The following is a 144,179-nucleotide window of genomic DNA, read 5'->3' as shown; positions in this document are numbered from 1 at the left end:
GCAACTTAAAACTGTTTCAAGGTCTAATATTCTCATAGACTTTCCCAAACTGATGTCTCCACCAGCCGTCGGCACAACACTATTGTCATCGCGTATAATGCTTGTCCGGTCACCGGACATTGCAGTCGCAGTAAGTGCGCTACACATACAACGTCCCGTCACCGTGAAGGCAACGTAAAGAAATGAAATGTCAAATATTCTCCCATGGAAATCATATGACAGCATTCACATACACAATCACCGGTTACTTTGACGTCGGCAAAATCAGTTCTAGAGAAAAGTTGACGGGACGGTGACGCTGTATGTGGAGCGCACTGTTGACGGCTGCATCACGGCGCCGTAAAGAAGTTGGTACGTTCGAAATTTGCCATTTGGGTTTCAAACCGGTCCGGCAGAAACCGAATAATGTGCGATTCACATAGAACGTTACGGAAAAGAACGTCCACGTTCCGTCAACGTCTTCACCAATTCACACATGCAGTCAATGCTCACACCAGAACCGTCACGTCAAATGTCAAATGAATGATTTATTAAATGTTATTCATGGTGTCGCCACCTACAACAGTTTTAACTTGCAATGACCTCTTTCGAATCAGCATACCTAGAATCAGTTCTAAATATGGAGAAAATCAATGAAAACCATTGAATTATGCTATTTGAATGCTTAAAGCCCGTAGTCCCGACCCTTATTCAACAATAATAATATAATATATAGACTATTTTTCTCGGCTAGTCGCGAATGATTTTGACTCCGAAGTTTGGAATCAAGAGATATGTTGGCATAAAAAACACAACCGAAATCAAAACAAAAGCCGAGACACAAAGCCCAGACAAAAACCAAACGAGCCGTCCGTCTCCGTCAATTATTCTTTTCTACAAATCCTGCCGGTCGTTTTCGTTGAACGTATGCTGACGGGTCGTTACGTTGCCGGTGTATGTGAATGTTTCCATAAGAAATACATGGTAGAATAACTAACGTAACGTGACGTGACGGAACGTGGACGTGACGTGGATGTTGTATGTGAATCGCACTTAATGTGTAATCGGCCGAATACATTCAAGGCGTGTTATTTGGCTTAAGAAACCTCAACTAAGTATTTATAAATGACGTTAATGCATACGTTGAGACGGCAAAAGTTCCACAGGGAACGTTAACGCCATTCAAGAAGATATAATCGAATTATATACAGATTCCGACCTGTAGACTGTGCGTTTTACTCTAATTTACGATAGTTATTCAACTAAAAAGTTCGAAAACTACCTTATTTGACCCATTCTCACTCCCATCGACGGTACCGTACTTTCATACGGGATCCAGCTTAATTTCTACTCTTGAGTACAGAATTTTTGTTCATATACAGTTATATGATCCTTAATCGATACGGGCTGTTTTCATTAAACTTTTTTCACTAAAAATAAAATCAATAATTAAACTCAAATGCTCGAAAGTTAAATAAACTACAGTGTAACGCAACTTTATTGAGATACCAATTAAATCAATTGAAACAAGTCCTACGTCGATACTTTAGATAAAATTGTGATCCTGACACTAAAGAAATCAAAAAAGGTTTGGCATTCAAAATATAGGGTAGTAAAATGAAAAAAAAAAAAAATGAGTGGGTTATATCTATGATATAGCCGCAAGGTTGACGTGGGACTACCTTAGCTTAGCAATCATTTGTTTGTATTGATTAAATTTTTAATTGAATGAAACAATTTCCGAATTCAATTGAATTCAATATAGTAGTAAAAAGATATAATGCCATGTAAGGTCGATTCATGCATTGTGATACACGCATACCAGGAACAATATTATTATAGAACTTAGATGAACTTCAATTCTGCCTTCGCAGGGTTTTAGATCAAGGTCTACCCTGTCAGAAAAACATCGGTTCAAAATCTTCTATCGGTAAAAATTAAAATAAATTACGATTTAAGATTTTTACCTTTTTCAGTAAAAAATGTTTATTTCTCAGGCGATCAAACATCGTTAAATTAACTCTAGTGACTCTCAACTTCAAAATTCATAAAAACTTTATAAGTAGGACTTGTAGAGGATGAGATTTCCTAGAAGTCCTTCGAATACACCATTGTCCTATCTTAAACCGTATGCGGCGCTAGGGTGAAGAAAAGTTTCTATTGACGAATTTTTGGATAAATTTGGCTTTGAGAAATCATATAATGCAATATACATATAATAGAAAGTATAGTAACAACTTCAACTTTTATTTTGAAAGAATATAACAGAATAGAAAATATGTAAACATGGGTTCATTAACAAAAAAACTGCCTAAATATGGCTACTGTTATATGCCACCACAGCGCTTAGAAGTCTCTGCGAATATTTCGCGTGCATTTCTGGTACTTTATAATTCTCCCAGGTTGCAGCAAAATCACTGTGCATGGCCTCTATATACCTTCTTCATACTTAAGTTCAAATCTGACTTCCAGGCCAGAACTTCCTCATGTGTAATTGGTTTTGGATTCTCGTTTTGCTCAGATGCACTAACAATTTTTACTCGAGTTGGTTTACCGTATTGGTTAGACAGAGATACATGATCTGCCTCTGCAGATGATTTTTCCCGAATGACTTTAGCAGCAATCTGATCTTTGCAGTCTCCAGCTATGCTCTCAATATTTTGTAGCTTTGTTCTCTTTGTGCATGTATGGCGCTTTCCACGGGAAATAGCTGTAAGACAAATGGTACAAACCTTCGGAGGAATCTTTAACTTTGTACCTTGCTTTGGGCGTTTAGGGAAAATGGTCTGTCGTGCGACTTTACAAAGATTGCAATTGCCATGGTCAGATGAACTTCTGGTTTCAATTAATTGATCTTCGGAGTAATCGTGTACTGAAAAACCCACTGGAGTTTTGCTTTTCGAGCACCTATACACCATGGCATAACAGCTTGAGCAGAGCACTTTGGGGAACATCGAGACTTTATCGCAATAGGAGAAGATGAAATTTTGAATAATTATAGATTTAATCATTTTGGAAATAGGTTTCGCGGTAGCGGCCTTCTTGAAGCACAAAAGGCAAACTTGGTAAGCGCGGAGTCAAATTTTATGTTCCACATTTTTCTGTTTTTCTATAATTTGAAACTCCTAATATGCACCTAGAAGACCCAACTTAAAGCAGTGCTGCCATCGGGAACCATCCCATTATCCTACTTGAAACGGGTAATAATACTACCATTAGCGGGATAATAACTCAGCGGAGTTGGAGGTGCCACATTAAGCTTTTCATCCCCTATTCTATCGCTGCTTCCTCTCCGCCACCACCAACCCATCGGGAACCGAGCTACACGAAGTTTATTAGTCAAGCACATAATTTAAGGGGTGTTTTTGCATCAACCGCCGTACTCTTCGTCGTCGTCGTCGTTATCCTCGTCGCAACGCTCAAAGCGAAAGCGAGTGAATGATCTCGACACACAAGAACAATGAGGAACTCCCGCTGCTGCTTCTATTGCTACTGTATCATCCGAGAGGACGAACGAGTGAGAAAGCTATGAAATAATGTTAGAATAATAGCATTATCCAACTCCCGCCACACACACACACACACACACACACATACACGCACGCAGCATCCACGAATGCGACTCGCAGACTCGCATTTTCTCGTCCTTTTGCTGAGGGTGATGGAAATTAAATGAGATTGTTATTGTTATTTATTAGCACTTAATAGAGGACGTATTAGATAGATTATCTGCGTGATATTTTCCTCAATTGTCGACGGTTTTCTCGGGTACGGGGTTTTGGGTGTGGGGGTCGGCTGCTCGGAGCAATGGAAGGACAACATAATGGATTTGTCAGTTTTACGGATGTGCTTCAATTTGGCTTTCCTGATTGATTGAGCTGCTGTTGAGGTCTGGCCAGTGAAAGGGGGTGGAAGCGAAAGCGGGGGAGGTGGTAGTCTATTGTTGTCGAATCTCGGAGGACGACCTGGATTTACCCGGAGGCGGAAGTATTACACCGCACTTGTACACACATACAAAGGCATACAGAGGGAGGAATGTGCTGCCGAGTTTCGAGTCCTCAACAACAAGCGGGAAACATATGGCTGGAAAGAGGGTGGACTTTTCTACTTGTAAAGTGTTTCTCGATTATGTGTGTGCGCATGGGGAGATAATTCACTTATCTGGCGAACAACATCAAAAGGAAGTTTAAAGTGATTTGTCCTTATGTTACGATGATCAAATGGTGCTGATTAGCTTGTGAGGAGGGATTTTGGCCTGGCAGCTGATGTTGAGATTTATTCACCACCGGGTAGAGGGGTAGAAGGTAATTTGAGAGCGCCACTTGGTAGGGTTACAATAACAAGTAACAAGTTGACATGGATGCGTGGTACGTGCAGTTATGATCCGTTTTTTTTCGGGCGAAGAAGAAACAAACGCTGCCAAAATCGTTTCTGGGACTGAGAGTTCAAATAACTTATGAGTGGTTATTTTTTTATCTATGAGTAGGCTGACCAAATAGTCCAGGAACAAAAACGGGACACGTGAGCCAAAAAAAAAAATCATTTTAATGAAGAATTTTATGAATGAGTGAATAAAACCGAGAATGAAGCCTAACAATTAAACCTTCTTAGATTTACCTGCTTTGTTCTCTACAACAAATTTTATTTGTTCACTAGATAACCCGGCAAACTTCGTCCCGCCCATTTACTTGATTAATTCTCGAGTAATGCAAAAATTTGTGTTTTATTTGTATGGCAGCCACCCCTAAGAGAGGGGGGAGGGGTATCTAACCACCATAGAAACATTCATTGCACCCTAAAGTTTCCATATGCCTAATTTGGTTTAATTTGCTTGATTAATTCTCGGGAAATGCAAAATTTTTTTTTTTTTTTATTTATTTTATTTCATCTGACTATATATTGTCATATTGAAAAATTGGCGGGGAAAAGCCAAAATGGCGTAAAAACCCCACATCTTTACATCATACATTGAAAGGAGCACATAAAAACATATCATGGTCAAAATATAAACATAATCAATTAGCAATCATCGTTGGAAGCGTCTTCGTCCAGTATTCATTATTGATTCAGTGGTCCATGTTGAATCCGGCAACGGAAAGCTTCGGCAGATTGGTTGAAGTCGAAGAATTCATAAAATACATTGAATCGTGCTGACATAAAGCGAATAGGGTCGTGTAAGCTGTAGTTCGCCAAACGTGGTCCAAGATGAAGGAAGCTTCTTGTGCGAAGGGCTCTCTCAGGTGCATAGATGTTTATCTCCGCAAGAATACCAGGACTATCAATTTCTCCCAAAAGCACTTTGGCTGCAAACAATGCCTGGCTTACCTTCCTTCTATTCTGGAGTGTATCGAGTCCCAGTAATTGGCAGCGAGCCTCGTAGGGTGGGAGATTAATTTTGATCATTCCATGGAAGAGTACGTAAAGCATAACGGACGAATTTTCTTTGAATTGATTCGATTCTTTCCACCCACAATGTTTGATAGGGGCACCAAACCACCACGCCGAATTCCAGAACCGATCGAACAAGCGTACAGAATAATGCTTTCAGGCAAGTGGGATCGCGAAATTGATCCGAAATTTTAAAGATGAATCCGAGAAGCTTATTGGCCTTGGATATTATGTCCGAGTAGTGCGGCTTGAAGTTTAAAGCTGAGTCAAGCGTAATTCCGAGATCACGTATTTTTTCTACACGTAGCAAAGGATGATGATCGTTCATGTATGTAAACGTTACTGGCTTGAGTTTTCGATGAAATGTAATGACGTTGCATTTTTGAACATTTAGTGAAAGGAAGTTTCTTAAGCACCACTCATCGAAAGTGTTTAGCAGGTGCTGCAGTCGCAAGCAGTCAGCCGTTTCCCGAACTGTTATAAAAATTTTGACGTCATCCGCATAGAACAATCGACTAACTATTGGGAGGATCAACCCAATCTCGTTCAAAAATATAGAAAACAGCATCGGTCCGAGGTTGCTGCCTTGAGGTACTCCTGAGCTATTGGTGAACTTTTCCGAGAGATCCGTACCAATTTTCACACACAGTTTTCGGTTCGTAAGATATGACCTGAACCAACGAGTGAGCCTTGGAGATACTCCAAGCTTCTCAAGTTTGGCAAGCAGCATGTTATGATCAACCCTATCAAAAGCAGCCTTGAGGTCGGTGTACACAACATCCACCTGCGCTCCAACTTCCATATTCCTGAGGCAAAGCGAAACGAAAGGAACAAGATTCGTTGAAACGGACCTCTTAGGGTAGAAACCGTGTTGATCAGCAGTAATATAATTTTTACAGCAAGAAAATAATGCGTCGTTGATTATGATTTCGAATATCTTAGAACAGGCGTTAAGCGATGTGATTCCTCGATTCCTCGATCCAACGTGTTGGAAACACACCCTGCTGTATCGAGATATTGAACAGTTTCGACAGCGGTATTATAAATTCAGAAGAGCAATTCTTCAGTACGCAGGAAGGAATTCCGTCGGGACCAGCAGTGTTGGAGAATTTCAGTTTTTTTTATAGCAGATTCAACACAGGCTGATGAAATCGTAGCGATATCAAAATCAAAAATGTCTCTGGGAGTATCTCTTATCGCATCTCCAATCTGGATCGATGAAGCGAAGCGATCGTAAAAACACTTCTGAAGTGCTCAGCCAGGAGCTTGCATTTTTCAAATGAGCTGCAGGCAATTTTGTTGCCCAGGTGAATTTCCAATGGTAGCCCATCCTCCTTCCGTTTTGTTTTCACAAACGACCAGAACTGTCTTGGATTACGCCGTAGATTGTCCTGAATGCGCCGTGTATACCTTTTGTAAAGGAAACGATTGTACGTTCGGTATTCCTTGCTGGCTACTGACAGCAAATATTTGGCAATAGAATTACGGGTGTTACAATACTTGCGAAGCTTGTATTGTAACACCCGTAATTACTTGCCGTACTTGTGTTTCATTTGTACGGCAGCCCCCTCTAAGAGAGGGGGAAGGAGTATCTTAACACCATAGAAACATTTATTGCATCCTAAAACCTCCACATGCCAAATTTGGTTTCATTTGCTTGATTAATTCTCGAGTAATGCAGAAATTTGTGTTTCATTTGTATGGCAGCTCCCCCTTTGAGTGGGGGAAGGACTGTCTAACCATCATAGAAACATTTATTGCACCCTAAAACTTTCACATGCCAACTTTGGTTTCGTTTGCTTGGTTAATTTCCGAGTAATGCAGAAATTTGTGTTTCATTTGTATGGCAGCCCCCCCTTAGAGAGGGGGGAGGGGTCTCAAAATATCACGAAAACCTTCCCCGGCCCCAAAAACCCCTACATACCAATTTTCATGTCGATCGGTTCAGTAGTTTCCGAGTCTATAAGAATCAGACAGACATCACTCCATTTTTATATATATATAGATAGATAGATAGATAGATATCCAGATGATGGGGAGACTTTGCAAAGCAGATTTGAATTTTTGGAAATTTATCATAAAAATTGTCACATCTTAGATCGATATTTTCCACAATTGTCGTAGCTATCAGGGATCAAATAAATGTTTGACATGCCATCAACTGATCTCTGGTTAAAAAGCAACCATGGCTTGAGGCATATGGTTTCAAATTAATCGGTTAATTGAACAAAACCTTTCTCTCGTGAAAGCAAATAGGATCGCAATCCGTCAAAAAGATCAAAATAGAAGAAAATCATGTGTTACCATGCTCAACCAATTTAGTATACTGTTCACCGACGAAATAAAACAAAAATTCTTCAATTTTTCTATACCAGGGGCTCTCAAACTATTTTGGGAAATAGACCTCTTTTCCAGAACTAAGCGACACCTCAGACCCCTATAACCAATTTTTTTAAACAAAAACCTATTTCTAGTTTTTGTCTTATTCATATAAAATTCTTACTAATTTAAAGACATTGCGGTTGGTCTACCCTGTAACAACTATATTGAGACTCACAGAATTTTTGTTTGCCGCACTTGGGATATTAGTTCAATATCAGCAATTCCAAATGAAATCGACAAATGACAAAACATGAGTATTTTTGATTCGAATGAAGGTGTGTATTCCGTTTGGGTTAGAGGAAATATGTGTTTTCCACAGCAATTGGGAATTTTTTGACTCAAGCGTAACTTTTGAAAAGGGCGTATCGTTTTGAGTAAGAGAAATCTTTGATAATTTATATCTCAAAAACTATGAGTCGTACCGAAATAGTGTCTTAGAAAAAGTTTTAGAGTATTGATGGTTGAATATGAAAAAAATGTACACTGAGAAAAAAAATAGTACTCTTTTTTTTATTTTCAAAATAAACATTCAATTTGCAATATCCAAGAATACATATTTTTAAATTTTTTTTCAATTTTTTCATACAAAATAGAAGTCATGTAGAAAATTTAAAAAATGAGCCCAAGATGGTAAAACTATTTTTGACGAAATTTGTGGAACATCGAATTTTTGGGAATTTTCGAAACTTCGAATTTGTGTATGTTAGCAATCATTCTTAGCCACAAATTATGAATTCTGATGTGATTCAAAACAAAAAAGGTTAATGTCAATCTCCTTCTAAATGCAACCATTCTCGAGATATTTAAAAAAATATTTCTTAATTTATAATCTTTTTTATAGTAAATAAAACTGAATTTCGCCGAGAAATTCCAATTCTGGGTTGAAGAGTGGTCTAGAGTGGTTTTCAGCGATGAGAAAAAGTTCTATTTGGACGGTCCTGACGATTCTGCTGACTGTTGGCAAGATAAACGGAAGAAAAAACCAACAAGAGAATCTCGCAACTTCAGAGGAGGAACCGTAATGGTTTGGGCAGGCATCAGTGACGTTGGGAAAACTCCAATCTGCTTAATATAAACAAGAATGAATTCCGAGAAGTACTGCGAACTGCTGGAGGAGGTTTTGATTCCTTTTATGGAAGACGTTATGGACGAAAATGGTATTTTTCGGCAAGATAACGCTTCATGTCATGCAGCAAGTAAAACCCAAAACCTTTTTAACGGCCCATAACATTCCTGTTCTTGATTGGCCACCGTGTAGTCCGGACTAAAATATTATTGAGAATGCTTGGGGCATTTTGTCAGCAAATGTATTTGCACAGGGCAAGAAATTTGAAACTGCTGGACAGCTGAAAAAAAAACTATCATCAACGAGTGGGCTAAAATTACTCCGAACACGGTAAAATCCCTCATTCAGTCTATGCCAAGGAGGCTGCAAGAGGTTATTGTGTAGAAAGGCGAAGCAACACACTACTAATTACATTTGTTTCGATTTTAGACTGGAAATAAAGTGAATAAATACTTATTTTCAAAGTGGTGTTATATTTATTTCCACCTCAAAATAACGAAATAAACCAACACTTTATGCCCTTTGATTCAATTGCTCAACCGGAACCAAATGATAGGTAATCGTTCCAAGACTCTGAAAATAAAATAACAAAATATCTTTGATCGAGAACTTTGCAAAAAAGCACTATTACAGGGATGGCGTTATATACAGGGTGGGCCATTTAAAGTGGAAGGATTTGTTTTTGCAATAGCAAAGTAAAGAAGTGGAATTTTAATTTTTTTTTTGAAATTCATTTATTTTGGTCAAAGGAGATTTGTTCTAACTACTTTTTGATTATGATATCTCGTAAATGACCGCCTCTGGCCTTGACCGCAAAATGTGCCCTTTTTTCGGCATTTTCCATCACTTTGCCCAATGTTTCGGCCGATATGGCAGCAATTTCTTGTCGGATATTGTCTTTCAGCGCAGCCAGGGTCCTTGGTTTACCAGTGTATACCTTGAATTTTAAATATCCCCATAAAAAAAAGTCAGGAGGCGTCAAATCAGGTGATCTCGGTGGTCAGTCATAATCGCCGTTTTTCGATATTAATCTTCCGGGGAACATTTCGCGCAATAATTTGGTCGTGGCAGCCGCTGTATGGCATGTAGCGCCGTCCTGTTGGAACCAGTAATTGTCCAATTCATTTTCACGAACAAATGTCAATAAAAAGATGCCTAACTCTTGCGAACGATGGCGACCTGATGTCGATGGAGTCTCTGCAACACTGGCTCGAACGGCATCAATATTCTCGTCGAAACGTCTTGGTCGTTGTCCGGACAGATGACTGGCATTACCAACACCCAGACGATATAAATTTGGCATGTAATCGACGTATAGTGTTGTCTCCAGGCGATGTTTTAACTTTATTTTGACGTAGGACTACGTCTAACCGGAAGATATAGGGGGTGAAATGAAAATCTAGGCACTGAACAAGTAGGAAAAAATGCAAGATTTGGAACGCTTATAACTCGAGCATTTCTCAATAGATCGCAAAGGTTTTTGCATCAATTTTTTTTTTTTATCCAAAATATATATTTTTATTAAGGCTCATATGGCGTCAGCCTAACGGGACCGGGAGTTCAATTTTTCTACAATGTTTGCTTACAACTATGTTAGTAATATGTAACCGATTACTCGCGGTTGGCTCGAGGTTAGTATTACAAGTGTTCTCATAATTGGTATGTTGCAGTCTTCGATGCTCTGTACGTGTGCCCGACACGGGATACCTGCTATTGGGATGCAGCTGACCATTAATCAGCAACGCCCCCCTAGTCTGTACCCCATATCTAGCGTGGTGCGTCTTTCTCGACTCGAGGAATCCAGGATAGAATGGTCACTAGCCGGCGCAATCATCAGCTCGTGTAGAGTTGTCATAAGCGGTACAACCTTTGGCTCTTGTTGAATGATCAGTGGACTGCACAACCTTTGGCCCGTGTATCTGTAAAGAGTGTGTGTATGTATTGCCGCGACTAAGTAAAAGTTTATCGTTTGGATAGGAGGGATATGAAACGGGGACACAACGAAGGAAACATCATTAAACGTTGACATCGGCGTTTCTGAGGAACAGGTATAGATGAAGCAGAAGATCAGGATCACGGCTACCTAAGATATCCCGGACGGGGATATCCGATTGTCTGCCTTGTGCTCTCAGTACTTTAGAGAGCTGAGAGCGAGCAGCATGGAACCGGATACACGACCAGACAACATGCTCGATGTCGTGGTAGCCATCGCCACAATCACAAAGATTGTTTGCTGCGAGCCCAATGCGATAGAGATGCGCGTTTAGGTTGTAGTGATTGGACATAAGCCGAGATATCACGCGAATGAAATCACGACCTACATTCAATCCCTTGAACCATGCACTCGTCGAGACCTTAGGGATAATCGTGTGTAACCAACGACCGAACTCATCTTCACTCCACATGCGCTGCCAACTTACGAGCGTATTCTGACGAGGAATGTGAAAAAATTCATTATAAGCAATTTGCCTTTCAAAAAGTGTGCCTTCTGAAGCGCCCACCTTAGCTAGCGAGTCCGCTTTCTCATTCCCCGGTATCGAGCAATGAGAGGGAACCCATGCTAAGGTAATCTTGAATAATTTTTCGACCAAAACACTCAATAGTTGTCTTATTCTTGTTAGGAAATAAGATGAGCGTTTATCAACCTTCATTGAGCGGTTTGCCTCTAATGAGCTGAGACTGTCTGAAAAAATAAAATAGTGGTCGATGGGCAATGTTTCAATGATCCCTAATGCGTAATATATCGCACCCAGTTCAGCGACATACACGGAACAAGGATCTTTGAGTTTGAAAGAGGCACTGGAATTTTCATTGAAGATGCCGAAGCCAGTGGACCCGTTTATGAATGAACCGTCAGTAAAGAACATTTTATCAGATCCAACTTTCCCATATTCTGCCGAAAATATCGGCGGAATAGAATCGGAGCGTAGGTGATCTGGTATTCCATGGATTTTTTGTCGCATGGACAGATCAAAAATGGCGGAGGAATTGCAAAAGTATGGGAAGCAAACTTGGTTGGAGATGCCTGGTGAAGGGTGCACGTCGTGGGTAAGGTACTCATGGTATAAAGACATAAAACTTGACTGAGGAGTCAGCTGGAGTAGATTTTCGAAGTTATCAATCACCAATGGATTCATGATCTTGCAACGGATGAGAAATCTGTAGGATAATTCTGTGAACCGAAGAGTAAGCGGGGGTACTCCTGCCAAAACTTCGAGACTCATCGTATGTGTCGAATGCAAACACCCCATTGCTATACGCAAGCAACGATATTGTATTCTCTCCAGCTTGAGAATATGAATCCTGGCAGCTGATCGGAAGCAAAAACTGCCATATTCTAACACTGATAATATCGTTGTTTTGTACAACTGAATGAGGTCTCCTGGATGGGCACCCCACCATGTTCCGGTAATTGTTTGGAGAAAATTGATTCTTTGCTGGCATTTCTGTTTCAAATACGCAATGTGTCTCCCCCAGGTACATTTAGAATCAAAATATACACCCAGGTATTTGAAAAACATAGAGTGTTGGATCGTTTTGCCGGATAGGTGAAGCTGGAATTGGGCGGGTTCGTGCTTCCTAGAAAAAACGACCATTTCAGTTTTCTCCGTAGAGAATTCGATACCCAGCTTGAGGGCCCACGTGAACAGATTGTTCAGGGTATCTTGCAACGACATTTGCAGAACGACGGGATTAGTACCCGTGATGGAAATAACTCCATCGTCTGCAAGTTGTCTCAGCGTGCAGTCTCTAGTTAGACAATCATCTATATCATTGACGTAAAAACTGTACAAGAGGGGGCTTAGGCAGGAGCCTTGCGGTAGGCCCATAAAACTGTAACGAGAAGATTTCGAGCTGCCATGAGAGAAAATCATGTGCTTTTCTGACAGTAAATTGTACAGGAAATTATTGAGAATTGGTGAAAGTCCACGATTATGAAGCTTCTCTGAGAGAATTTCCATGGAAACTGAATCAAATGCCCCTTTGATATCGAGAAAAACGGAAGCCATTTGTTCTTTGCGAGCAAATGCGATTTGGATTTCAGAAGATAGCAGCGCGAGACAATCATTTGTCCCTCTACCTCGGCGGAAGCCAAACTGCGTATTTGACAGCAAATTGTTCGCTTCAACCCACTTGTCTAAACGAAGTAGAATCATTTTCTCTAACAATTTACAAATACAGGATAACATTGCAATCGGCCTATACGAGTTATGATCGCAAGCCGGCTTGTTGGGTTTTCGTATGGCTATCACTCTCACTTGCCTCCAGTCATGTGGGACAATATTCAGTTCCAGAAACTTGTTGAACAAGTTCAGCAAACGCTGTTTCGCCAAGTCGGGAAGATTCTTTAACAAGTTGAATTGAATCTTGTCCGACCCAGGAGCTGAATTGTTACATGAGAGAAGGGCAATTGAGAATTCCACCATCGAAAAATTCTCATAATCGCTTTGAAGTGGAATGTCGCGTACGACGTTTTGTGCAGGAACGGTGTCGGGGCAAACCTTCCTTGCAAAGTTAAAAATCCAACGGTCAGAGTATTCCTCACTTTCGTTTGTATGGTTCCAGCCACGCATTTTCCTAGCCGTATTCCAAAGAGTGCTCATAGCGGTCTCCCTTGACAAACCATTGACGAACTTCCGCCAATATCCACGCTTTTTTGCTTTAATCAAACCTTTTAGTTTGGCTTCTAGAGCTTGGTACTTTAGAAACCATTCCACTAATCCAGTTTTCCTGAATTTTTTGAAAGCGGATGATTTTTCAAGGTAGACCTTTGAACACTCCCTGTCCCACCAAAGTGATGGAGGACGACGTCGGAAAGTGGTAGCCGGTACACGTTTCTTTTGATCTTGAAGTGCGCTTTCGTAAATCAAACTCGATATAAAGTTATACTCTTCGAGTGGAGGAAGTTCATGCATTGAAACAATTGCTTCAGATATTATTTCCGCAAATGTTCTCCAGTCAATATTCTTCGTGAGGTCATACGAAATATTGACTGACTCACGAAAGCTTGATTCATTAGCGATCGATAAAATTATTGGTAGGTGATCACTACCGTGGGGATCTTGGATTACCTTCCACATGCAATCCAGGGATAACGAAGAAGAGCATAGAGATATGTCTAGCATGCTTGCCCGTGCAGGAGGGTTGGCTATTCTGGTTGCTTCCCCAGTATTCAAAACTGTCAATTTGAAGTTGTCGCACAGATCATAAATCAAAGTGGCACGGTTGTCATCGTAGAGTGATCCCCATGCTGTTCCATGGGAGTTGAAATCACCTAAGATTAACCGCGGCTCCGGCATTGCCTCGATAGTATCAAAGAACTGATGGCGACCTACCGTAGTTCTGGGAGGGATATATATCGAAGCAATGCAGAGGTCTTTGCCATTGATTTGTGTCTGGCAAGCAACAACTTCAATGCCTGTCATCGATGGGAGAGTGACTCTATAGAAGGAGTGACATTTTTTAATCCCCAATAGTACGCCACCAAACGAGTCATTTCGATCGAGGCGAATAATGTTGAAATCGTGGAAATTCAGCTCATCGGCTGAAGAATCAATCAATTGATAGGAAATATATCTACGCATCTATCATAACGAATAACATTTCATTTTTCTTGAGATAAATAATTGAATAATTGTGAAATATCAAGCATTGTCCAAATGCACTATGTGCCCATTTTTGATTGGTCCATTTTGTGCTCCTCAAATCGTACCGACCAAAACGGGCAACCAGAGCAGCAGCGAAATACAATGAAGCACGATTGGAAAGGAAAAAGAAAAAATATGAACGAAACATTGGTCGCAGTCTCACACATGCGTAATTCTCGAGCCAGCTAGTCAGCTTAAAAATCCCAGCTCCGCTGCCGTAACGATCATCCTCTCCAATGCTCCAGTTTATCTGGTAAAAACAATCCGCAGTTACCTCCGAAATCGAACATTCAGAGTTTCTCTGGGCAGTGTTGAGTCAGAAAACTGTCTCATTAATGCAGGTGTTCCCGATTTTATTTAACATTTTTACGTCAGACTTTCCGAACCTTCCTGCTGGATGCAATTATTTCTTCTTTGCGGATGATACTGCAATTTCAGTAAAAGGAAGAACCCCACGGGAGCTGACGAACAAACTTCAGAATTGCCTTGATATCTTTGTTTCCTACGCTAAGTCGTGGAAAATAAAAATCAATGCTTCAAAAACAGACACTATCATCTTCCATCACAGGTTATCTCCCAAGCTTATACCAGCGCCTAACTGCAAAGTAGTAGTCAATGGTGAGCCAATTGAGTGGTCCTCACAGATTACTTATCTTGGTGTAACCATTGATTCCAAACTACTCTTCAGCCAGAATGTGGATAAAGTTTTGTTCAAAAGCACAATTTTGATCAAAGCTTTATACCCGCTAATTTGTCGCAAATCCAGGCTCTCCAGGCCTAACAAACTTGCTGTCTATAAGCAGATTGTAGCGCCCGCAATCTTCTATGGTTCGCCAGTGTGGGACTCTTGTGCGGCAACGCATCGCAATAAAATTCAGAGAACTCAGAACAGGTTTCTCCGGATGATCCTAAATGTACCGTTTGGGACCAGAACAGTCGATCTACACGATGAAGCAGCCATACTCCTAGTGGAAGAGAAACTCGCTGAAACAAGAAGAAAATTAATGGAAAAAGCGAATAGTTCAGAATTTCAATTTATCAGATCCCTTGTTTAAATTTCGATTTCTTCTTTTTTTTTGTGTACATGTTAGTATTAAGTGTAAATAGTAGTTATAAGTAGTTTTAATTTCAATTTAAATTTCAAGTGCCAAAGCACAAATAGCATACAAACTTTGCTGTAAAAACAGTATATCAAATTTAGTAGAAATCTAATCTAACAAAGCTGAAAAGCCACTAGAGCTGTGTCACTTAAAAAATTGAAACTCTGTACATGCACAAACCGAACAATAAAAATGCAATTTTAAGTAAGTAAGTAAGCCGTAACGATCATTCTCATCGAAACCGTACACCACATCGTTTCGCATCACATCAGATCAACAAACCAACACAAGCAGCCATGGTTGGACATGGCAAAGGAGGAAAAGTGAAAGGAAAGGCAAAATCCCGCTCGAACCGTGTTGGTCTCCAGTTCCCCGTATGTGTATCCGCCAATTGCTCCGCAAGGGTAGCTAGGCCAAGCGCGTTAGTACCTGTGCGCCAGTCCACCTAGCCGGCGTTATATAGTTTCGGCCGCCGAAGTGATCGAGTTAGCTGGCAAAGCTGCTCGCGACGATAAGAAAACTCGCATTCGGAACAGAACACATTCGGTTCGGTGGACATCAGGACAACAGGCAGTTGCAGCGAGTGGCAAACGCAATCGCAAAACGGCAGCAGGTAGCAAAAGAAAAAAGTTTGTTCTTTATACAAACTGCTTTGGTGGAAAATCCAGAACAAGGCGGCATCGAGGGCGTTCGAAATGGTTTTTTTCAAAACCACGAGTACTAAGTTTTCTAAATTGGAACCATTCCATAAAACACGGCGCTTATCAGGGCCATTAAACCTTTCAAAAAAGAGTTTACGAAATACAGTTCAATGCTTTCTAAAACAATATCCAAAATAATAATAAAACACAACACATTGATTTTTAATAATATAATTTGTTTGCCAGGATATGATGAGTATGAGAATTTGGCAGTTGTGCTGAGCTTATTGATGGTTGGGGACTTTCCTGATTATTCAATTTTCACCAATTCTTAAATTGTTTCTAGATTGAAAGTACAGTAATTTACATTTAGCTCGACATTTTGCTAATTTGACGGACCTGTAATGCGACATATTTAGTTGAACATTTTTGTAAACATAGAGTTCGGAGTCCAAATTATGACCCCACATTGAAAGTCGACACTGTACCACTGTCATCGCAAATGTTCAATTACAGGTTAAAATCGCCTCCAATGTGACACTGAGTGGTGCTTCGGCACGTCGCGTTAAATGTAATTTACTGTACAACATGTCACAAGCAGGATGGGAAGAAATTTTCCAACTGTGAAAGCTGTGGCGAGTGGCAAACGCAATCGCTAAACAGAAAGGTTTAGCTGAACAAGATGGGGATTTCGAGAGATAACAAAACAATAAACTCTTTAGATTAAAGATAATTTTGTGATTCTGAAAAGGACCCTTTTTAGCCTGCATGTGAATCCAACGAACGAACAAATCGTAATGAATGTATTTTTTGCCATCGCTGCCTTTTAACGCTCATTCGTTCGTCTCGTTGGACTCGCCCCTTTGGCTGAGTCTTGCGGGTTGTCTCTATCCTGTGAGCGTGTACCGCTAAAGTACAAAACGCGCGGATTCGCTGAAAAATATATCATTCTCTTTCAAACCGTAAATCAGTGTGGTTGTATGGCATCGTTTCACATCACATCGCATCAACGGATTGGTGCCGGAGCACCAGTATACCTAATAGCGGTTATAGAATTTCGGCCGGCGGAGGGCTCGAGTTGGCTTGCAATGCTGCTCACGACAATAAGAAAACCCGCCTACAGAAAAGAGCATATTTGGTTCGGTGGCAACAACTAGTTTCAGCGAGTGGCAAACGCAATCGCAAAACGGCAGCAGGTAGAAAAAGGAAAAAGTTTGTTTATACAGACTGCTTTGGTGGCAAAACCAGCCAACGTAAAACACGGCGCTTTTCAGAGCCATTAAACCTTTTAAAGAAGAGTTATTAAAAGTTATTCACAATACCAATGCATTCTAAAGTGACATAATATGATATATAATAATATGAACTGATTTATTTTGTTTATGCTTGTTTTTGAACTTATTGGTGGTTGGGGTCTTTTAAGTTGATCATTCAGTTTTCACAAACCCATACATGGTTCCCGAATTGAAAGTGAATTACAACACATTGTATGCAGGATGGCATTCACGATTTTCTCGGTAGCAAGAACTGCTTTCTTTTGTTTATAACTGATGTTGAAAATTGACTGAGGTTACATCTGCATTGTATAGAAACATAACTAAGGAGCAACATGATGAGTGATGTATTTCCTGCTGCTCTGTTCTTATTTTAAAGGACTTTAATCCGACGGTCATCCGTCCCTGTATTCACTGTTGGTTTTTCAGAACGCTTATAGCTCATCTATTTCTCGACAGATCGTAAAGTTCGTCTCCATTTCATTTTTATTTACATTGTTTGCGGAGACTACAAATCTTACAATTCATTCGTTTCCGAAACCGCAGTTTAAGGTACGGTAATGTGCTCAATAGTGAAATATATGGTAGTGAATGAGCTGAGGACCACTATGCATTCCCTATCATAGCCATCATTTTGATTGTACGATATGTGCATACACCAAAAGATGCCCGGCGTTGAACATTGAATAAGTACAACGACTTCAGAAAAATATCAAGAAGCAACTATAAGATAGTGAGAAAAAATTGAGAATGTTTGTAAAAAACGCAAAAACACAACATCAAAGGTTCTTTTCAGAACCTTCAACATGTTCATAAAGAGTAAACAGTAAACTAATCCATTTTTCAGTTAGATAGGTAGGTATTCACGTAGGAGAAGAAAATAAAACAATATATTTAAAATATATATTTAGCAAAAGCTGTCCCCTTTGTATAGTCCTACATCACTCCGGTTATGTCCCCGACATTACCCGCTCGTCTTTTTTTTTATTTTTCCACGCACGTTTAGTTAACACAATTGAGAAGTTATTTTGAGTGTACAGCTGAACAATTTCAGCGCGTTGTTTAGATGTGTATTGTTCCATGGTTAAAATTGTACTGAAATGACGCTTCCAACGCGGTATGACATTTGTTAATCTGACATCTCTGTCAAAAGTTATGGGGTTGCCAGATGCTTCCACTTAAAATGGCCCACCCTGTATATTTACACCAGTGTATATCGGTTTGGCATGGAATGGCTGCTTTTATATAATTTTTGGGCATTCAATGTTATGATGGAAATCACGTACCAATATGCAAGGAAGGGTTAAGGTGGATGTACACTGTCTGTCCGGAGGTAAAATATCTGATACTTTTTGACAGGTAAAGTTTGGTTTGAATTTGGAACAAACATGGTTTCGTTTGTGCCTCTTCAATTACAAACAGTGACAAACAATGTCAAACATCGAACACGGAAAAATTCGGATGAAATATTTAACGTGACGTGATCATATACTGACAGGGTTAACGAACAGATCGAACCAAAAAATTAGACATCCAATAACGGAATATTTGCTTGTCGCGTTTGTGTCCAAACGTTGATCAAATTTTATCTGTCAAAAGTGTAAATATTTGGCTTCGGTTAAACGGTGTATGAGCACCTTTAGATTTTCGGGATCACGTTCCTGCTTGTCAATGGTGCAGTTTCCGGTAAATGTGGACTAATTTTCAAATTTCAACTATCAACGAGAACGAAGAGCCGCGATTCGAGGTAAAGGGTGTGTCACATCAAATTGCATCACGGAAAAAAACGCTGTAGTAATTCGCCCAGTAGACCGATCCTTTTGAAAATTTTAGACAGTAAAATAAAAACTATTAAACAACTTTTGGCATTTTCTTTTTATTCATACTTCGAGCCCAAGCCCGTATGCTCGCACCTTCCTCTTTACCGCGTCCATAAGGTTCTGTACAACGTCAGGTAGTATTTTTTTCACAGAAATCCATTTTCTCTTGAAGTCCGCCTCCGATTTGACAACTTTTGGGTTCTTCCGGAGGGCCTGCTTCATAATCGCCCAATATTTCTCTATTGGGCGAAGCTCCGGCGCGTTGGGCGGGTTCATTTCCTTTGGCACGAAGGTGACCCCGTTGGCTTCGTACCACTCCAACACGTCCTTTGAATAGAGGCACGAAGCGAGATCCGGCCAGAAGATGGTCGGGCCCTCGTGATGCTTCAATAGTGGTAGTAAGCGCTTCTGTAGGCACTCCTTAAGGTAAACCTGTCCGTTTACCGTACCGGTAATCACGAAGGGGGCGCTCCGCTTTCCGCAAGAACAGATCGCTTGCCACACCATGTACTTTTTGGCAAACTTGGATAGTTTCTGCTTGCGAATCTCCTCCGGAACGCTGAATTTGTCCTCTGCGGAAAAGAACAACAGGCCCGGCAGCTGACGAAAGTCCGCTTTGACGTAGGTTTCGTCGTCCATTATCAGGGAATGCGGCTTCGTCAGCATTTCGGTGTACAGCTTCCGGGCTCGCGTCTTCCCCACTATGTTTTGCCTTTCGTCGCGGTTAGGAGTCTTCTGAACCTTGTATGTACGCAGGCCCTCCCGCTGCTTGGTCCGCTGGACGAATAAACTTGACAAATTCAGCTTATTGGCGACATCCCGGACCGAACTTCTCGGATCACGTCTAAACTGCTTAACTACGCGCTTGTGATCTTTTCCACTGACGGAGCATCCATTTTTGCCGTTCTTCACCTTCCGGTCGATGGTTAGGTTCTCGAAGTATCGTTTTAGTACTCTGCTGACCGTGGATTGGACGATTCCCAGCATCTTACCGATGTCCCGATGTGACAACTCCGGATTCTCGAAATGAGTGCACAGGATTAATTCATGACGCTCTTTTTCGTTCGACGACATTTTTACAAATTTACGAAAAATTGACAGTGAAGCAAGGCCAACGTGATCTATACACTCTTATCTGATTATAAGCGAAAGCTGAAGATATAATTACTAAAAATTAAATTTCTACAGCGTTTTTTCCGTGATGCAATTTGATGTGACACACCCTTTATATTACTGAACGGCAGGCTTCATCGAGCCCAATGCGGCTCAACCCAATACGTCCAATTGAGAACCCGCTCCAGTCAATCGGGAGCCAATGCTCCCGCCACCGCTAACTAAAATGACTGGAAAAGCGGATCAGTCCCCTCCCCCACCACAGGTGTCAGCCAAAATCCTCGCGAAACACAATCCGTCTGTCGGCCATCAGCCGATGGCCGATAATCCGCTAAAGTCCCGCTCATGGTCCGTTTGCTGTCACCAAAAACAAAACAAACCTGTCGCCAAACTGTCGCCAACCAAAACAAACAAAGGAAATAACCAAAATCGGGAAGCCCTAGAACTGAGCTTTCCCGCACCAAACGTCCAATTTATTACGTAAATGTCACATTTAGACGCGCACCTTGTAAAACTCCACAAAGCGCCGGGGTGGTGATGGGTGTGTGTGCGTGCCGAATTGATCTTCGGCGAAAAGTGGAGCGCCATTTCCAAGCGATGTCAAACGAGGGTGGCGTCGATTTGTATCAGGGGGGGAAACGGGTGGAAATCGCGTGCCATTGGGACGGGTTGCAAAAATCAATTACCGATCGTTAGGCCCCATAACGCATATTTTCGCTACATGGCTGCTGCTGTTGCTGCTGCAGGAACTGGAACATGTTGTAAAATGCCGAAAAATTAATGAGCCGCCTCGAGGAGCTCAGACAAAAAAAAAAGAAATTATGATATGCAGACGGGAAGTTAGTGAAGGAACATTTTTCGTTCCCTCGATAGAGACTAGGAAGCGATTTTTTTTTATTAATACCAATTTTGTTTCGCTATTTCGCTTGCCTTCGTGTGGCAATTTACTACGCAGGCCGAAAGGTGTTCAAGCGTGAAGTGTTAACATTGGTGTTATATCAATATATAATGTGATGTGGAACTATATAATCATGTACAAATAGATTTGTCCGTTGGGAAAGTGTACTGGGGGAGCACTGGAGGGGTTGGGGGATTCAGAAGCAGCCCTGATGAATATCATTATAGGAAGTAGAGCCGTGTCGATGGATGGCGTTCCCTGAGTGGTGATCGTTCATCAATCGAACGGAAAACGATAAACAAATGACGCGTGTTCGAACACAAATTGGTGTATCGATATACGCGAAGCACGTGTTTGTGATCAGCGCATCAGGCGATGAAAACATACATCTAATTTGGCGTGACAGCGCGACCGTCAAAATGAAAGTCGATCAACTATCAGTTTGGAAAGGATAGTCTATCATCAAGAAGGAACACTCCTAAGGCATTGTTCCAGCGAAAGCAGCCAGAGACTATTGTGACGTAATTATCACCCCCTCTCGTCCTGGCCCCCGCTCTGTGGAGTACTCCATTACAAGTGAAAGCATTTGTGTTCCTTTATCCAATTTGTATGGTAATCATTTCGCATTAATGCTTTTATTTTCCCCCTCGCCCCTAGCTAATCTACGCTGTGAGCAGGACGAGCGTAGGAATATTGTGTTCACAAGGATATACATACTCTCTCTTGTATCTCACTCGTTCTCGCCCTTGTTGAATGGTGCCGATGTGGATCCTAGATTCTGTGTTTTCCACATTGAATGATACGCTTCCGCGCATATCATTGGAGCGTTTTTATGAGCTAACGAGAGAAGATGAAGTGGAATTATGTGGTAGAATATTAAGGAGGGAAATTCGGAGCTGGTGAGGAAACCGGAGGCCGCAAGAGATGGCGATGTTTGTTACTGAAAGTTGCTAAAGGAAGAATTCGCTAAGACCAACGTGATTTGACATTTACTACAGGTAAGCTATATTGTTTGTATCGTTCACGAAAATTACTCACACATATAAAATAGCGTACAGAATCACGGCATTATGTTCATAAAATCTAACGGGCCTGGCCGGGTAAGGGAGTAAAAAGTGCCCCCAAACCAAATCACCAGCTGTATGACAAATATTGTATAGGATATTAAATAAGAAATTTTGGGGGTTTATTTGAACCCCTATGTGGTTTGACGTAGGATCTATAGTGAAAAACGTACTTTTTTTTGACGTGGGACTACGTCTAACCGGAATATATGGAGGGTAAAATGAAAACCTAAACACAGAACATGCAGGAAAAAATGAAAGATTTCGAATGCTTATAGCTCGAACATTTCGTACTGGATAGGAGAGATGTTTGCATCACTTGATAGGGAATATTCCTACGCATCTATCGCAACTAACAAAATGTTGTTTTTCATTAGATAAACAATTGAATAACTGTAAAATATTAGGCGTTATCTAAACGCCCTAACTGCATCGTTTTGATTGGCCCGATTTACGGTTTCCCTAACACAGCCATCAAAACCAAGCAGCCTTGGGGAAATCGGCATTGCAAATACATGAAAGTAGGGGGACTTTTGTTCTCATAGAAAAATGTTCCCTAACACAGACTTTAAAACCAAGCAGCGAAATCGGCATTGCAAACACACGAAAGAGCCTAGAGGCGAGTGAACTGAAAAGTTTAAACCCTCTTAAAGCCAAAAAGAAGAAGAAGAACACACGGAAGTAGGGGGAGCTTTTGTTCCCACCGAAATGTGTTCCCTAATAGAGATTTCTAAACCAAGGTGCCAGGAGAAATCGGTATTTCAAATTCATGCAAGTCGGGGGTATTTTTGTTCCGACTGGAATGTGTTTCCCTAACACAGACTTCAAATCCATGAAGCGTGGGGAAATCGGCATTGCGAATTCATACAAATCGGGGGTATTTTTGTTCCGATTGAAATGTGTTTCCCTAACACAGACTTCAAACCCGAGGTTTCTGGGGAAATCGGCTCTGCAAATAAATGCAAACTGCGAGTACTTTTGTCCTCACTTGCCTTTGTGCAGAGTGGAATATGTCTGTCCTAACATGATCTTCTAAACTTAGGAACCTGGGAAAATCGTGCAGCCACTAGAAGCGAATGAACTTCCCAGTTTCAAGCAAATTCGAGAATCGAGAAGTATGTACACTTTTGGGATGTAAACTTCAGAGGGAAATGTAAAATAAAATAATCGTTTGATAATTTTTTTTTGTCTTTATTGGAAAGATTTTCAGCCTTAGGCTGGTTCATCAAACGTTTGATAATTCTTCCGTACATATATTTTGTTCTAGTCATCATACCAAACGTAAAAGGTCCGTCATTAAATTTACTTGTAACGAAGAACAATCAATCACAATAAATGAATTGACTTTACACGACATTTGTTCATTTTTTTCACTCACAGAGCAAATATATTGAACTCAATTGAATTTGGAAACTGTTTCATTCAATCAAGAATTTAATCAATACAAATAATCAATGATTGCTAAGCTAAGGTAATTCCACGTCAATCTTGCGGTTATATCATAGATATAACCCACTAATTTTTTTATTTCACGCCATCCTCAAAAGATTCGAGATAAAAATTTGAAAAATATACTAAATGTGCATCTTACTACGGTGTATCAAGAAAAAATATAAAAAAAAAAATTCATCAAAAATTTTAGTACTAAAAAAAATATTGAAGTTTTGAAAAAAAATTTTTGGGGTTTAGAGATTCAGTACTACTCTAATACATATTTAAATGTGTTTCAACGGCTTTTCTACATGTGTGTGAATTTTTTCAGATTTTTTTCAGTGTTGCGCGGTACCAAAAAACATTTTTTTTTATATATTTCCAAATAATCTGGCTACGTTATGGAGTAAAAAGTCCCCCAAACCAAATCACCAGCTGTATGGAAAATATTGTATAGGGTACTAAATAAAACATTTTGGCAATAGTACCATATATTTGAGTCCTTATATGGTACACCATATGATCTATGGTGAAAAAGGCACCTTTTGGTTTTTTTCACGTCAATCTCAATAGCTTTGAGACAACAATATGAAAAAAAACTGAAAGTACATCTTACTTAGGTGTATCGATCAATATTTTCAAACAATTTTTTCATCAGAAAATCTAACACTAAAAAATTTTTTAAATTAATTTTTATCTTTATTTTAAATTAAATTTGAATTTTTTTTAAATTTTGACATTCAGTATTACTCTAGTTTGTATTCAAATTTCTTCCTACGTCTATTTTAGGTATATGTGATTTTTTTCCGAATGTTTAGAGTGTTTTTGCGGTACAAAAAAAGTATATATATTTTCGAAATTTTGAAAAAAATATTATCTGAGGCCCAATTTTACTCTAATTTTTATTTCAATGCGTTCGTATGTGTTGTTTTTTTCCACATGTAGCGTAATTTTTTCTTGAATTTAAAGAGGGTTGCGCTAAAAAAAATGTTTTTTTTTGCATTTTTTATTTGTTTTGAATTTAGAGACCCATTAATGCAATAATATTTTTTAAATTTTGTTTTTCATATGTCTATATTTTGTCGGTATATTTAGAGCATTGCGATGTACAACTTTTTTTCTCGTATCTTAAAATATATGAGATTATCTTCACATTGGATTTAGAAGGTTTACCAAATTCATCAGTATGATGGAGCTCTGTGAGAAAAAAATAAAGTCCTTGTGGAAAGATCATTCGGATTAATGAGAAGAACACCTCAAAAAATCCGATTTGCTTTTTGACGTAGGGCTACGTCTTTCATTTCTATACCGGGGTGTAAAATCAAAGTTTCGAAAACGAAAGCGTTACGCCGGAGACCGAGATTTTGAGCGTTAATAGCTCCTAAACAACTGAACGAAATGGTATGATAAACACTTCATTCGAAAGACAAAATGTCTACGCGTTATATACTTGTTAATTTTTCATCCAAAAACTTGTTTCAATAGTCTTAAAATTGCTTTCAAAACAGGCTATTGAAATCACCAATCGGAATATAAGCGAGCGCCGCTCGTAAACCCACTCAGTTATGATTGAACAGCGATTGGAGCATGTTGTCGCTGTTGTTGTGAAGCTAATTTCGTTTATCATGAAAGCGCTGATGAACGGTGTCACCAAGACCCTGTTTGTGCACCTAAGGCCAGAAGGACGTAGTTCTAGTAGTACGTAGTAGTACGTAGTTCTCTTCATGGAATCTTGTTTATGTATGCTGACGACATCGTGCTAATTTACACCGGAGCAAACTGTAATGAACTCCAGCAGCTGATTAACCAGGACCAGATAGCGCTTCATAGGTGGATGAACCAGCATAAACTTACAGTAAATATTTCGAAAACGAAATACATGTTGTTCAACGTTCCTGAAACAAACAACATCGAGATTCGCTACGGAGGTAACATCATCGAAAGGGTTAATGCATTCAAATATCTAGGTGTATTACTTGATGAAAAAATCAAATGGAATGAACACATTAGTAAGCTGAGCTCTAAACTTGCTCAAATTGCTGGTATCTTCAGGAGAATTGCGGATCTCGTACCTCTAGAAACGAAACGGTACCTGTACTTCACTTTATTCCATTGCCACCTCACGTACGGCATACTAGTATGGGGAACTGCCAGTATTACAGCACTGAAATCCTTGCAAACGATTCAGAATAAGGCGATCAAGAATTTGTTTGGTTATCATCGAAGGACTTCAACTGCGTTCATCCACTCGAAACATGATATACTGACCGTTAAAAATGTGTATATTCATGCAGCTTGTATGCATATCCATCGTATCCTACATGGCACTGTTCATACAAATATAACTCTCAGTCGGCTATCCGAACAACATCAATATAACACCAGAGGAAGAGATCGTTTGCTATCCCTCAGACGATATACGACGACATTTGGACAGAACTCTGCGGTCAATAGGGCAACTGCTCTGTACAACAATCTCCAGCAAGAACTAAAAGTGCTTCAAGAAAATAATTTCAAATCCAAATTGAAAGCTTTGTTTCTTATTGAACAGTCCTCTGTATAAGTTTGTAAGTTTGAAATGTCTTTTAATTTTTGTTATTAGTTTGTCAATCAAATTCAAATAGTAAGATACTTGTACTCCTGTAATAATACGCCTACATGTTGGCATATATATATATATTCAGACAGTCTCTAAGAGCCATGCGCTCAAAGACAAACAAGGTGATTTAAATAAATAAAATAAATAAATAAATAAATAAATAACATCAACTTCCAACATATCAGAAATCCCGTTGAAAGTATGCCTCGACACTTGCAGTCCGTAATTGAAGGTAAAGGCAGCCAAACTAAGTACTAATTTAAAGAAGAATCAGTTTGGGTGGTGAATTAATGTAGTGCGTACTTTATATTGTCCACCAGAAAAATAACAATTTCCCAATAAATACTCTTTTGAACTTTTTCCGGGGCACGGAATCCTCTTCGACAAGCTCGCAAGCCTCAACAGAAGGAGCTGACTGATAGGACTGTAGGTCATTGGTACGGTGATGAGAAAACTCGTGAACTTTTTTAAGTCTTAAAAAAGACTGTTGGCTTGATCGGATGGAAAACACTTGCTGATCTTCGTAGATCGTTTCTTGGTCTACTCAGAGCTGCGATTTGTCGTGAGAATCAAGTGATGGTACTCACACAAAGATAATCAACAATTTTTGTACTACGATTATCTTTGGTGACCATCCCAAAGTCAGTCCAATAGTTTGAGAAGAGTATTATCACAACACTAACGCATGGTGAACTTCTACTTGTCAGTAGAAATCCGAGCCCCTTTGGGCAGTGTCCTGTCGCTGAAATGTCAGAATAGAGCGACACTCAAAAGTCTAGCTGATGGTTTGGTGTTTGGCGATATTCACAACATTAGCCTCTTTGTGTTCGTTCTTCGTGACCAGGGATGCCAGATGTGAATATACAGTTTCATTTTAAATACAATTTGAAGAATATTGTGTTTTCAGGCATGTATTTTCTTTTCAACTTTTCAGACGGCCTTAACGTTTTTAGCGGCACTTCGCCGACTCTACGTAGTAATACACGTGTCATTTGTATTAGTACTTAGTTTGTGGAATAACACGCCTTGCGTATCCCCTCTATTCCGGCTCCCGATCGGGTTTGTAATTAGCAAAATGATGCAATCGAAGTCGAACGGGTTACAACGTTACGACTTCGACTTCGATTTTTTTTACCAAATTTGTTTCTCATCATTGCAAGGATACTAGATCTGCAGACATGTTCGCAATTTTACTGATATTTAATGTCCTGTCTATCCTGTTGCAAACTTATATTTTCAGTTGCAGACTGTAGGGATATGGTATTTCTTCTCTTTATGACTTGATTCCCTGCGCTTAAAACCCATTTTTTCAAACATTACTTTGCTATTCTCGCGGTTACAAAAGTATCTGGTGCTAGAGGAAGGCAGCCCTTATACCCTCCATTTCTTCCTTTGTGAGTAATTGGTCTGCTTGCTATAAACAGAAGAATGAAATGTAAATTCACAACTGATGTACGAATAGATTTAAGAATTGAGTGTGTGTGATTATCAACATTGTAATAATTTCCTTATACCCCATCCTTTTCCTGAGAAAATGTCACCCTTTTAATCTCGAGTCCACCACGAGTAATCGGTTTCCCACATTGCTAACCATAGATTTAAGAAAATTGTTCATATATATAGTTTTAAAAATATATTTAAGATTTCGGCTCCTTTAAACTTATGTAACTGAGCCTGTAAAAATAAACGAATTTATAAAAAAAAAAAAAAAGTATCTGCATCTCAGATTTCATTAACATTTCAGATTTTTGTCGAAGATTACTGATAGTTTCTTGATAGTTACTAATCAATCGCATTAATTCAACATGCAGAAAATGCTGTGGCTGCGGTATGGTATTAAATGTAACGCAAAGTGTCCGGATTCAAATACATTACTGTATACTTACTTCGATGTTATTCGTTTCTCTCTCAGGGTAAGCAACGAAGGGTGGGGTTTAGATTCTATACTTTTATGGTTTATAAAATGACGCTTCCTTTGCTTTCGTTCATTTCTTACTCTACTCTCGCACCGTGAGGACTCGAGCTCGTTAGTCTTTCGCAGACAGCTCGTTAGTCATTCGGTGGTAAGGCACACGAAGTCAGCTCGGATAAGCGCACCAGTAGCAGGATAGGTGGAGAAGCCACATCGCTATCGACCGGGAACTTTGCGTGAAATTCATCGCTATCGGAAGTCGACCGAATTGCTGATCCGCAAGCTACCTTTGCAGCATTTGGTTCGTGGAATTGCTCAGGACTTCAAAACCGACCTGCGCTTCCAAAGTTCCGCGGCTATGACGCTGCAGGAGGCTTATTCGAAGATACCAATTTGTGTGCTATCCATGCAAAATGCGTCATATCATGCCCAAGGACATCTAGCTGGCCTATCGTATCCGAGGAGAGCTTGCTATATTAGCTTAGCATATAATCAACGGCCCTTTTTAGGGCTCCAAATTTGATGGATTAGAGTTTAGAAAAGTTTTTTACAGGCCGAACTGAAAGGAGCATTTAGCGAAAATCGTGGTTTCGATAATAATTCGTTACCGATAGGTGCCATGGATATGGATTTCTTAATGAAGAATATGAAATACATGACATGATGTAGTGAATATATCCGAAGAAATCACTTTGGTGAAACTGCATTATAAAATTATTTGTGTACGAATGCCGCAATCGATAGTCGACTCTAGTTTGCGCTGGGTAATTTCCTCGGAGGACTCGATTCCTCCTTTGAACATTAATAATCTCTTTCTGGCAAAACGATGTGGTATGAATAACATTATTTGAATGATATAATGAAGAAGTTTTCTGCCAATTTCCTTCAACCTCCAAACGTATCTTTCTCCCGTTTGTCGTTTTCGCGTTCGCTAATCCTTTCTCACAACACCCATTTCTAGTTTGAGAAATTGTGGAGTAAACATTGTTTGCCAGTGCGCGTAGAGCGGGAATTCCTAAATATTCATTGCACCTCTAATAAATTGCCGAAAGACGTGGTCTTACGTTGATCGCACTTGATTGAAAAAATCCAAAACGAAATGTATTTGGTCGCAGCATTATATGAGTAGAAAGCAAATAATCGCTCGAAAATGACTTGATTTTCGCGACGTAAAACATTTTCCGTTTGTCATGTTATGCATCCAACATTGGATACGAAAATTTCCACTGATGGGGAAAAAAATATTCAGAAGCTTTCCTGTTAATTGCGATTGATTGAAAAATAACAAAACCAAATGTAACATTAAAATAAACTATTTCGCATGAATGTATTTTTCAATTCCCAGGGGAACTGGCAGATTATTTTTCAGCAACGATGATAGCAACGAGAATTCCGCGTTTGTATGTGTGTGTGTGTGAGGCGGCTGCTCCGATGTTTCAAGCGGAACCGTGGCATCACTCTCCTCCTGATGGATTCCCTTTTGGCCTTAGGTGCACAAACAGGCTCTTGGTGACACCGTTCATCAGCGCTTTCATGATAAACGAAATTAGCTTCACAACAACAGCGACAACATGCTCCAATCGCTGTTCAATCATAACTGAGTGGGTTTACGAGCGGCGCTCGCTTAAATACCGATTGGTTATTTCAATAGCCTGTTTTGAAAGCAATTTTAAGACTATTGAAACAAGTTTTTGGATGAAAAAGTAACAAGTATATGACGCGTAGACATTTTATCTTTCAAATGAAGTGTTTATCATACCATTTCGTTCAGTTGTTTAAGAGCTATTAACGCTCAAAATCTCGGTCTCCGGCGTAACGCTTTCGTTCTCGAAACTTTGGTTTTACACCCTGGTATAGAAATGAAAGACGTAGTCCTACGTCAAAAAACCAAACACTGATGTTTAGAAGCGACCTAAAATTATTTGTACTCTTCTCTTTTTTCGCCTGCTTTGCCATGCTTCGGATGGTTGTGTTAATTGCAATGCCAGATGCACTTCAAGTGAAATATTCACTAGCGTTCACAGCTCGAAGGGATACATTTAACACAAAACGAGCAGAATAAGCGACCTTTGTTGTTTCGGGCACAGACATATTCTGAGAATTTTCCTCAGAGGCGATACAATACTTATACGCTAGCGACAGCTTACATACTATGCAAGGGTGGAGTTTACTTCGCATTTTTTTCTTTTCGCTATCCCCCTTCGTTGTTTCTGTTCTAGCGGCTGCATAAGCTACCCGTTATTGACAGCTCTGTTCAGGAAAGCACAAAAATGGACAGAACAAATGTATGGAAATTGAGAATTCTTCCATTTTTCATCAATTTAAACTATTACAGACTATGGGATTGTAATGTATAGCATATCAAACAAAAAAATCTTAGAAAAATTTCCAATCGAATACAAAACGTTCGTAGCAAGAAAAGTAGTTATTAACGTTAACTTTATTTCATAAAAAGTGACCTGTTTTCAAATTTGGCACCCTTAATGTAAGACGTAGTCCTACGTCAAAAATCTAAAATTGGAGGCGATATACATACATCCAAGGCGCGTAGAAGTATATCTTAAGGTGGGCCAACTTGCTAAAACCACTCTTCAGCCATCTTGGAAGTCTACTGTGTTTTGTTTGTAAACAAAACACAATAAGCTTGTGCCCAAGCTCGCTCGTGATCAGTCTGTCTCTTTCACGCTTCAAGGAAAAAAATCCCCTTCTGCTTTCTTCCGTACTTTTTTATATACCGCTCCCCTAACCAACTTAGTGACGAAACGGCCTCACCTACCCGTCTTGCATACATCTAAAACACATTACTTGTATGATGTGTATAACTGACATATGCATATGAAATTGGAGGCCATATACATGTATATGGGGTATATCATGTAATATAAACGATAATTATACGATTTATTATTTTCTAGGATGTATGTATATCGCCTCCACGTTTGCATGTATGGGCTGGCTAGGCGCATCATATACATGCAATTCATATTAATCATACTTGTATGTTTGTGATTATAATCCTCAAAATAAAATAATTACACTAAACCTTCATTTCAAACAACTTATGCAGTTACCAAATCACGCAATAAACATCAAGAATTGCTGGGAACCTCTTATCAATATTTGTTCAAATTTAAAAATGTGCTTAACTCCAGTTTTGTTGACAACTTTTATGCATTCAATTAAATCGTATGATAAATCATATATAAACATAAACATTCCCACCTTTCATCCTTCATTAAACACCTCGTAGTAGAAATCTGTCAGTATACATACACTCTCCTACGAAACATAGTGGAAAAAAAATATATTCGTCGATGTAAACAAGCAGTGAAAAAGGAGACACTTTTCGACGAGTGATTTGTATGAAGTTCCATTGCCGTGTCTGCATGATGGTTTACAAAAAAGGGAGATGAGATGTTGTGTCGGTGATCGGTATTTATACTGCTAGTGAAATGTTTTGTGTGTGATATCTATTGAGAACAATCTTTCCTTGTGTCGTCTCGTCTGTTGAGTGCTATCGCGGGTATCCAACACATTCCGAAAGTACACCTCCAGTACTGTCTTTCGTTAGAAAACTTTGAATATGCATCTGCCTTAGATTCTACCAAAATTAGGAAAGGATGGAGATATCAGAGGTGCACACTTTATTTTGTCCAGTACTGTATATAAGCGAACAATACTGAACTAGTCATTTCTATCAATTTTCTGGTTGATAACACATTACACAGAACATTTTTCATAACGAATTGATTCTAAAATTCAGTAACCTTTTTCGAGAATTTATCAACACATGCGAAGACAAATTAAACAACAAAAAAATACACAAAAGAAACAACCCGCCTCATTGCAAATTGTTAGTTAATTAACCGTTTCATTAACGGACAAGCCGAATTGCGAGGCGGGATAACACACTGGTTTCCTTTTTTTTTTGTGTGTCTTGTTTCGCTTTGATGTTCTGTTTTCTCTGACCATTGTCCATTTATTGACTCGCGGTCGGGCCCTCTCGACGAAGAACTTTTTGCCGAAATCTGTCGAAGGCTGGATAGCAACGGCGGAGGCCAAGGGAGAGACGGACATAATTGCGCTTCTGTCGCGCCCAGCAGTGGGTAACACTGGTTTCCAAAAGCTTCCATCATCGAACAATTATTGCCGCGGTCCCGTTCGCGGGCCGATGGCCGGGGAGTTAACCGCAGATATCGTTATTAATGGATGGCTGTTACCACGAAGCCGATGTTTAGCATTTAACGGATAGTTTTGATATAAATCACTCATTCGTTGATGAATTATTCTAAGACACATATCGCTTTTTTATCTCTCTTTTGAGGTCGAACAGGTGAACAGGCTTCGCTTGTGAACTAGTATTTGGGCGCGCATCTGACCGTAACTTGAGCATCACTTCGGGAGACCAGGTATCCCTCTGTGCAGAAACACCGGCCAGCAGCAGCAAACTTTTTAACCTCAAAACAAAAAAGGCAACAACTGAACAAAAGAAAACACAAGACGCTCGATAAATGCGCCGTATTGTGTTGAGCTGGAAAAATGTACATAAATTACATCGCCGAAAAAGTTGACGTGTTCGTACGCGCGGTGAGACCTGAGAAATGAATCTCCTTGCAGTTACCCGGTAGGTACCCCGCTGCGGCCGTTCGGAAGCATCCACGGCCTTCCACAGTGGCTGCCGCGGCATCACTCAAATTGACGATAAGTTCACAACAATAAACACTGATGTGTGAAGGCGATGGCGGCGGGTGTGTAAGGGCGCGCGAGCACAGGGAATTCTTGCCACTTCGATCGAAGAGCGCGAAGATCATTAACACCGCAGGGGGAACCTATAGAAACCCGGAAAAAACGGACTGAGCATCGGACTCTATTGTGCTGATCTGCACCAGAAGCGCGCGAAGTCCCGATGGGTCGCGCCGCGATGATGGACTTTCGGTTAAATCATGAAAAGGCGAGAAACATTTATAATGTCCGCAGTGTGCGCAGTTTTTGAAGAGAAGCGTTTACCCATGCGATGATTGGAAATAATCGCTGATTGATCGTCAATCGCGGGCAGAACATGGCAGGGTTTGGACCCCCGAAGGGAGGGGAAATGGGAAGCGGTTCGCAGTTGAGCTCGAGTGATCGCACCGACGAGTTTTCGAAGCATGCCTATTTAGATTTATAACAATTAAGGAACTTATTTCAGGTTATGAACACATCATTTTGTTTCACCTTTCCTCACCTGTATTGTAACCACTACTTGAAAAATAGATACGCGAAAAACCACTGGACGCAACAATTGAAGAACAGTACAGAAGTGTAAAGAAAACAAGACGAACAAAAACGAATATTTTGCCAAATTCATCTCACCTTTCAGATTGTAAATTGTTGATATTTTTCGCGACTGTCGAACTGCCATCCCTTATTCTGCACGGCGAATCACGTGTGTTGCTCCACTTTAGAAGCCGAATGTGTCAAATGACTCTCGATGAACCCTCACGCTTTTCCCGAAGGCGAATGATGGTATTATAGTTGTAATAATGTTGTAGATTTGGAGGGACGAATGACCTTCGGGTTAAAGTCCCCTAGAAATAAGAACAGAATAGAACAGTTGTTGATCATCTCTTCTGTTAATGAATCCGGAACTTCATGTATTTGCAATGCTAACTTACCCAGGCACATTGGTTTGGAAGTCTGTGTTGGGGAAACCGTAAATCGGGCCAATCAAAACGTGGCAGTTAGGGCGTTTAGACGTTTTACAGTTATCCAATAACTTATCTCAGAAAAAAATAAAAAAATTTTGATTGTGATATCAATCGATGCAAACATCTTTCCGATCTATTTATTAATAAATGTTCGAGTTATAAGCATTCGAAATCTTTCATTTTTTCCTGCATGTTTTGTGTTCAGGTTTCCATTTCACTACCCCCTCCCCTCTCCCAAGTTTCCGGTGAGACTTAGTCCCACGTCAAAACAATATTTTTAACATTGTTACAGAGGGTTTTGTAATATTGGCCCATCTTGTAGTCTCATAATGTGTGTTAGTATATGGGCGCCTTAAGTGTGGGAATAACGCATCAAAATTTTGCTCGAGGGCTCTTAACTTACCCAATATCCAAGTAGTTTTTCAGTAACTCTTAAATACATTTCCAACGCTCCAAATAATAACGAGAACGACAATAGAAAATGCGAACTGATTCAGGTGTGCGGGTGGGGTGGTGTCGTCGACAGAAAGCGCTGCGGAACAAATTTTCACCTTTGGTCTTACACCGAAAACTCTCCGCTCTCAACGCAGAAAAATACCTTCTCCACAAAGGGCTAGAAATGCATTGCGCTTTGACGCCACCTTTAAGTCGAAAACGATGCTCGAATCCACGAAAACTAATGAATCGATCGGAAGAAGTCACCAATAAGTTATTCACGATTTATCAGTCATCCCGCGGTCGTTAACTAGATGGCAGCGGCAGCGAGTCTTTCTCAAGGCGGTGTGTTTATATTAGTTTTTCAAATTGGCAATATTTAAAGCTTTAAGGCAAATAAACAGAGAAAGTCTGAGAGTCTGAGAAAGCCTCTGTGATTCAAAACATCGACAAAATCATTGTCAATAGACTTTTGCTAAGACACTTCCCTGCGGCACCCCGAGTGAGTTGCCGATGGAATCGGAAAAAGAATCATTAACACTTTGACGTCCGCACGTTTCGTAAGAAAATATTCCCTTGGCGCCGGCAGCGTTAATTCGGGTTACTTGACTTGTCGCCGTCCGTTCTTCACATCATCGGGAAATTATAAGTTAAATTAATAATTAATAAATTTAAAACATTGAAAAATATTCGGCCGATGGCTTTTTTTCTCTATTATAGTGACTTTCAAACACATTGCGGCTAGTTCGTCACTTTTACTTCCATTTTTGGAAGAATGTCGGGAGTGAGAATTGAACTCGTGATCTCTGCGTGAGAGGTACGGATGTTACCACTGCGCCAGATCGCCTCCACATTCATGAAACTTAACGAAGGCCTTCCTACATAACAAATAAGACTTCAGCCAGCGAAGAATCCATCTAGGTAGACCAAGACTGCTGCGAATAACCGTGCTGGTGAAAGTCATCAAATTAGAGTTCGGCGAGCGCTTTTTCATGAATCCATGTTGAGAATCCGAAATTATTGGTTGAACAGCTGAATACATCTTGTCATGCAAAAGTCGCGCTAGCACCTTTGCCAAACAACTCAGGATCGAAATGGGCCGATAATTTTCCACATTATGCATATTACCAGCCTTGAAGATCGGTGTGATTGATGCGCATTTCCAAACATCCGGGAAAATGCCATCTATAACGGAGTGGTTAAAAATTAGCACTACGGGAGTGGCTAACGATGCTGCACAGTTCTTGACGAAGAATGGTGGAATATAGTCCGGACCTGGACCATTCGATGCATCAACCGAACGAAGAACTCCAAAAATATCGGCGCGACTGAAGTGAGGCTGCTGCATGCGAATATTATAGCTTGGTAATTCACCTACATACAGCTGCGACGGAGGAATCCAAAGGCGCGTCCACATTATGCCGAATGATGCATATTCGATTCATTATGTAATGTGGACGCTCCATCGGGTGCACGAAGCCGAAGTCCCATCGGATGCACGAAGCCGTCACGAACACAGGAAGCACTATGTCGTCAACGCTAATTTACTTTGTTTTGTTTTGGTTCGACTTTCTCGAACCGGACCCACTTGTTTCGGGTTGGGTTCGGTTTGATTCGAGTCGGTTTTCGGCACGTCGGCAAGCCCGGTACGGTACGTATTCTTTCGCAGCGTTTTCGAGCATTCTTAAGACGGGTCCACATTACGCCAATCGGCCTTGGCCGCACGGTAAAGCCGGCTAAATGTGGACACGTCTTAAGAATGCTCGAAAACGCTGCGGAAGAATTCAGCAAAAAAATTCGCAGAATTGACACTGGTGATGGAGTTTTGGCTGCCATATGTTACGTCGAGCGCGATGATTTTTTTGCGCGAATTCACAAACAACCAAAAAGTGATGGATTTTCTCTAAGGCCACTCCTTAAAGCAGAATTCATGCAAACTGCTGTATTCGGCTTCGGCATCAAATTTCTTTTCTGCAGTCCTAGAGCGACAGTAAAGTTTGTGGGCCTTACCATGGTTGTTGGAAGTTCATCGAATGTTTTACCGGAACCTAATCATGGATTATTTCGTAAATGTTTTCATAGAACACGGATAAGGCATCGTCCACGGAAGGAAGGTTTAGTAACCGTTCCCAATGCAATGCCGCAATTCTCGAATTAATCGCATCAAAATCGCACCTTGCAAAGTTATACTCACGGTATGCTCCGGAATCGGACGACTGATGATCTTCAATACTTTCATACTTTCATGATGTCCACTTTCAGTACGAACGGTTTATGGTGACGGTCAACATTTAGTATGGTTCGAATAGCTGAATGAATTGCGGATCACTGACGAGTACCAGGTCGAGAAGCTTGCCATTCACGTTGGCAAGAACATTGATTTGTCGGAGTCCTGTAGACAGTAAAGACTCAACCAGAGCAACGTCCTGTTCGGATGGGGCATTCAGCGGCAAAAATCCTTTCACATAAGTTAAAGGGTTGGTTAAAATCATTCAAGACGATGGCCGTGTCACGTGGGCTGGCGATTTAGAGTAGCTGAAGGACGGTGTCGGCATGTTTTGTATAGATGTCAAGATGACTGACAGAAAACACAATAAAAGCGACCCGTGTGGAAGAATGACTTGCACAGTAACTTGCTCGAGATTACCGCTGTCTTCGAGATGTATGGCTTTACAATTCAGCTTAGACTTCGCGGCAGAACACCACCAACACCGTCAGAGTGCACTAGTACAAGGATTCCGGTCACAACGATAGATGGAATAATTTTTTTGCGAGCTCAGCATTCGAGATGTTCGTGTGTAACCATGTTTCTCTACAAGAAAGTAGAGAATGAAGAAGTGCGTTTGTTTTTGTCCTTAATCCACGAACGTTCTGGTAATAAATGGTCAAGTTATTACGACTGATAGCAGAAACGGTAACGTCCTCATGAGTGCTGATTGAAGGTGGCGGTGGCGGTGGCGACGTAACGAAGTTGAAGCTCCCGAGCCGGCTGTTGGCGCAGGTTTCCAGGTTTCGGTGGCGACGTAACGACGTTGATGCTCCCGAGTCGGCTGTTGGCGCATGTTTTCAAAAATGCCGTGAGGTGGAGCCATTGTCCTCAAATTCTCGAAATCCAATCCCTTGCGGCCAAGTAGAGGGGTCCATTGCTTTTGTTTCTAAGTTTGGGTTGATACCCACCATAAACGACACGAACGTCAACGTGTTTAACGGTCGGCCCTTGGGGATGAGTGATTTTGCCACTACGTCATCCGTTTGCAAACATTCCTTGGCTAGGTTTTAGATGTCCGTTTCAGAGGCATCGGGTGAAATTTTTTACATGTACATCCAAAATCTGCTCTCTGTTCTTACGGCGGCCGCAATAGTTGCTCCGTTCGCCATCAACCCTGTTCCACGGAATATTTTCGTTGGCCGTTCGAGTCGTTCGGTTTCGTCGTCGCGGGCTCTCTTTGGTGTTGATCGAAAACGTTGTGGCAAGGGGCATAAAACCGCTGGAGAAAGTTTACTGAAGCCTCCTTGTATCTTCAATCGCAGTATATTGAAATGCAAGAAACTGCATTTAAGTTTGAAGAAACATGAGTTTCGAAAGATATAATTAAAGTTCTTCTTGATGTGTCCGTATTTTTCCACCTCCCCTACTTATAAAAATATAAAACTTGTTGGCGAGTGTAAATTATTGTTACCTAAATATAAACCCAACACAATGCAAACGATACTAAATTGCTGAGATACCATTCTGAATCATATTTCGGACAGCTTCATATTTCGGACGCTCTTTAAAAATAACTTGATATGCTTAATTTCTTGATGATATAATTGAAGACTTACTCTAAACAATCAATCGTGATAATAATTTCATAATTATCTCAACATGACATTGAGCATTTCAAGTTATTTACAAGGAGTGTCCGAAATATGATTCAGAACGGTACTATGCGCACGTAATCACGACATTCCTACAATTCCATTGCGCTCCATTGTTTGTAACAATAAGGGCCTAGAAATTGTTTTAAAAGTGTGTTTAAGATCCAGAAATATCGCCAATCACCTCGATGTTCTCTTTCCATTTGGCTAACACCAGATTCAGCGCGGTTTCACAAGAGTGTGCCTCTCGATAGCCCGACTGTTCCGGTATCAGCAAACTGTTGTTATCTACAAAATGCATCAGCTGGACTTTCACAACAAGTTCTAACATTTTTTCTATTATGTGCAACATGTTAACCCATTTTAGGCCAAGCGTTCGAAAAATCGAACAGCAACTTTGATAATTTTTCATGTCTTTGCAAAGCTACCATATGGTAATGTTTTTGCACCAAAAGATAGCTTAATATATTAGCTACCACTTACTACCAAGTTCACTCAGTTTGGTATAACTTTATTGGGCAATAAATTTGATTTAAAGCAAGCATGTTTGGAACGTGTTTTTAATTTCAACTCAAAAACCCAATAAAATACAAAATTATGTGATGTATGTTCTAATGTATTACTTTTATAAAAGAACATACATTGCAATATGGGGCAAAAATCGTTCGATTGAGCCTCATACAGGAAAATAACAACCGGGAAAATTGAGTGTTCGAAAAATCGAACGTTGGCCATCACGAACATTTTTTTCTGATGAATTAATACCAACACATTTAGATGTGTCTTAGCCTTAATACCAACACATTTAGATGTGGTTAGCCTCTGCTTCGCGTTTTGGTTCATTTACTTTGGAAGACGGAAGTTTTTTCATTTGTTTTTGCATTCTCATTTGTGAATGTTTGCAAATATCAATTAATTCAGTAAATATTATTGAAAATCTGTATGATTTTTTGTCCGTAATAACCTTAGGTAATGGTGAAGAACGTAGAATTTCGAGTGTACAGGAGCTGGAGGAAATGATCAGTACGTATAACGAGGATTTTAATGAGATTGCTGGTGTGAATATTCTTTCGCCGGACCGAATAACAACCACCCAATCCTCGATTCCATTGTTTTTTCGCATCATTTTGGTACTTTGCAGGCATTGGAAAATGTTTTTTTCGGGAAATGGATACTTAGAAAGAAATAATTCTTAAGCATAGACATTTGTCCACGGCCAACAATAAAAACAACAGCATATGCATGCCAGTAATAAGTTGAAATTACATTGAATAAGAAATGCCACATCTAATCTTAGGTGGATTAACATAGGTTTATACTTAGAGACCTCTATCCTCCTGTGCTTATTCGGTCGTGAATATAAAATTGATGCATTTGTGAATACCGTATATTTGCTAATTGAACTGATTTTCATGTGCTTGCAATTTTCAAAGGAAACTTGATTAAAAATGTTGATTCCCACGAAAAACTACCCTATGCAAAATATCTGCTCAATCTGCTGACTTCATTTACTAGTGTCGCACAGCGGTCAAAATTTAAGTTTTTCGAAAATCGAAAAATCACCCAAGAGTGAGCAAAGGAAATCGGGATTTTCGAAAAACAAATTTTGATGCCGGATGTCCTTCCATGGAACATCGAGATATACTGTAACTCGATTTTTTTTGTCAAAAATCGAAACGTATTCTTTAGAGTGCCAATGAGAATCGTCATATCAATTATTCATACGGGACTTACTGCGAAATGTTAATTTTCCCGATAAAATACCTTATGCAAAATATTAGCTCATTCAGACTTCATTTACTATTGTCAGAGATGTCAAAATTTAAGTTTTCTGAAAATCGAAAAATCAGCCATGGGGGTAGGGGGTAAAGGAAACATACGTCCCATAGTGTCGATTTTTGACAAAAAAAGACGGGTGGGTAATGTCGGGGACATAACCGGAGTGACGTAGGACTATACAAAGGGGACAGCTTTTGTTAATATATATTTTAAATATATTGTTTTATTTTCTTCTATTCTTTATTTTACCTATCTACCTGAAAATGGATTAGTTTACTATTTACTCTTTATGAATATGTTGATGGTTCTGAAAAGAACCTTTGGTGTTGTGTTTTTGTTATCACTCGATATTCCCATCTTGTTCGGTTAAACCTTCCTGTTTAGCTATTGCTTTTGCCACTCGCCACAGCTTTCACAGTTGGAAAATGTCTTCCCATCCAGCTTGTGACATGTTGTTCAGTAAATTACATTTAATGCGACGTGCCGGAGAAACACTTTGCCACTCACTGAAACTAATTGTTGCCTTGATGAGCGCCGAACCGAAGCTGCTCTGTTCTTGATACGGGTTTTCTGATTGTCGTGAGCAGCTTTGCAAGCCAACTCGAGCACTCCGACGGCCGAAACTCTATAATCTCTGTTAGATATACTGGTGCTCCGGCACCAATCCGTTCGGCCTAGTTACCCTTGCGGAGCAATCAGTGAATGCGACCAACAGGGAACTGGAGACCTGCACGGTTCGAGTGAGACTTTGCCTTTCCCTTAACTTGTCCTCCTTTGTTACGTCCACGATGCCGATGCCGTACAACCACACGGGTTTACGGTTTGAAAGCAAATAAGATATTTTTTGGGGTCCGCGTGTTTTATACTCAAGCGGTACACACTCACAGGATAGAGACAAATCGGCAGACTCAGCCAGAGGGGCGAGTCCAACTAGACGAACGAATGAGCGTTAAAAGGGAGCGATGGCAAAAAAATACATTCATTACGATTTGTTCGCTCGTTGGATTCACATGCAGGCTGAAAAGGGTCCTTTTCAGGATCACAAAATTATCTTGAATCTAAAGAGTTTATTGTTTTGTTGTCACTCGATATCCCCATCTTGTTCGGCTAAACCTTCCTGTTTAGCGATTTGTTGCCACTCGCCACAGCTTTCACAGTTGGAAAATTTCTTCCCATCCAGCTTTGTGACATGTTGTACAGTAAATTACATTCAATGGCACGTCGCATTACCACCACTCAGTATCGGATTGGAGGTAATTTTAACCTGTAATTGAACATTTGCGATGACGGTGGTACAGTGTCAACTTTCAATGTGGGGTCATAATTTGGACCCCGAACTCTATGTTTACAAAAATGTCCAACTAAATATGTCGCATTACAGGTCCGTTCAATTAGCTAAATGTCAAGATAAGTGTAAATTACTGTACTTTCAATCTAGAAGCAATTTAAGAATTGGTGAAAATCAATAAGTTCAGAACAACTGCCAATTTCACATACTCATCATATCCTGGCAAACAAATTATGAAAAAATCAATTTGTGTTTTATTATTATTTTGGATAATGTTTTAGAAAGCATTGAACTGTATTTCCTAAACTCTTTTTTGGAAGGTTTAATGGCCCTGAAAAGCGCCTTGTTTTATGGAATGGTTCCAATTTAGAAAACTTAGTACTCGTGGTTTTGAAAAAAACCATTTCGAACGCCCTCGATGCCGCCTTGTTCTGGATTTGCCACCAAAGCAGTTTGAATAAAGAACAAACTTTTTTCTTCTGCCACCTGATGCGCTGCTGCTCTGGTTGCCCGTTGTGGTCGGTACGATTTGAGGAGCACAAAATGGACCAATCAAAAATGGGCACATAGTGCATTTGGACAATGCTTGATATTTCACAATTATTCTATTATTTATCCCATGAAAAATGAAATGTTATTCGTTATGATAGATGCGTAGATATATTTCCTATCAATTGATGCAAAAACCTTTGCGATCTATTGAGAAATGCTCGAGTTATAAGCGTTCCAAATCTTGCATTTTTTCCTACTTGTTCAGTGTCTAGATTTCCATTTCACCCCCTATATCTTCCGGTTAGACGTAATCCTACGTCAAAAAAATTTGAGATTACAATAGGTCGTAGAGGTCGTAGAGTTCTCTGCATCTCTCTTAAGTAAATGTCGAACTAACACTCCTTCCCTTTCCTTAGCAGTTGTCAGGACGTGGCCAGGACAATTCTTTACTATTGGAGAAAACATGCCTCCATTTAACAGAATGTTGAATTTGACTGATTTTTTTTGTGCATAAATTGCAACACCTCCAGTGTATTTGGAGTACTAAACCCTTCTCCCACATTGCTTTCAATTCCATTTTTCACTTGCTCAATATGATCCCCTGCTGCTCACTCAACAATAAACGAGCCATTTTTCGTGTTCTTGAAATTCTCTATTTTGTGTATTTTAGGATCTAGTTTAGTCTTCAAATTTTTTCTTTGGTTCATCATTTTTCTTGTCAGACTCTATTGACTTTACCAATACGTGCCACGACATTCGCGAAACTCTTTCAATGTTATTATTATTATTTCGAAGCATTTTTTTTTTGAATCATAATTTTTAATCGTTAACATTGTTTTCTTGCTCGGAGTGTCCAAATTAGCACTAATTGAGCTCGGGCTAACCCATCGCTTACTATTCATAACATCTAAGTTTTTGTCAACATTTTTTTTTTCAGAGAATAAGCTTTTCATATTTCCCAACTTTTTGGCAACACTGCTTCCAGAGAAGCATGTAGTGATCCCCGATTTTTGAAATTAATCGTTCATCAGCTAATCGAATAGTTTTCAGCAGTTTGTTATTCGATACGATTAGTCGCCCCAAATAATCGATTAATCGATTAATCGCAACACTGAGAGAAATGATTAGTTAGACTAATATTTCTCATTTGCTAGTAAGCCATATGGAATCAAAAAAGTGTTCATTCCGCCTGAAAATCAATTATTATCTTTTACGCTCCCCTAAAGTCGTAAACGACGCTCAATTCGCGTTGACGGCAAAGATAATGATTGATTTTCAGGATGAAACTGCAGCGGCCGTATGTTTTTTTCTCTCTGCGTTTGGATCGATTAATCGACGTAAATTATTCGTTCGCTTCGATTATTGGTTGTACAGGTCTTGTTCGATTAATAATCGATTTCTGTAGGAAGTATTCGATTAATCGATTAATCGAACGATTAACGGGGATCACTAGAAACATGCCAACTTCTCTTTGAAAGGGTCGATCTGATAAGCTTATCTCGCTCTTTCTCAAACGCGATGTTTATTTGCTCGGTGACGCTTTCTTGAACATCAGAGAGCAAAGGTGAGATCTTTTCCATCTCCCTTCGCAATCCACCAACGTCTAAAGGCCCATTTATACGTTGCTAGTAGCTGACTTGACAGTGAGCAGCTACTGGGCCGGTGAACTCGTTTGACAATTGGTTGACTCGCCTTGTCCGTTCACACAGTGTGAGCTGTTGACGAGGAACTAGATACTACAGCATTGGCTTGCCAGATGATTTTTCAAATGTCCATCAAATGGTCAGAAACAGCAATCAGGTCCGAATTTGACAGATGATTGATCCAAAATCGACTTCTCTATTGGCAGTTTTCGTCTCAGGTTTTCAGTCGCATTTATCATTACACAATTTTATCGCGAAATACACGCTAAAAATACTTTGTTCTGAATTTCTTCGAACTGAAGGTACTATCCGAAAAAGCAGAAAGGCAGGAAATTTGGGCCAGGAATTGGATACAAAAAAAAAAAGGAGCAACAAATACAATATTGAAGGAACTCTACGATGATGATCCTCTAGAGTACAGAGCAGTGTTGAGAGAAACACCTGAATAAGTGGAAACACTGTTGGATTTCATTGGTCCAAAAATACAACGCCAAGATACACTCATGAGGCTCATGCTATACCTGCAAGAGTGAAATTAAAAAACGACATTGACGTGCCTTTCTTCTGGAATATCGTTCAGATTGTTGGCGGTATTTTTTAAAATCTCGAAAGCATCCATAGCTAAGATAATTCCGGAAGTATGTGATGCTATAAATCGCAGTCTAAAAGATTTTGACGTAGGACTACGTTTTTGATTTCTATATAGGGGGGTCACTCTACGGAAAATGTAACGTTTATTAAGAGTTTTCAAATGCATATTACGCAGAATCTTTCTTACGATGTATGTTATAATATATACCATTAGACGGCAAATTTATCCACAATTTTTTGTAGCCTGAGACACCAACAGTGGAAATAATAAAACAAGAGAGCAATTTAAAAAATAAAATGGGTATTTTAACGAGCGGATGCGAAGATGAATCATGTATTATGCATTCTTTTTCCAACTTCGTTCCCATGAATGATGTATGTAACACAAAATTACGTGCAATAATTCGTTCTATCTAACAAATAGGCAAGATGTTAAAGTAATCATATGTAAGACTTCATGCATCACTCAAACTTCATGCAAGATTTCATCAAAGCAACGAGGAAAGTGTCACCCATACATTGATCGTTCATTAATTAGGAGTAGGCAGCGATTATGCGAAGACTTATTGAGATCTGCATTACATCGCAACACAAAAATGAAACGAAGTGAAATATTAATATACTTCATGACTCATATTTATAATTCTCAATGACTCAATTCCTTCTATGATAGATTGAGCCGTAGAACCAATACGACTTGATTTTGATAGTCTGCAAACGAACATTATTTCACCGTTAAAGCTACTGATCCCAATGCCTAATAATAAGAATAAGACAATGGAAAGAAATCACAATAACATAGCTATCCTTTAAAACTAAAGCAACCACATGATTTCATGTGTATTTTACCTCAAAATATCACGAAATAGTGAATATTTTCAACTTGTTTTTTCGTTTCTTCCCCATAAATTTAATACTCAATGTAATCAATGACGATATAATTTTTTTTTGTTTACCGATTCACATATACTTCATCTACCATTCCACCATTCATTAATCATTTTCAGTTAGACAGTTGAACTTCCTGCCAGAAGCTCATTGTCTTTCTTTGTTCGTTACAAACCGTTTGAAGGTTATGAGTACATACAACAAATGGCTCTTGTTAGCGCTACTATTTAGAGTTCCAAAAGAGTTAAACTAACAGATTTCTGAACAACGAAAACATTTACATTTAAAATAACCAAGTGTTCTGAGCAATCACAGTCCTACGTCAAACTTCCGTCCGTGCTCCTAGGCTCAGACCCTTCTACTTTTTTTAAGTTTTATTTATTTCGCTTTGCCAGCAGCTTCGTGTACCACTTTGTGAAATGAAAATGATAGTAGATTTACAGGTGGAATAAATACGCGTCAAAATTAAAGTAATGGATGAAAATGTACTTTTTTTTAAATCGAATATGCATTCTGTTTCCTAGAACAATACCTTTTTTTTTTGCAAGTTATGAGGGAATTTTGAATGAAAATTGTGTACGATAATGATTCTATATTAGAGATTCTCAAGAAAGTTTTCTCAAAAAGAAAGCGTGCGAAACAAAATAACAACGATTTCGTTCAGAAACTATGAGGTTTTTATTTGTTTTTCCAATAATTTACAAGTCTATAAATATCTTCGCATATTTTCAAATATCTTAAAAATAAAGACACTTCCTTACATTTGGCATCCCTGATTCGAACGCTAAATTTTGTTTATGACGTTTTGAGGGATGCGAGTGCGAATAAAATCAAAAAACTTTGAAGTACCTCGCACGCCGAATATCGTATGACACTAACTGGCATGATGTGTTCACACGGTGTGAGTAGCTGCACTGAAGTAACTGACTATACCGGCTCGTATGCTTACTCGCACCGTCTGAACCCGGCTTAAAGCATCGGGCCTAATTCCTGTATCCAGTTACACTTACGTTCCCACTACGCTTACATCTCACTTCACTTTTTTGCATCAATTCCTGTTTCCACCGATCGAGAAGTGTAAAAATGAACTCCGTGTAGAAAGTGGAGTGGAAACCAGTGTGACCCAATTCATTTCCAATGTCGTTTCTAAGAGGAACGTCAGTTGTATTTTGTTTTGTTTATCCTCTAGTAGTGGACGAGTTGTGTCGAAACCGGAATATGATAAGCGATTACGATGAGCACGAGGAATCGCTCTGTTTACACAAACGAGTACGTGAAGTGTAAACTAGAATAACATCGTGGATGAACTCGATGTATTCATAATGAATTCTACCAAATGTTTTCGGTTGCGTGTAGTCCGGAATAAGGTTGTACTCACTTCACATTGTTTTCACGTGTAGTGTATTCGGGAATAAGGCCCAGCACCTCACACGCCACTTTGTTGGTCCGACAAACATTCGTCACAAATAAACTGAATGTCCGGACTCTCTGTAATCAATTTGCTGTTGCTTTTGTAAGCGAAGTACAGCGCCGATGAAGTCAATCACCGCACTTACCTACACAAACAACAGGATCATCACTGGTCATTACTTTTCTGTTGCACGCTTTGCACACGCTCATTTTGTGAGTACCTCACGCGGCAGCAGTTGAAGATAGGTGATTCATTATTCATTCTCGATCTCACGAGAACAATACACGAGACTTGTGTCCTTATTGCCAAATGCACGTTGCGCACTCAGTATGCATCGCCAATGCTGTTTTCGTGCTAGGCACAGTGCGTCCCGAGGCAATAACTCATCTGTTCTCCCACCACCGTTACGTATTTGATAACGCATTGATCAACAATTCGTACGTACGATTCAATCATACGCAACCAATCTCCACATAACGGAGTGTAAACCGACGCGATACGTCCCATTTATCTATTTATTTTTATTTATTTAATTGTTTCACATGACGTAAGACGAAGTCTTTTTTTTTGCCAATAACGATTTTTACAAAGCATTTACATATGTTCTAGCGAACATTATCTATCTTTCTATACATATAAAAATGGATTTCTGTCTGTCTGTCTGTCTGTCTGATTCACATGGACTCGGAAACTACTGAACCGATCGACATGAAAATTGGTATGTAGGGGTTTTGGGGGCCGGGGAATGTTTTCGTGATAGAAGATCCCTCCCCACTCTCTAAGGGGGGGCTGCCATACAAATTAAACACAAATTTCTACATTACTCGGGAATTAATCAAGCAAATGAAACGAAATTTGACATATGGAGGTTTTAGGGTGCAATAAATACTTCTATGGTGGTTAGACTATCCACCCCCTCTCTAAGAGGGAGCTGCTATACAAATGCAAATTTGGGATGTAAGGGTTTTTGAGTATGAGAAATGTTTTTATGATACCCCTCCCTCCTCTGGAATTTTCGGAAAGCTCTGAAGGAAAAAGTTGATGGGTCTGAATCTAAGGGGCACGGACGAGATTTTGACATAGGACTGTAATTTTGTGTAGTAATTGCATTTGAATCGAGTTATTTCATTGTTCCAAATCTGGGCAAGTGCATTCGAGGAAGTGAAGAAGGCTTCTGAGGAAGACATATATGGGAAACATAATATTGAGATCGCGACTACTCGAGCTATATTATTCTGATGTACGTGAGCATAACATTTCAAACTTCTAAATCAGCGACCAGTTAAATTCTCGCGTAACTTTTGAAAAGGTCCAATGTAACATTTTCGTCAACTCGAGTAAAATGTAGTTGAAGACCCGAACATTATTTCGCGAATTGTCTTAAAAGCTATCAATCTTTATCACTGTTTTCACCACTAGCTGTCAAGAATAACTTCGTAAAACCAATCGTAACTATTGTTCCGTGATTTGAGATTAAGGTTGAAGCCTCGGAGCGAAAAATGTTACATTGGACGTTTTGACTGCCCGCGTTTGCACATTGGACATATTACGTTGCACTATAAAAATTTGAAACTAACTAATAAACAACAATCCAAATATCAGCATTTCGTTCTAAAGACTGATTATTATTGTTATCACTCGTTGAATTGCACTGAAATCGATAACAACACCTGTAAGAAACAAATTCCAAAACGACCGAAGTACGACTGCGAGTTGTTTTGACTGCTTTGTTACTTCGGACGTTTCGGCCGTCGGAGGAAAGTGGCGTCCGAAGTAACAGCCGGGTGCTTAAAATTCGAATCTGTACATTGGATATTTTTTGTATCGGCGACAAAAAGATGAAGAAGATAGATACGTGAACGATTGTTTTTGTATTACATTCAATGATTGAAAACTAATAGCGTGCATCCATTAACTCGATTTGTTTACATTTGTTGCATAGGACCTTTTCAAAAGTTACGCGAGAATTCATTAATTGCATTTTTACACAACCATGCAACATGCTCCATATTATGACATCCTGGACTACAATTACATAAATTGTTAGTAGCAAGACCGACACGATAAAGGCGTGAATGAGCTCGAATTGATTGAACTTGAGGATAATATAGTAAGAACATCTTCCGTGATAATCCCTCCATTGATTCTGCCAATTGATTAATGTCTATTATCTGCGACTGGTGAATAATTCATAACACGTATCGACTCGCAATGTGAGCTTACGCCCGTATGTAGGCAACCAAATTGCTTGTTGCGTCGAGGAGGAAAGCGAGTTGTTAGTGCAATCGAAAAAAAATATAGGGGGTTGTGTCCAAGATACGACCGCATTGTTGACGTAGAACTACACTGTTATTTTATATAAGTCGCCATATATTGGTGGCTTGAATCTACTAGGAATATAAACACTTCTCATCATTTCGCGCTATTCTCAAAAGAAACGCTTATGTTAATATTACTGGCCTCGAAAAAAGTTGCATTACTTTCTTATGCTCGAGCTATCACTCTTAGTGGAGGAGGTTTTGCTACTGGCAAGCGAAACCTAATCACATACAAAATTGAAGAACGACATTTACTTTCTTCATTCATTCGTCTTCGTGAAGTCGAGGCCGCCGGGTGTATTTTCTCCCGTCTGGTGATACCGTTATCTTGTGATACTGTTGTGATACCGTTACTTTCGCTGCTGGTGAAATAATTGTTTCACCCAAACGGGATTTTTGGACAGCAATAGTGTGAAGCAAACAAAGCGGAAGGAAGAAGACCTGCATCGCGGGCGCTGTGTGCTGGCGTGTTTATCGCCATATCATCGTCATCGAAATCATCATCGCACTGTGGAGCCATACACCGTTGCAGCTGTGCTGTACGATCGACACGCGGTTCGCTGGGAACCGTTCTAATTCAACCGCACGGGTGTGCGATATAAGTATATTTTTTATTAGATTAAGGTTTTTAGTTTAAGAAATAATCAGAAAAAAAGATTTAGAAATCACTGAAAAACTGTACATCTGCCACTTTATATGGCAGAATGCGGAGAACCCGTTGACATGGAGATTGAATCCACTGTCTATCCCTCCACATCTACGGGAGGTGGGAAGTCGCTTAAACGCGTTCCCCCTTCAGAAGAAGTCTTTTCGGGGGAGGAATTAACCCACCTAAACAAGCCCCCCTCAAGAAAATTTGCAAACCTCTCCTCTTCACCCCCTCAGTCTCCTGCTACCGTTCCTCCTCTCGCTCCCGTTCTCGCTCTCCTTCTCGCTCCCACTCCCGTTCTCGCTCCCCCTCACGCTCCCGCTCCCACTGAACTCCCGATCACGCCATCCAACCCTGCTGTTTCCGCTTCCGCTCAACAATCGACCCCACTTTCCTCTCCTGTTGTGTCTCCACCCCGTGTCAAGGTTTATCCAGAAAATGCAACTGGAACTGGCCCATGGGTTGTTTTCTTCCGACCTAAACCTAAAGGAAAATCTCTGAATGTCATTCAGATCATGAAAGATTTGACAAAAAATTATTCCTCCGTGGTCGAAATTTCCAAGGTTCGCCCGAACAAACTGCGTGTTGTCGTGGCTGATCGGAAGCAAGCTAACGAGATTGTTGTCGACAAGCGGTTCATTTTAGAATATCGCGCATACGTGCCCTGCCATAACGTAGAAATTGCGGGAGTGATTACAGAAACGGGTCTGACGTGTGAATTTATTAAAAAAGGAAATGGAAAGTTCAAGAAGCTCCCCTCGATGGAAGTCGAGATCTTGGACTGTCGCCAATTAGGCAAAGTCTCCCAGGAAGGGGGAGAAACTAAATTCACGCCGTCCGACTCGTTTCGAGTAACTTTTGCTGGTTCCGCTCTCCCTGACTACGTTATGGTGGACAAATTGAGACTACCGGTGCGACTCTTTGTGCCAAAGCCCATGACTTGCAACAAATGCAAGTCAGTTGGTCACACTTCAGATTATTGTGCCAACAAGGAGCGCTGTGCAACTTGCGGAGAGCAACATGTGGGGGAATCCTGCAGTGCGACTGAGCATAAATGTCCATATTGCGGGGGAACTCCACACGCGCTCTCAGCTTGTGAAACTTATAAGAGTCGCTGGGAGAAACAGAAGCGCTCTTTAAAGGAACGCTCGAAGCGCACATTTGCGGAAATTTTAAAGGGCGCTTCTCCACTGACTCAACAACAACAACAACCAATCTCAACACACAATACTTTTTCCTCGTTGCCAGTTGATGAAATGGAAGCGGACACAGCTAGCGGGGACACACCGTTTATTTCCAAAGGGAATCCCCGGCGCAAGAATGTGACCACTCCCAAAGTTCAAGAACAAGTCCCCCCGGTGATACCCCCTGTTAGCTTGCCTAAAAAATCGAGTGCCGCGGACAAGCTAAATCAGGTTCCTCCTGGCTTCCGTGGGAATAGTTCACCTTCGAACGACCCAGCACTCGAGGGAACATCAAAAACCCCAACTGTCCCTATTTTTTCGTCCAGTTCAACTTCCCAATCGGGATTTATAAAGTTGTCTGACCTTCTGGATCAAATCTTCAAGTGTTTTAATGTTTCCGACTCCATCAGAACCATTGTCATCTCAATGCTTCCAGTATTAAAGACAATTTTGCAACAATTGATGCAAACATGGCCCCTCCTTGCAATGATTATCTCTCTTGATGTCTAATTTAAATAGAGAGGTCGGAGATATCACTGTTTTACAGTGGAATTGTCGTAGTCTCATCCCTAAATTGGATACATTCAAATTTTTAATTCATAAATTCAATTGTGATGTTTTTGCTCTGTCCGAAACTTGGCTTTCTTCGCGAGATGATCTCTCTTTCCATGATTTCAATATTATACGCTTGGACCGTGATGACAGATACGGAGGGGTGCTATTGGGGATCAATAAGTGCCACTCATTTTTTCGAATTGACCTTCCACCTATTGGAGGGATTGAAGCTGTTGCTTGTCATGCAAACATCAGAGGAAAAGACCTCTGTATTGTCAGCTTGTATTGGCCTCCGAGAGCTGCGGTTAGCCGCAAGCAACTTGTTGACATGTGCTCACTTCTTCCTGAGCCACGATTGATCTTGGGAGACTTCAACTCTCACGGAACTGCCTGGGGGGAACAGTACGACGACTATCGTTCATCGTTGATATATGACCTTTGTAACAGCTTCAATATGACCGTTTTGAATACTGGGGAAACAACACGTGTTCCTAAACCTCCTGCTAACCCAAGTGCTCTTGACCTCTCGCTTTGCTCGAATTCACTATCGTTAGATTGCAAGTGGAATGTAATCCAGGACCCCAACGGTAGTGATCACTTGCCAATCAAAATTTCCATCACCATTGGGTCGAATTCTTCTGAATCTATAAACATGGCATATGACCTCACAAGACACATTGACTGGAAAAAATATGCGGACGCGATTGCTCTAGCCATCAATTCCAGAGATGGTTTACCTCCATTGGAGGAGTATAACTTCCTTTCTCGTTTGATCTATGACAGCGCAGTTCGCGCTCAAACGAAACCCATTCCAGGTTCCACCATTTCCCGAAGGCCTCCCAATCTATGGTGGGATAGCCAATGTTCCAAGCTTTATATAGAAAAATCGAATGCATTTAAAGCTTTTCGGAAACGTGGAACTCCTGAAAATTTTCAAACGTATTTAGCCCTTGAGAATCAGTTCAAAAATTTGATCAAAGGGAAAAAACGTGCTTATTGGCGAAATTTCGTGGGAGGTTTGTCACGAGAAACGTCAATGAAAAAATTATGGAAAGTGGCTCGAAACATGAGAAATCGCTCTTCAACGAATGAAAGCGAAGAATATTCACATCGATGGATTTTTAATTTTGCACGAAAGGTTTGTCCCGATTCCGCTCCCGTGCAAAAAATTGTTCGAAATATACCACAAGATAGGTGCGATCTTGATTATGAGTTTTCGATGGTAGAATTCTCTCTTGCTCTCCTTTCATGTAACAATTCTGCTCCGGGATCGGATCGAATTAAGTTCAACTTGTTGAAAAACCTCCCTGATGTGGCGAAACATCGCTTGTTGAATTTATTCAATCGATTTCTGGAACATAATATTGTTCCAGATGATTGGAGACAAGTACGAGTTATAGCTATTCAAAAACCCGGAAAACCCGCGTCCGACTTCAATTCGTACCGCCCAATAGCAATGCTGTCTTGTATACGGAAATTGTTGGAGAAAATGATCTTGTTTCGCCTTGATCGATGGGTTGAAACGAATGGCCTACTCTCAGATACACAATATGGGTTCCGCAGGGGCAAGGGGACGAATGATTGTCTTGCATTGCTTTCTTCAGAAATTCAAATGGCTTACGCCGAAAAAAAACAAATGGCTTCAGTATTCTTGGACATAAAGGGGGCCTTTGATTCTGTTTCAATAGAGGTTTTGTCAGACAAATTACACTCTCGGGGTTTGCCGCCTCTATTGAATAATATGTTATATAACTTGCTTTGTGAGAAACATTTGAATTTTTCTCACGGGGATTCGACAGTAAGTCGGGTCTCCTACATGGGACTCCCCCAGGGCTCATGTTTAAGCCCCCTTTTGTACAACATCTATGTAAGCGACATCGACAATTGCCTTACACAAAATTGCAGCCTAAGACAACTTGCAGATGATGGAGTGGTGTCTGTCGTAGGATCAAACGAATCCGACCTGCAAGGACCCTTACAAGATACTTTGAACAATTTTTCAACCTGGGCCATTGGGCTAGGGATCGAATTCTCCACGGAGAAAACAGAGATGGTGGTTTTTTCTAGGAAGCATAGACCAGCAAAACCAAAGCTTCAACTTTTGGGTAAACCGATCACTCATGCTATGTCATTCAAATATCTTGGGGTCTGGTTCGACTCCAAATGTACTTGGGGGGCCCATATTAGGTATCTGAGTAAAAAATGTCAACAAAGAATAAACTTTCTCCGTACAATTACCGGCACCTGGTGGGGAGCCCACCCCGAAGATCTTATAATGTTGTATCGAACAACTATTCTCTCAGTGATGGAGTATGGCAGTTTCTGTTTTCAATCAGCTGCCAAAACACACCTCATTAAACTCGAGCGAATTCAGTATCTTTGTCTCCGTATTGCGTTGGGATGTATGCCCTCAACGCATACCATGAGCCTCGAGGTTTTGGCAGGCGTACTCCCACTAAAAGATCGCTTCAATTTATTATCTCTTCGGTTCCTCATCCGGTGTAAGGTTATGAACCCATTGGTGATCGGAAATTTTGAGCAGCTGATCGAGCTAAATATTCATTCTGGATTCATGAGCTCATATCATGAATTCGTCTCCATGCAGGTTGATCCTTCTTCGTATATTCCCAACCGTGTTTGTTTTCCTGACTACATCAATTCCTCTGTGCATTTTGATCTGTCCATGAAGCAGGATATCCATGGAATTCCAAATTATCATCGATCGGGGATCGTTCCTACGATTTTCGAAGCAAAGTATGGGCGTGTCAATTGTGATAATATGTACTTTACTGATGGGTCCTCTATGAATGAGTCCACAGGATTTGGAGTGTTCAACAATTTTTTTAGCACCTCACACAGTCTTCAGAATCCTTGCTCAGTGTATATTGCTGAATTGGCAGCAATACACTGGGCGCTGGACAGCGTCGCCTCACGACCTGTTGAACACTATTACATTGTGACGGATAGTCTGAGCTCTGTCGAAGCTATCCGTTCAGTGAGGCCGGAAAAGCACTCGCCGTACTTCCTTGAGAGAATACGAGAAATTTTGAGTGCTTTATCCAGACGCTGTTATGTCATTACCTTTGTCTGGGTCCCTTCACATTGCTCAATTCCGGGTAATGAGAGGGCTGACTCATTAGCAAAGGTAGGTGCAATTGAAGGCGAAATTTATCAGCGTCAAATCGCCTTCAATGAATTTTATTCTTTAGTTCGTAAAAATACCATCGTTAACTGGCAACGCAAATGGAACGAAGATGAATTGGGCCGGTGGCTCCACTCAATTATCCCTAAGGTTAGCCTCAATCCGTGGTTCAAAAGTCTGGACTTGAGTCGGGACTTTATTCGCACCTTCTCCCGACTCATGTCCAATCACTGTTCGTTAGACGCGCTGCTTTTTCGTTTTAATCTTGCCGACAGCAATCTCTGCGGTTGTGGCCATGGTTACCACGACATCGAACACGTTGTTTGGTCGTGCGAGTTGTATCTTGTCGCCAGATCGAATTTAGAAAACTCCCTTCGGGCTGGAGGAAAGCAGTCCAATGTGCCGGTGAGAGATGTGTTGGCTCGGTTAGACCTTGATTACATGTCCCAAATATATGTTTTCCTTAAAGCTATCGATCTTCGAGTGTGATTGTTCATACATCCTTTTCCCCTCCTTTTCGTCCTTCGCGAGCTATCGGTTCCCTTCCTACTAACATTAGAATAAGTTAAATTGTAAACATATATTAAATGTAAGGATAGTTTTAAGAATTGAGTGTGAAGTGTCAGTGTGAATGAGAATGTGAATGTGAATGTGAATGTGAATGTGAGTGCGAGTGTAAACACACATCTCCTTACATCCCATCCTTTTCCTAATGAAAATGTGTCACCCTTCTAAACTCGAGTCGACCGCGAGTAATCGGTTTCCTATTTCATTAACCATAGAATTAAGGAAACAACATGTTGATATATGCTAGTTGAAATATAGTTAAGAGTTTGGCTCCATTAAACTTATGTAACTGAGCCTGTAAAAATAATCGGATTAATAAAAAAAAAAAAAAAATTACTTTCTTGGTGGCTAAACAAGCGAAATAAACTCTTTCTGTTAATAACAATCTCGGAAACAGTAGCAATGCTTCATTATGATCAATATTAGCACAAATGCAATCCTAGTTGAAGGCAATTTTGCGATTGGCACGCGAACCCAAAAAAACTTATAACATTGCAGTAAGACATTCAAGATGCTTGGTATTCCCCAAATAATTTTTTGGCGCTCAACCTTACCGCCTGCTTCGCCATAACGTCAGTTTAATGCATTGATGCATTCTCGGAAAAAAAACAATGTTAACAGCTTGGAAAAATACTGAATTATGCCACACAGCTTGTACTCTGCTGTAACACCCATCGATGCGAATTCGCTGATGAGTTTGTCAAGAGCGACCGCCTTCACCACCAGCGGGGGGAGCTTGATTTTAGTTACTGCCTGGAAACAGGGTTTACATTTTCGACCGACGCGCCGAAATCACCTACTTCGCTGTTGTTCGATGCGGCGTCACACTCGCGAAGGCTCGGTTCAGTGCGAGCGCTTTTCACTGCACCATCATCGCGTGCAGCATTAGATGACGCTTGCCTCGAAATTTTATTGCCTCTGGCAATGCGTTGGTTTTTTGCAGGACTCGAATCTGCCTTTCTCTTCTTCTTGCTCATCACACACTACGCGAATCGTCCAATTTATGACGCGGAAAGAAAAGCACACGATACGAATAACGCGAAAAACGAACAGAAAAAGCAAACGACGATTTCCAAGTTGGATTACCACTGGTGGGGTCCAATCTTAGATCGAAGCGCCGCGAAAGCAAAGTGAACTGGATTACTCAACAGTCCGATGCCGAATGAAAGTTTGCCTCACCGAGATCCACTGTTTATACTCTAGGCAAGTATTCCCCTTCATTCTTCTACCTTTTCCTTTGTTCACGGAGACTTTAAATCCTACGATTTCCCCTCCGTTGGTCGTCGATAAGTTGCTCGTTATTGACAGCTCTGTTCGGGAAAGCACACAAACGGACAGAACAAATGTATGGGAAAATGGATACGCTCAAAGTTTTCATGAATTTTTACCATCTACAAACCAGGGGAATCTAATGTATAGCATATTAAACAAATCTTACGGAATTTCCGATTCGTTTAGTATGTAGATCGACAGAATCCGTTCGCGACAAAAATAGTTATTAACGATAACTTTATTTCATAAAAACGTGACCTGTTTTCTGATTTGGCACCCTTAATAAAAGACGTAGTTCTACGTCAAAAACATACCCATTTCAATCGTCAAATTGTTTAACTTTATTACTATATTTTCTGTTCGTGTTTCAAACAAAAAAAAATCTGGATAAATTTCCTGTCTAACGATATATAACACATATGTCGCAATAACGATTTTGAGTAATATGCGTTTGAAAACTCTTAATAAATCGTTACATTTTTCGTAGGGTAACCCCCTATATAGAAATCAAAGACATAGTCCAAAGTCAAAAGGGGAAATTCGGAAAATTAAATTGTTCTACAATTACATAGTGACAAGTGCTGTTAGTTCATTTGATGTTCCCGCTAGCGAAATTGATCTTTGTTCGAAACTGGAAATGGATTTTAATGTGATAAAACGCACTCCTATATCTTCTTCTATCTATACCAATAAGAAAGGTATCGCCGAATGTGGTGATAAGAACTCAAAGAACTCAAGGAACTCAAGAAAGGAATTGTCCGATTTTGGGCTGTCTTCATTTTATAATATTTTCTGTATAAAACATTTATTCCATGTAAAGGAGAAACATGTTATTTGTAAGTGGTTGAAAAATCTTGAACGAGAATTGCATCTGAAAATAATCCGATATTTTAATGATGAGTTTTGTTAGAAACTAGGAACTAGGAATTTTATAGTAAAAGGTAAATTCAACGGTAAACATGGATGTTTGAGAAATTGATAACAAAAAAAAAATCTAGACGGGACGTAGTTTGCCTGGTCAGCTAGTTATTTATAAGGGTTAATTTTCGAATCTCTGTTGAAGTAATCCAGTGCAGTACAATGTTTCCGGCTGTATTCGTTTAAGTTCCATGGGTTGCGCGTTCCAATAAACCACTCCTCTCACGAAAAATGGCTCACAATATAAAGCAGAACGATGCGATGGGATCACGAAGTTGAGCGAGCGACATCATAGGCGCAACCTCAGCTCCTGGACAAGATTGAAGGGTTCATTACGGTGAATAATTCTCCACAATTGGAGACATGTCCACATCCAGGTAGATTCCTCTGAAGGTCCCGGACAGACGTGAAACGATTCAAATTGTATACGTAACGGCAACGATCGTTTAAGGTAACTTCCAATTTTGACATCATAGCCATACTCATGCCAAGGTTTGTGACATTACCAAGAATAAAGGGTTGGGCAATATTAACGATTTAGAAAGCAGGAGTCTGACGTTTAATATTTCTCTTTTGCTTTGCATCTACCCGTCAGTGCAAGACCAGCACTATGCTTCCTTCGCGCATATTCTGAGAATGCATTCAGAGGCGAAACTTTTTTCGCGTCCGTTCTGCTGACTAATCTTAACGTCGATGGACTTTCTAGCACATTTATTGATTTTTGTGATTTCAATAGTTTGCTTTCAATGCAGTTTTTGAAGCGCGGAAACAAGTTTTTGGGTCAATAAATAATAACATCCCTCGTAAGTTCACGAAATTATAATACAAAACTCTAAAACAGTGCATAAACCGCTCTCTGTTTTTCAGTTTCTTTCGAGAGAACACAACTTCACACATATCGCCTATCCAAGAGCAGCATCCCATGATGGATAAGAGATAATTAATCATTCTATTGATGCGTGCTACTGCTTCTTCCCGCCGGGGAGCCACGCTTGGATGGCAGAATTACTGAGCCTTGTGCCCCGGGGAAGAAACCGCTGGCTTTATCAGGCTCAACACCCCACACACAAACACACACACACACCGCCGCCGCTCACGTACAATCGACCCCGTAAAGTGATGAATGATCATTGCCATCAAAAGTTAATTGTTGTAAAGTGGCTTTTTCCCCGGGCTCTTTTCTTTCGTCGATTCTTCCCGACGATAAATTGCTTGCAACAAAAAACTTTCTAAAGATTCCCCCCAGCGACAGTATCCGAGGGAATTAGGATCCTTGCGCTCGGCGCAAGGGCAGGTGTCGGTGCGCGCGGCCAGCTCGCAACCGGCCGATTCCCATCGCGATCGATCGGGAGCTGCTTGCGTTATTGTGACCAACTCCGTTAAAGGTCCCGATAATTACTCACTATTAACTTAATGAGGGGTGAAATTTGAATACCTGGCAACCGAGGCAAGGCAAGGGAACGAGGGTCGTGCGCGGTCCGGGGAGAGCACCCATCAACAATGTTTCGTTCTCGGGTGGCCACCGAAGCCGGTCGTAAAAGTAAAAGGTGAAAAACGGATCGGTGGCCAAACATGAGTACCTTAGGTTTGCTTCTGGTTGCCGAGAAGCGCAACGGACAACGGAGAGTGGGAGGCAAAAATCACATTAAAAAGTAAAGAACCACGAAAGCGAGAAAATAATACGCTTTTACATAGGTAATTAAAAAATCGAAGAAATGGCTCCGCGACCCGCAAAAGTCCAGACCAGGATTTGTAATTGTAGGGTGAGCGTACAAATTACTGCTCGAAAAAAGGTGCTGGAACATGGAGGCATTTGACAGTCATCGATAAACTTACCATGTAATTCTAGACGGTTAACCATTTCGGGGGGAGGGGAGAGCGACCAGCGTCTCCGCAACAAATAACAGCATTTAAATCAAACCGCGAAACACGACACATTCGATAAGGCTTAAATTACGACCGTTACCGAGAAACCTCGCAAGAGACTCTCAAAACTTTGTCGTGTTGATTTTTTTTTGTTTCAACGAATCGACGTCTTTTCGAGTTTTAATTTTAAACTGAGCCATTACCACGTAAAAAGAATACGATCCTCCCTTTGCATGCCAGCAAGAAACCACTTTCGTACGCGAAAAAACCACAAAGTAGCCAAAAGGGCTCAGCCTGCCTTCCGCAACTACAATTTACGGTCCTCCGCTTATTGCCAAAGCTTCATTTGTAGCCGTGTGTCACCATAAGCGGCTTAAAACCCAACACAACACACTAATGGAATCGACATAGCATTTGTGTTTTCCGAACAGCCAATCAGCTTTTTTTGCTTTCCCCCCTCTGTTCGTTGCAAGCTGTCTGACCGAAACCAAAAATCTAATCATCGTGCCAAAATGCCAGACAACACACACACGCCGGTGTCCACGGGGGGACATACTAATTCGATCGGATCACCTCAACCGCCGAAGTATTCACTCATGAAAACAGCGCGCTCTGATCACCATTTTCGCCAAAAACAAAAAACAAAACCCAACAATCAATGAAATTTGCGCCCACGCTCGAAGGAACAATAAACACGCAAAAATGAACAAAGAAGATATCCGCTGGTGGCCATTTTGGTGGGGACGATTTCCGGCCACTCGAGAAACATTTTCATCGCGCTGTGTTTAGAATCGGCGAACGCAAAAATGCAGCCATGCGTAATAAAACAATATCGCTTTGGGGGATGGCATTTGCGAGATGGCGTTGCCATCGCCGAGATGGGAGGAAAACTATCGAAAACTGTTGTTATTGGCGTCCTTATCGTTTCGTTTCCCCGCGTCATCGTCGTTATGTCTGCGCTGCAAAAAGTCACGAAAAAAGATTTTATTATTGTTCGCAATTTATTCGCCAATTCCGTTCAGAGCGGAATCGATTCGGGAATCATGAGGTCCCCTCTGCTCTGGGTGTATGTGGAAAGAAGGGGACTGCTGAACGTGGTTTGGAGAGTCGAAAAATTATCTTTTATTAATAGCACTTGTGTTGTGGATCGGTCGGTTCCAGCCGACCGACATTGCCAAGCGGGCAATTATTTGGAAATAAAAACAATTCGAGTTTTGCAACTTTAAAGTCGTTATTATGTGAATTTTCGAACGAAAAACGATTACTCATATTTATCTCGGAACGTGACTTTTGGACCCTTGGCTGTGTTACTGCTGTTGTTGCGCCAGTTGATTCCGGGGCCGAAGAGTTTTGAGCCCTTGTTCGATGAACGTTTACAGGCGCTTTTCGGGCAGGGGATGGCAAGCTGCTGGGAAAAAAAAGCAAAGGGAAAACTTTGAAGTGCTGCTCCGGAGGAATTTGGAAAAAATATTCACGAAAAAGGCAAGCTTATTACAATATGTTCTTATCAGTAGTTCGAGAAATGTCTAATAGTTTTACAAGGTCATACATATCCTGTGTGTTCATATAATTGAGAATTATAGATGGAAATATAAGAGGTTGGTTCTCGGGAATTATCTCAAAGGTTTTAAGCGAGTTATTTATTATTATACAATACACAGAAATGCTGAAATTTATTTATTGCATGAGTGAAAACATTTAAGAATATCTTTGAATTAACAGTGTATAGCAGGGATGGCCAAACTTGGCAGCATAGCCGGCTACCAAATTTAATATTCAAAGTACTGTCATTCGCTAGTCACAACTTTTTCCTATCTTTCTGGCGTTTCACGGATCCCTTTGCGGAAATAATCGGCCTGTTTGTCCTCTAACCACGAATCAATCCAAATGTTGACTTCATCAAAATTGGAGAAGTGCTGGTCAACCAGGCCATGTTGCATCGATCGAAAAAGGTAGTATTCAAACGGAGCAATGTCTGGAGAATACGGTGGGTGGGATAAGTTCTTCCATTTCAGCGTTTCCAAGTATGTTTTGACCGGTTTCACGACATGCGACCGAGCATTGTCGTGCTGCAAAATAACTTAATCGTGTCTTTGCTCGTATTGTGGCCGTTTTCCCTTCAGTGCATGGCTCAAACGCATCAATTGTCGTCGGTAGATGTCCCCCGTAAGGGTTTCATTCGGTTTTAGCAGCTCATAGTACACCACACCCAGATAGTCCCACCAAATAGAGAGCAAAACTTTCTGGCCGCGAATATTCCACGCTGCCGTCGATGTTGATGCATGGCCGGGGTATTCATACGTTGCCCGACGATTAGGATTGTCGTAATGGACCCACATTTCATCGTCAGTAACGATTCGATGCAAAAAAAACCTTTCTTTTATCTCGTTGGAGCAGTTGTTTGCACGTGAAAAAACGGCATTCGACGTCGCGTGGCTTCAATTCATACGGCACCCAATGTCCTATCTTTCGGATCATTCCCATTGCTTTTAAACGATCGGATATGGTTTGCTGAGCTACTCCAAGTGTATCTTCAAGTTCTTGTTGCGTTTGTGACGGATCTTGATCGAGTGAATCCTCCAATTCTTCATCTTCAAACGTTTTTGGCAGTCCGGAACGTTCTTCGTCTTCCAAGTCAAAATTGCCACTATTAAACCGTGCAAACCACGTCTGACACGTTCGCTCAGTCGGAGCATGATCACCATAAACTTCCACCAAAATGCGATCACTTTCCGCAGCTTTTCTCTCCATATTGAAGTAATGAAGTAACACTCCACGCAAAAACACTCTCGTTGGTACGAAATCCAACATATTCGAAGTGACAAATAACTATGTTGTTTACGCTTCAACTGTTTGACATATACTGAAAAAGACGCGCAATGACAGTAGCTTTCCAACGAATGTCTGGAAGTTTGATTCACTGGAATAATAATCAAGTTACGCCATCTGTTGTGAAACCGAAGAAACTTAACGGTACACCTAATAGAATCCGAAGTGGTCATCAAGAGACGCGGTAAAATGGCAAAAGCTTATCTTCAACAGTTTACTTTCTTTTATTCGTATCTGACAACCAGCTACGAGCCAAAACATTGCCAACATTGGCACTTTTAACGACCAACAGCAGCTTTGCTCGAACAACATTTGCTTATTTATTTATTTACACTACGTGTCATAACGTTAGAACCAAGGCGTATAATAAGGTGGAACGGTATGCCAGAATTGCTATTCGGTCATTACTTGAGTTCCGATTGACAGCGGCCAAAACTATTTGACTGTTATGAATCGACGGGTTTGCGCCATAAACGAAGAAAGGAAGAAAAACAAAGAGCTAGAGTATGAATGGTATCGTGCAAATGATTGTTGCAATTCTGCATATGGTAAGTGAGAACGAAATATTTGAGACAAGTTTCAATTGTCGTTTTATTTCTAGAACCACTAGAAGTTTTCGCAGTAGCTTGGAGCTCAGGTGTGTTTCATCGGGCCGGAGAAATCGAAGCAGTATTTTGAAAATCGATTGCGCGTGCACAAGTTTTGCAAAGTGAGATTGCTGCCAATTTGCTTTTGAATTGCGTGGGTGAAATGACGCCGTCAGCCTTCACAGCAATGCATATCATTGTCTCAATTATGCATATGGAAATTGAAAAAAAAAATGTTTGAAACAAGTTATTAATTGTTTTTTTTTTTATTCTAGAGCCGCTAGAGGTTTTCGCAGTAGCTCAGGTGTGTTTCATCGGACTGAGGTAATCGATACAGAATTTTTAAAATCGATTAGATATGAGGCTCACGCCGTTTTTTCATTTCAAAATGATATTGTTGATATTTTCCATTAAAAAGAGAGGAAGTATGCGGTCGCAAGAAGGGTATTTGGAAGTGTATTGGTGTGAAAAACATTCTTGCAATGGACCATGTACTTCGTATACACTGCTTCGCGGACTCAACCATAAAAGAAACCAGGGGTCAAACATAATTATGGCTAATTCGTTTTCAACAAGTTGGAGTTAGAGGTTGTAAACAGTGGTGGACATGAATGGAACAATGTAATGCTATGTTTTACAAAAAGAAATAGAGATATTCATTCGTTATTTTTTTGAATGTATTATCTATAACATATACAGTTCCACTCTATTGTGAGTTCAACTTTTTGTATTTTTACCAGCTTTTTCAGTTTCAGCTTTTTCACTCCTTCGTTTGCGGTTTATGTCCAAATTTGTGTTATTCCTTCTAGTCCCTAGAAGTCCTTGCAATTGAAGATTGCAATAGTGTAGTCTAGCGATTATCTTTATTTGAATATAGGATTTGACTATAGCAAGATCAGAGTTCGGATAAGCTTTAAAAACTCAATCTACAAAGGTGAACACCCCATCTTTTTTAAAAGCCATTAACCCCTAGATTTGAATCGAAGATTTTTTCCTTTTCTAAAAACAATGACAATAATGCTCTGTACAAATATTTCACAATTTGCAGAGTAGAAAGTACCATTAGAAATCAGCATCCTACATTGTGACGTATTCGATACCGCTCATCAGAACGGCTTCCATGAAAATGCCTCAAGTAGATACCCTGGTTTTTCAGAGGTTTCCAGTTCTCTTATTGGCCACAGTAATTCATCCATTTGTCTAATCTCTTTCGCTTTTTGGAAAAGTGTGATGAACAATGTCTGAATCACTCTTTTTTTTCCAAAATATATATTTTATCAAGGCTCATATGGCGTCAGCCTAACGGGGCCGGGAGTTCAATATTTTGACAATGTTTGCTTAGACCATGTTAGTAATATGTTACCGATTACTCGCGGTTGACTCGAGGTTAGTATTACAAGTGTTCTCATAATTGGTATGTTGCAGTCTTCGATGCTCTGTACGTGTGCCCGACACGGGCTACTTCCTATTGGGATGCAGCTGACCATTAATCAGCAACGCTCCCTAGTCTGTACCCCATATCTAGCGTGGTGCGTCTTTCTCGACTCGAGGAATCCAGGATAGAATAGTCACTAACCGGCGCAATCATCAGTTCATGTAGAGTTGTCATGAGCGGTACAACCTTTGGCTCTTGTTGAATAATCAGTGGACTGCACAACCTTCGGCCCGTGCATCTGTAAAGAGTGTGTGTATGTATTGCCGCGACTAAGTAAAAGTTTATCGATCGAATAGGAGGGATATGAAACGGGGACACAACGAAGGAAACATCATTAAACGTTGACATCGGCGTTTCTGAGGAACAGGTATAGATGAAGCAGAAGATCAGGATCCCGGCTACCTAAGATATCCCGGACGGGGATATCCGATTGTCTGCCTTGTGCTCTCAGTGCTCTAGAGAGCTGAAAGCGAGCAGCATGGAACCGGACACACGACCAGACAACATGCTCGATGTCGTGGTAGCCATCGCCACAATCACAAAGATTGTTTGCTGCGAGCCCAATGCGATAGAGATGCGCGTTTAGGTTGTAGTGATTGGACATAAGCCGAGATATCACGCGAATGAAATCACGACCTACATTCAATCCCTTGAACCATGCACTCGTCGAGACCTTAGGGATAATCGTGTGTAACCAACGACCGAACTCATCACCACTCCACATGCGCTGCCAACTTACGAGCGTATACTGACGAGGAATGTGGAAAAATTCATTATAAGCAATTTGCCTTTCAAAAAGTGTGCCTTCTAAAGCGCACACCTTAGCTAGCGAGTCCGCTTTCTCATTCCCCGGAATCGAGCAATGAGAGGGAACCCATACTAAGGTAATCTTGAATAATTTTTCGACCAAAACACTCAATAGTTGTCTTATTCTAGTTAGGAAATAAGATGAGCGTTTATCAACCTTCATTGAGCGGATTGCCTCTATTGAGCTGAGACTGTCTGAAAAAATAAAATAGTGGTCGATGGGCAATGTTTCAATGATCCCTAATGCGTAATATATCGCACCCAGTTCAGCGACATACACGGAACAAGGATCTTTGAGTTTGAAAGAGGCACTGGAATTTTCATTGAAGATGCCGAAGCCAGTGGACCCGTTTATGAATGAACCGTCAGTAAAGAACATTTTATCAGATCCAACTTTCCCATATTCTGCCGAAAATATCGGCGGAATAGAATCGGAGCGTAGGTGATCTGGGATTCCATGGATTTTTTGTCGCATGGACAGATCAAAAATGACAGAGGAATTGCAGAAGTAAGGGAAGCAAACTTGGTTGGAGATGCCTGGTGAAGGGTGCACGTCGTGTGTAAGGTACTCATGGTATAAAGACACAAAACTTGACTGAGGAGTCAGTTGGAGTAGATTTTCGAAGTTATCAATTACCAATGGATTCATGATCTTTCAACGGATGAGAAATCTGTAGGATAATTCTGTGAACCGAAGAGTAAGCGGGGGTACTCCTGCCAAAACTTCGAGACTCGTCGTATGTGTCGAATGCAAACACCCCATGGCTATACGCAAGCAACGATATTGTATTCTCTCCAGCTTGAGAATATGAATCCTGGCAGCTGATAGGAAGCAAAAACTGCCATATTCTAACACTGATAATATCGTTGTTTTGTACAACTGAATGAGGTCTCCTGGATGGGCACCCCACCATGTTCCGGTAATTGTTTGGAGAAAATTGATTCTTTGCTGGCATTTCTGTTTCAAATACGCAATGTGTCTCCCCCAGGTACACTTAGAATCAAAATACACACCCAGGTATTTGAAAAACATAGAGTGTTGGATCGTTTTGCCGGATAGGTGAAGCTGGAATTGGGCGGGTTCGTGCTTCCTAGAAAAAACGACCATTTCAGTTTTCTCCGTAGAGAATTCGATACCCAGCTTGAGGGCCCACGTGAACAGATTGTTCAGGGTATCTTGCAACGACTTTTGCAGAACGACGGGATTAGTACCCGTGATGGAAATGACTCCATCGTCTGCAAGTTGTCTCAGCGTGCAGTCTCTAGTTAGACAATCATCCATATCGTTGACGTAAAAACTGTACAAGAGGGGGCTTAGGCAGGAGCCTTGCGGTAGGCCCATAAAACTGTAACGAGAAGATTTTGAGTTGCCATGAGAGAAAATCATGTGCTTTTCTGACAGTAAATTGTACAGGAAATTGTTAAGAATTGGTGAAAGTCCACGATTATGAAGCTTCTCTGAGAGAATTTCCATGGAAACTGAATCAAATGCCCCTTTGATATCGAGAAAAACGGAAGCCATTTGTTCTTTGCGAGCAAATGCGATTTGGATTTCAGAAGATAGCAGCGCGAGACAATCATTTGTCCCTCTACCTCGGCGGAAGCCAAACTGCGTATTTGACAGCAAATTGTTCGCTTCAACCCACTTGTCAAAACGAAGTAGAATCATTTTCTCTAACAATTTACGAATACAGGATAACATTGCAATCGGCCTATACGAGTTGTGATCGCAAGCCGGCTTGTTGGGTTTTCGTATGGCTATCACTCTCACTTGCCTCCAGTCATGTGGGAAAATATTCAGTTCCAGAAACTTGTTGAACAAGTTCAGCAAACGCTGTTTCGCCAAGTCGGGAAGATTCTTTAACAAGTTGAATTGAATCTTGTCCGACCCAGGAGCTGAATTGTTACATGAGAGGAGGGCAATTGAGAATTCTACCATCGAAAAATTCTCATAATCGCATTGGAGCGGAATGTCGCGTACGACGCTTTGTGCAGGAACGGAATCGGGACAAACCTTTCTTGCAAATTTGAAAATCCAACGGTCAGAGTATTCCTCACTTCATTTGTATGGTTCCAGCCACGCATTCTCCTAGCCGTATTCCAAAGAGTGCTCATAGCGGTCTCCCTTGACAAACCATTGACGAACTTTCGCCAATATCCACGCTTTTTTGCTTTAATCAAACCTTTTAGTTTGGCTTCTAGAGCTTGGTACTTTAGAAACCATTCCACTAATCCAGTTTTCCTGAATTTTTTTAAAGCGGATGATTTTTCAAGGTAGACCTTTGAACACTCCTTGTCCCACCAAAGTGATGGAGGACGACGTCGGAAAGTGGTAGCCGGTACACGTTTCTTTTGAGCTGGAAGTGCGCTTTCGTAAATCAAACTCGATATAAAGTTATACTCTTCGAGTGGAGAAAGTTCATGCATTGGAACAATTGCTTCAGATATTATTTCCGCAAATGTTCTCCAGTCAATATTCTTCGTGAGGTCATACGAAATATTGACTGACTCACGAGAGCTTGATTCATTAGCGATCGATAAAATTATTGGTAGGTGATCACTACCGTGGGGATCTTGGATTACCTTCCACATGCAATCCAGGGATAACGAAGAAGAGCATAGAGATATGTCTAGCATGCTTGCCCGTGCAGGAGGGTTGGCTATTCTGGTTGCTTCACCAGTATTCAAAACTGTCAATTTGAAGTTGTCGCACAGATCATAAATCAAAGTGGCACGGTTGTCATCGTAGAGTGATCCCCATGCTGTTCCATGGGAGTTAAAATCACCTAAGATTACCCGCGGCTCCGGCATTGCCTCGATAGTATCAAAGAACTGATGGCGGCCTACCATAGTTCTGGGTGGAATATATATCGAATCAATGCAGAGGTCTTTGCCATTGATTTGTGTCTGGCAAGCAACAACTTCAATGCCTGTCATCGATGGGAGAGTGACTCTATAGAAGGAGTGACATTTTTTAATCCCCAATAGTACGCCACCAAACGAGTCATTTCGATCGAGGCGAATAATGTTGAAATCGTGGAAATTCAGCTCATCGGCTGAAGAAAGCCATGTTTCACAGAGAGAAAATACATCACAGTTAGAGCTGTGAACTAAAAATTTAAACTGATCTAGTTTAGGAATAATGCTTCTGCAATTCCACTGTATTACAGTGGTCAAATCCTTGACCTCTTGCACTGAATCAGGCATCGAGGGAAATGAACGCTGCCAAAAAACCACATTTTTCTTTCAAAAATGTTCTCACAATCGGAAGCAAACATAATACTATGCTTTTAAGAGGGTCGTTTATATTTAAAGCATTTAAAATGTTGTCCACCAGGTGAGAAAGCGCAAGCAAGCCAGATTGTGGCTGTTGCCTCGACCGCGAAAAAGGAGCAGACCTGTTGGGTGCTGCTCCGGGAAGTGCTGAGGACCCCTGGTGCGTAGAAGAACCGCTTAAACCAGGAGGTACTTGCTTCGGTCTATTCTCAGCACGTTCGATTCGAGTTTTCATTCCAACTTGGGAAGTTTCGGTTTTCTTTCTGGGGAGTGATGGAAAAGAAGTAATTTTTCTTTTCCTGATGGCACCCTGCGATGTACCGGAACATCCGGCATTGGGAGCGTCAGCAACAGGCTCGTCGTTCTGCAGAATGGAGTAGGGATTGTTCTGAGTCGTTGGAACGGGACTCTTAAGCATTTCTGCATAAGTCCGCTTGGAACGTTCTTTTAAGGAACGCTTGATTTTTTCCCATCGTTGTATGTACACCGGGCATTGAGTAAGATCATGAGGAGTCCCGCCGCAATGAAGACACTTGCGCTCTTTCGGGCAAGGATTCTCATCATGGCTCTCTCCACAATCTGCGCAACGTTTTTTGTTGCAACAATAGGCGGCCGTGTGACCGAGTTGCATACATTTGTTGCATTTCATTACCCGGGGTACAAACAACCGAACAGGTAAACGAAGTGCACCTATTGCAACGTAGTTAGGAAGGGCGGAACCCTCAAATGTCACACGAAAAGAGTTTGTCCGATTGAGGACTCGTTTGTCATTTTTAAGTGACACAGATTTCAGTCGATCGCATGCAAGAATCTTCACACTTTTTAGTGAAGAGTTCTTGAAGCGACCGACACCATCGAGTATCTCTTTTCGAGTCAAACCCTTTTCGTTTATTACACCGTCTATTTCAACGTTGCAACAGGGTACTTATACGCGATACTCGATCGCAAAGAGATCACAGCGCGTTATTTCATTCGCTTGGTTTCTGCTGGAGACGACAACTCGTAATTTGTCTGGCCCCATCCGAGTAATCTCGGTAACTTCGGAAAATTTCTGTGTCAACTCTTTTGAGATGCGAATGACGTTAAGAGGTTTGGATTTTCGTCTAAAGTATACGATAAATGGGCCTTTGGCGCCATCAGGGTATTCTTTTAGACGAAAATCCTGCTTCTCGTCTTTTTCCTCATCTTCAGAGCTTTCTATCTCGTAAACAGAATTTTCCTCCTCATCTTCTGTTTCATCCTCCTGCTCTTCAGGAGGAGGTTCATTATCTGATATATTCTTTGGCGTGGATGGGGGATCCTCCCCGCCCTCTGCCATATTAATAAAAACGAAGAAGTAGACAACTGTTCGATATGAACAGAATATAATAATTTGGAAAATATAAATTAGTAAAAGAAATTATATTTCTATATTAGTTATTGTTGAAAATTTAATTTATTTCAATTTTTGTTATTATGTGTAATTTGAAAATGAAAAAAGTTCCAATAATAGTTCAACGGTGATGTATCAAAATGGACACCCCTAATGCCAACGCTTGCCGATTTGGTAAACACAAAGTTTAAACAATGGTGTAAATCGTGCACAGAAGCTATTCAGAATGATGGAAGAAGAAAGAGGAAAATAAACTTCTACTTGCCGCCGCTGTGTAGCGTGTGTGATGATGTGTCTTGCTGCCGGATTGTCTCGATAGCGCACCACTTTTTATGATCTTTACTTCGCTCGCAGCGCACCAGATGAAAAAATACACACTAGAAACGGATGTAAAAAAAACACCTGTATCGGATCAAATATAGGTTCGACCGATCTGCTTGCGAGTTGTCGAAGCCAGATTATTCAGATTATTTTCAGTAACGATTAGATATTTCCACATTTTCCTCGATACTGGAAGCCCACCAGTGGTTAATGCCAACTCGATAACCACCTGTTGATGGCCGCGCGTGTATGTGTGTGTAGCGATGTCTTCCCAGGGAACCGTTTGTGGCATCACTCTCCTCCTGATAGATTCCCTTTTGGCCTAGGCTGCACAAACAGGCTCTTGGTGACACCGTTCATCCGCGCTTTCATGATAAATAAAGAGCTTCACCGCAACTGCGACAACATGCTCCAATCGCTGTTCAATTAGAACTGAGTGGATTTCCGAGCGCCGCTCGCTTATATACCGATTGGTGATTTCAATAGCCTGTTTTGAAAGCAATTTTAAGACTATTGAAACAAGTTTTTGGATCAAAAAGTAACAAGTATATAACGCGTAGACATTTTATCTTTCGAATGAAGTTTTTATCATACCATTTCGTTCAGTTGTTTAGGAGCTATTAACGCTCAAAATCTCGGTCTCCGGCGTAACGCTTTCGTTTTCGAAACTTTGATTTTACACCCCGGTATAGAAATGAAAGACGTAGTCCTACGTCAAAAAAAAACAAATAACAATTCAATACTAAAGTAAAATGTATGAACGATATGTTCCGATGAACAATTGCAAATATAAATATATATAGAAGGTGCATTTGCATATGATTCTGATTATACGCGAGCGTAACATGAGCAAATTTATAACACATGCGAATTGGGGCTCTTTTGGTATTAACAAGTTCTTCCGCATAGTAACTCGATGTTGATAATTCCTTAATATTTTCCTTCGTTGATCGTATTGTTTTCACATATTCACGTTGGAAAGCCTTAACCCTTCTCTTCGTTGGCCGAGGCATTTAGATTGAATTTAATACTTTTCCGTTTACTGTTTTTGAAAGCATAGGCAGCCGTGGCAGTGTTCCGAGCTCTGCAATACAATTTTCTTACCCAATGTTAAAGTTGCTAAAACTTACATTATAGACCCATTAAACGTAAAAATAATAATTGTATTGTTATCAACACAATTTTATTCTATTGATTTTCATGACATGGGACGCTATGACTCCGGAATAACATTTTTTTGAGTGGTTTTTATAGCTGTTTCGATGATGTTGTTTGGCATCAGTGTCGAAAAAATAACGATGCTTCCACCAATACAAACAAAACCATTGCTGAAGATTGAAAAACGAAAATTTAACTTTCAGAGCACTTGCTCGAGTTTTCCGACGTTCTTCACTATACGGTGCGAAAGCAGATGAAAATTTAATATCTTGTGAGTAATCGATTAGAGTTTGGTTGATATTACTTGATGAGAAGTGTGCAAAAACGATCATTTTCTTCACACTGTTTCGCAAAATTATGGATTTTCTGGCGAGGTGTGAGGGAGGGAGATGAAAGAAATGAGCGCCATTGTAGCAGCCATTTGTGGCTAGCTTCCACCTTCACCTTAAGCTCTTCAAATCTCTCACACTGCTTGTAAGCTGCATCTACTATTCGTACAATCACTCCTCATAAGTTTTTGATAGGGTTTTGATCTGGTAAAAAAGCTGACCAGTCCAGAAACTGGAGCTTCTGTTCAATAAACTATGCCTTGACTTTCTGGATGTTACGAATTGATGTTAAAGTACCCAATTATCACTGTGTTTTGACGTAGGATTACGTCTTTCGGGAACATATTGGGGTACAAATTGAAAATCGAAGATCGAGCGCACCGTGAAAATTGTCCAATTTCAAATGCTTATTGCTCAGTCATTTCATGATGGATTAATGAGATTTTTGCGTCAATCAATTTCGGCACTCCATAACAATTTTTTACATTGAATAAAATAGTATATGTCATGAAACTAACTATCGAACAATTGAAAAATCTCAACCCTTATCTTAACGGAAATACCTACTTCTGATTGGTCGAAATCTACGACACATGCGGCGAGTCCCTAACAGAGACATCAAAACCAAGCTGCCTGGGGGAAATCGGAATTGCAAACACATGAAAGTAGGGGGAGCTTTTGTTCCCATCGAAATGTGTTCCCTTACAGAGACATCAAAACCAATCTGCTTGGGGGAAAAAGACATTGCAGATACATGAAAGTAGGGGGAGCTTTTTTTCCCATTGACATGTATTCCCTAACAGAGATTTCTAATCCAAGGTGTCTGAGTGTAATCAGCATGTAAATACCCTCGTGGCCGATAATTTAATTAACGACGCGCACAAATGGATAGTGTTCATTGTAACTAGTGTGGGCATTGCTGATTGCATACGTGCTGACGAATAAGTTGGGAGCGATGAAAGAGTGTTTTTTTTTTGTTATTTTCGTTCCAATAAGAATATATCGATGGGTTGATTGAAGAATGATGTTTCAATGAACTGAATAGAACTTATGCTTGATGGAATTAAATAAAATTTAAATTTGGAATTTTTATGTTGGTTGCTTCGTGAAATTTCATATCAATGACCGATCATGTATTGTAAAATTTTTAGCATAAATGTAAGAGTAAAATTGGTAGCTATTGTGTTAAAATGACTTGAAATATGAAACGATTTTTTTTCTCCCAAGGAAAGTTCATGCGACGAGCAAAATTGGAAAAATGAAGGAATATTCGAAAAAGTGATTTTACATATGCTCTACATATCGTATTGGGTGCTGTTAGCCTAATTGAAATTTGCATTGAGGCAAGTAGCATCGTGTTCCGTTGGGTTTAAAGCGAAAAGGAAATGGGTTGTATAAACACTCAGAAAATAAAAAAAAATATAAATGAAATTACCTTTTCCATTTCAAATAAATTTTCTCTATACTAAAGTAACACTTCATTTCTGGTGAGAAAACTTGTGTTCGATAATGATAATTATCTTATATTACATTGATGAGCTTTTTTTTCTTAATTCCATCTATACATAACATAGGAGCCACCTCGTCCAGGACCACAGAGGGCGTCTTTAGTACGTGATACGCACAATCTAATGACTAATAACCATCTTTCTAGCATTATCACTCGGTTATGGACACTGGTGGAGTGAACAAACAGTACCTAACAACCAGATAAAACGGACCCAAATCATTATCGAAGAGTTTAACAATGTAATTCTTCAAACATATCAAAAATCAGCATGTAGCAGATAGCCTAACGGAATCCTACGTCAACTATGCGGTCGTGTCTTGGACACAACCCTCCTGTGACTTTTTTGATCCAAAAACAGAAGTAAACAATTCTGAAGTACTTCATTGCACTTCTGACTGTACATTGGTGTTGATGGTAAGCTATCTGAACCAGGCCGTTTTGGAAATATTTTCCTCATTTCCACGGCCAGAAGGTTATGCTGCCTCCTAATTTAACATCAATTCGTAACCAATATAATATAAGATAATCACCAATACCGAACACAATTATCAATTTTTCTCATCAGTAAAAACATGTTACTTCAATATAGAGAAAACATATTTGAAAAAGAAAAGGTAATTTTCTTTTGTAATTTTTGCTGTCTGAGTTTATTCAACCCAATGCGAATTTTAATTGGACTAACAACACCTAATGTTATATGTAGAGCATATGAAAAATCACTTTTTTTTAAATATTTCTTCGCTTTTCCAATTTTTCTCGCCGCATAAACTTTGCTTGAGTGGATATGAACACAACAAAACAGACAGCTTAAACCAAACGACCCGTTCTCGAGCGGGACACACCTTGGTTTTTATTTATGAAAATTGAAACAAATCGTTCCATATATCAAGTCATTTTTAACACAACTGTCACCATATACAATTTTACACTTACACTTGAGCTAAATTTTTGCACACGATCGGTCATTGATATGAAATTTCACGAAGCAACCAACATTAAAGTCCCAAATTTAAATTGTATTTGCTAGAATGAATAGTATTACTCACCTTACTTGGAATATAAAAATGCCCCCGACCAGCATATATTTGCAATGCCGATTTCCCCTGGGCACCTAGGAACAAAAGGCCCTATTATAGAAATCGAGGCGATAAGAATTTTGCTCTATTTTACTATTATAGAAATCGAGCAATTCGATAGCATCGAGCGAGAGATAGCTATCGATGCAAGTGTCAGAACTTTTCGAGTTGTTTGGTTCACTTGTTTCATATCTTCAAAAAATTATTTTGTTTTAGTTTGCGCTCTGATATTTTCCTTTGGAAAACATTTCAGAAACGCTTGAACATATCTCAACACATGTTCGTTTGTTTTGATCAGTATTTGTTTTAACCCTTTAACGGACCGTGAGGACTAGGCAAGGGATCGACTTCAACTTCAGAGGACATAATCCTTACATGAGGAAGAACACATATTTACTTTTAAAAAAATTTTAACTATTGAAACAGTTAAAATAAATTCGTTGCCACTGCCCGTCAACCCCAAAAACACTTCACTTTATTGCGCCTTTCGTTATGCAAAAATCAAAACAATATTTCTAGTGCAGCGATACCAATTATTTCAGCGATTTACAATATTGCTAATGCAGCGAAAAAACCTGGTTTTTTATATAGAGTTTCAAAGAAAAAATTAAAATTTGAAATTTTTATCAAATACATCATTTATTTTATTGAAAAAAGTGCATGATCATACACAATAGATCCCAAATAGTAAATTTACAGTAAAAAACATTGCATCACTTTCAACCAATTTAAACAGAATTATTCGCCGGCGCTCTAAAATCGTAGTTTTGTTACATAAAAATGACTCCCAAATTAATATCGTACATTTTTAGCAGCCCAAAAAAATGCAATATTGCCAGATACCTTTAGAAGGTTTTGGCTAAGTAAAATATTGTATGAATATTCCAAGTGCAGCAAAAGAATATTGCTGCCAGAATACCTGGTAAGTGTTCAATCCAGCACTATTTATATTAATCATGTTATAATTTACAATGCAGAACTTACTTCCAGCGCATATTTCAGTGGCTGAAAATGAGTGGACAGAAGAAAAAAAAACAAATCACCACCAGTTTGAACGGCTCGTTGAACCAATGAAAGCGAATGTAGACATTGCTCTAGGTTTTTGTGGAGGCAGTTCGAATAGAATCCCGGTTGAGGAAAAGTGGGAGGCATTCAGTAAGGTGCTTAATGCACTGAGATCATCAATGCGTCTTGGTTCAGAATGACAGAAAGTAAGTGTTTCTTCTACGATAGTTATATGTATCGTAGAAGTATAAGTAGCATAAGTAAATTTTATCATATTCTTTGAATTACTATCAACCGAATTTCCTACGTAAAAACAGGAAGTGGGTTATATCTATGGTATAACCGCAAGGGTGACGTAGGACTATCATTGATTTAGAGATCATTTGTATGAAGTTGAATCTGAATTCATTCTGAATGAATGAATATTTGGAGAACTTCGAAAACGAGAGCGTTACGTTGGAGGCACAAGGTTTTATGCATCCAATATTGGATACGGAAATATCCTACTGATGGGGAAGAATAATCTTCAGAAGCTATCCTGTTGATTGCGATTGATTGAAAAATCACAAAACCTAATGTATTTGGTCACAGTGTTACATGGATAGAAAACATTAAAATAAACTCTTTCATATGAATGTAATTTTAAATTCCCAGAGGAACTGGCAGATTATTTTCAGTAACGATTAGATATTTCCACATTTTCCTCGATACTGGAAGCCAACCAGTGGTTAATGCTAACTCGATAGCCATCTGTTAATAGCACTTGATTGAAACATATTTGGTCACAGTGTTACATGGATAGAAAACATTCAAATAAACTTTTTCACATGAATGTATTTTTAAATTCCTAGAGGAACTGGCAGATTATTTTCCGGATCTTTCTCAATCCAAACGGAAAGAATTCCGTGCGTGTATGTGTGTGTGTAGCGGCTGCTTCGAGATCTTCCCGGGGAACCGTTTGTAGCATCACTCTCCTCCTGATGGATTCCCTTCTGGCCTAAGGTGCACAAACAGGCTCTTAGTGACACCGTTCATCCGCGCTTTCATGATAAATGAAGAGCTTCACCACAACAGCGACAACATGCTCCAATCGCTGTTCAATTAGAACTGAGTGGATTTCCGAGCGGCGCTCCCTTATATACCGATTGGTGATTTCAATAGCCTATTTTGAAAGCAAATTTAAGACTATTGAAACAAGTTTTTGGATCAGAAAGTAACAAGTATAGAACGCGTAGACATTTTATCTTTCGAATGAAGTGTTTATCATACCATTTCGTTCAGTTGTTTAGGAGCTATTAACACTCAAAATCTCGGTCTCCGGCGTAACGCTTTCGTTTTCGAAACTTTGATTTTACACCCCGGTATAGAAATGAAAGACGTAGTCCTACGTCAAAATTGCTTATTCCTGCTAGCGTATATTAGTACGTGTTACTTTTGTCAGCAATTTTCTTTTTTATTGCTATACTATACCAAACTTTCTATACCATATGCTAAAGCTGAACTGTCATGCAAAACAATATTTTTTTAAATGATTTTTTAAAATTACATATTTGGATTGACATGAGGTGAAAGATAAAGAAAACACTATCACACAACAAGCGAGAATTTAGGGCCACACGTGGTGGCCCAATACAATAAAGCTATTGACGCCGCTACGACAAGAAATCGACGCTTAAAGAGAATTACTTGAAAAAAAAATTGTTTTGCTAAAAAAAAATGGAATTCATGTGTGACTCCTTACGGAATTCCATAGATTGCAGTTATGAAAATACACGAAATAGTTCATTTTCTAATAATTATATCTTTGTGAAGCAAATTGTTCCATGGTGTTGTTTTTATTACACATCCATGCATGCATTACGCCTATTAAGCTTCATTCGTTGAGGGAATATCCGTTTTCTCCAAAACATAACCATATTAACAGTTTTGGAAATATAGATATTTATAATTTTCATAGCAGATGTCTCAAAAAAAGATTTGGCATCCTTTCTGTAGTACTTTGTGAAACATTTCAAACTCGTTTCAAAATATTTCAGCATCGTCGCTAACATTCGAGCAGAGTAACGAATCGAGCTGTTTTCCACGATTTCTATAATTCCAGATTTTACTCGGTGTGATGGTGATAATGATTGTATCGAATCCTCGATTCGATTTCTATAATAGGGCCCAAAAGCTTCCCATACTTTCATGTATTTGCAATGCCGATTTCCGATTTTGCAGCTTGGTTTTGATGTCTCTGTTGGGGAACACATTTCGGTGGAAGCAAAAGCTCCCCCTACTTTCATGTATTTGCAATGTCAATTTCCCCCAGGCAGCTTGGTTTTGATGTCTCTGTTAGGGACCCGCCGCATGTGTCGACCAATCAGAAGTGGGTATTTCCGCTAGGATAGGGGTTGAGATTTTTCAATTGTTCGATAGTTAGTTTCATGACGTATATTATTTCCTTCAATATAAAAAAATGTTTTGGAGTGCCGAAATCGATTGACGCAAAAATTTCATCAATCCATCATTAAATGACTGAGCAATGAGCGTTTGAAATTGGACAATTTTCACGATATACTCGATTTTCGGTTTTCAATTTGTGTCCCAACATGTTCCCGAAAGACGTAATCCTACGTCAAAAGAAAAATGAAATCAGATCAATAATGTTAACAGAGAACAAAAAGTGGAAGGGTTTGAGCCTTGGGGCACCGACGAAAACTTGACGTAGGACTTTGAGGAGAATTGTGTTTGAATTGAGTTTTTGTAACTGTTAAAAAATCGTAAATCTAACTTATTCAATACTCCAATTGTTGGCTCTAGAACAACCGTTTGTTATATGAACTGAACTGAACCGTTGAAAAAAAACATTAAAAAGACAATAATATGAAATACTCGACATTCTCTGGTTTGCTTCTCCGATGTTTAAAAATGTACATTAAATTTCTTATTAATGTAACTCTTCCCGCAGAAATGTTAATCGATCGGTCGCTCTTTTCTTTAGTTTATTTAATTAAGCTGAATACGATAAGGAGTCATCATTTTATATTGCATTCTTAAATTCAAGATTAAATTGCCTCTGCGATGTTACCCATGTTTGAAATATTTCCTGTCAAAGTGTTCCAATATTAAAAGTTTTTTCATCCTTGGTTTTTTTTCCATGGTTTATTTTAGAAACATAAGAATAACAGACAATGCTTAGGCATGCTCTCCACGAGGTTCCGGATGCAGCAACATAGTTTTGCTTGTTCGTAACGTCAGTTTTGTCTACCTTGTTATCCAAATTCGCCCATAAATTCTCAATAGGATTCACGACGGGGCTTTGGGATGGCCACACCCTTTGTTTGATTCGAGCCGATCGGAAGAATGTTGCTGTTTTCTTCGAAGTATGCTTCGGGTTCTTATTTTACTTAGGCTGACCAAACGTACCGTTTTTGACGGGACAGAACCGTTTTTCCGATCATTTTTGGTTGTCCCGTCTTTTCATCAATCTGTACCGTATTTTGAATATAAAAATATATATTCATTTCTTTATCATTACTATCAATATTTTTCTTCCGAATGAACTGATTGGAATTTGGATTTTAACTTTGCTCAGAGTGTTCGCAGGGGTAGAGTTTGTCTGCCAACTGTGTATTAATGAAGAATAATTGAAGTGTTTTTGCGACTTCGGCGAACATAATGCAAAATTGCTTGAGCATGTTAACGCACAATTCCTTTCTCCTGGAATTTCTATTGAGATGATTCTCAGTATTTTTGACCGATTACCTTCCTATTTTCATTCACAAGAAGAACGTCTTGTTGTGTTCTTTCAAACATAACTTGGCCTTGTTCAGACAATGTTGCTGAATTAACAGTATCATTTTGATTATTTTATTAGAATTCGAAATAAGAAATTTATTAGAAAGGAAAGAAATGTTTTTGACTAATAAGGTGCAAACTATTCTTAAATGTCTTCATGTTGGTTCATGTGGAGTACGGGAGGCAAAATTTCTTAAAACTGTTTCAAAGTAGCATCAGAAAATACCTGAAAATTCCTGTTCATATAGATGAAAACATGTTGTTTGGTGAGCGGACAATGATTAAAAGATTTATAATTAATGGGATAAAAAGGTGGAATAAAGATCCGTACCAGATGTAATTACTGAACTTTGATCTGGAATTTGACAAATTTTATGATTAAATTTTCAAAACCATATTCTCTTTCGTAAAGTTGCATCTTTGTCTGAATATACTTTTGTGAAGAGATCAAAGCAGTTACATCCAAGAAATTTTGATCGTTTGGTTTTATCACGGCGTCATTCGCTCAATAAAATTGGGGTACTATAAATAGTCGACGGTGACAGATGATTTTTGCTGAATCGTGAAGTGTCGACTAGGATTAGGTACCAAAGAATCGATCTTTGAAAAATCGAATGCCTTTTTTCCAATTTATTTACTTTTCTATATAAGTACTGACTTTTCTTTCAACATGAAATTAACATTTCATATTTCTACTCAAACATCAAAGGCATTTCAGTTTGATTCTCAGTATGAAGGTCACAAAAAACAGGAAAGCCCAGAAAAAATGTATTTTGCCGGGCATTCATCTTGAACCGTCATGGAATTATTTAATTAAATAAATTAATTGAAAATTATTCTTAGAAATTCAACAACTGATATTCATCTAGAAGTCCGCTGACGATAATCCCGTTGAATCCAATCCAATTAATACGCCTGGCATTTAGTCGAAATATTGGTAATAGTCCCAGTTCTAGTAAAGAACGCTTTAGTTGGACTTGATGTCAACATCCCATCTCGTCACCATTTTTACTGTCAGCCTAGTGAATATGATGGTGTAAATATAACTTGCGATCACTTGTTTTGTAATGACCAAACTTACAAAACTGCTTCTCCTAAATTTATGACCACTAATTTGATAACCTTGAAAGAGATCCAATGTTTATGAAATTTGTCAAGTGGTTTTTGGTAAGAATCAATGTTCACTGAAAAACAAATTTACAATATTTTTGTTTCTACGATCAAAAAGATTGGAAAAATAGCAAAGAAAAAATAGATTTTCACGATTTTTTTTCTTCGAGTAGGAAGAATCGACCGAAAAATCGGAAATCGGAGAGAAAAAGATCGATCTTCTAAATATCGATCCTAAATCGCCCAATCCAAACTATCCCTAATTTGACAGTAATTCAAATGTTTATAAAATTTGTCAGGTGGTGATATTAAAATCGATATATATTTAAAAAAAACTCTAGGATCAAAACAATCGAAAGCAAAAGATCGACCTTTGCGATTTTTTCGGGTACAATGAAAAATCGGAAATCGAAATGGAAAAGATCGATCTTCTGAAAATCGATCCAAGATCGCCCAACCCTAGTGTCGACATCTGTCAACCAAAATTGTTTACAAGTCATTGCGTTTTGTACAACTAGTTCAATTAATACTGCGTTGAAAATGCCGAGTTTCGTTGAACTTGCGGGAAGTTTTGATTTTCTGTTTCCATTGGAAGGAAAGTACATATAAGTGATTTAAAAGTGGTGATTTTGGTGTTAAAGTGTTCGGATCCACTGATTCGTTCAAGGCGAGCTATTGCATAAAAACGTCCATATTATGCAACCAGACACGAGTCGATATTATTCCATCATGATAACGCTCGGCCTCATATTACTCTTCCTGTTAAAAACTTTTTGGAAAATGGTGTGAGGGAAATCCTGATTCACCCACTTTATGCCCCAGTCTATAAAACTAGAAGTGGGATATATCTTTGATATACCGCAAGATGGACATAGGACTAACGTCTAACGTTGACTTAGCAATCAACAAGTAACAAGCATATAAATCTTAAACGTTTCATCTTTCGAATAAAGTGATTATCATACCACTTCGTTTAGCCGGAAAATTATTAACGTTCAAAGGAGGAATCGATTCCTCCTCGGAAATACCCAGCGCAAATAGTACCCACTCCCCAAGCCCCGACAATTGGAATCATCGTTGATCCGGAGCAGGATTATTAACGCTTGAGAAGGAATGGATTCCTTCTCGGAATTACACAGCGAAAATAAGACCACTTTCCCAACAATTCCAACTTCCCAATAACGACGATCGATTGCAGCATTCGTAAACAAAATAATTCAATAACGCTGCTTTTATAAATGTGATTTATTCGATATGTAATATAATATCAACTTTGATCATATACACTACACCATATCCATAGTCAATCCGAGTACAATAGTACTCGCTGCTTGCATCTAATTTTCTATGCCAATTTCCCCTGGCTCCATGGTTTTAAAATCTGTGTTAGGGAAACATTCCGATTTGCAGAAACGCATGCGAGTACAAAAGTACCTACTGCTTACATCTATTTTGCAATGCCGATTTCCCCTGGCTCATTGGTTTTTAAGTCTGTGTTAGGGAAACATCCATCCATTCCAGCGATCGTACCTCAATCGTTGCGCAATTATATCTGAGTGGATTTCCGAGCGGCACTCGCTTTTATACCGATTGGTGTGATTTCAATAGCCTGTTTTGAAAGTAATTTTAGGGCTATTGAAATAAATTTTTGAATCAAAAAGTAACAAGCATATAACGCGTAGACATTCTATCTTTCGAATGAATTGTTTATCATACCATTTCGTTCAGTTATTTGAGAGCTATCAACGCTCAAAATATCGTTCTCCGGCGTAACGCTTTCGTTTTCGAAAGTTTGAACTTACACCCCAGTATAGAAACGAAAGACGTAGTTCTACGACAAAAATATGAATTTTAATACGAGCGATGAAAGTAAATATATAGTTCGAGAGTTTTTAAAGGGGTTTACTCAGAGACCTTCTCAGGTCAGAATGGATAGTATTTTCGAAATCACGTTCCGCCGAATAGTTGAGAGTTCGCGTTTTCAAAATCACACCCCTCACCACAGTGAATGCTGATTATTCTTACCCATTTCCACTAACGATTTTTCTATTCATGATAATCGCAAGCGAAGCTATAGAGGCGACGCTTTTGGTCGCAAATATCATACTAACATTCCTTCCCTCTCCCTGGTGATTGTAAAGACGTGGCAGGCGTCGTTGTTGACTATTTAAAGCTCGAATCACCGAAACTTGCATAATGAGAATGATTTCTCGACGGAATCCGATGGGAAAATGAATGGGCTAGCGATGGCCAATACTTTGAATAACGTTTTAATTCATTTTATCATTCAAATAAATGTATTTTTCATGCAAAATACGGAACGAATTGAGGTGCACACCCTATATTATAAAAGTTTTCATAGCTTACGTGTCCCGTTTTTGTTCCTGAACTATTTGGACAGCCTAATTTTACTGGAAGGTAAGTTCCATTTTCAGCATCAATTCTACCAAGTTCTCGCACGAAATGTCGATGTAACCATCGGCAGTCATAATATTCGTTAACCTGCGCCAAGTTTTCCACCCAGTCCACAAGAAACAGTACCAGACCATGATGCTTATACCACTGTGCTTTATAGTCGGTTGTAGATGCCGGCCCTGGAGGACCGCTCTTCCACCACACCTGGAGTTGCCTTTTCTTGTCAAACAGCTCGAACTTGGAGTCGTCCGACCAAAAAACGCGCTTCCAGAATTCCAGCGGCTTGTTGACATGGTCCCTCGCAAACTGAAGTCGTGTTTTTGTAAGTGTTGCTGATCATCGGTCGCTTTTAGGCGAAGTAGTTTGTTAGGTCCCGTTCCACCAAGCGTCGTTGAATGGTGCGATTGGAAAGGTCCCGATCCAATCTTTCTTTAATCGCCCGAATGGTTGTTCGTGAATTTTCCTTCACTTTCCGGTTAGCGTGTTCGTTCTTGCATCAGTCTAACGTTTTGGTTCTCTGAACCTGCCGAATGATCAGCTGGATCGCACCACGTTTAACCCCATACTTCTCAGCAATGTTTCGTTGACACTTTTTACGCCTTTTTACGATGAGACTTTTTTTCGGACTTGTGTTGAGATTTGCTTTCCACCCGTTTTCCGAAAGCTTCCTCACCGTCAAAAACACATCACTAAGCACAAAAAGTTGCCGAAACAGCGAGGAAAATTATGTTCTTGTCAGATGTAAACAACCAGCTGTCAGAACCGAGGGGTGCGCCGATGAACAATACACGGTGAAACAAATTTACGCAAGTTGTTTTTTTATGTCATACTCTGAAAGTACCCATTAAGGAACAAAAGTCATTTTTTGTTTTCTTGAAATAAATAAATGATACTGAAACTGCAAAATGGTCTACTAATTACCTACTTGTATTATCGACTGGAATACGGAAAAGTTTGAAAAAACTTTTAACAATGGAGCACTTTAATTCCAAATGGGGGTGTTTTTTTTTTGCACCCGTCAGTGTGATTCACAAGACATATTCTGCAATAAGAAACCGACAGTTTTATTTGTTTTATGCTCTTAAAGACATGGAATTCCCCAGGATTTCTACGAAGTTTCCAGCTAAACACACGTTTTCCACCGACCGAACCGTGTCTCGAAGGTGCATGGCTGGCTACAAAATTCCAACTTTTCTCGTTTCGCCCAGATCCCAATCGCTCAGCGGATCCAATACGATGGCGACATCGGCCACAACTGCACTTCGGAACTCTCCCCCTCCACTCGATGCTGGTGCGGATGGGCGGGGGCGAGATGCATCTCGCCCGAATGGAACAGAGATAATAAAATCGCAAATTATACATCTGCGCGAAATAAAAATAATTGTAGACAATCGGCATGGTGTTCCTGCGAATGGAGCGCCTTCACGTCTTTCTGTCCGGGTTCGGTTCTGTCTGAAATATCGAGATGGGACGGGACGACGAGCAGGAAGTTGGTCGCTCCATCCGAGCGCTCCCAATGGACGGGGATTATTGCTATAATTGATGTTATCGATTGTGATGTGGTTTTTACTGCAGTTGAGCGATTTAATTTTGTTGAAATGTCTTTCCGCTTCCCTCCCGATGTCGAAACTGCGAGGCGGCAGCTTGGTTAAGGTGCAATAATGCGTGTTTGTGGTCGCTGTGCGAGATAGAGATGGATGGACGGACGGACGAATGGTTGGTTGGATCGAGGGATAGAACATAAACTGATAACGGCCCGGGCGGCAATTTTTCTCAATCGCCATTGGTCAGAACCGCTGCCCATCTTCCCGGGCTCAATCGAGAGACTAACGACGCAATGGTGCACCGGTTGGCCGTGCACACCAGCGCAGCGCACTGACGACCGTACGATGATGGAGATGAAACATTAGAGATAAAAGCGATGTCCAGCATCGAGGGAATGCGCTGATGAGAACGATGATGATGATGATGGAGGCACATCGCGGAAACCGGGAATTGCCTATGGTGGACCAGTGGAAACATTAAAAAATGACTACCTGCATCGGTGCACTGCAAGTACATGTAGCAAGGGACTCAGCCAACGGGTTGGTCCACAGCCGGTGGCCATTTTTACTCGCTTCTTTGCAGATGGCTTTTGTGCACACAGGCTCCGTCAGAGGATTAAAAGTTCTGCGTGAAACTCATACTTTACTCGATAAGAGACTGCTGGAGCGATAATCATGTTTTGATCGATATTCTCAGATTGATAGAGTTTCTTTTTACTAATCGGCCAATATGAGTCAGCCAGTGAAGAACGACACCTAAAAAAACAAGAAGTGAGTTATATCTGTGATATAACCACAAGGTAAACGTAGGACTACCGTTGGCTCGGTATTCATTCATTTGAAATTGCATCTGAATCAGTTCTAAATGAATGAATGAATGAATATTTTGAAAGATTGCTGAAAGTTTTTCTTGTTAGTGTGTGGTTTTATGAGTATAAGTATGGAATTGTTATTAACATAAAATTCAAGAGTCGAACTTGTTGGTGGTCCCGAAACGAACCGATGGAATTTGAGTGGCCTTGTAAAAGCAACCGAAGATGTTTTATACATGATTCATTTTTGTTTTCGTGAGAATAACACGAGAATTTTCATGATCACTCCATGCGCCGAATAGAAACTGACGGCGTCACTTCACGGTGAAAACGAAATAAAGTCTATATAACCTTGCATAAAATTCATTTCGTTTTTATCGTAATGTGGCAATTTTTCATGATTGTTCCATGCGAAAGCAGAACCGAAACTGATGCTATTGACGAATTTACGTTAGATTTACAACCAGATGGCGCAGCGAGTAAAATGATGATGTTTTATTCATTTTTTTTAGGAAAATAAGAATTTATCTTCAAATTTCCCGATTTCACGTATTCTTTCTAGGCTAAAATGGTTGGAAAATCGTCACAATTTACAATGTGGTATGTATATTTTGAAAAATGGCTTGGTATAAGTATTGTAACTTGAACATTTTCAACTAGATAAACGATGAGTAGCACGTGTTGCGCTAAAAATGTGTCTTCTTGTATCGGCCCTTACATTATCAATGATATAATCCAACTTAATATGATATCGATTTCATCACCATTATCCACAGTATTCATAACCTGTATGCATTATCAAACTCAAAATTTTCGAAGATTATCAATGATTTTGGTCCAATCGCGTGTTGAAATCATCGTAAATATAACTAACTTTCTTACCATATACTGAAGACATTTAATGGTTGAAATGAATCCAAATAGAAATAAAATGAATAATCACGACCGAATCTTGCTTTTCAGTGCGTAGAATAAACAAACATCATCACTTTTATGGTTCTGAACTCTAATGTAGGTGTTGCATGAGCTGATTCAGCTTTGCGTAAATTCGTCAATTGGATTGCTTCACGGGAACACCAAGTCGAATGCGTAAATGCGAATATTCCTTCGCTTGGACGCATTCACACGCAAACAATTTTTCATGACTGTTCCATGCGAAAGCAGAACAGAAACTGATGCGAGTGAAAGTACTCACGCCTTGCATGTGTCCGCAATGGTTTCCCAAACACTAATGCAAGCGAGCAAAACAAGTCGCAGCTTGCATGTATTCGCAATGACGGTTTCTCCAGGTGCCTAGATTTTGCGTCCGTGTTCGGGAACACATTGCGATCACCAATCATCACCAATGAGCAATGATGATTTCAATAGCTTGCTTTCAAAGCAATTTTTAAGCTATTGAAACGATTTTTGGGACTAAAAAGGGTGTGTTATATCTATGATATAACCGCAAGATTGACGTGGGACTATCTTAGCGTAACAATCATTTGTTTGTATTGATTAAATTTTTGATTGAATGAAACAATTCCCGAATTCAATTGAATTCAATATATTTGTTTTGTGAATAAAAAGATTGTATAATTCCATATAAGGTCAATTCATGCATTGTGATAAATTATGTTCATCGTTACAAGTAAATTTAATGACAGTCCTTTTACGTTTGGTATGATGCCTAGGACAAAACAAGTGAACGGAAGAATTATCAAACGATTATTTTATTTAACGTTTCCTTCTGGAATTTGCATCTCTCAAGTGTACGTATTTCTCGAACTGCGAATTTGCTTAATTTGATGAACTTCAGGCACTCAATTTCGATTTTGACATGTACGTCGAACGCTTATTGTTTAATCAATAGGCGTCATCGCAGCAATTGGTTATCAACATCTTGCCTGATCATCAAATGGTATGCGTAGGAATTCAGTGAGCAGAAGATATGAAGGCATATCCTTTAATGCAATCTTGAATAACCGAGCCAAAGCGTGGTATTCGTACCCGCTTTTGTAATCCGTGTTAGGAAAACACTTTTCGTGCAAAAAAACATACGAGTGTCGAAGTACCCCCGAAGGCCGTTTTAAGGAAACATATTCTAGTTTGCACAAAGGTAAGCGAGTACAAAAGTACTCGCAGTTTGCATTTATTTGCTGAGCCGAATTCACGTTTCAGTCGGAACAAAAATGCCCCCGACTTGCATGAATTTGCAATTCCAATTTCCTCAGACACCTTGGTTCTAAAGTCTGTGTTGGGGAAACACAATTCAGTCGGAACAAAAATACCCCCGACTTGCATGTTTTTGCAATGCCAATTTCCCTAAGCTCCATGTATTTGAAGTCTGTGTTAGGGAAACACATTCCAGTCGGAACAAAAATACCCCCGATTTCCATGTATTTCCAATGCCGATCTCTCCAACGCTGCTTGGTTCTGAAGTCTGTGTTAGGGAACACATTTCGGTGAGAACAAAAGTCCCCATACTTTCATGTATTTCATTTCTTTCATGTGATGCCGATTTTCCCAAGGCTGCTTGGTTTTGATGGCTGTGTTAGGGAAACCGTAGATTGGGCCAATCAAAATGAGGCAGTTAGGGCGTTTAGATAACGCTTAACATTTTAAAGTTATTCAATTGTTTATCTAATGAAAAATAACATTTTATAAATGCGGATGAAAGCGTAGAAATATTCTCTATCAATTGATGCAAACATCTTTCCGATCCAGTAAGAAATGTTCGAGTTATAAGCATTCGGAATCTTTCATTTTTCCCTGCATGTTCTGTGTTTAGGTTTTCATTTTACCCCCCATATACTTCGGTTAGACGTAGTCCCACGTCAAAAGTGACAATCATATAACTCGTTGACATTTTATCTTCCGGATGAAGTGATTATTTTACCGCTCCATTCAGCCGGTAAAGAGGTATTAACGTGCGAAACCTTGCACTCTCTCGTTTTCGAAACTTTGAACTTACACCCCGGTACAGAAATGAAAGACGTAGTCCTACGTCAAAATGGGTGGGTTATATCTATGATACAACCGCAAGGTCGACGTGGGGCTACCATTGTCTTAGTAAGCCTATATTGTATTGATTAAATTATTGATTGAATGAAACAATTTTTGAATTCAATTGAATTCAACATATTTGCTTTGTAAGTAAAAAGTTTGAACAGTTGCCATGAAAGATCAATTCAATTGTCAAACGATCATTGTATTTTACATTTCCCTCTGAAATTATTGCATATCTCATGTTTATGTAGTTCTGGAACCGTGAAAGTTCATTCAGCTTCTCAGTTCAGAAGTACGTGTTAGGGAAACATATTTCGGGCTGCACAAAGACAAGCGAGTACAAAAGTACTTGCAGCTTGTATATATTGGCAAAACGGATTCCTCCAGGCACCTTTGTTTTGAAATCCATCTCAGGGAAAGACATTTCGGTGGGAACATAAATAGCCCCAACTTGCATGTAATTGCAAAGCGGATTCTCAGAGGCACATTGATTTTGAAGTTCGTGTTAGGGAACATCGCTCGGTGGGACAAAAACACCCCCGACTTGCATGAATATTTGCAAAGCGGGTTCCCACAGGTACATTGATTTAGGAGTCTGTGTTGGGGAAACCGCCAATCAAAACTTGGCAGTTGGGGCAGTTGGGGCATTTGGATAACGCTTGACATTTCACAGTTATTTTATTGTTTATCTCATGAAAAATTCCATTTTATGAATTATGATAGACGCGTAGAAATATTTCCTATCAATTGATGCGAACATCTTTCCGATGTATTGACACTAGAACTACCAACCGGTCAAAATGACCGGTTATATAATTTGTTCGCAGGATTTTGTATTGGAATTGATTTTTATATTTTTTTAATGATGTTATGACTTTTTCTAAATTCATGTATTGATCAATATTATAGATTATTTTGGTTTCTCACTTCCAATTTTTTGTGGTATGTGGTACGGAAGTTACGAATCGTTCATTTGGAGGGTACGCATAGCATTTTGTCATTTTGGTACAGTGTGCGATGAAGTGATGCTCTAATTTACTCCAAACTTCGATCGATCGGCTAGAAAAAACGACTGCACGTATCAATATGAAATGTTCACAGGAGTTTAGGGGATACACTATGCTAAAACTGTACCTACTAACATTCAAATTTACTGCAATAATTGCAAAATTACAGAAGGATTTCTAAAACACTATAAAAACGTAACTTTGACACTTTTTTAAAATTGATGCAAAAAATACAAATTATTTTTTTCGTCAAAGCAACAAATTATTATAAGGAGTTCGGCTCCTTTAAACCTATGTAACTGAGCCTGTAAAAATAAACGATTTGAATAAAAAAAAAAACAAATTATCATTATACAAAATTTATTGGGGGTTTTCAAAACTACCTTTCCGTTAGTGATGCGATAATTTTTTATTGAATTATTTATCATCAAAGATTAAGAGGTAGCATTTCATTCAAACAAAAATATCTTTATATGTAAAGGTTCTGCATGAACGTTATATGAAATGATATGCATCCCATCATTATAAGTTAATTTTCAAGGATTTTGTCAGTTTACTATTATTTATGACACACATCAACTAAAAAGTGCACCAGCAATTTAAATTATTGAATGATTTAGAAACTTTGACAGCTCTCAATGGCGTCATTTAGGTGGCGATGGGCGTCATTGTTTACGTTTCTTAGATGTCGATTTAGTACATTTTCAATCATGCATCGATATAAATGGAGAGTTATATCATGTATATGTATATCATGTATATATCATGTATCGATATACATGGATATACTATGGACAGTTTTGTCGGAAATCCAGAGCTCTCGAATTGCTGTCGGATCCATCAGCTTAACATACCACCACAAAGGGGGTTGTGAAGCAAGTTCTTCGAATGTATCCTTACAAAGTGCAGTGAACTAAAGTATTGTCGAAAATAGACAACCGGCGACGCTTGGCTGCATCGAATTGAAGATGTTGAGCCTGTTTTGAGAGACAATGTGATGCAGATAGAGATAGTCGAAGGCGAACGATATCGGTGGAGATTGGCACATTTCGCGATACCACAAATGCGTGGTAGAGGTCTGAAAAACGTCTGTTTTTGTTTTTTTTTCAGTTTGGTATATGAACGCCAGATTACACACTTTTTGCTTCTGGAGTTCTCGGAACGAATGATTACAACAAACAGGGATATTGGCCAACTACCAATATCTATTTTTGTAGGGACTATTGAAGAGTAATGTTTTACCACTACCTTCATGCTTTCCACGCAAAAAAAAACTGTCGCTGTGTCGATCATTCATTGCATGACTTTATACTACACCTCACATGCAGGCTGACAACGCTCTGCTGAGACGTTTTTCCGTCACGTATTTACATCACAACTCACAAACGGAGCGACCAACGGTGCATTCAAAGTTCCAGTTCATACCTTGATAGTGTAAGACATGGCATCGTCAACGACTACTCCCATTGCTTTTCCAGTGTACTGTGGCCTATAGGATGGCTCGCTAGACTTTTACGGGAGCATTGATAGGCCATAGGGATACTTGTGGTTTATTGGTGCCCCAATGTCGATGGAGGATGCGTCCGCTGAGACGATGACTTCCAGCAGACTAGAGCAGATCTCTGCAAAAGTTTTTCAATAGTTGTGATAATATTCGAATGCTTACAACGAGCGATCTCGTATAAATATGGATAATAATACTGCTTCAATAATCTTGGCAGCACTGCACTGTAAATATGAATGGTTAAAAAAACAAAAACGTAGTTCAACTGTCAAGTTGGCAAATAGAGCGGTGTGGAAACGGAAAACGAATAGTGCGTTCGGTAGCTTGAAGTGTCCAATATAAACGTACGAAAACACGTTTTTGTCACTATAGTTGTTTGCGAGCAGCAGTGGTTTGAATGGAACGTGGTTTGTAGTGCGCGTCGGAAATCATGTGGGACGAGAAACACGAACAACAACGCACCAGCCCATAACGCGCTGTCGGTGAAGCAAATTTTAGCCGATAAGGGCATTCCAGTGCTCGAACATGGCTGGCCCGTACTCGCCAGATCTAGCCCCATGCGACTTTTTTCTATTCCCCATGATTAAATCCGTGTTGAAAGGTACCCGATTTCAGTCCGTAGAAGAGACGAAGGAAAAAGCGACGCGGCTTTTGAACGCCATCACAAAAGAAGAGTTTCACTGCTTCGAACAATGGAAAAAACGTATGAAAAGGTGTGTGAGGAGCCAAGGGGAGTATATTGAAGAGGAGCATATCGTTGTACCGTAATTTTTAAAATATTACCCTTTTTCGTAACCAGTCTCGTTATTGAAAAGCCATACCCTGTAGTCTACAAATTCCTGAAATGATTTGTATCAATTTCAATTTCTCGCTCATTTTTTATTTTTGGTACAATTTGGACATTTAATTTCTTCAGACGTACAATTTTCAAAATCAACTCCATTTATTCTAAATCCCTTAGGATTAACATTTTCTTTCAAAAATTACCGCGTTATATCCGATTCCTGTGTAGTTTTCGGCTTAATGATTAATACTTTATTCTTGTTCAATGTATTATTTGTGGTGTTCTTCGGTTCGATTCTGATTTTGTTTATCGTTTTACCTTCCCTTAAAACTGCAGCAAAGCTAAGCGGAGTTACATTTTGATCTGTTTTGTCTTCACGCCGGCGCTTCTTTGAATTTGAACGCAAATTGTATCGCTGTAGTGTCTCCTCTGCATCTGCGTTCATTACAACATTGTTTTTTTTTTTATTAAATTGCTTAATTCTGCTCTTACTGCCTCTTTTACTTTCTGCTCAAAAATGTTTGCCAAATCATTCAAACATTTTAGCTTTTTAATATTATTAAGAATTTGACTAACGGAGTCATCAAAGTGATTATTTCCGAAGCCATTCTCGTTCAATAAGAGACAAGTACCACACCCAAAAACAGAGTTTTTTATTTTTCGTAAAACGTCTGATTGTGGCGATGGCTACCACGACATCGAGCATGTTGTCTGGTCGTGTATCCGGTTCCATGCTGCTCGCTCTCAGCTCTCTAGAGCACTGAGAGCACAAGGCAGACAATCGGATATCCCCGTCCGGGATATCTTAGGTAGCCGTGATCCTGATCTTCTGCTTCATCTATACCTGTTCCTCAGAAACGCCGATGTCAACGTTTAATGATGTTTCCTTCGTTGTGTCCCCGTTTCATATCCCTCCTATCCGATCGATAAACTTTTACTTAGTCGCGGCAATACATACACACACTCTTTACAGATGCACGGGCCAAAGGTTGTGCAGTCCACTGATCATTCAACAAGAGCCAAAGGTTGTACCGCTCATGACAACTCTACACGAACTGATGATTGCGCCGGCTAGTGACCATTCTATCCTGGTTTCCTCGAGTCGAGAAAGACGCACCACGCTAGATATGGGGTACAGACTAGGGGGGCGTTGCTGATTAATGGTCAGCTGCATCCCAATAGGAGGTATCCCGTGTCGGGCACACGTACAAAGCATCGAAGACTGCAACATACCAATTATGAGAACACTTGTAATACTAACCTCGAGCCAACCGCGAGTAATCGGTTACATATTACTAACATAGTTGTAAGCAAACATTGTCGAAATATTGAACTCCCGGCCCCGTTAGGCTGACGCCATATGAGCCTTAATAAAAACATATATTTTGGATAAAAAAAATAAAATAGAACGTCTATATTTTCATGCGCCACGTTAGGTAAACATTCATTTTGCATTGTTTCATGGCACTTGCCATAACATTCTATCTTTTCTGTATAGCGAACTTTACACGGTCAATATTATTGTAAATATGATGGCATTTGAGAGCATAATGACAGCTGAACATGGCCGACGACGCAGAAATCTGGATTTTCTGATTTTCGAGCATCAATATCGTGACATTTCATATGGATGCACGATGTTGACGTTTTACCTCACGGACTTCCAGACTTAGTTGCCTGATTTGCAAGCGGACATTTAATTTTCGTTAGTCTTTTTTGCGATTGCAATCAATATTTATAAACTACTGCAATTGAAGGAATCATAAATGAAAGTTTTTGGTTTGGAAAACTGATATTTTTAATAGGGAAATGCAAACACGAAAAAAGATGTTTCAACATAAAAACTATGTTTTATCAATACAGAAATCCTTAAACTATCCATCTATAAGGTCGCGTACATCCGTGGCTAAATAATGTAAAAGTCCTGTCCACAACAAAAGAGCACGGGCCATCACTCACTAACAAATTCCGGAAATGCCTATTGATTTACTATGGAACTCGCAATCACGAATAATTCACAGGGCGGATTACCCGCTCGCGGATAATCGGGGTTCTACAGTCATAGTCTTAATTAGGGGCTGTCCACATACCACGTGGGCAACTTTAGGGGGGGGGGGGGGGGGGGGTTGTAAGATAATGTCCACATGGACGAAGAGCCTCGCTCTCATCAGAATAATGTTAGTTTTATTTTTTAACTGGCGCCCAAATAGGGACCGGGGGTGAGTAGTGTTAACAGTGCCGACACGTAAGAGTGAATCGGACGTTATCATAGATAACACTTCAAATGACATGTGTGAATCGCAACTGCAGCCGTACAGAAGAGTGCCTGAGTCACCAGCACAGCTAATCACTCGATGCTGGACAAAAAGGAAACACACCGCTGTACTGAGACAGCAAGTCATCACTCCCGGTCCATCTCCTGGATTTTTTTCACCTGCACCCGGCAGAGCCAGGACTGAGATAATAGGAACCAGCGCGTGTGATTAAAAGAAGTTTAGATTCGCCACGATAGAGTGACGCGAACAAAACTATCCAAAAAAAATCTGAAATTCTGACCGCCAGGAGCAGCCGTGTGGAAATAGCTCCACAAGTAGCAGCAGCAACAGCAAAAGGGAACAAGCCGCCACACTGGGACGATTTTGGACGCCGCGTTGGTCTCGACCCAGGAGGAGTTCGACCGTTGAAAGGACAAGGATTTTCGCCGATAGAGGCCGAAAACTTGCACTTCCACTGTCAGAAGTTGGAAGTTAGGATGATAAGGATTCTCATAAAATCACATACAAAGATAGAAATCAACACCGGAACAGCCATGGAAGAAGAGAACGCTAAAACACCATCCTCCATGAAAACAGAAAACAATTGCCAGACGGGAACCGAGTTGTTCATTAACACACTGACACCGTTCCGTACCTTGAGGGATCAAGCCATTTAAGAAGGGAGGAGTTAATACACATTTCAGCAATCGGTACTGTCCCATTCCACCAACTACGAACACCAACATTCATCCCGAAAAGACTAATCTTCATAAAAGCCGGACCCTAGAATTTCCCTGCCATAAAACCCATAAGCAGAATTTCCCGGCATAAAATCATAAACAGGTATAAACATCGTGAACGGATAAGAATAATACAGAGTAAGATAATGCCAGAGAGCCAGGTAAACTTTGTATGATTCTAGCATGAACATAAATAGCGCAGTAAGCTAAAATATAAATCAGTCCCTTTTTAGTGTTCAATAAACGAAGAGCCTCGCTCTCATCAGAATAAAGTTAGTTTTATTTTTTAACTCACGTTAAACAGATATTTTTTTAAATACATTCAGATCTGTTCAAATAAATGATATCGTTTCTGAATTTTTCGCCTATTTCGGGTACTCCATATTCATCCATAAATTGGTTATGTTGAATATTTTTCCATATCATCGAACTTCTTCACTGAAATGAGTATAGTGCATGGAAGTCACATGAACATTGAGCGATCAAGCTTCCATTAGTAGTGGGGGATCTTTGTTTTCAACTTCTTAGCTACGTCATATTTGAGTATAAACTGAACTGTGTTCTAAATCCAGGTCTACATGATAGTAAATTTAACATAGCGAACTGCTGATACATTTGTATCTGCAGAGTATATGTGGGATGCTAATAACATGATGAAATGACCGGAATATTATAGGATTTTCCAAATAATTTGAGAAGGACTTAGCGAAACGAGTGCGATCCAAATTTTATAATACCAGCTCAAAAACAAAGTTCATATACAGAACTCTGTACTAAAAGAAGCAGATTCAGTCCACTTTTTCCGATGGGTTGTACCCTCGTTCCCAAATATTTCTTGAATTTTCAGCATCCATTTTGCGACGTTATTTGACGTTAGCAACACATTGATACAGCTGCGTTAGGTATGCTCAGCACCGGGATCAGTTTTTTAAGGATCATTTTGTCCTATCGATCGAAAGATTGTGATGTTACAAATGAAATTTCCGTTAATAAGCACATGTTATTGCGACATTCGTGTTTTTTTTTCAGAGGGGCTTTGAATCCGGGATTAAATTACATATTCTGCACCACAGCCAAGAGGCATCACCTATCAAAACGCTTTATGGAATAAAACATTCAAAATATACTAATGTTCTAATTTTCGCTTCAATATATGAACTAGTATCTTGCAGTCAAAGTTTAGTAAAGAAGTATGCCCAAATCCATTGGTTGTTTCTTCATTTAAATGTTTTCGACACATTTTTTTAAAATATTTAGTACCTCGATTAGCTTCAAATAAAACAACATTCAATTGCACTAAACAATCGCAGAAGTCTTCAGAAAAACTCTTTTCGATAGACACTCGTTTCTCGGAGATTATCTGCAGGCGAATGATTTTATTGTCGAATGAGTTTCTTCAGATATTATTTCATGCTTAATTGTAAAAATATTCGCTTGATTGTGCAGTTTTACTGTTGTACTGTCCTTTGAAGTCACCGAAGAAATGTTTCTAATTTCAGTTTTTATTTTTGCTTTGGAAACAATCTCTACGTTAAAACCAGTAGAAAAGCAGATATGTATTTGACTTTGATTCTCTGGAATGTTCTCGAAAAGCGTTTTGAAGAAGTAGTAGTTTGGGCAGTTATCATAATGGGATTATTACACAAATCATGAAATAGATTTCCTTACGCATTCGAACAAATGGGATGAACAAGAACGAATTTTTGGTTTTAGTAATTTTAACTCACCATTTCATACAATTAACAGAGCGTTTCCTGAAGCCAACGATTTCACATATTTTCAAACTCTCAAATATATTGGTAGGAATTGGTATAAGAAATACTACCTAAATAGAATTTAGAACAAACTGAAGCGCGATACAAATTACTTTTCGGGCAATGTTAATGAAGGAATCAAAGAATAAAAAACAACCGTTACTACTAATAAAGCCCATTTGCATATATTTTTTCTTTTTTTTTTCAAAAAAGGTTTTTGATTTAAGATTATAATCAGAAAGTAAAGCAGTTTGCGTTGCATCGAAAGAAAGATGCACTGCTTCAGACGGGAATTGTCTAGTGTAATTTTGCCTCACGAGCACTCTGGAAGTAAATGCAGAATGGACACATATTCTCAAAGCGCTGGTGTAGTCTTAGTCGATTTATGGAATGGAATGCGTCCTCCGAAAATTCTCCAAACGATGACGGGAAAGGTTTTGTATTGCGCTGACAACAACAGTTAAGTTGAGCTACTGTAGCTGGATTAAGTACAGTTAAGAAGCCTTCGAACTGTTGCCTACTTCATTTTTTGAATATTTGCGGAGACGAAAACAATATTTTTTTTGACGTGGGACTACGTCTAACCGGAGTATATGGGGGGTAAAATGAAAACCTAAACACAGAACATGCAGGAAAAAATGAAAGATTCCGAATGCTTATAACTCGAACATTTCTTACTGGATCGGAAAGATGTTTGCATCAACTGATAGGGAATATTTCTACGCATCTATCGCAATTAATAAAATGTTATTGACGTAGGACTACGTCTAACCGGAAGATATAGGGGGTGAAATGGAAATCTAGGCACTGAACAAGTAGGAAAAAATGCAAGATTTGGAACGCTTATAACTCGAGCATTTCTCAATAGATCGCAATGGTTTTGGCATCAATTGATAGGAAATATATCTACGCATCTATCATAATGAATAACATTTCATTTTTCTTGAGATAAATAATTGAATAATTGTGAAATATCAAGCATTGTCCAAATGCACTATGTGCCCATTTTGTGCTCCTCAAATCGTACCGACCAAAACGGGCAACCAGAGCAGCAGCGAAATATAATGAAGCACCATTGGAAAGGAAAAAGAAAAAAATGAACGAAACATTGGTCGCTGTCTCACACATGCGTAATTCTCGAGCCAGCCAGTCAGCTTAAAAATCCCCGCTTCGCTGCCGTAACGATCATTCTCATTCAAAACGTACACCACATCGGTTCGCATCAAAACACTTCAACAAACCAACCCAAGCAGCCATGTCTGGACATGGCAAAGGAGGAAAAGTGAAGGGAAAGGCAAAATCCCGCTCGAACCGTGTTGATCTGGAGTTCCCCGCAAGGGTAGCTAGGCCGAGCGCGTTAGTACCAGTGCACCAGTCCACCTAGCCGGCGTTATATAGTTTCGGCCGTCGAAGTGATCGAGTTGGCTGGCAAAGCTGCTCGCGACGATAAGAAAACTCGCATTCAGAACAGCACACATTCGGTTCGGTGGACATCAAGACAACAACAGGCAGTTGCAGCGAGTGGCAAACGCAATCGCAAAACGGCAGCTGGTAGCAGAAGAAAAAAGTTTGTTCTTTATACAAACTGCTTTGGTGGCAAATCCAGAATAAGGCGGCATCGAGGGCGTTCGAAATGGTTTTTTTTTCAAAACTACGAGTACTAAGTTTTCTAAAATTCCATAAAACACGGCGCTTATCAGGGCCATTAAACCTTTCAAAAAAGAGTTTACGAAATACAGTTCAATGCTTTCTAAAATAATATCCAAAATAATAATAAAACACAAATTGATTTTTTCATAATTTGTTTGCCAGTATATGATGAGTATGTGAATTTGGCAGTTGTTCTGAGCTTATTTATGGTTGGGGACTTTCCCGATTATTCAATATTCATTAATTTTTAAATTGCTTCTAGATTGAAAGTACAGTAATTTACACTTATCTCGACATTCAGCTAATTGGACGGACCTGTAATGCGACATATTTAGTTGGACATTTTTGTAAACATGAAGTTCGAGGTCCAAATTATGACCCCACATCGAAAGTCGACACTGTACCACTGTCATCGCAAATGTTCAATTACAGGTTAAAATCGCCTCCAATGCGACACTGAGTGGTGTTTCGGCACGTCGCATTAAATGTAATTTACTGTACAACATGTCACAAGCTGGATGGGAAGAAATTTTCCAACTGTGAAAGCTGTGGCGAGTGGCAAACGCCACAAACAAACGGCTAAACAGGAAGGTTTAGCCGAACAAGATGGGGATATCGAGTGATAACAAAACAATAAACTCTTTAGATTAAAGATAATTTTGTGATCCTGAAAAGGACCCTTTTTAGCAAGTGCATGTGAATGTGAATCCAACGAGCGAACAAATCGTAATGAATGTATTTTTTTTGCCATCGCTGCCTTTTAACGCTCTTTCGTTCGTCTCGTTGGACTCGCCCCTTTGGCTGAGTCTGCCGATTTGTCTCTATCCTGTGACCGTGTACCGCTAAAGTACAAAACGCGCGGATCCGCTGAAAAATATATCATTCTCTTTCAAACCGTAAATCAGTGTGGTTGTATGGCATCATTTCACATCACATCGCATCAACGGATTGGTGCCGGAGCACCAGTATACCTAATAGCGGTTATAGAATTTCGGCCGGCGGAGGGCTCGAGTTGGCTTGCAATGCTGCTCACGACAATAAGAAAACCCGCCTACAGAAAAGAGCATATTTGGTTCGGTGGCAACAACTAGTTTCAGCGAGTGGCAAACGCAATCGCAAAACGGCAGCAGGTAGATGAAGGAAAAAGTTTGTTTATACAGACTGCTTTGGTGGCAAAACCAGCCACCGTAAAACACGGCGCTTTTCAGGGCCATTAAACCAATCAAAGAAGAGTGATTAAAAGTTACTCACAATACCAATGCATTCTAAAGTGACATAATATGACATATAATATAAACTGATTTATTTTTTTTATGCTTGTTCTTGAACTTATTGGTGGTTGGGGTCTTTTAAATTGATCATTCAGTTTTCACAAACCCATGCTTGGTTTCCGAATTAAAAGTGGCTTCAAATTACAGCACATTGTATGCAGGATGGCATTAACGGATTTTCTTGGTAGCAAGAACTGCTTTCTTTGGTTGATAACTGATGTTGAAAATTGACTGACGTTACATCTGAATTGTATAGAAAATTAACTAAGGAGCAACATGATGAGCTATGTAGTTCCTGCTGCTCTGTTCTTATTTTAAAGGACTTTAATCCGAAGGTCATCCGTTCCTGTATTTTCTGTTGGTTTTTCAGAACGCTTCTAGCTCGTTTATTTCTCGACAGATCGTAGAGTTCGTCTCCAAAACCTCAGTTCTTTTTCATTTTTATTTACTTTGTTTGCGGAGACTACAAATCTTACAATTCATTCGTCTCCGAAACCACAGTTTAAGGTACGGTAATGTGCTCAATAGTGAAATATATGATAGTGAATGAGCTGATAACCACCTATGCATTCCCTATCACAGCCATCATTTTGATTGTACGATATGTGCATACGTCGAAAGATGCCCGGCGTTGAACATTTAATAAGTACAAAGCCTTCAGGAAAAAAAACAAGAATCAAGTTTGTAAAAAAAAACGCAAAAACACAACACCAACCCCCAACATGTTCATGAAGAGTAAACAATAAACTAATCCATTTTTCAGATAGATAGGTAGGTATTCACGTAGGAGAAGAAAATAAAAAAATATATTCGAAATATATATTTAGCAAAAGCTGTCCCCTTTGTATAGTCCTACGTCACTCCGGTTATGTCCCCGACATTACCCACCCGTCTTTTTCTGCAAATTTTCTCCAGTCAATATTTTTCGTGAGGTCATACGCAATATCGACTGACTCACGAGAACCTGATTCATTGGCGATCGATAAAATTATTGGCAGGTGATCACTACCGTGGGGATCTTGGATTACCTTCCACGTGCAATCCAGGGATAACGAAGAAGAGCAAAGTGATATGTCTAGCATACTTGCCCGTGCAGGAGGGTTTGCTATCCTAGTTGCTTCCCCAGTATTTAAAACTGTCATGTTGAAGTTGTCGCACAGATCATAAATCAACGTGGCACGGCTGTCATCGTTGTGTGACCCCCATGCTGTTCCATGGGAGTTGAGATCACCTAAGATTAGCCGCGGCTCCGGCAATGCCTCGATGATATCAAAAAACTGATGGCGGCCGACCATGGTTCTTGGAGGAATATATATCGTGGCAATGCAGAAGCCTTTGCCATTGATTTGTGTCTGGCAAGCGACAGCTTCAATGCCTGTCATCGATGGGAGAGTGACTCTATAGAAGGAGTGACATTTTTTGATCCCCAATAGTACGCCACCAAACGAGTCATTTCGATCGAGGCGAATAATGTTGAAATCGTGGAAATTCAGCTCGTCGGCTGAAGAAAGCCATGTTTCACAGAGGGAAAATACATCACAGTTAGAACTATGAACTAAAAATTTAAATTGATCTAGTTTAGGGATGATGCTTCTGCAATTCCACTGTATTACAGTGGTCAAATCCTTGACCTCTTGCACTGAATTAGGCATCGAGGGAAATGAACGCTGCTAAAAAACCACATTTTTCTTTCAAAAATGTTCTCACAATCGGAAGCAAACATAATACTATGCTTTTAAGAGGGTCATTTATATTTAAAGCATTTAAAATATTGTCCACCAGGTCAGAAAGCGCAAGCAAACCAGATTGTGGCTGTTGCCTCGACCGCGAAAAAGGAACAGACGTGTTGGGCTCTGCTCCGGGAAGTGCTGAGGACCCCTGGTGCGTAGAAGAACCGCTTAAACCAGGAGGTACTTGCTTCGGTCTATTCTCAGCACGTTCGATACGAGGTGAAGAAGCGATTTGGTGATAATCGGGTAAAAACTCGAATTTTGAGAATAAATTTTGTGTGTGCGGATTTTAAACGGTATACTTCTCGCACTTCCGTGCATCCAGCCCGGATTATGTTCTAAATAATTGAATCGATCAAAAAGTTGTCAGCGTATGATCCAATAGAATTTATTCATAATAATCAGGTGCAATACACTTCGAAACCCCAGCCAACTAATAGATTCGATTCCATTGCCGATTCTATGAGGAAGCCGTAACGCAGCTCATCAGGAAGCCGGGAACAATTGCAGTAAGTTTCATAAACAGAAACATTAAACAAAACTCAAGACGTTATCACGCTTGTTCGGTGGAAACTATAAGAGCCCCCAGTTTGCGCAAAAAAAAAACGTGAAGCAAATTTTAGTTGGGTGAAAACATTTCCTTGCAGGAAATAATTAACCCACTGAATGAATTTGATTATTCACTGTGCTTTGCGGTGTCTTCCCAAAAGCGAACAGAAGCAGCAGACAATGCGTTGTTTTCTTAAGCCAGGCTGACTTCCTTCCAGCCCACATCGATCGTGAGCTTAGCTGCTTATAGAGGAGTGCGCCTCACGCTTCGAAGCAGTCGATTGGAAAAACACCACCAGCGAAAGAACTATGCTAATAGATTAATGTAACACAATCGCGCGAGTCGGCGGCGCAAAATGTGTGGATAGATGGAAAATACGATGGGTACCTACGAATTAACCATGTGCGAAACCCCTAGCCTCATAGTCGGTTGTGGTGTGGGTGCGGGGGTAATCGCCGCAGGGGGCAAGGAAAATCGTCTTCGAAATTGCATAATCCATTTTTTTGTTTGATTTTGTTTGCTGTTCAAACCCACGCGCCAGTCGGTAGTCAGTCAGTCAGTGGGTGGTGTGAACGCGAGCTCATTGTGTGTGGGTGGATTGGTACGGATGTATGCGTCGATTCGGTTCGCGGATGTGACGGCTGAAGGTATTCATTTTCGCAAATGTGCCTTCGCATCGCGGAGACTCACCAATGTTTCGATCGGTGTTCATAACTTTCTGCGGTTAATTCACTTTTCGATGCATTGTTTTTCGGCACGGAACGATTTTCCGTACTACTAACCAACTATTAGAGACGACAATGCGCGATTAACGACGCGTATACGGGGGCGTATTTGTCTGCTTTTGAAATGTACTTCCTTCGATCGACGACGCCGCGATACGCCCTTTGCTTTGTGTTGTTCGCTTGGGTAGGCAGTGGTGGCTTCCTGGAATGTTTGCCGCAGAGATGATGAGTCAATCGAATGGAAATGGCATTCGGCTGACAGCAATATGATAGGTTCAACATATGCATTAATTTTCATGACACTAACGGGTTAATTCTCATGTGAATCATGGAGTCAGTCATCATGGCAGTTCGATAACAATGTTTTCTAGTGTATTCTCCAAGTCAAGCCGTTCAACCATTTTTTTTACGGCGGCCAAATTGAATTTTTCAAGATCATGGAATATACAGTTTTATAATGACAGTAGAATTAAATGTATGTTCCAAATTTCAGATCGACCAGTGAACAGAAACGGGGTCAATTTTCTATTAATGTGGGACAACCCTACAAAATACTCAAACATACATACAAACAGGGCAAGCTGAATGGAACCATTAAAAAGACGGGTGGGTAATGTCGGGGACATAACCGGAGTGACGTAGGACTATACAAAGGGGACAGCTTTTGCTAAATATATATTTCGAATATATTTTTTTTATTTTCTTCTCCTACGTGAATACCTACCTATCTATCTGAAAAATGGATTAGTTTATTGTTTACTCTTCATGAACATGTTGGGGGTTGGTGTTGTGTTTTTGCGTTTTTTTTTACAAACTTGATTCTTGTTTTTTTTTCCTGAAGGCTTTGTACTTATAAAATGTTCAACGCCGGGCATCTTTCGACGTATGCACATATCGTACAATCAAAATGATGGCTGTGATAGGGAATGCATAGGTGGTTATCAGCTCATTCACTATCATATATTTCACTATTGAGCACATTACCGTACCTTAAACTGTGGTTTCGGAGACGAATGAATTGTAAGATTTGTAGTCTCCGCAAACAAAGTAAATAAAAATGAAAAAGAACTGAGGTTTTGGAGACGAACTCTACGATCTGTCGAGAAATAAACGAGCTAGAAGCGTTCTGAAAAACCAACAGAAAATACAGGAACGGATGACCTTCGGATTAAAGTCCTTTAAAATAAGAACAGAGCAGCAGGAACTACATAGCTCATCATGTTGCTCCTTAGTTAATTTTCTATACAATTCAGATGTAACGTCAGTCAATTTTCAACATCAGTTATCAACCAAAGAAAGCAGTTCTTGCTACCAAGAAAATCCGTTAATGCCATCCTGCATACAATGTATTGTAATTTGAAGCCACTTTTAATTCGGAAACCAAGCATGGGTTTGTGAAAACTGAATGATCAATTTAAAAGACCCCAACCACCAATAAGTTCAAGAACAAGCATAAAAAAAATAAATCAGTTTATATTATATGTCATATTATGTCACTTTAGAATGCATTGGTATTGTGAGTAACTTTTAATCACTCTTCTTTGATTGGTTTAATGGCCCTGAAAAGCGCCGTGTTTTACGGTGGCTGGTTTTGCCACCAAAGCTGTCTGTATAAACAAACTTTTTCCTTCTTCTACCTTCCGTTTCCGTCTTCCGTTTTGCGATTGCGTTTGCCACTCGCTGAAACTAGTTGTTGCCACCGAACCGAATGTGCTCTGTTCTGTTCGGTTTTGCGGGTTTTTTTTTATTGTTGTGAGCAGCTTTGCAAGCCAACTCGAGCACTCCGGCGCCCGAAATTCTATAACCGCTATTAGGTATACTGGTGCTCCGGCACCAATCCGCTGATGCGATGTGATGTGAAATGATGCCATACAGCCACACTGATTTACGGTTTGAAAGAGAATGATATATTTTTCAGCGGATCCGCGCGTTTTGTACTTTAGCGGTACACGGTCACAGGATAGAGACAAATCGGCAGACTCAGCCAAAGGGGCGAGTCCAACGAGACGAACGAAAGAGCGTTAAAAGGCAGCGATAGCAAAAAAAATACATTCATTACGATTTGTTCGCTCGTTGGATTCACATGCAGGCTAAAAAGGGTCCTTTTCAGGATCACAAAATTATCTTTAATCTAAAGAGTTTATTGTTTTGTTATCACTCGATATTCCCATCTTGTTCGGCTAAACCTTCCTGTTTAGCCGTTTGTTTGTGGCGTTTGCCACTCGCCACAGCTTTCACAGTTGGAAAATTTCTTCCCATCCAGCTTTGTGACATGTTTTACAGTAAATTACATTTAATGCGACGTGCCGAAACACCACTCAGTGTCGCATTGGAGGCGATTTTAACCTGTAATTGAACATTTGCGATGACAGTGATACAGTGTCGACTTTCAATGTGGGGTCATAATTTGGGCCCCGAACTGTATGTTTACAAAAATTTTCAACTAAATATGTCGCATTACAGGTCCGTCCAATTAGCTAAATGTCGAACTAATTGTAAATTACTGTACTTTCAATCTGGAAACAATTTAAGAATTGGTGAAAATTGAATATTCAGGAAAGTCCCCAACTATCAATAAGCTCAGAACAACTGCCAAATTCACATACTCATCAGATCCTGGCAAACAAATTATGAAAAAATCAATTTGTGTTTTATTATTATTTTGGATATTATTTTAGAAAGCATTGAACTGTATTTCGTAAACTCTTTTTTGAAAGGTTTAATAAGCGCCTTGTTTTATGGAATGGTTCCAATTTAGAAAACTTAGTACTCGTGGATTTGAAAAAAAACCATTTCGAACGCCCTCGATGCCGCCTTGTTCTGGATTTGCCACCGAAGCAGATTGTAAAAAGAACAAACTTTTTTCTTCTGCTACCAGCTGCCGTTTTGCGATTGCGTTTGTCACTCGCCACTCGCTGCAACTGTCTGTTGTCTTGATGTCCACCGAATGTGTTCTGATCCGAATGCAGTTTTTCTTATCGTCGCGTGCAGCTTTGCCAGCTAACTCGATCACTTCGGCGGCCGAAACCAAACACGGTTCGAGAGGGATTTTGCCTTTCCCTTCACTTTTCCTCCTTTGCCATGTCCAGACATGGCTGCTTGGGTTGGTTTGTTCATGTGTTGTGATGCGAACTGATGTGGTGTACGGTTTGAATGAGAATGATCGTTACGGCAGCGGAGCGGGGATTTTTAAGCTGACTGGCTGGCTCGAGAATTACGCATGTGTGAGACTGCGACCAATGTTTCGTTCATTTTTTTTTCTTTTTCCTTTCCAATTGTGCTTCATTCTATTTCGCTGCTGCTCTGGTTGCCCGTTTTGGTCGGTACGATTTGAGGAGCACAAAATGGACCAATCAAAAATGGGCACATAGTGCATTTGGACAATGCTTGATATTTCACAATTATTCAATTATTTATCTCAAGAAAAATGAAATGTTATTCGTTATGATAGATGCGTAGATATATTTCCTATCAATTGATGCAAAAACCATTGCGATCTATTGAGAAATGCTCGAGTTATAAGCGTTCCAAATCTTGCATTTTTTCCTACTTGTTCAGTGCCTAGATTTCCATTTCACCCCCTATATCTTCCGGTTAGACGTAGTCCTACGTCAAAAGGAATTGTTTATTTAGGAACTGCGGTCATCTTGGTTTTGGATTGTTCATTATCTGCTATGTTCTACTAGTCGAGAGCTTTCTTTTGATACCGTAAACCGGGGTGACTTTGATCACTTCATCCCTTTTTTGAATACGTAAGAAAGAGCACTCGTAGTACTTGGAATTTGTCATAATCTGTACTGGACGTGTTCTAATATGGCAGCTTTACTACCATAGATGCACTTCCCGTTAAATACTGAGTGTTTTTCATGCCAAAAGATTAATTTAAAATAAAGTAGATTTTCAGCGATTTTTATTGCGTCCAAGCAATCGACTCGAACAGATACAAAACAACAAGCTGCGGTATGTAATGTTTTTGAAAATGGTTCTCATATTAGTTCTGAAGATGAATAAGATGACGTAACCTACTATGCAACTTTGGGCTGTTGAGCAAGCCGATGAACTATCTTCCCAACTGTCAGCGAGCCATTTTCATTGTTTACGTTTTGGGAAGACTTTCGTGAGTGGATTAAAAAATAACTTTTATCGTTCGTTTTGTGGTCAAGATGCCTCGAAATTACCATAAAAAGATAGGCGGAAGGACGTATTCGCAGTACACATCCGAAACTGTGGCGGAAGCTGTCGCTGCAGTGAGAGAACACAAGTTCTCGCTCCGCGAGGCATCCCAGCTCTTCAACATCCCGTACGGAACGTTGTACAACAAACTCCACAGCTTGCACTCGAACCCGAACTCGACCAACTGTCTTGACCAGTTCCCAGGAAGCAGAGTTGTGTGAAACCATCAGGATTGCCGGAGAATGGAGTTATCCCTTAACTCTAGCATCAATCCAGAAGCTGGTCAAGGGCTACCTTGATCACAACAAAATCACGACCAGATTCGTTGACAACATTCCGGGGGAAGACTGGTTGTCTTTGTTTCTCAAGCGGAACAAATCATCGCTGGCGTCTCGCTGGTCCCAAAATATCAAGCGTTCCAGAGCGAAAGTGAGCCATGAAATCCTCACATCTTATTTTGACAACCTGGAGGAGACGCTCCGCGATGTGCCGGCGGAAAATATCGTCAACTAGGATGAGACCAACTTCACCGACGACCCAGAATCGAAAAAGGTTGTATTTAGAAGGGGACAAAAGCACGTCGAAAACGTTCTAAAGGGTGTGTCACATCAAATTGCATCACGGAAAAAACGCTGTAGAAATTTAATTTTTAGGAATTATATCTTCAGCTTTCGCCTATAATCAGATAAGAGTGTATAGATCACGTTGGCCATGCTTCACTGTCAATTTTTCGAAAGTTTGGAAAAATGTCGAACGAAAACAGAGCGTCGTGAATTAATCCTGTGCACTCATTGCGAGAATCCGGAGTTGTCACATCGGGACATCGGTAAGATGCTGGGAATCGTCCAATCCACGGTCAGCAGAGTACTAAAACGATACTTCGAGAACCTAACCATCGACCGGAAGGTGAAGAACGGCAAAAATGGATGCTCCGTCAGTGAAAAAGATCACAAGCGCGTAGTTAAGCAGTTTAGACGTGATCCGAGAAGTTCGGTCCGGGATGTCGCCAATAAGCTGAATTTGTCAAGTTCATTCGTCCAGCGGACCAAGCAGCGGGAGGGCCTGCGTAAATACAAGGTTCAGAAGGCTCCTAACCGCGACGAAAGGCAAAACATAGTGGGGAAGACGCGAGCCCGGAAGCTGTATACCGAAATGCTGACGAAGCCGCATTGCCTGGTAATGGACGACGAAACCTACGTCAAAGCGGACTTTCGTCAGCTGCCGGGCCTGTTGTTCTTCTCCGCAGAGGACAAATTCAGCGTTCCGGAGGAGATTCGCAAGCAGAAACTATCCAAGTTTGCCTAAAAGTACATGGTGTGGCAAGCGATCTGCTCTTGCGGAAAGCGGAGCGCCCCCTTCGTGATGACCGGCACGGTAAACGGGCAGGTTTACCCTAAGGAGTGCCTACAGAAGCGCTTACTACCACTATTGAAGCAGCACGAGGGCCCGACCATCTTCTGGCCGGATCTCGCTTCGTGCCACTATTCAAAGGACGTGTTGGAGTGGTACGAAGTCAACGGGGTCACCTTCGTGCCAAAGGAAACGAACCCGCCCAACGCGCCGGAGCTTCGCCCAATAGAGAAATATTGGGCGATTATGAAGCAGGCCCTCCGGAAGAACCCAAAAGTTGTCAAATCGGAGGCGGACTTCAAGAGAAAATGGATTTCTGTCCAAAAAAACTACAACCTGACGTTGTACAGAACCTTATGGACGGGGTAAAGAGGAAGGTGCGAGCATACGGGCTTGGGCTCGAAGTATGAATAAAAAGAAAATGCCAAAAGTTGTTTAATAGTTTTTATTTTACTGTCTAAAATTTTCAAAAGGATCGGTCTACTGGGCGAATTTCTACAGCGTTTTTTCCGTGATACAATTTGATGTGAGACACCCTTTATATCACTTGAAATGCATCTGACGCATGTCTGATGCTTGTTTAATGGCGATGCACGGGAAATGCCTCTCGTTGAATACTCAGTGCAATGCGTGCATTGATATAAAGAAACAAATTGTGACATATGACCAATTGTGTTGTTCTCGCAAAGGCAAGAAAGAATCATTGCTTCTCGAAATGATTCTACAAAACCACGCAAGCCATCGACACTTTTCAGGGTCCTCTGAACTTTTCACTAAACAGTTATTTATGGAATTTCGACGTATTCACAAATAATATCCGAAACGATAAACCAACAAATAAAAAAAAAAAGATTGTGTAGTCCTACGTACTAAGCGGTTGTGTCTCGGAGACAACTCCTCGAATTTTTGTTTTTATTTATATCTTGACATGCGACAGCTCCACTGTAGTACAGGGTGACTCAAAAGTCATGAAATTCTTTAAGCATAAGATGACTATCAATACGGTGTCAATAGTCAATAGTTATACTACCTAATAAGCAGGTGACCACTTTACCCCCACTACCCCTATCTATGTCACACTCATTCAACTAGCGTTACGTGAATGAACCCATTGGCGGGAGTTTTTCCCACGTCAGCCCGCTGCTGCCGTTGTCCCAACGGGGCATATCACCTATAAAGTGACAAAAAATTATACAAATCAGAGCGTAGAAAATGCCAAAGCACCGAGCAGAGGCCGATCACTTCAGGTGTGGTCTCGGACATCTCCCAGCTACTCAACACATTCTCGCATACACACACGCACGCACCTGCTCAAGCGTATATGTTATCTGATCGGATCATACAAGCGATGATGAGAGGCCTCAAATGCACGCTTTTTTATACCTTCCCGATTTTGCTGATTTGATGGACTGGGCCTCCCACGGCGTGATCAGAGTGTGGTACAAAATTTGACGCCAAATTTGGCACTGGATTAGCGCGAAATCGGCGCTAATCGTGTATCTAATTAGCTTAGAGTGGACAAATTTTAACGATTCCCTCTCGCTCCGTCCCTCCTTCCTTCCTGACCGTTGTCCAGGGTAATGACCTAGAAATATTTGTGTGGAACTTTCACGCCGGTTTTCTTTTTTTTTAGTTGTTGGTTGGCTTAAGATGTTTCGAAGGAAGGAAACGGACGCCGCCTTTCGAGCGTATAAACCAGCGCCCTGGTGTCGCGCTGTGGCGCTTTAGTAAGGATTCGTTGTGCCGCCGGAGCGATTCAGGCGCGGTGACCGCAGGTTTGTAAATTACCATAAAAAGGAACAATAAAAATATGTAATTGTCTCAAGATCGAATTTCGTTGATCCCGGTATCCCTGGTGGCGTGAGGAGGGTGGTGGGAAGTCATGATGGGGGAAGAAAAGTCTATGACCGGCCTCCTCTGTCGTTTTGCCGGTTCTCGATGCGATGAATGAAATGGGAAAGTGATCCAACCTGGGAAGAAGCAGCGCCGAAAGTGGTGTTGAAGTCCAATTACGAGAAAAAATGACTCCGTAATAGGCACACAAAGCCGGGTCGGGTTACCGATTTCGGAGGTATCTCGATTGGGTCGGATCGTTCCCGGCGGTCCTGTCACGTCAAGATGTGATGATGTATTTTTTGTTGCTATTTGCGTGTGCCTTCTCGGTTGCGTTGATTCGACAAAATCAATCACAACAGGTGAAATGATTCGGAGGAGATATCCGGAGTTTGTGTCCGTTGGGTTGTTTGTTCTCTGATTTGGGACAATTTTTCGATGATTGACGGCGATCGTAACCGCGTGAATGAAACACTTTGGTTAGCAACATGCTAGTTTTGATTCTTCGCCGACTCGAGGTTGATCTCTTCGGAACCATTATTTCTTTTCTGAGTTTTTTTTTTGTTGCAACTACGGAAATAAGTTATATTGAATCACGATATCGGATGAATGAAGGCTTCCACAAATCTTGCATACAGAGAGGTCGATTCCGAATCAGTTTTTCTGGCAAGCTCGGACCAGTTGCTGATTGGTTGATACATATAAACACTCATTCCGAACCAATTCCACAAGATTGCGAATAATACTTACAAACTGAACTTCTACTAAATGTACTTGTTGCGAACGCTCCTCGTCAGTCAACACACCGCTAAAACAACCTTGGGATAACAACTGACAGATGATAGGTGATTGATCGCGGATAATTGAACTGATCTTATAATAAGAGAATTCACATTGTTCTAAAACTTCGAGGGAAGCGAACTCATGTACTCTTGAAAATCGTTATTTAAAATTTAATTATATATATAAAAGTAAAATACACTGTATTAGTAAACTATAGTGCTCAAATTTAGTTTACCGATTGGTTGAAGTGAGTAAAATAGGAATTATAAATTAGAATTATGTCTAAATGAATAAATCCTCGCAACAGGTTAGGTGCTTTGTAGCTTGTAGGTTAGGTGCTTTGGACCAACGCTCCTGATTACGCTCTTTTATCGTTTCTTCGTACGACACGGTAAATTGTAGCTTAAAATTAAGACAAAATAGTTAAAATTTTGCTAACATAAAAATTATGTTAAAATTCAGGATTTCACCGAGGATTTTGTTCGGATTAGATTTTACTTCGGGCTAAGCAAGAAGAGGTTACAAAACGTAAGTTGAACTCAAGAATATGAAGATGAAGACTCTAAAATGTAACATTCATTGTAGGAAACTTTAACGGTATCATCAATAAATTCGTTAAAATTTTGGAACCAACTATCTCTTCGTTGCATGAGCAACAGTACTCATGGTACATATTGTTGAATCACATTTAATAACAAAAAATAACAGAATCGATTGAATCAGTTTCCACTAAAATTCATAGTAATTTGCTGTCCCTTTTACATGCGTCGACAATTTCTCAATCATTGAATTGTTACTTTATGATGCCCTCTTTTCATTGATTACATTTTTTTTTGTATATTGCAAATATATCACGACTTTCATCACACCTCTTGGATTGATGCGAAATAAGCGACATTCGTTTGGTCTTTCAGCTGCACCGGAGCTGTTCCAAAAATGCACGGAAACCTTTCTTGGTGATTTTAAATTTTTGCTCCGAATATTGAAATTCAGAAACTACGAACAAAGCAGGTTAGAAAGCGTGCTAAAGAGAAAACTGTCCTCCTTAATGAAACCATAACTTGCAGGAAATGTTATTCAGATAGATTTGTTCGAATTTCACCTATCATCAGAAGGGATGTAAGTATCCAACGAAAAGGTACAAAATTGTACCAGATTTCGAGAGTTCAAGATAACTGAAGAGCTCAGGAGTTTTTTGGGGCTTGGACAGCATTCGAAATCGGAGATAGCTACACGAAGAACTGTTTGCCAAGAATGGTTTCTCTTGTAAAACAGCATCATACAGATAAAGATATCATAACTCCAAAACGATAAAAAACACAATCACGAACTAACTTTAATTTGAATCAATTCAGTAGTCCAAGAGTAATGAATGAAAATGCATGAAAAATATTTAAAAAATATTTCATCCCTAAACCATGTAAACTATAAAAAACAAATACAATGAATGATTATTAAAACAAATCTAATTTTTCGGCTATATTCAATTTGCAATATCCAAAATATATATTTTTTATTTTTTTTTAAATTTTTTTCGTACAACATAGAAGTCATGCAGAAAATTTAAAAAATGGGCCCAAGATGGTAAAACTATTTTTGACGAACTTTGTAGAACATCGAATTTTTAGGAATTTTCGAAACATCGAATTTTTGTATGTTAACAATCATTTTTAGCCACAAATTATGAATCCTGATGTGATTTAAAACAAAAAAGGTTATTATCAATCTCCTTCTAAATGTAGCCATTCTCGAAATATTTAAAAAAATATTTCTAATTGTAATTATTGTCTTTTTTATAGTAAACTAGCTGACCAGGCAAACGTTGTTCTGCCAAATAAATTATTTCTAGTGAACATTTTGGGTGTTGAACAAAGCACACTAATGTATTGTAAGTGTGTTTGAATATTTTAACGATATTTAAAATAAATCGAATGTGACTGATAGAAAAACGAATTAAATGATATGAACGAAAGGTTATATGATGTTTCTTGGTGTATTTCATTAACGTAACTGACATGTTTGATCTCTTAAAAGTTAAACGTCAACTGAAAAAAGTAATATAAGTTTGTCGTAAAGTAGAAAAAATTAAACATAAAAAATCAATATTTATTGCTGGCTCCTTGTTAGAAAATACGTGCATGTGATTTTCAACATGGCTTAGTTTATAACAGCTTGGTCTCGTTCATAAATTGGAAAACGTTCAAATTAATCGGCCTGTTTGGAATCGCGTTATTTTATCGTTGTCATTCAATCGAGGAGTAATCAATCGGTAATCTAAGTTTGAAACACAGCCATATTGCTTACTTTATTCATGGATGTTTTTATTACTCTTCACCGATTTGTAGAACTCAATATTCATATATGCATATGAGTGATCGGATTTCACAATTCGATCGAAATCGACTTTTACACTCTTAAATTCGTTCGCCTTGTCGCGAAACAATGATCAGAATAAGTTGTATTCAACAGAATATATGTGGGGACGAATACGATCGAACTTCATTTTGTGTTTGAACACACGCGCAATGTCATGACAATGCATTGCGCTTTGGCCTGGCTATAACTAAAGCTGTACCGGCGTTGCTCATGATAGTGTCTCGCAAGTGAATGTATTATTCCTCGCACCGCTTTTGTTGATTGTGTAGTAAGAATTGCAGTCGTTCAATCTCTACCCTCTCGTATATGTCGACCATAAATTGTTGGCACAGCTTACGATATCTCGAACTGGCGTTCCTTGACCATGTCAAATCACCATATGATAAACATAAAAATCCTTCGAGCGCCCTCTGTTTGTTTCGTCGCATGTTCATAAATATTAAATCAAAATGAGAAATGATGTTCATAATGAATTAAGTATCTGTGACGGGGTCTCGTTGGTCTGATGTTTATGCAAGAGATTTTTCGTTAAAGAAACCCTTCTGACTTGCACTGTAGTCACGCGTATTCTTGAGCTTGCCACTCCAGAATACATTCAAGGCGTATTCGTTCTGTTGAAAAAACGAACAACGGTTAAATTATTAGAATATTTTTGACACAAAAATAATAAAATCGCAATGAAAAATAGGGAATTGGGGTCCAAATTCAAGGTTATATGTATGGTATGAAGTCAAATTTTTGAAAAAAATATCCAGATCTTTTTTTCTGCATAGAGCCACCCTATTCGGTATTAAATGTATGGTTATCGGTATCCTACCGGTATCATATATAGTTTACAACCTATTCTCATACCTACCAAGTATTTTGAGTATAATTTCATCAACATCGGTCGAGCCGTTTCGGAGGAGTTCGGTAACAAACACCGTGACACGAGATTTTTATATATATAGATAATCCCTTTTAATATGTTTGTCGTGTTATACCGTCATGTTCATGAAATTTTATGAATTTGTCGTCTGCAAATCATAGTTGTAAGCAAACATTGTCAAAATACTGAACTCCCGGCCCCGTTAGGCTGACGCCATATGAGCCTTAATAAAAATATATATTTTGGATAAAAAAAATGAGTGGGTTATATCTATGATATAACCGTAAGGTTCACGTGGAACTACCTTAGCTTAGCAATCATTCGTTTGTATTGATTGAATTCTTGATTGATTCTCTGTGAGTGAAAAAAATGAACAAATGCCGTGTAAAGTCAATTCATTTATTGTGATTGATTGTTCTTCGTTACAAGTAAATTTAACGACGGACCTTTTACGTTTGGTATGATGACTAGAACAAAATATATGTACGGAAGAATTATCAAACGTTTTATGAACCAGCCTAAGGCTGAAAATCTTTCCAATAAAGACAAAAAAAATTATCAAACGATTATTTTATTTTACATTTCCCTCTGAAGTTTACATCCCAAAAGTGTACATACTTCTCGAATCTCGAATTTGCTTGAAAGTGGGAAGTTCATTCGCTTCTAGTGTCTGCACGATTTTCCCAGGTTCCTAAGTTTAGAAGATCATGTTAGCACAGACATATTCCACTCTGCACAAAGGCAAGCGAGGACAAAAGTACTCGCAGTTTGCATTTATTTGCAGAGCCGATTTCCCCAGAAACCTCGGTTTTGAAGTCTGTGTTAGGGAAACACATTTCAATCGGAACAAAAATACCCCCGATTTGTATGAATTCGCAATGCCGATTTCCCCACGCTTCATGGATTTGAAGTCTGTGTTAGGGAAACACATTCCAGTCGGAACAAAAATACCCCCGACTTGCATGAATTTGAAATACCGATTTCTCCAGGCACCTTGGTTTAGAAATCTCTATTAGGGAACACATTTCGGTAGGAACAAAAGCTCCCCCTACTTTCGTGTGTTCTTTTTCTTCTTTTTGGCTTCAAGAGGGTTCAAACTTTTTAGTTCACTCGCCTCTAGGCCCTTTCGTGTGTTTGCAATGCCGATTTCACTGCTTGGTTTTAAAGTCTGTGTTAGGGAACATTTTTCGATGAGAACAAAAGTCCCCCTACTTTCATGTATTTGCAATGCCGATTTCCCCAAGGCTGCTTGGTTTTGATGGCTGTGTTGGGGAAACCGTAAATCGGGCCAATCAAAACGATGTAGTTAGGGCGTTTAGATAACGCCTAATATTTTACAGTTATTCAATTGTTTATCTAATGAAAAACAACATTTTGTTAGTTGCGATAGATGCGTAGAAATATTTCCTATCAAGTGATGCAAACATCTCTCCTATCCAGTACGAAATGTTCGAGCTATAAGCATTCGAAATCTTTCATTTTTTCCTGCATGTTCTGTGTTTAGGTTTTCATTTTACCCTCCATATATTCCGGTTAGACGTAGTCCCACGTCAAAAAACACGACAAGCAAATATTCAGTTATTGGATGCCTGAAATATTTTTTCGGTATGTTCTTCGAACCTGTCTGTACATGATTAGGTTACCCTAAATATTTTAGTCGAATTTTTTCCATGTTCGATGTTTGACATTGTTTGCCCCTGTTGATAATTGAAGAGTGGCAAACAAAACAGTGTTTGTACACATTTCAAACCAAACTTTATCTGTCAAAAAGTGTCAAATTGAGCCTCGACGAACGACTTATATGTAATCTCACGAAGATGGCGTACAGCTTCCGTGATGTATTGAAGATTCGGATCTGCTTTATCAAAAACATCCGCAATCGTAAGTTGGAGGGAATGAATCGTGCACCGAACGATCAACCTCTTCAATTAGCTCTTTTTCCTGTGGTATGTACTCGTCATCTTCGATTAATAGAGTCTACACTGCAATGGACTTCTTCAGCAAGGATTTAATTTTTTACGGGACCAACCATACTGCTGCCGTTGTCTCCAGTAATGCCTTATATTTGTTCGAACTTGAAATCTCAGACGCAATGTTTCCAGTGAGCTATTCCACCCGAAATCAGCCGGCCGCGGACCCGACCCTCTCCGATTTTTTTTTTGAAACTAGGTACTTATGATGGAAACTACCTAAAATCACAAGTTTTATTATTATATGACCAATTTAAATAACGACTGATTTTTCAAAAAGGGCGTATTGAAAATCATTGATATTTTTTTTCTCAAAAAATCGTAACTCAAAATCCGGATGTCTGATTAAAATATGATATTAGACAAAGTTGTTAGAAAATAAATGACGCATTTAGGAAAAATAACTGTATACTGTTAAAGAATCTTACACAAAAATTAAATTTTATATTAAAAACAGGAAGTGGGTTATATCTGTGGTATATCAGCAAGGGTGACGTAGGACTATCGTTGATTAAGGGGTCATTTGTTTTTAGTTGCATCTGAGTCAATTCTGAATGAATTAATAAATGAACATTTGAGAGACTTCGAAAACCGAGAGCGTTACGTTGGAGGCACAATATTCAGCAAAAGAAGCAATCGCACAAAAGTTGTATAAAACATAATAAAGTGCTTGTATTGTGATATGATTTGTGTTCCATTTCCAATAGACAAAATATCTGTTGTATCAAATCAGTCTACATAATTTTTGCGTTCGTTCATCCTTTCGCACAACACCCATTTCTCGTTTGAGAAATTGTTGAGTAAACATCGTTTGCCAGTGCGCGTAGAGCGGGAATTCCTTCTTAAGATTTATTGCACCTCTATTAAATTGCCGAAAGACGTGGTCTTACGTTGATCGCACTTGATTGAAAAATCACAAAAACCAAATGTACAGGGTTTTCCATTTCGGGCTTCCGAAAATATACAGCCCTGCGCTGACAACCGTTTGACATAGCTGTCAACCAAAGCGTCATATCGTTAGTTGAATGTCTGCCATTTTACAATATGGATCGTTTTAGCATCGCACAACGTGTTAATTTTGTTAACTTATACTATAAAAATGATGAAAAACCGGCAAATGTTTATCGAGCATTACGGACGGATTTTGGTCGTCATGGACGGCCTACAGAGCACACAATCGCTAATGTAGTGCGTAAATTCGAACAAACTGGATCCGTAGCGGATATTGTGAAACCTGTGCATCATCGTAATGTGCGTTCGGCCGAAAATATTGCTGCTGTTGCTGCCAGTGTGGAGAATGACCCGAATGTTTCGATTCCACGGCGTGCTCAGCAATTGGGCTTGTCAAACACATCATTGTGGCGAATTTTGCATTTGCACCTACATCCATATAAAGTCCTACTGGTACAAAAATTAGAGCTTGGTGACCATGGAATGCGTCGGGCATACGTCGATTGGGTGAACGAACAACAGCAGCAAAATGCTGAATTTTCGCATCAAATTTTCTTCAGCGATGAGGCACATTTCGAGCTCGAAGCTCGGTGGCTATGTGAACACCCAAAATTTCCGTATATGGGGCTCAGAAAATTCACACGTGATTGTTGAGAGGCCATTGCATTCGCCAAAAGTCACTGTTTGGTGCGCATTATGGCCTGGTGGAGTCATCGGGCCATATTTCTTTGAAAATGAGGACGGCGAGACGGTAACTGTGAATGGTGAGCGCTATGGCCGCATGTTAACCGATTTCACAAATTGAAGATATGGATACGGATGACATGTGGTTTCAGCAGGACGGCGCCACGTGCCACACAACACGACCGAACATGGCCATATTGCAAACGAAATTTGAGGGACGCATAATTTCGCGTTTTGGTGATGCCAATTGGCCGTCCAGATCATGCGATTTGAACCCGCTAAACTTTTTTTTGTGGGGTTATGCGAAAGACCGTGTCTATGCCAACTCTCCGCAAACTCTTGAACATTTGAAAGACAACATTCGTGAAGTTATGACCGAAATACCGCCCTATATGTGCCGAAAAGTCATCGAAAATTACCTGTTCCGGATCAAGGTGTGCGAGGAAGCCCTAGGTGGACATTTGAATGATGTTGTATTTCACACATAATGGCATAAACCAAACATTAATTTGAAATAAAAGTTTCATCGAAATTCGAATTCTAAGTGTGTTTTATTTCAATTTATTTTCGGAATTTAAAGTTGGAAAACCCTGTATTTGGTCGCAGTGAGAGAATTTATTTTAATGTTTTCTATCCATATAAGAAAACATTTAAATAAACTCTTTCGCTTGAATGTAATTTTCAATTCCAAGGGAAACTGGCAGATTATTGTTCAGCAACGATGACATCTTTCCGTAATCTTCTCGATGCTGGATGGCAACCAAACGAAAAGAGTTCCGCGCGTGTATGTGTGTGTGTGGCGGCTGCTCCGATGTCTCAAGCGGGACCGTTTTTCGATGCTGATATTCTCTTGGTCGCCTTTTCACACTCCTCCTTCGACATTTTTTGTATACTTTTATTGGAAATTCCTCCCAATTTAACAAGTTCGACATACAGTAGTACCGTGGTAAGCTTGATGAAACTGTGCAACTCTGCTTCAAAATAAACACCATCTGAAGCAATATACATTTCCAACGATTTAAATACGTAACGGGTGTTAAATAAAAAATGAGAATTTTTTCAATACCTTTCAGTAACTCAAATAAAGAGTGTAAAATTTTCTTTCTCCAAGAAAATTGCTCTTTGGGCTCCCTAGAAACAGTAGGCGTGTTTGATTTTGCTAGTTTGAATTTAGTCAAAGCAAAGATGGCGTCGCAACAGCACGTGTTCCGCGAACGCATTGTACGGTTCTACGAAACGCATTTCCAGCAAGGAAAAAAGTTTACGGTGGCACATTTTAAGGAAGAAAATGTACCTGTCAGTACGGTATATCGTATCCTGGGTTCCCTGAACGTAGAGCGGAAGGTCGGAAGTGGTCGTTCGGTGACGATAATGACGAAGCAGAGGAAGACATCGTTAAAGAAGCTGTTTGACAACAAGGACGCAACCAGCCAGCGTGACGTCGGTCGGAAATATGGCTGCTCCCACGTATTGATCCATCGGACCCTCAAGATGGAAGGGATCGTCTGCAGGAAGAAGACGAGGTTGCCGGAGTACACGGAGGAGCAGATTGAGACGGTTAAATCACAGTGTCGGTGGATGACCAAAAAATACCGCGGGACGTCTTTCGTTCTGGACGAAGAAAGCTATTTTCCGCTGTCCAAAACGCATATTTCAGGAAATGATAATTACTACTCCAGCGACAAGTCATCCACACCGCCTGAAGTGAAATACAAGTTCAAGCACAAGTTTGAAAAAAAGGTTATGTTTTAACTCGCCATTTCCGACCGGGGCATTTCAAAGCCTTGGTTTAAGCCGAGCGGTCTGGCAATCAACCAACAAATCTATCGAGAAGAGTGCCTCGATAAAATCCTGCTGCCATTCCTGAACGAGCATCACGCGGATGGGAAGTACGTCATCTGGCCGGACAAGGCGTCTTCCCATTACGCCAAGAAGACGCTGGCGTATCTTGAGGAGAAAAAGATACCGTTCGTGCCGAAAGATCGTAACCCAACAAACTTGCCCCAGTACCGCCCAATAGAGGATTTCTTTGGCTCACTCAGTGCCCTAGAGTATAAAAACAATTGGAGGGCCAAGGACACGAAGCAACTGACTACAAGAATCCGGAATTGTATCCGGAAAATGGACGTAAGTGCCGTACAACGTTCTTGTGAGAGCATCGCGACAAAGTTGCGTCGAACAGCAGACCACGGCCCTTACTCAAACATTAAATTTAATTAAAGATTTATTTGATATTTTTTAATGAATTATTTAATATTTTGTGCTGTGCTTACTGTGGGATCTAAATCACCTGCTAAGTTGGATGACGTCTATGTATCTACTGCGTCAAATATTGAGTCGTATATGTGACCATTTAGAGTCATCCTTGAAAAGATCTCGGTCCAAATTCCATGATAGCGAACTAAATTAATCCAAAATACACATTTATTGCTCTGAAACGGTTTGAAGTATTTCATTCAAATTGATGACCATTGGAAGCTGCACGTTTTCCCTAACTTAAAAGCAATTTTTAAATACCTATTCAGATTTTTTTTTAGCAAAATCGTCCATTGAACGGTTTCAACAACATTTTCGTAATAATTGAAGGAAGGAATAATTGAATTGTCTTATCTCGATGAAAACAAAAGGTTATTGGAAGGAGTCAACTCTGACGAATAAGCCGCATGTGATAGTCGATCCCTCAATCGTTTCCCTGGTCGGTCTTGCTCGGTGTGACGGTGTGACATTGTCATCAAAGAAAATCACGTTTTGTTGCTTTGTATTGCCGAAAAAATATGTATTCATACAATCGACATGTCTTCTAGCCATAAATGTGTGAATCCTGTTTTCATATTCATACACCTGGTTATGTATTCATAAATATTTAAAACACATACGATTGTGCTATGAAGGTTTGGTCGTTCACCAGTAATGACGAATTTATTCTCCTGGAGAAATCATTTTAAATATTGAAACAAACAATAAACTCTAGAGACAAATTCTTGGTAATGCAGAGGGTGGAAAGAAACTTGTCCGATACAAACGGTTGTCATTCGGAACCTAATGAATGCAATGTTGGCAAACTTAAGCTTTAAGGAGATGGTGGCACATACGTTTTGAATTGTAGACAGACACTAGTAGATTATAGTCTGCAGGAACAATCAAACTAAATTGAAAATCATTAGAACTTCATCACACACGATTTCCTTCACTGCCTCCATTCTCCCATCCCATCCTCTTCGAAGCGCTTTGCACGTCATATTTTCCCAATCTTCATATAATTCAATTTAATCCTAACCTCTTAATAATAGATACATCTTTCCTCTCCGACATTTAGCGAACGCCCGGTCGAAGATATTAGGTTCAAGCCTCATCATCATAATCATCGTGGGACGGATGATCAGTCGGCGCATCCGACAACAGCGAAAGGGGTCTCTCTTTCTGCCTGTCCCAGCCTCAGCAAACGGGGAATGACCCAAACGGCTCTGGTCTGGCCAGTCCGCCCTATCCATCAACATTTCCGCCGCCGGTTTTGCTTTGTTTTGCGCCCAAATCATTCGGTTGATGATGTCTTGCGGTATAATTTACAGCTTCGCGGGGTCTCCTTCCCAATATCATCAATTACCGAACGGCTGCCTGTTTCCTCATCCCCACCCAAGAGAGTGAGAGAGTAAAGGTAATCACGCGACCCAATATTTGACGGATCCCAATATGACGTAATGAGACAATGACTGCTCGTCTCCTCCGACGGAAAGGTCGACTAATTTGGAGGGGAAGCTATTCCTATTTCCTGATTGTATTTTTTTCGACGATCTCGCGCGTTTCTACCCGATCGAGCAGCTGTCAAAAGTGATCCCAATATGACACTGTTGATGTCCGAGGCATGCATTCTATGGAATCGCGAGGTGACACACAAACAAAGTTCTACGCGCGGCGATCAGCGCGAGTGGGAGGGAGCGATTTCCGCTTCAGCCAATTCTCGCCTCGCTCTAAGGCTCGATACGCTTAATTAGTTGAGCTGGGACTCGCTCTCGTCGTTGGGAACTATGTATGGTCTGGTTTTGTTCTCCTAATCGGATATCGACTGTCGGGATTCGTTATTGTAACACTTTTCGATTATAAATATATTTCTTTTATTCGTATCGACGCGCGATTGTTTCTCGCTGAGATAATATTCTGGTTTTTCTGTTGTATTTTCCCCGCTAACCTACCCCCTGAAACCGTTTCGTTATTGTTATGCCCATTGACAGACCCGAGAAGAGGACGACGGGTAAAGATGATTAATTGAGACACAAATCGTTTCATGTTCTGTGTTCTGCGAAGGGATTCGTAGGATTGGTTTTTTGTTCCACGGTTTCAGCAGTGAATGGTGAGAATTAATGATGTTATTGATTGCTGTCGGACGCAAAAACGACATACGGAGCATCGGTAGCATTTGCTTCTGTGCGGAGAGCAATTAAGGTTAATTTGAAAGGAATTCCAGTTATTTTACTACTACCCTTACTTTTAAATTTATAACGCACTAGATCAGTTCTGACAAATGTTGTGATAAATTGAGACTCGGGAAACCGGGCTTAGCTGGAGAACCTTGAAAAACAAAACAGAACAAAAAAGACGCATGCCCTCGATTCATAGCACAGATCATTAACTCCCACGAGGCTATCATGTGAAGATGATCTAATTTCCCGCACCACGATAATCACTGCTCCCTGAAATCAACTCACTGCTCGGCTTTCAATGGCCCGAAGCGCATCTTTAGAGCTGGGCTGGAACAAGATGATCTTATGCATATCTTAACTTTAACGATACGTAATGGGACTACCACACACTATGGGCGAAAAAAAAATGAGCTGAGAAGCAGCACTTGCAAACATATTCATCATATCGAGTTAGATTCATCATAATCATCAACCGCAACACCCTGGCATCCCCCTCAATCCCCACAAACACCCAGAAATGAGGCACAAGAAAGAAACGGGTTAAATGTGAATCTTGCTCCTATTATGCACTACTCTTCGCTCACTTATTCGCCTAATGAATAGGAAATTGATGATAGAACGTGTGAAATGTTATTATTTTGTTGCTGCTCGCGCACTCGGCTTCTCGCTCGGCTTGCACATATATGTTTTCCTGAGTGTGTGTCTGCTGCCTCAAAAGACGGTTCCGATCGGCACAAGAAGCCCGACCCAGCCGCAGTCGCGAGTGGCTCGTGTTTTCGAATTTATTCATTGAATGAAATTTTACATACAAATTCGCATTTCGAAGGTTTCATTGATTGCAGAAAATTAGGAGAGTTAATAGAGGATGAACCTGGTAAAAAATCTAGACGTACGAAAAATGTCACTGTATTACGTTAAGTGTGAAATTTAAAACTGTTTTTCATATGCTTCGGATTGCCGGTTTCCCCAACACAGACTTCAAAACCGATATACCTGTGGGAATCAGCTCGGTAATTATACATGCAAGTAGGGGTATTTTTGCTCCCACCGAGCTGTGTTTCCCTAACACGGACTTCAAAATTAATGTGCCTGGGGGAACCCGCTTTGACAATACATGTAAGTCGGGAGTATATTAGTTCCTACTGAATATTGTTTCCCTAAGATGGATCTCAAAACAAAGATGCCTCGGGGAATTCGCTTTGCAAATACAGGTCGGACTCGATTATCCGGAGTATTGATTTTGACGTAGGACTACGTCTTTCATTTCTATACTGGGGTGTAAAATCAAAGTTTCGAAAACGAAAGCGTTACGCCGGAGACCGAGATTTTGAGCGTTTATAGCTCCTAAACAACTGAACGAAATGGTATGATAAACACTTCATTCGAAAGATAAAATGTCTACGCGTTCTATACTTGTTACTTTTTGATCCAAAAACTTGTTTCAATAGTCTTAAAATTGCTTTCAAAACAGGCTATTGAAATCACCAAACGGTATATAAGCGAGCGCCGCTCGTAAACCCACTCAGTTATGATTGAACAGCGATTGGAGCATGTTGTCACTGTTGTGGTGAAGCTCTTCGTTTATCATGAAAGCGCGGATGAACGGTGTCACCAAGAGCCTGTTTGTGCACCCTAGGCCAGAAGGGAATCCATCAGGAGGAGAGTGATGCCACAAACGGTTCCCCGGGAAGACATCGCTACACACACATACACGCGCGGAATTCTTTCCGTTTGGATACCTTTCAGCTTCGAGGAAGTTCCGGAAAGATCTCATCATTTCTGGAAAATAATCTGCCAGTTCCTCTGGGAATTTAAAAATACATTCATGTGAAAGAGTTTATTTTAATGTTTTCTAACCATATAACACAGCGATCAAATACATTTGATTTTGTAATTTTTCAACCAAGTGTAATTAGCAGGAAAGCCTCTGAAGATTATTCTTCCCCATCAGTAGGATATTTCCGTATCCAATATTGTATGCGTACGCAATCGATTATTGCTCAGTCGCCGAAAGTTTCGAGCTCAGAGAGTTCATTCCCCTCTAGTTTGCCTTTCAAATTGCCATCGTAAACCACATCTTCTCTCGATTCAATCACACACAAAAAGCATAGTTAAGCGATATTCTGGTGGTGAGACACATTCACTTTTCGTGAGGACATCGACAAGACAACATCGTTGCCTAACGTGCTGGAGGAGGTGGACGGCGAAGGATCGACACATACATGCGCAAAATTCTTTCCGTTTGGATGCCATTCAGGATCGAGAAAGTTCCGGAAAGATCTAATCATTGCTGGAAAATAATCTGCCAGTTCCTCTGGGAATTTAAAAATACATTCATGTGAAGAGTTTATTTGAATGTTTTCTATCCATGTAACACTGTGACCAAATATTTTTCAATCAAATACTATTAACAGGTGGTTATATGGGGGTTTCCGTAGCCACATTGGTTGCGCGTTCGCTTAGTAAGCGATCGATCGTGAGTTCAAAACTCAGGGCCCTCATTGACCATCTTTGTGTTGTTACAGAATAACTACGTCCACGCAACAATCATCATCGATGGAGATCGATCCTCGGTCGAAATAAGATCGATTCATCCATACAACTGCTCTGCTCTGCAAGACACATCAGGCTGCTGTTCTATAAATAACTCAACAATGATCAATCAACTGTCTCCGCTGTCCGGTGGTCCAACTGGATAATGGAAGAACAGAAAGAATACCCTTACGCCTAAATGGCTACTGTGTGAATGTACCATATGTAATGGTATAGAAGGAATACTGGCGAATGACAATTGTGTAATGTGCTAATTATAGATAACCATGTGACATGTACACGATTAAAATTCGGCTCTGTTACAGCTAAAATGCTAATAAGCCTTAAATAAATATATGGGATAAAAAAAAAGATTTAAAAAAAAAAAAAAAAAAAAAAAATGGGGATCAACACTAGGGCAGGAGCCTACCTGTTGGTCTCAAATGTTCCTATCTCACGCCTCCACGAAGATCATATGACGACATTTTTAGATCGGGCGTGAACTGAAAACACACACCTGGTCTTGGCTCCGAGACCGGGTGTCGAAAGTGGCTAAGTGAGAGGGTGCGAGCGAGTCAGAGCGCTATATCTCTCCCGGGGAAGGCCTCCCGGGTCATGGAGGCCTTGCCAACCCGCTGTCTCCCGGGCAAAGGAGATACACCCAGACAATGGAGCTAAGGTCAAGACGAATACTACGAATGCGATCACCCGAGGAGGGTCCCCGAACTGGAGCTGGTCCTGGAACGGGCGTAAGAGCGAGCGGCCAGCGGCTGGAGGGCGATGTGCAAGAGCGGGCCACCAGCCGGGTTCAACCCGAAGAGCTACCGCCACACGGAAACAGCAGCCATCGACATCACCAACGAAACGCTGCGCCTACGAGGCGTGTTGCGACTGTCAGACGACAGTCGTCCACACTTGTGGGTACTACTAGGTGACGGATCATGTGGACACACGAAATGAACGAATTCGTGATCCGCGCCTATTACATCTGCACTGCTTTGGAGACGGACATGAGCGGTCGCCCTCGAATACTCGCAATGTTCGAGGAAGCGTATCCAGAGTTCGTCGGGAGGCTTGACCAAAACGCGATGAACGCGAGGCGTAGAGCGATTGTACGCAACAATATGCTCTCCCAAACGCAAGTCGACGAGATCAAGCAGCAGGTGCAGAGAGAACTAAGCTCCAGAACAAGCAGAGCAAGCGATGTGTCGAGACGAAGTTCAGTACGGCTGAGCAATTCATTCGCGAGTGGGGCACGCGAATCAGCACCAGTGGAGGCCACAGTACAACAACCCTCTGAGCCGGAAGATCCACAGCCAGATCAACAACTACTACGCGATCTGGTCTTCCATTACGACGAGGCGATCTCACAGTTCCGCGACACGGACCCTTTGTCGCGCCCCAGGATCCCGAAGTTGCAGCATTCCCGCAGGCTGACAAGTGCAGTAAAGCTCATGAACGAGCACGTTCTTCCGCTGCACTTGGTTGATGCTGAGAACATGGAGGAGCTGCAACTGAAAGTTTACTGTGCTGCTGTGGCGACCGCCAAAAGTTTAGGATACCGTGTTAGGCCAAGAGGCGGACTGCTCCAACATCTCCGTGAAAGGCGTGAGCCTCCATGGCGAAGGAGATTGGAGCAACGGATCCTAAACAAGCGCGCCGCAATTGGAAGACTGATGGCGTACAAAAGAGGCAGCAGATCGGTGAAATTATGTCGCCAAGTTGCTGTGATCGTGCGGCCTACTGAACTTCGCCAGCTGGGAGCTCACCAGCTGACGGAAAAACTCGACACACTGGTACAGCAATTGAGCGTCCTTACAAAACGGCTGAAACGTTACTCTGACTCTGCAAAGCGCCAGGAACAAAATCGGATGTTCAGAGATAACGAGAAAGCGTTCTACGACCACATTAGCGACGAGAAGCCCGACTACCGCGAAGGTTTGCCAGATATTAGCGATGTGACGAACTTCTGGGCTGGTATTTGGGAGACCCCAGTAGAACATCGCGACGGGCAAATGTGGTTAAGACGGGAGGAGGAGAGTTGTGGTGAAATTGGAGAGATGCCAGCTATCATCGTCGGAGAGAACGATGTCCGCGAAGCCTCGCGGTACCTGAGGAACTGGGCAGCACCGGGCCCCGATGGTGTCCAGAACTTTTGGCACAAGAAGCTGACCGTCGCACATAGATAGCTGAGTGCTTCAACAAAAAGATAGCTGAGTGCTTCAACAAGGTGCTACGTGACCCACACAACCTTCCTGAATTCGCCACCCGTGGCGTCACCTTCCTCCTCCCGAAAGACAGCAACACATTGAACCCATCAAAGTACAGACCGATAACGTGCCTATCGAGTCTGTACAAAATACTGAGCAGCATAATTACCGCCAAAGTTTCTGCTCACTGCGAACAGCATCACATCATCGCAGAAGAGCAGAAAGGATGCAGGAAAAATACGCATGGCTGCAAAGACCAGGCCATCATCGACGCAGCCATAGTCGGCCAGGCGGTACATAACCAGCGGAACCTAAGTATGGCCTACATCGATTACAGGAAGGCTCGTTTCTCGTCCGGGTATTGGAGCTCTACAAAATTGATCCCGTCGTCGTTAGGTTCCTGCAGCATGCGATGAGGCAGTGGAGTACGTCTCTGCACCTCAGTGATGGGGAAAATGTGTTGCAGTCTAGAACGCTGCAGATAAAGAGGGGGATATTCCAAGGCGACTCTTTCAGCCCGCTTTGGTTTTGTCTGGCACTGAACCCCCTCAGTAGGACGCTCAATAGAAACGGTCATGGCTATAAAATAAGGTATGGCGACGGCGCCCACGAAGAAGTAACCCATACCTTCTACATGAATGATCTCAAGGTCTACGCTGATTCACGTCAGCGTCTAGGTGTAGCTATCCGGGTTGTCGAAGACATAAGCAGGGACATCTGCATGGAGTTCGGCCTTGACAAGTGCCGCTGTGTCCATATGCTGAAAGGGCAGCTTACCGAATCCGGAGGTTACGAGGTCTATGACGGCGAGTTCATAAGAGACATGGTTCGTGGCGAATCCTATAAATATCTTGGATTCCGACAGCTCACCGGGATTCGCCACTCCGACATCAAGACGGAGCTGCGAGACAAGTTCTTGAGTCGAGTGAACTGTGTCCTGAGGACTTTCCTCAACGCGGGGAACAAGGTACGCGCGATCAACACATTCGCGGTTCCCCTGCTGACCTTCAGTTTTGGTGTAGTCAAATGGAGCAAAACTGACCTAGAGGACCTTGAGAGGAGGATGAGGAAAGCATTGCATTGGAATGCACCATCCTCAATCGGCACTGGAGAGAGTTTCACTGCCACGCAAAGAAGGGGGACTTGGAATAGTCGACATATCTGCACTGTGTGTTGCCCAGGTACGACAACTGCGCGAGTACTTCGCAGAACGCGCCAACCAAAACGCGCTATACCGGGCTGTCTGCGCCGCCGACAGAGGATACAGCGCTCTGCACTTAGCGCAAGCGGAGTACCAACTCAACTGCAATCTGCAGACAGTGGAGGAGAAGATTGCAGCTTGGAAGCAGAAGGCAGTGCATGGTGCCCACCCCCATCAACTGGACCGGCCACACGTCGACAAGGCCGCATCTAATCTGTGGCTAACGCGTGGTGAACTCTCTTCAGTTGTAGAAGCCGACATGATAGCCATCCAGGACAGGATAATGCCGACGAGAAACTGCAGGTGGTACGTCTGGCATCAAGACGTTGATGACATTTGCCGGATGTGCCATCAACCAGGTGAAAACATAGAGCACATTATGGGAGGCTGTCCCGTTTTGGCCAACGCAGCCTACACCGAGCGCCACAACAACGTGGCCCGTATTGTTCATCGACAACTGGCGCTCCAATGTGCTCTACTGGAAGACAACGTACCAAACTACCGGTACCTGCCTGCACCTGTCCTGGAAAATGACCGTTTCAAGCTGTACTGGGATCGCACTGTTCTGACCGACCTCTCGATCCACCACAACCGGCCAGATATAATGGTTTACGACAAGAGCGACCGCAAAGTCACCATCATCGATGTCGCTATTCCACTGAACCAGAATCTGGAGGAGACCCACGGTCGCAAAATCTGCAAGTACCGACCATTGGCCGTGGAGCTCAAGGAACTGTGGGGGCTAAGGGAGGTCCCAAGAATTGTTCCAGTCGTTCTCTCTGGAACTGGAATTGTCCCGAAGACACTTCTGGAAGCGCTAAAGGTGTTGAATATGGAGAAGGAATTGGCCGGCATCCAAAAGTCGGTCATCCTTAGCACCTGCGCGATTGTCCGACAATTTCTCGGTCAGGACTGAAACAGCACGAGCATGCAGATACGTGCATTCCGCAGAGCCTAGTCCCCCTTTGGCATTCAGAAGCCCGGGGGCAGGTGAAAATTCTGGCTAGGTTCGCCTAGTTAAGAAGTGAGATAAGTCTACCAAAAAAAAAAAAATGTAGACATCGGAGGAATGCTGATCGCTCATACCCACAATTTTTAATCTGGGCACCGATGTGGGAACAACAAAACTGTATTTTTCACCCAAATTGCTTTTACATTTTTTACATCGTTTAAATTGGCTCCAGTAGCACACTCAACAATGATGGAGCCATCTCTACCATTCCTAAAATTGTTAATTTTGTGTGTTCTTGGATCAAGTTTCGTTTTAAAATGCTTTCGAGTATCCTCGCAAGCTTGTTTGGACTCTTTAGGTTTTATAACAATGACTGGATGAGCCTTACGATTCTTTCGCTTGACACTAATATCCGTTGTCTTATTTTCATTAACACTTCAGAACTTAACATTAACACTGTTAGAACTTCTTACAACATCCGCGAAACTTATCTTATTTTGAAGAACATTATCATGACATTTACGTTTCTTCCGTTTCGGATTATTCTGGTTCGATTCTGTAAGAATTGTACCAGGTTCACCAAGCGAATCATTATTCATTGCAGCTAATTTATTTTGCGCATTAATTGATAAAACTGAACTTGTCATTGAATCCAATTTCTCACGTATTAATTTATCAAGAGACCCATTTACATCTTGTCTCAATTCTTCCATACCGCACTTTAACGCACTGTCTATCTGAGCAGTAATCTGATCTCGCATGCCCGTAAGCTAAGTAACAAGCATATAACGCGTGGACATTTTATCTTTCGAATGGAGTGGTTGCCATACCATTTCGTTCAACTTACAAAGAGATTTTAACGCTCACACTTGTTCGATAGTTAGCTTCATGATATTTTTTTTCTTCAATGTAATAAATTGTTTTTTTTCCAATTCATTTATTTGTAAGGCTCAATCGCATGAGCTTTGCGGAGCCACTAATTCATGATTTGTTTTTACAGAATTTCAATCTAAATCTATGTTTAGTAGGTTTCGACCGATTACTCGCGGTTTACTCGAGGTTAGAGGGGCAACAATTTTTGTGGGATGGATCAGGTTAGGGATATGGATATGAGGTATCGTTGTCTCAACCGAGAGTTGCCGCACGCACTGTAGCATTGTGCATAAAGACCAGGGATAGCATCTGGTGTTCGACTATCTGTCGAGGGGGGGCGACGGTGAGATGAGGGGACAAAATGTAATAAATTGTTATGGAGTGCCCAAATCGATTGAAGCAAGATTCTCATCGATTCCTCAATTTAGTGTTTCAATTTGTGCATAAAATGAATCAAACGTGCTGTCAAACTTACTGCTGGTGCCAACACTATTATCAACATATGCAAAACTGTAGTAATTTCTCTCTAATGCACAATTTCGTGCCGTGTTCGCTTCCATTTCCGAAGCTTTAATCATACGGTGCCTATTTGCAAGACATCTCGCTTGTACCAGCGTATGTTTTCATTAATAAATTTGAATTAATTGCATTATTATGAGTGTATGTCTCACCCGGTCTGGGGGGGGGGAAAGTGCAGTGCAACAAAACAGCGGTGAAATGAATGAACGAACGAACGAAAAAATGGTAATCCCTCCGACTGACTAACTGACTGAGGCGCCTTCTTCCGCCTATTTTTCTCTCATTCCAAATCATTTGTTTTTTCACTTCTCGGTGCAGAGGGAAAAACAGGAAAATAATTACTAAATAGGCGCGAGAGAAATGGCTTTGCGCCGTGAGTATGCTTTAGTGTAAACAATTAAATCATTCTATTGTTTTAAACGGAAGCATATTAACATACATTTTGTATCCATGGATGGGTTTCAATGGGTTATTCCCAAGTGTTGTTCCGGGGGTGATTTAGTTATTACCCGACCGTGGCTCATATCGTAATCCACCTCTCATTCCCGCGCTCTAAACGACTTCTTCTGCCGCGTCGGTGGTGGAAAAAAAGCTGTGAAAACCGTTATTGGCCTCTGTGCGCCTTGGTGTGCCAATTGCACCAAACAGTGCAAGTTCCCCTAGTTTCCACCGTCATCAACATCGAGAAAAGGAAGGAATGGTAATGAAAGCCAACGCCACGAGAGACTAATGACACACCTTTTGAAAAAGAACAATTAAAATTTGCGATGAAGACATCACAACAGCAACAACAAAAAAATGCTCAATGAAAATATGTTACGAGGGAGAAAACAACTTCTAACAAATATTTTCCATGTCGAGCCCTCCTAACATTCCATCCCCTTCGCCACCTTCGGGAGCATCTCATCGCTCTACATATTTGTCATTTTCTTTTTTTTTTTTGGTGCCTGAAGCGGCAATTTTCCACTTTAACGGAAACGATGATGACGGATGGACTCGCTTTCATCCTTCTCTTGGGGAAGTTTTCTTATTTTATTTTTTCATATTACTTTCCTCCTGTTTTCCGTCCCACTTTTGGAAGGCACCATGCGTGATGGATCAGTGAGATGTCGTTTGATGAAAAGACCCCCAAGTACCGAAACGTGGTGGAAAAATTGATCGATTTTGTTCTAATGGTATTTGCAATGGGCGTGAAAATCTGTACACACTTGCTCCGGAGAAACACGGTTAAATTTCATGGAGGGAAGATAGCAATTTGGTCCCCAATTTTTCTCATTACAAAAATCTGTCAAAAGCGACCGAAAAATGAGTAAAATAATACAGATATAATCAATGAACGGAAGTGGGATTGCTCCTAATCCAATCCCCGTTTGTTTTACGCGCCAAAAAATAGCATGACTTTCAAACCATCAAAATCCCAAAAAGTGGCCGCTAAATTGGGTGCTAAAAACTAATAAACTAATCTCTATTGAATCCACGGATACAAAAAACGGCCACGGCGCCTCTGTTGTTATGTTCATCTTTTTTTTTTGTTCCTACCGGCTATCCCCTTTTTCCGTCTATCGAATCAATCGGGGGGACTCTTTGCACCAATTCATTGAAGTTCAATCGAATCAAATTTTCGGAACCGTTGTTTGGCGATGGCCGGCACACACACACACTCCAACAGACAATAAACAGGAAGCTGATGGCGGTGCCACCGCCAGAGGGATGCAAGTGGGGAGGATCTCACCCCCGCCCCTGAACCCAGACCGCGGCCGTACTGACAAAGACCGGACCGGGTTTGCGTGGTCCATCGTGGATAATGGACTGGTAACACAATAATCACATCAGTGGTGCTATTATAGAACTATCTTATGCTTCTTTAGCCGAGCGCCGCAATCTCTCCTCCGTTTCGGAAGGAGAACCACCGGCGGAATCGGTCATGATTTGGGTTTGCGTTTGTAGCCAAATAGTCGAATTTTGGTTGGTTTTCGCCGAACACGCTTGTGTCCGGGATAAAGCGAGTCAGAGAGGAGAAAATAATCAACGTATAACTATGATTGCGGCGATCTCACAGATGGAAAAGTTACTGGGAGCACTGTTTTCGAGAATGTCTCATCGATTGGATCGGTTGATTTCCCGTACACTCAGAAAACAGAATCCATAAGTGACTCAAGCTCGAATTCACACCCTACCTTGCCGATCTGTTTCCACTACTTTTGAGAGTTGCAAACAAGCTTCCGAAGCATTCTATTTAGATAATGATGTATACTTCATTTTGAAGCTTAAACCTTCAGCTTTTGGAATATCCCACGAATATGGCAATTTTCATATTGATATGTAGATGTAGTGGACAAAACTTTCGGGAAGAAATGAAAAATCGATGTTTCCTGGGTTTCTTAAAGATTTTGAGGACTAACAATTTTTTTTTGTTGATCAACTTAATTTCAAATTAATTTAACTTTACTGACCAGCTTCCATTTGATTCCTATAACGTTCATGTAGGACCTTCTCATACAGAGACACTTTTGTTTTAATGAAAAATTACCCCTTCGTCGTTGATGATTATGAATAATCAAATGAACAATGATTGCATCGCAAACCGATAAGTAGTTTTGAAAACTCAAATAAATTCTGTACAGCTTTCATTTGTTGCTATGACGAAAACAAATTGATTTAATAGTTGTACCGGTAAGTTTCTTCGGTTTTACAACAGAATGCGTAACACGATTATTATCCCACTGAATCAAATTTCCAGACATTCGTTGGAAAGCTACTGTCATTGCGCGTCTTTTTCAGTGTATGTCAAAAATTTGAAGCGTAAACAACATAGTTTTTTGCCACTTCGAATATGTCGTATTTCGTACCAACGAGAGTGTTTTTGCGGGGAGTGTTACTTTATTACTTTAATATGAAGAAAAAAGCTGCGAAAAGTCATCGCATTTTCGTGGATGTTTATGAAGACTAACTGAGCGAACGTGTCAGACGTGGTTTGCCCGGTTTGAAAGTGGTAATTTTGACTTGGAAGACGAAGGACCGGACCGGACTGCCAAAAAAGTTTGAAGATGAAGAATTGGAGGCTTTACTCGATCAATATCCGCAACAAGAACTTGCAGCTACACTTGGAGTAGCTCAGCAAACTATATCCGATCGTTTAAAAGCAATGGGAATGATCCGGAAGATAGGACATTGGGTGCCGTATGAATTGAAGCCACGAGACGTCGAACGCCGTTTTTTCACGTGCGAACAACTGCTCCAACGACATAAAAGGAAGGTTTTTTTTGCATCGAATCGTTACTGGCGATGAAAAGTGGGTCCATTACGACAATTCTAATCGTCGGGCAACGTGTGGATACCCCGGCCATGCATCAACATCGACGGCAGCGTGGAATATTCACGGCCAGAAGGTTATGCTGCTGATTTGGTGGGACTAGCTGAGTGTGGTGTACTATGAGCTGCTAAAACCGAATGAAACCATTACGGGGGACCTCTACCGACGACAATTGATGCATTTGAGCCGTGCACTGAATGAAAAACGGCCACAATGCGAGCAAAGACACGATAAAGTTGTTTTGCAGCACGACAATGCTCGGCCACATGTCGCGAAACCGGTCAAAATATACTTGAAAAGGCTGAAATAGGAGGTACTATCCCAACCGCCGTATTTTCCAGACATTGTTCCGTTTGATTAATAACTTTTTCCATCGATGCAACATGGCCTGGTTGACTAGCACTTCTCCAATTTCGATGAAGTCAAAAGTTGGATCAATTCATGGTTAGCCGATAAACCGGCCGATTATTTCCGCAAAGGGATCCGTGAATTGCCAGAAAGATGGGAAAAAGTTGCAACTAGCGATGGGCAATACATTGAATATTAAATTTGTAACAATTTTTGCAGAATAAAGCATTAATTTTTGAAAAACAATGAATCATTACATTTTTCGTAAAGTGACCCTCCTTATATAAATCAGTCCTATGTCAAAATATATATTCTATTCCTTTAAATATAATATGCAGATATACGTCATGTAATTTCCGTTTTGGTTAGAACCCTCTGTCACTGTCGCTGCATCGCCTCACGCCAAAAGAAAAAAACAAGCATTCGTTGAGCTTGAGCTTGAGCTTGAGCTTGGGTAGACTGTACAATTCGTAGTTGCTCTCCGTGATTGACCTGAACCAACCAAATTGCACAAAGAACACACAGAATGACGCTTGGGACTAGCAAATCATTCTCGTTGTGCAATTTTCGGTGATTCGAGCTTTAAATGGTCAATAACGACGCCGGCCACATCCTTACAGCCACCAGGAAAAGGGAAGGAATGTTAGTATGATATTCGCCGTCCGAAGGCCAGAAGGGTCGCCTCTATAGCGTGGTTCCCTAGCGTTTATCATGGAAGGGATAGTTGTTAGTGGGAATGGCTAAGAAAAATCAGGATTCACGGCGGTAGGTGATGTGATTTTAAAAACGCGAACTCTCAACTATTCGGTGAAATGAGATTTGAAGGAAATATACATTCTTATCGGACCGGTCATGCATTTCGTTATTCATCGTAAGTAGATTTCGTAACGGCTGAAGATATTGAAGGGTAACCTGAAAAGGTCTCCTCTGTTCGACGGAGCGAAAACTCGAAAATGAAATGCATTGGAAGATTGAACATATTAAAGGGTGACCTGATAAGGTCTGCTCGACCTTGGATCGGACTTAATACTTGTGCCTAGTCGCACATCAATGCTCTTACATTGTAATACACGGAGATCACGGAAGTTTTCCGAATTGGGACTCTAGCATCTTGAACCTATATTTGCAAGTTATATATAAAACTGGAAAACGGAAACTTGATACCTGCGATTCAGATTTATAATAAAATGAACGAGCTGCCGCTGCTAGGGCATGTGATTGAGACCACACGACTTCCTCGAACACAAAACACTCGACATCTCCCTCTCCCACTAGTTAAACTCACACAAATAGCCAATTCACACACGATAAACACGCGACAAAAAGAAAGATACTTCGCAAAAAGAAATCGGGCGATTAACGAATGCAATCGCACTAACACACATACGGGAATATTTTTGACGTAGGATTACGCCTTTCGGGAACATATTGGGGTACAAATTGAAAATCGAAGATAGAGCATACGTGAAAATTGTCCAATTTCAAACACTTATTGATCAGTCATTTCATGATGGGTTGTTGATATTTTTGTGTTAATCTATTTCGGCACTCCATAACAATTTTATACATTGAATAAAATTATATATATCATGAAACTAACCATCGAAAAATTGGAAAATCTCAACCCCTATCCTAACGGAAATACCCACTTCTGATTGGTCGAAATTGACGACACATGCATGTACTTACAATTATTGGTCAGTTATTTCCTGATGGATTTACGAGACATTTGCATCAATCGATCTGAGTACTCCATAACAATTCATCACAATTGATAATATATTAATATCATCATCATCATATAAATAAAAATGGAGTGATGTTTGTCTGTCTGTCTGATTCTTATAGACTCGGAAACTACTGAACCGATCGACATGAAAATTGGTATGTAGGGGTTTTTGGGGCCGGGGAAGGTTTTCGTGATATTTTGAGACCCCTCCCCCCTCTCTAAGGGGGGGGCTGCCATACAAATGAAACACAAATTTCTGCATTACTCGGAAATTAACCAAGCAAACGAAACCAAAGTTGGCATGTGAAAGTTTTAGGGTGCATAAATGTTTCTATGATGGTTATACAGTCCTTCCCCCACTCAAAGGGGGGGCTGCCATACAAATGAAACACAAATTTCTGCATTACTCGAGAATTAATCAAGCAAATGAAACCAAATTTGGCATGTGGAGGTTTTAGGATGCAATAAATGTTTCTATGGTGATAAGATACTCCTTCCCCCTCTCTTAGAGGGGGCTGTTATACAAATGAAACACAATTTTTTGCATTACTCGGAAATTAATCAATCAAACGAAACCAAAGTTGGCATGTGAAAGTTTTAGGGTGCAATAAATGTTTCTATGATGGTTAGACAGTCCTTCCCCCACTCAAAAGGAGGGCTGCCATACAAATGAAACACAAATTTCTGCATTACTCGAGAATTAATCAAGCAAATGAAACCAAATTTGGCATGTGGAGGTTTTAGGATGCAATAAATGTTTCTATGGTGTTAAGATACTCCTTCCCCCTCTCTTAGAGGGGGCTGCTGTACAAATGAAACACAAATTTTTGCATTACCCGAGAATTAATCAAGCAAATTAAACCAAATTAGGCATATGGAAACTTTAGGGTGCAATGAATGTTTCTATGGTGGTTAGATACCCCTCCCCCGTCTCTTAGGGGTGGCTGCCATACAAATAAAACACAAATTTCTGCATTACTCGAGAATTAATCAAGTAAATGGGCGGGACGAAGTTTGCCGGGTTAGCTAGTATCATATAAACTAACTAGCAAACAATCACAAAAATCTCCAAACGGAAATACCTCTTTCTGATTGGTCGAAATTGAAGGTACGGAGAAATCGGCACATCAAAGTAGAGGGAACTTTTGTTCCCACCGAAGTGTATTCCCTAACAGAGACATCAAAACCAAGACGGGTCTATGGTACTAGGTGAGGCCGTTTCGTCACTAAGTTGGTTAGGGGAGCGGTATATGAAAACAGTACGGAAGAAAGCAGAAGGGGAATTATTTCCTTGAAGCATGAATGAGACAGACTGATCACGAGCGAGCTTGGGTACAAGCGTATTGTGTTTTGTTTACAAACAAAACACAGTAGACTTCCAAGATGGCTGAAGAGTGGTTTTAGCAAGTTGGCCCACCTTAGGATATACTTCTACGCGCCTTGATCAAAACCAAGCTGCCTGGGGGAAATCGGCATTGTAATTACATGAAAGTAGGGGGAGCTTTTGTTTCCACCGGCAAACCGGTCTTTTCCATTTCAAATATATTTTCTCTTATAAAATAATAACCCTTTTTTTCTGGTGAGAAAACTTGATAATTGTGTTCGATAATGATAATTATGTTATATTATATTGATGAGGTTTTTCTTTCTTTATTTCATCCACACTGGAGCCACTTCGTCCAGGGCCACAGAGGGCGGCTTTCATCATCTCATTTCACTTAGGCATCTTTTATCGTGATACGCACCATCAAATTACTAATCACCATCTTTCTATCATTATCACTCGGTTATGAACACTGGTGGAGTGAACAAACAATACCTAGGAACCAGACAAAACGGCCCTTTTCAGGGCCACCAAATCACTATCAAAGAGTTTAACAATGTAATTATTCAAACATATCCAAAACCAGCATGTAACAGATAGCCTAACGGAATCCTACGTCAACTATGCGGTCGTGTCTCGGACACAAACCTCCTGTGACTTTTATTTTTCCCTGAACAAATCACTTTTTATGTCCACATTTTCTGATAAATAATCAAGAGAATTTAGCAAACACCACCAGATTCGAATATAACCAAAACAACGAACAAAGCAAACAATTTTCAAACGGGATACAATGTAAATAACGATACCTCAGCTCCGAGCGCAAACGAACACATCCAGTCTGCACCACCGCTCGGTGCTCTCTCAGAAAAAAAAACAAGCATTCGTTATTTGAAAATTCAAAAATCCCATAAGTACAAAAAAAATAAGGAAAACGAGCCAGTAATCTAATAATAAAATAATAATAATAATAATATATTAGGTTGGGGAAAAAGGCTCGAAATAATCGAAATTGACCGGCAAATAGTCTTAGCATCGCCCAGAAGCTAAAGATCAATCCATAAATAGTTTAAAGGGGGTAGTGCACTATGGAAACTTTAGAAAAATCAAACAAATATTTATGGCTTAAAATGTTCTCCGTGATGTTTACTTTACTGTATTTTTTAACCCAGGTTTATCCGATGCTCCGTTCCGAAGTTACAAGCCAATTAGTGGAACTAAGTCTTTGTGAAAGGAGCGCGGATCTAAAATTTAAAACGTGTTTTTCTCGAAACTAAGTTTAGGTTTTAAATAGAGATTTTTGTTGAAAGAACAGCAATTTTTTATTCAAGTGACCCCCATTTTGGCAATTTTTTGAATTTCTAAAAACCACTACGTAACAATTTAGATAATTAATTTTACGTGTTGGTATAAAAATTCAGTCAGATCAGTCCACTAGATGCACTCCCTCACACAATGCCGCTCGAACTAAGCGAGCATCCTGCCCATTTCAAAGAAGCATCTCCTCCACGTTCAATTCACAGCAGAAGGCGGAATCATTATCATGAATCAGTTAATTCATCAAATATATACATCCACACCGTGATACGCAGGGAGCCTCTGTTTCGGTTTTGTTATTTGAAATGACCAACCAATTTGGTCGTGGAATTAAATGTCTGCCAAACCCCCTGCGAGTTGGCGGCGGCGGCGGCGGCGTCCGCAGAATGGGTTCTAACCAACAGCGGTAAGTCGTTTGAGATGCTTTCTTCGGTAGATTCATCCTCTCTAAGTGGCTAATGGGTGCACACAGAGACTCAAGTCATCATCATTCGACGCGATGAAATCAGGACGATGATGAGCAGTTATGTGGTTTAATATATGGACAGCCAGTAATGGGCCCAAGAGTAGCCGATGAAATGTGTTTATTCGTCCGAGTGATGATAAAATAGACGATGGATGGGCGAATTGATGATCGTGCGAATCCTAGAAAGAAATATGTGAGGAAATTGCTAACAAATTGTCGTACTTAGCCTTTTCAATGTATTATTGTTTACATTTTTCCATTGTATGAAGTAATCACTTTAATAATACGTTTAAAAAACTCAACTTCTGTTATTTCTCATATTGTTATTATATATATATATATATATATATATATATCTATATATATATATCTATATCTCACATATAAAATTCTAGTGTCACGATGTGATGTTCGTGGTCAAACTCCTCCGAAACGGCTAAACCGATTCAAATGAAATTATGCACAAATCGTTTCTTAGCCATGAGAATAGGTCGTTAACTATATTAGATACCGCTATGATACCGATTACTGTATATTTACCGTATATATACCAATTTGAGCGACACTATGCGAAAAAATCATTTTTTCTGCATAAATTGAAACATTTTTTTTGTATTTATTTAAATTTGGTTTCAGAAAAAAACATACAAACCCTAATTTTCATCCTTATAACCCCGTTTTCTTTATTTTTTTCGCGATTTTAAACGAAATGCGATAAACACAATATCCAAATAAAAAACTTAACAACATTGAGCTTCGTGTACTATTTCTGTAAAATTGACGGAATTTTGGGTGAAATAAACACACTTTTTAAGCGAAGAATATTGTTGGAAATTTGCTATACTCTTTCAAATATGTTTTGTATGTAACAAAGTGACACATTTTCTACAAGTGGGTAGTGTACAAAAATTCTGTCTGATAATGTTTTTTATATTATGGATAAAGTTTTAGCGGAAATGTAGTTCAAAAATATAAAAAAAAAAAAGTTGAGTTAGGGTCAGGACTATGTCATCAAATGTTACCAATGTAAACTTGTTTTCGGTTTGCTAATCGGACAGAGAGTAGATTGCTCCACAACTTCTGTTTTTGATTAAGGCAAGGTTGGTGCATTTCCATGGATCGATTAAATTTGAGTCGAACAGATTTCAGAATGCAAAAGCCGATTTCGTTCAAATCGTGGAATCCGATCGGCTTTCAGACCAATCGGATTCCGGAATATGGGTTAGTGTTTGATATTGTTCCCACCAAACATGGTTCATGGCCTATGCGGTGATCTGAAGCTTTTACCGCCTTGCGTTGCAGATGGAAAACACGATCACCAGGGTAGGTGAATATCCAATGTAAAAACGAAGAAACGGACAACCATTGACAAATATCAGTAACGCAGACTATGACGGACTGAAAATCGTTGGGTATTACCACATTCGCCTCAGCTGAGCAAAACGTTCAATGTTTATATTAGTGTTGAGTTTCGCTGTTCAGCGAAAAGCAGTATAAAAGTCCGTGAATAAGGCAAGCAATATGGTTGTGTTTCAAATTCAGAATATCGATGTGACTACTTCTCGTTTGAATGACAACGACGAAATAATGCGCCAACAAATTGGCCAGTATATCAACACCAATGAAGTTGTCATATCTTTGGTTTCACAATTCATGAACGGGACCCAACAGTCATGATTTTGGCTATCCATTCTGAAACCCTATTTTTCACTAACGAAACCGTAATTGAAAAAAAAAAAAATATTGATTTTCTTAATTTCATTTTAAACTTTTAGATAAAAATATATTATTTTCTTTCACTTCACATTTTATATATTAACATTATTCTTTTTTTACTTATTTACATATTTTACATCAAACACATCAGTTACGTATATGAAATACATTGATGTTATTGTTGGTGGTCATAGTCCAAAGCGCTGAATTCCTCTATATGGCATAGCTCTTATCGCCACATATTCGTTTGATCTTCATCAACGAATGGATCAAAAACGTAAAACCATTCAAACATACGTACAATATATTAGTTATTGTTTAATCTATTACCAAAATATCCACTAGAAACAATGTATTTGGCAGAACAACGTTTGCCGGGTCAGCTAGTATATGCTAGTATATATATATATATATATATATATATATATATATATATATATATATATATATATATATATATATATATATATATATATATATATATATATATATATATATATATATATATATATATATATATATATATATATATAAATATATAAATATATATATATATATATATATATATATATATATAAAATGGATTTCTGTCTGTCTGATTTTTATGGACTCGGAAACTACTGAACCGATCAACATGAAAATTGGTTTGTAGGGGTTTTTGGGGCCGAGGAAGGTTTTCGTGATAGTTTGGGACCTCTCCCCTCTCTCGAAGGGAGGGGGGGCTGCCATACAAATGAAACACAAATTTCTGCATTACTCGAGAATTGATCATGCAAATGAAACCAAATTTGGCATGTGTAGGTATAAGGGTGCAAGAAATATTTCTACTATGGTATGACACCCCTTCCTCCTCTGGAATGGAGAGGGGATCCCATAAAAATATTACGCATATTTCAACCAAATATATTCCAACCAAACATGACAATTGAAAATTTTCGGAAAACTCTGCAGGAAAAAGGGAAAATTCGGAAAATTAAATTCTCATCTGTTCTACTATTACACAGTGACAAGGGCTGTTAGTCCATTTGATGTTTGCGCTAATGAAATTGATCTTTGTTCGAAACTGGAAATGAATTTTAATGTGGTGAAACGCCTTCCTACATCCTCTTCCATCTATACCAAAAAAAGGATCGCCGGATGTGTTGATAAGAGCAGAACTCGAGGAAGGAATTTAACGATTTAGGGCTGTCTTTACTCTATCATATTTTCTGTATAAAACATTTATTCCATGTAACGGAGAACCAAACTGAAATGAGAACAATGAAGTTTGACTTCTCGCACACCGAGTGGACAAATGTGGGCTCCCATTCCAATCATAAAATCTACCAAACTGAAAATATTTTCTGTATAAAACATTTATTCAAATACCTGGGTGTATATTTTGATTCTAAATGTACCTGGGGGAGACACATTGCGTATTTGAAACAGAAATGCCAGCAAAGAATCAATTTTCTCCAAACAATAACCGGAACATGGTGGGGCGCCCATCCAGGAGACCTCATTCAGTTGTACAAAACAACGATATTATCAGTGTTAGAATATGGCAGTTTTTGCTTCCGATCAGCTGCCAGGATTCATATTCTCAAGCTGGAGAGGATACAATATCGTTGCTTGCGTATAGCCATGGGGTGTTTGCATTCGACACATACGATGAGTCTCGAAGTTTTGGCAGGAGTACCCCCGCTTACTCTTCGGTTCACAGAATTATCCTACAGATTTCTCATCCGTTGCAAGATCATGAATCCATTGGTGATTGATAACTTCGAAAATCTACTACAACTGACTCCTCAGTCAAGTTTTATGTCTTTATACCATGAGTACCTTACCCACGACGTGCACCCTTCACCAGGCATCTCCAACCAAGTTTGCTTCCCATACTTCTGCAATTCCTCTGTCATTTTTGATCTGTCCATGCGACAAAAAATCCATGGAATACCAGATCACCTACGCTCCAATGTTATTCCGTCGATATTTTCGGAAAAATATGGGAAAGTTGGATCTGATAAAATATTCTTTACTGACGGTTCATACATAAACGGGTCCACTGGCTTCGGCATCTTCAATGAAAATTCCAGTGCCTCTTTCAAACTCAAAGATCCTTGTTCCGTGTATGTCGCAGAAATGGGTGCGATATACTATGCTCTAGGGATCATTGAAACACTGCCCATCGACCATTATTTTATTTTTTCAGACAGTCTCAGCTCAATAGAGGCAATCCGCTCAATGAAGGTTGATAAACGCTCATCTTATTTCCTAACAAGAATAAGACATCTATTGAGTGTTTTGGTCGAAAAATTATTCAAGATTACCTTAGCATGGGTTCCCTCTCATTGCTCGATTCCGGGGAATGAGAAAGCGGACTCGCTAGCTAAGGTGGGCGCTTCAGAAGGCACACTTTTTGAAAGGCAAATTGCCTATAATGAATTTTTTCACATTCCTCGTCAGGACACACTCGTTAGTTGGCAGCGCATGTGGAGTGAAGATGAGTTCGGTCGTTGGTTACACACGATTATCCCTAAGGTCTCGACGAGTGCATGGTTCAAGGGATTGAATGTAGGTCGTGATTTCATTCGCGTGATATCTCGGCCTATGTCCAATCACTACAACCTAAACGCGCATCTCTATCGCATTGGGCTCGCAGCAAACAATCTTTGTGATTGTGGCGATGGCTACCACGACATCGAGCATGTTGTCTGGTCGTGTATCCGGTTCCATGCTGCTCGCTCTCAGCTCTCTAGAGCACTGAGAGCAAAAGGCAGACAATCGGATATCCCCGTCCGGGATATCTTAGGTAGCCGGGATCCTGATCTTCTGCTTCATCTATACCTGTTCCTCAGAAACGCCGATGTCAACGTTTAATGATGTTTCCTTCGTTGTGTCCCCGTTTCATATCCCTCCTATCCGATCGATAAACTTTTACTTAGTCGCGGCAATACATACACACACTCTTTACAGATGCACGGGCCGAAGGTTGTGCAGTCCACTGATTATTCAACAAGAGCCAAAGATTGTACCGCTCATGACAACTCTACACGAACTGATGATTGCGCCGGCTAGTGACCATTCTATCCTGGATTCCTCGAGTCGAGAAAGACGCACCACGCTAGATATGGGGTACAGACTAGGGAGCGTTGCTGATTAATGGTCAGCTGCATCCCAATAGGAAGTAGCCCGTGTCGGGCACACGTATAGAGCATCGAAGACTGCAACATACCAATTATGAGAACACTTGTAATACTAACCTCGAGCCAACCGCGAGTAATCGGTTACATATTACTAACATAGTTGTAAGACAAAAATTGTCAAAATATTGGACTCCCGGCCCCGTCAGGCTAACGCCACATGTGCCTTAATAAAAAATATATTTTGGAAAAAAAAAAAATGTAACGGAGAAACATGTTATTTGCAAATGGTTGAAAAATCTTGAACAAGAATTGTATCTGAAAAGAATGATGAGTTTGGTTAGAAATACTTTCTCATAACATGGAATAAATGTTTGATACCGAAAATATGATAGAATAAAGACAGCCCTAAATCAGACAATTCCTCTCTCGAGTTTTGCTCTTATCAACATATTCGGCGATCCATTTTTATTTATATAGATAGAAGACGATTTAGGAGTGCATTTTATCACATTAAAATCCATTTGCATTTTCGAACGAAGATCAATTTCCTTAGCGCAAACATTTGTGTTTCATTCGTATGGCAGCCTCCCCTTGGAGAGGGGGATGAGTCTCGAACCACCATAGAAATGTTTATCGATCTCTGAAACCTCTATATGCCAAGTTTGGTTCCATTTGCTTGAATAGTTCTCGAGTTATTCAGACGCACCCACCCCCCACCCTCCCCCTGTAGAGGAATATCCAGCTGCTCTTCTCTGGGATACTAGCGAGCAGTGTTGAAAAGGCGCAGTAATGCTATCACCACTACTGGGACGTCACAGCACCGGCTGCAGGAGTGTTTTTGTGTGCGTATAATGCTTTCCTTTGTTTGTAACAGCTATAGCATCTGTGTTGCCAGAGATTCATACTTGTCTCGTCAACATTAAACAAAGCAATGTTATGTGGATTATACTATTTTTCCTTGAATCGGGTTTTCTTTCCATAACAATGGTGTTTATTGGATTGATTAATTATGTGTGTGCGTGTGTGTGGTTATCTTCTGTGTTTGTCTGTTTTTATCTGTAGTATATGTGAAAAACGCAGGTACTTGTTCAGTTTCATATTAAATTGTTATTATAATTGTTATTAAATTTGATTTAAAATAGATTCGAGTAATTTTAACATGTTATTGTAGATACTGTTCGTCTGTAGTTATGGTAATTTATAGTTTGGTTTCACACAAATATATATGTACCACTAATATTTTTGTTTGGTATTGTATCATTTATTACCTTCTCAGGTTTCCCAAAATAACTGTTGCTACGATTCGGGTTGAAAAAGAGAATATATCGCTGGATTGATAAGGTTCTGTAGAATCCTTCTCCTTCATCCACCAAAATTCTTTTCCGTTTGTTTCCTACGTTGTGTTCACTATTTTTCTATAACTTCACTTTCTAGCTTTTCTTTCGCTTTTATTTCCATATTCCAAAACACGTCCGATTCTGTTGAATGTTTGTTTGCAAATTGGTTAATTCTAGCAAATGTCAGTACAAAGCAGCGGCGAAAATGCAATGTTGCCAGACACGCTGTTTTTTTATCCCTAAAATCGGTCGAAATTAATTTTGCTGCATGGGCGTGCAAACGCTTGCATAGTATATCATCAACAGGTTCAGAGGAATTATATCGGTTACCTTCTCAGGTTTCCTAAAATTACTCTCAGTCGCCAGGACTGGATTTCCATACAGAATACTCGATTATTAACGGAGTTTATCGACGATCCAATTGGTTCAAAAGAGTTCTATTGGTTACCTTCTCAGGTTTCCCTAAAATAACTCTTCTAGTCTTCTCAATTGAGCTTAAATAAACACTACACTCTGTCCACCTTCTATTAAACATGGTGATGATCTTGCTGCTTTGTGTCATTGTAAACAAACAATGCTTCAACTTATATTTTAGTGTGTAGGTATTGGTGACTAACATACACTGC

Source organism: Toxorhynchites rutilus, chromosome 1, assembly GCF_029784135.1.
Source record: "Toxorhynchites rutilus septentrionalis strain SRP chromosome 1, ASM2978413v1, whole genome shotgun sequence".
Taxonomy (NCBI): Eukaryota; Metazoa; Arthropoda; class Insecta; order Diptera; family Culicidae; genus Toxorhynchites; species Toxorhynchites rutilus.
This window is presented reverse-complemented; position numbering follows the sequence as displayed.